Raw genomic sequence first — 132,141 nt, 5'->3', positions numbered from 1 at the left:
CCTCAAGCCTACTTTGTTCAGTCATGTAGTATTAACAATCAAGAATCTGTGACACAGTGGCGGTTATGAATTGATGCCAAACAACCTGCTGGGGTCCAGTGGCCAGCCTCCATAGAAGTAGCATGATTTGGCAGGGCTCAACAGGGGCTAACATATAAGTCACTTAAGTTACTTGCTACCACATGACATTTGCAACTTGGCCAGACTTTTCCCAGGGGAAGGGGAAGCCAACATCCAGTGTCATGCAGTGGCGAGTGTCAGACCTGACTAAGATCTGGGAGACCCAGGTTCAAATCCCCAGTCTGCTGTGGAAGATTGCAGGGTGACAATCACACACTCTTAACCTAACCTACCTTGTAGGGTTGTTGTTAGGATAAAATGGAGGAGAGGGAAATGATGTAAGCTGCTTTGGGTCACCATTAGGGAGAAAACAGGGTGTAAGTGAAGGAAATGAATGATAAAGTTGAAGACTGGAGGGCGGGCAGATAAAAGAAAGGGTGGGCGATTGGGAAAGAGGATCAAAAGAGGAGAAGATATGGGTGTTTTCAGCAGGAGAGAAAGAGGAAATAGTGTGTGGAAGCGGATAAGGGGAAAATGGAGGGACCCTTGCAAGGCCTTGCAGGTTTCCTGCTTGTACAAGCCTATTGTCACTACTTTATGGAGTTCAGAGGCAGACTGTAGCACAGCACTTGTGTTATGAAATGGGTTGCCATTCTCCTGGACTGATCATGGCAACCCCAGCCGATGCGTGCCCCCGCCTCTCCAGAGCAAGCGGCAAGCCTAAAGCTGCCTGGGAAAGAGTACCTGTCATCACGCGAACCAGCAGTCAAGGAGCAAACGGCCAGGTCAACCCCTCGAGTGAACCAGAGGGAATCCATTTTCATGTGTGCCCCCGTTCCAGTGGAAGCCATCTCGCAGGGAGATGTCAGCATGCAGCCACCATCAGCACCCCCCCTTGACTCATCAACTTGATTAGCGAGCCATCGAGAGACATTGAGACAACAGTAAAACACCATTCCTCCGGCTATGCAAAGCGACGAGCCCCGGAGACAGCGATGTGCGCCTTTGTGTATGAGCAGTAATCCCATCTACAAGCAACTCCCGATCCTCCTGGAATTGCGCAAATCAATGGAAACAGCATAGTTTACTCAATTGCTCCATTTCCCCACCTCAGCAGCCAATCATTAGTCTGTTTTGTCACCTTTTGTTTCACCATGGGAACCACGAAGGGGTAATCCAATCACCCCCCCCCCCAGGAGAAAGGTATAACTGAGGTCTCCTGAAATCCATACTTTATCTTAGGTCTCCCCCTTGCATACTTGCAGTCACTCTGCCGGAGTAGGCAGCCATGCTCGAACACGCAGGGGACCCCCCCTGCCCCCTTTTTATTCCTCTTAGCCCACGGAACCCAGGACAACTCCGCTTCAGGACAGGTGCAGTATTTCCCGTCATCAAAGCACCTGCCACATGGGTAAACGTCTCTATATTCCTCTCTTTGATTCCTAGACTCTGTATGTTGTGTGATGTGTATGTGTAGTTTTGTATGTGTGTGTGAACATATAATGTGAGTAAAATCCTTTTTAAACCTAATTCCATTGCTTCTGCCTCATTTACTGGTCATGTTATGGACTTTGGTATACAAAGGTTGCATCCCTGCTTAAATTATGCCCATTGCCGATTATTGATTCGCTAATTCCCCCATATAACAATTCGAAACCGGGCATTTTGGCTAACACTAGAACACAGGCAGGAATGAGTATTGTGGCAAAAGGGGGGAAATCTAATTTTATATACTAATATCTGTCTGAACTGGCAATAACTTACCATGAAAGGGATCTTGGGGGCATAGTGGATAGCTCAGTGAAAATATGTACTTGTATCAGCAGTGAAAGCAGATCTCATACTTATAACCATTAGCATAGATTAAAATATAAACCCATGGTTTTTATTTTGGAACTCTGTGGACTGTTGTAGTCACCCAATCTCAATAAGGCTATCATACAACTGGAAAAGTGCAGAACATGGCAACCAAAATGATCTAGACATTAAGAAGAATTTTCTAACAGAGCGGTTTCTCAGTGGTACAGGCTTCCTCGGGAGGTGGTAAGCTCTCCTTCCCTGGAGGTTTTTAAGAAGAGGTTAGATGGCCATCTGTCAGCAATGCTAATTCTATGACCTTAGGCAGATGATGAGAGGGAGGGCATCTTGGCCATCTTCTGGTCACTAGGGGTATGGAGGGGGGAGGTAGTTGTGAATTTCCTGCATTGTGAAGGGGGTTGGACTTGATGGTCCTGGTGGTCCCTTCCAACTCTATGATTCTATGATCAAGAACTTTTCCAAGATGGAGGCTTTTCAATTTAGAAAAAGGTAAGGGGGGTGCATGGTAGAGGTAAATAGCACTATGCATGATGTAATGCCCTTTTTGTTACTTATTGAGATTAAACAAGGTTAGAGAACTTGGTGAAACAACCAAAGAGGGAGGGGGCAAGAGCAAAGATACACTTGGTTTGCCCTAAGAGCCTTCTCTTTCCTTCTTTGTAGCCAACAGCAAGAAGTCTGCATCAGTAGAGGCAGTGCAAGGGAGCTTGGGATAGTATCTGGGGATTCTATTTGGAGGTAGGAAAGGACTCAAGCAGACTAACTGGGATTTATGAACAAACTGTGGCCTATTAATACATGTGTGATAAATGAAGCAAGATTTGTGCGACACGCTGGTTTAGCCAACCACAGCTATGGTGATGCCTGAAGACAGTAAACCCAGCAGCAGCTAGTGATAGAATATGAACTTTTTAGACAATGGAAATGTAGCTTGTCTCTAGTGGTTTAGATAACAACATAGCTTTTCAGAAATGGTGCATTGTAATGCATCTTTTTTTTTTAACCTGGAAATTTTGCTAGGTGATGCCGTGCTTGAGTCAGCCGATCAATTCGCTCACGTAGGAACTGCCTCTGTTCAGCAGCATCTTTACGCTCCTGGAGCAAATTACCAATCGCTTCTTTTCCCTGCAATAGGGTCATCATTTCATTTTGTAGATTATCTCCATTTTTCTTCAGCATGTAGAACAGGATAATCAGAGGAATTTGACAGGAGAGACGTTTCCCTGCACTCTGAAATAAAAAGGTCATAAAATGCTAGTGAAAAACTTCCTAGAGGAAGTGTCAGTTCTAGATCCATTTCAGTCAGGCTTCCGCCCTGGCCATGGGATAGAGACTGCGCTGGTCACCCTCATGGATTATCTCCTTTTGACAGCTGGATCGAGGCAGGTCAGGGCTGCTAATACTTTTTGATCTGTCTTCAACATAGTTGATCATGATCTCTTAGACCACCGCATCACCGACATTCCTTTCCTTTCCTTTTATCCCTTAGAAGCTCCTTGATCAATTGATCTTGAGCAGCATAGCATCACCGACATTGGGATTCAGGGTTGAGCCCTTCAATGGCTGCGCTCTGGGACAGAGTGTGGCGCCGAGGGAGGAGTTATCGCAGCAGCACTCTGGTGTGTGGGGCGTCACAAGAAGCAATTCTTTCCCCTGTGCGCCCTTTCGCCCAGCTTGTACAGAGTTTTGGGCTGGGCTGTCATCAGTATGCTAATGGCACCCAGCTTTATCTGTTGATGGACAGCCATCTGGACTCTGCCCCAGACAGAGGTGCTTGGATGCCATGACTGAATGGGTAAGACAAAGCAGGCTGAAACTGAACCCATTGAAGACAGAGGACCTGAGGCTCAGCTGGGGCAGCTCTGGGGTGGGGCGCCAGCTTCCAGCTCTTGGTGGCATGCAATTAACACCTGTGCCTGTGGCCAAGAACCTGGGTGTGATCCTTGGTGCCTCCTTGCCAATGGAGGCAGAGGTTGCAGCCGTGGCCCAAACTGCTTTCTACCATTTTCATTGGGCCCGGCAGTTGGCCCCTTACCTCTCCGACCCCGAGTTAGTCATGGTGATCCATACAACAGTCACCTCCAGATTAGATTACTGCAACTTGCTTTATGTAGGGCTGCCCTCAAAACTGATCTGGAAACTTCAGCTGGTACAGAATGCCACAGTGAGACTCCGTACAGGGACCCTGCTGTAGGCACATATTAAGCCAGTGTTCTATCATCTGCACTGGCTCCAGCTGGAATACCAGATCAGGTTTAAGGTGCTGGTTATGACCTTTAAAGCCTTACATGGTCTGGGACCTCGTATCTGCAGGACCACCTCTCCTGGATTACTGTAACTCACTCCATGTAGGGCTGCCTCTGAGACTGACCCGGTGACTCCAGCTGGTGCAGAATGCTGCGGCGAGGCTCCTTATGGGAGCCCAGGGAGCATATACAGTCAGTACTTTACCATCTGCACTGGCTCCAGCTGGAGTATCGGATCAGGTTCAAGGTGCTAGTTTTAACCTTTAAAGCCTAACAGGGTCTGGGACCCTTGTATCTTTAGGACCACCTCTCCTGGTATGCTCCCAAGAGAAGGTTAAGGTAATCTAATACCAACTTATTGGGGGTCCCCAGCCCGAGGAGTGGGCTGGTTTCGACCAGGGCCACGGCTTTTTCTGCCATGGCCCCGGCCTGGTAGAACAGTCTTTCTGGTGAGACCAGGGCCCAGCGGGACCTTGTGGCGTTCCACAGGGCCTGTAAAACATAACTGTTTCACCAGGCCTACGGTTGAGGTCAGCTATGATTTTACTACAAGTGCTGGCCTCCCTATTTTACCCACCACTGCTGAATAACTGCCTGCAGGCCATACTGTGGCTTTATATCACACCCCTGTGCGCCATTTAGAAACTCTGATTTTAATCTGTTAGGGCTGTTTTAACTTATTGTTCTGTTTTAACTTATGGTTCTTCTGTATTTTTGTAATTTGTGTGAGCCACTCTGAGCCCAGCCTGCTGGGGTGGAGTTATAAGAATGACTGACTGACTGACTGACAAACACCATAATAACTACTTGCTCTATGTGAGCAGCAGTGGACAGTGGCAAACAGAGACACCTGAGACATAGACCTGCTCCCCACATACTTGCTCAAGACATAATGTGGTTATCAATAATTACACCTTATTTCCCAACCTGGATCTGACAACCCTACCACCATCCCCATCCCCCACCAGTGGCCAGGGTGGGGGCTAGAAACCCTAGTTAGAACTCCCAGTTCAGGCACTGGGATGTTATTATTGTGTTGGTGGGAACTATAAAAGGCTACTTTGCTATAGGCAAATAAGATAATCTTTTTTGATAATATTGACAAATCAATCCCAATGATCCCAGTACTTCTCACCTAGCACCACTACATAACCCAGTTTGCTCTTGCTTTTATGCTAGGTAAAGGTTCAGACATAGGATTCTTACTGATTTACTTAGTGAAGATTTATTGTAACATGGAGTTTTTGTGAACTAGAGCCTACTTCAACAGACAAAGTGTATCCTATACTGCTAGACATTTTTTGTGTGCATAAATTTCAGATTTCAACATTAGAAACATGGCTATAAAGAGTCATATTGACAGGCACAGGCCGAGCAAACGGAGTAGAGGAGGAGGGCATTTTTGGAAGGCACAGGTTGTTTGGAAAGAGGGGGAAAGCTGCTCCTGCTTCTTTTACACAATCATGAAGGCTTCTATAGATTCGAGGGGCTGTGCTTGCAATGCTTAACAGAGTGCTAGTGTGTCCCTGGATCAACACAGAAATTATGTCATCGCGCCAGGCGCATGGACCACTCCCCTCTTCAGTGGACCAGCTGAGGGTCGGCAGGCAGCCTGGTCAATTGGTGGGCGACTGCATGCCAATATCGGAACATGGGAACCCTATCAATTTCTGAGGTCTAATTAAAATATTCTTAGGTAGCAGGTTTGGGAAAAACTTCTTTGCAATGACCAGCAAAGTTACTTCCAGTCATAGTGTACAATATAGAGTGTGCTGGATAGAGTGTAAGGTTGCTACATATGTTAAAAAACCATCATGAGTATCGAGACCTCACCTTTGGTAAGCACTAGGAATTACTTACATTGAAATATGCCTCCAAATGATAAGCCATTTCTTCGACTGAAGCATGCTTTTCAGTAGGAAGGCCTGCAAAATTGAAGTCCTCAGGATTGACCTTTAAGGGTTTTTTTCCTTCTTCAGCTGCTTGTTCCCGTACTGAACTTAAGTCTTGACTGTAGATGTGGTCCTGGCAGTATAAAATCTGTTCCATTGCAAACTGGGTTATCACTGTACATTCAGCTTCCTCTAATTGTTTCTCTTTAATACTTTCAATTCTATCCTGTGAAGAGCAACAACAAAATAAAAAAATGTGAGAGAGCAATATTGTGTTTCGTTATTCCATATAGCAACCAAAGCCACTTACTCTGCAAGCTCTTATCCCAGGAGTCCTCGAGGTGGCACCTCTGGGTACCATGGTGCCCACCAACATGTTTTCTGGTGTGCGCCAAGTGTTTTTAGGCAGTGGGCAGGGCCAGGTGGAGCTTTTGCCAAGCAAGTCTTCTGATTGCCCATTGGAGATTTGATGGGTTTGCAGTATTTTTTTAACAAGTTGCATTGAAAGCAGTTGTCACCACAACACAAGGATCTTCGCTGCAGCAGTAAGCTTCTGCAGCAGTCTTGTGGATGGCTCTGCCTTCTGTGGCAGCCATTTTGTGGCTGTGCCCACCATGCTGCATTAGAATTCCAAATGTGCCCACAGGCTCAAAAAACCCCATCTTATCCCATTGACAAAACTGCCACCAATATAAGCATATGTGTCGCTAACACCCATTGATTATTTCTATGCATCTTTTTTATTTAAAAAATTAAATTTATTGCTGTTTATAATTACACACACACTTATATTATACATTTTACAATTTAAGCATATATAATTTATAATTTTAAATGTATTTTAATTGCTCAAATGAGGCGGGCCTTCTTAAAGTAGAAACAAATATTTGGCTTATTACCATTAACTATTGGTTGAAAGTGCACCTCAACCCAATTGGTCTATTAAGCTATTTTTTATCAGCCATGCCATGGTCAGTTAAGATAATTCAAAAACTTTCCTTAATTGGCATTAACCCTGGAAGTTTGATGGATTTAGGGCTGAGCAGAGCAAAAGCCACTGTCCATCAACGCTTGCGTGATATGGAGCTCCAGTTAGATTGCACAACTTTCTGGGGTATATAAGAATTTATTATCTGATGGTGGCAAAGTCACAGCTCCATATCTTTCCAATATTACTTTACCCCAACTGTGATGGGCATTCTCGAGAGCACGTTTTGATGCCCTCCCTTCGGCTGTTCTGGGTAGATTTCTAAATCAACCCAGAGAGATAAGAAAATGTGCGTGTACAGCAAGAGCAGAGGAGTCCTTGTCACATATTCTATTATACTGTGAATTCTATGAGGAATGTAGAAGATCTATAATCGATCCCTGGTTACAACAATATGGTTATTTGCATCAACCTATAATGGAAGAAAGATTAATTATCCAATTTCTGCTTTAAGATAAAAACCCTGTGATTTCTTACGATGTAGCTAAATTTTGCTGGAAGGCCATTATTAAAAGGAATGAGCAAAACAAAAGGGGTTATATTATTAGTGACATATCAGATGACGAGTGAAGGGTGAAGCAGTGCACAATATTTAATGTACAATGTTTATCTGGTGCTCTATTATGTTGATAATGTATTTAATCAGTTTATGTTTGGTTATTTTACTGTATTTTTATTTTCCCTTTTTAGTGTTATTTTTATTGATGTTGTATGGGTACTTGCACTGCTCTGTTGTTTTATGCTGGCCAATGGCCGTAACAATAAATGGAAATGGAAATTGCTCAAATGTTTTAAGGCATTTTGATGTTCACCATCTTGTGGACCCTGATGGGGTGGAAAGCAGTCATAAAAATGTTTTAAATAAATAAATTATACACACACACACACACACACACACATGTATAGCCAAACCAAAGAAAAGAGAGTAAAATTCTTAACTAGAAACAGAATAATCTACAATAAATCAAAATTGGCAAATGAGTAAACCTTATCATGTATTTTCTCATTCCAGAACATAATAAACAGCATCGTGTTTATTAAATTTATCTGTTTTTTAATTGCTCCTTCATTTTATATGTTCCTCTGTATTATGATACATTAATCTTGTCAATAGAAAAGTACACCAGTTTATTAAAACATTATTTTATAGAAGGGAGTGTTGTGTTTTTACCATTCTTTTCTTTGCGGGAAAATAATTGCACTCAGCTCTAGCTAAGGGGCCCATGAGTGGAACAGGTATATGCAACTTCGCTTATTTGCATGGCTCTGCTTTCTACATTTATTTTGCTTTTGGTGGCCAAAGGGAAGGAACAAGAAACTGTCCAGGGCATCCTTTAATACCAGAGCATCCTTTAACCCCATTTTTCAACAAGGGAATTTTACAAGGAGCCTGAAATTGCTGAATTAGAAATGATCAACAAGTGTGGTTGCAATTCAGCCTCAGCTGGGAAAATGTTAAACATTATGGGAGAGAGGATCGAACCTTGCAGCACCCCACACACTGTTTATAAATGGATTCTGTGCTTACCTCAAAACTATTCAACTTTCACACAGAAATGTTAGATTGTTTCTTGTATTCCATGGCGCTGCTTGCAATCTCTCTCTCTCTCTCTCTCTCTCTCATAATTGTATATCTACTCCTGTACAGGGACCTAGTGTGTCGATCAATAAATCTAGCCTTTAAGGGGGGAAATCCTCCTGTATGCTTTGTACATACACGGCTTCCGAGAAAAAGCCTGTCCACCAAATAACTCTGCAAAATGATTTCTGCTTCCCCACTTATCTTTCTGCCCCACTTTATTTTTACTCGCTCCATTTTCAAATTCCCTTTGCACCTTTCTCTTCAACTTCAAGCATCAGGTTGGCACCCTTTGGATAATTAGAATACATTGTTGCTTAATGGGATGGGGAGGGAGACAGAGCTGCAATTTTTTTTTCTAATTTGCAAAACTATAGCTACCCCTTTGAGATGTGGATTTCAACCTCTGAAATTCCTGCATGTCTAGTATTCCTGCATGTCTAGTTGCCAGCTGGCTGGGAGAAAAATGTCCTGTCCCTTTAATAGCAACTTTATGTATGGAAATGGATCCTTGCTTTCCATGGCATAAATAGCATTGTCTGGTATTTGCAGACCAAGCTGATCTTAAAGGAGTCACTAGAGATTTGAAGTGAAGTTGGAAAAGGATGGAAGAGAAGTCATTACCTAGACACCAGGATCTAAATTTGAAGAAGCATCACTCACCAGGAACAGCAGGTAAACATATTAATAGCACAGGAAAAGCAGGATCAGCTGAAAAGAAGCAAGCAAACAAACAAAACCCAAACACACCAGTTCCAGAGTATTAATGACAATGCAGACATCTGTGATCTCAAAAAGTAGTCGAAGAACACACACAATCTTTTAATTACACTTTCCAGCTAAGCCCTTGGCGGTCAGCAGCAAATTGATTAGTCACTTTCAGGCTCTGGTGGTAAATACTGATAGCTGGTCCAATTCTTTGGGCTGAAGTATTTGTTAATGATTAGAAAAGATATGCTCCAAAATCTGGACCAATGTGAAGGAGTGAGGAGCAACCTGTACACAGACAAGCTGGAAAATTCAGGCCAGGTAAGACAGGTTTCCTCTAGCTAGAGGAAGCCCTGCCCCAGGAGAGTGTGATCTACAGCTCACCTTAGCAGCTCTGTAAAGATTGAGAAAATCTGCAAAATGGTCTTTAGCAACCTTTGTAAAATCTTGCCGTACCATTTCTGAGGGGAAAAAAATACAACAATTAGAATTAGAGCACAACAACAAGGCCTTGGCATGGCTACCTTTCCGGTCTGTTTTAAACCCTACATTCGAAAGTGGCAGCAGTTACATTCACGTCTTCTGATTATCCTGTGATGCCTGAAAACAAAGATCTTTCTCACACCTGCTGTCTTAAGTGAGATAGGTGATGATCGTAGATATGCTCTGCTCTGGTTAGACCACGCCTAGAGTACTGTGTTCAGTTTTGGGCACCGCAATTTAAGAAAGATGCAGTCAAGCTGGAATGGGTCCAGAGGAGGGCAACAAAGATGGTGAGGGGTCTGGAGACCAAGTCCTATGAAGGGCTGTCATATAGAGGATGGTGCCGGGTTGTTTTCTGTTGCCCAAGAAGATCGTACGAGAAACAACGGGTTGAAATTAAATCAAAAGAGTTTCCGTCTAGACATTAAGAAGAATTTTCTAACAGTTAGAGCAGTTCCACAGTGGAACAGGCTTCCTCGGGAGGTGGTATGCTGTCCTTCCCTGGAGGTTTTTAAGAAGAGGTTAGATGACCATCTGTCAGCAATGCTGTTTCTATAACCTTAGGCAGATGATGAGAGGGAAGGCATCTTGGTCATCTTCTGGGCATGTAGTAGGGGTCACTGGGGGTTTGGGGGGAGGTAGTTGTGAATTTCCTGCATTGTGCAGGGGGTTGGACTAGATGACCCTTGTGGTACCTTCCAACTCTATGATTCTATGGCCTCCGAAATTTCCTCCCTGTTGCTGTACAGAGGCTGTACTGAGAACTCTGTGTGTTTTTCACAGGCCTTTGATTAGTTTGGGCATTTCACACATGATGCTGGCTGCTGGCTTTTAAGGGTTTCATAGTAGTGATTTTACTATAAACTGTGTCATGATTGGTTTCATCATCTTAATGAGTTATGTTTTTATTAGTTGACAATTCAAAAGCCTACAGTTGAGAAGCAGGATAGAAATAAATAGATCTAGATATTATTTTCTAAAGCTATCTATCGTTTTCAAACCCAAGCTCAACCAGAAGCCTGTTAATAAATGGCTTGCCTGTCACTTTCTTCAGCATTTCAATTGCGGGCGCTTCTAGTTCCATGATCTGCTGCTTTATGATAGTCTCAAAAGTTTTGTAATTGATAAATCCAGGAAGCTCTCGACCACGATACTGATGTTCAAATCTCCACACCTCATAATGGATGCTTTTTTGTACTGTGGAATGAAAACAAAATCACTCTATTATTTATACATCATCAAATTATTATTGGTGATAGATGTATCTAAGTGTGGCCCTTTGCAGACTACAAGAAGGTAATTCCACAACCTGAAGAACTGACAATCTAAAATTTGCAACAGAAAGAGGGAAAGGCAGAAATAAACAGGGGAAGGAGATGCATTTATTCCAGTTCTAAGTACTTACAGACTATCACAACAGTAGGGGTTGTGAAAAAAGTTTCAGATGAGTTTGGAAGGAGGCAAGCGGTGGCATCATGCAAGTGTATATGTATTCACTTTGTGTGTGTGTGTGTTAACTGCCATCAAGTCGTTTCCGACTCATGGTGACCCTATGAATCAATGTCCTCCAAAGTGTCCTATCCTTAACAGCCTTGCTCAGGTCTTGCAAATTGAGGGCTGTGGCTTCCTTATAGAGTCAATCCATCTCTTGTTGGGTCTTCCTCTTTTCCTGCTGTCTTCAACTTTTCCTAGCATGATTGCCTTTTCCAGTGACTCTTCTCTTCTCATAATATGTCCAAAGTACGACAGTGAATTCACTTTATACATAGTAAATTCAGTGTAGCATTATTAAGTAACAGTAATTAGTAAGGCCCTGAAAGTGTAGAGCCCACTGTGCTACATCAAACTGCTGATCAGAGATCCTGTTCTCGAATGCCCTCAGGTTATCAAAAAAATTTGGAAGTGCAAGATTGTTTCCTGACCCCCTAAAACCAGCCCAGCAACTCGGACTCAGAGTCCTCAGGGGAAGAACCTGAGGAACCAAGCCCACCAACCGAGGAGGACCAGCAGGAACAGGAGGTGCCTGGCATGGCAGAGGCACCACTAGATGATGTGCCTGTTGGAATCTGCAAGAGAGACATCATTGCCAGCCCCTGAGATAGCCACCATGCTTCCACTGCACAGGTCTCAAACCCAAGTCCATAGCCCTCAGGGACCTGTCCCTTCTCTACAGGAAGAGCAACAACAGCAGGCCCAGGCCAAAGTGGCTCAAAGGAGGTGAAGTGCCAGACTGGCTGCACAACACAACTAGGGCTGTAGATTCGGTTCGTCCGAACCGAACAAACAGCCGAATTTTCCCCAATACGGGGGTTTTCAGTTCGGATGGAACCAAACTCAAAAAAGGCGGGAAAAGGACGTGCCCAGGAAACCGGGTGGGGGGTCTTTACACCGAATTTGTTCGGGAATGCCGAATTTCCCGACGAATTTGGCATTCCCGAACAGGGGGGGTTGGAATTTGGTCGAACCGGACCCAAGTCGGGCTGGGTTCGGCTGAATCTGAACCGGCCAGATTTTTTTTTCAACAGCCCTAAACACAACCCCATTCAAGAGCCAAGAAGTGAGACCAATACTTCTTCATAGGATCCTGACCAAAACAAAGCACAACACCTGCCTCATTACCAGCTGAGCCTCATTACCTCCCAGTGGTCCAGAGGGGGGACGGAAAGTTGGAGGGAAGCACAGGGCGAGTTCATTCAGGGAGAGTGCAGTCATAAGCCATTTATGCAGGTCTGTTTCCCTTGTGGTCTCCCTGCCAACTGCTTCGGGGCTTCCTTTTGATTATGCATGCCTTTCCTGACCATCAGAGGTCGCCTTGCTCTCCCCAAATGTTCCATGCATTTTGCCTGTGTTTTCCTGATGCTGTTTTAGCCAGAATCCGGGAAATGCGGGCAAAACACACGGAAACGTGGGGAGTGCAAGGCGACTTCTGACGGTCGGAATTAAATTTATTTATCTTAGTTAGGCTTCTCCTTTGGCTGATCTGCTCTTTAAAACTAACTCCTACCTCAGTGACCTCCATGTTCACACTTACTAAAAAACGTACCTCACAGCAGCAAACCCAAAGCTTTTACACTTGCTACCCTAAGATCAACTGAGGGGAAAGTTTATAGTTCAAAATAAGTCTGGTTCCCCAAAATCATAACAGGATGTGTGGCTTCCCTCAGTTGGAAGAAAAGAGCTGTCACAGTAACCAATTGTAAATACAGGAATTTAAACGAAAGGCAGTCAGGGGAATAAGAGCACTCAAAAGTACTAGGTCAAAGAAGAGTTGATGCTTTCCTTTCCATTTTATGGTTATACTAACATTAGTTAATATTATGTATGTATTAGCAATTAGTGTATATCCTAAGGGATGCTGATCTCATAGATGGAAGGGAGAATGATGAATATGAGAGACAAATAATGTGGATAAAGACTCTGGGGGTATATGATTCCCCCTCCCTGATCTCAGAAAAGAGGGCACTTTGATCCACATTTTCAAGAGAATCCTTTATATTCCCTTTCTGATTATTTTTTGGCTTGGCCTTCTGCTTGCTTCAGTAATTAAATGCTTAGATTCTCTGGAATTGTTTTGCTTTAGTTTTTAATTAATGGCCAGTTTGCATTATACTTGTTATAACTACTAAACGAAAATTACATTTCACAATCCAAATCTTTTTACATTTTATTATAGTCTCAGAAGCTCTGAAATTTGATATAGATTATCATGTATCTGGATTCTGAAACTGGCCATAGAGTGCGGATCAAAAAAATCCATACAATGGGGCCAGGGACAGATGAGGGGGGTTCATCTACATATCTGACAAAAGCCCCAGTTTTGCAGAAAAATCTGAAATCTGAACAAAACGAACAGACACTGAAAGATTAGAAACACTGGTAACTTTGAGAAATGAATGTCCACTGAGATCTCACAAGATTATATTCTGAGATCTTAGTGGCCATTTTGGGAATTGCTAGGCAACCACACCACAATATTGACAAGCCTTCTTGGTTTCTGTCATTTAAAGACAGAGCGTAGAAGTGGACTGAGAGGCCAAACAGACCCTCCCCTGACTGAGGGAAGACTTGCCTGAGCCAGGCCTGGTGGCAACTACTGCATGACTCCCCCAGGCAGCTTGCTGCCACTTGTGCAAATCAGCTGGGCTTTGCAGTGACTGCTGCACAACTTGCTCAGTCAATTTGCTACTGTGTGACTTGAGCAGCTTAACTGAGCCTGGTAGCTGCCACCACACAACTCACCCATGCAATGCCTTACTGTGCCACTTGCACAACTTGTTTGCACACCAGCTGCTCCATACTTACCCTTTCTTGCACTCTCATGAAGCTTTTTTTCCCATTCCTGAAATTCTTTACGAATTTTAGTGAACAGTCTGGTATCATTTTCAGACAATGTCTCTTCTCCTTGTGCTGAATTTGTGATATCTTGATTAAACAGTTTGATTTTCTACAAAGGCAAAGGGTAAAAACAAAACATAGTGCCATGCAGCTGCTGATGACAGAGCAGTTGCGTTTGTTGCCTGCTTCTTTCAGCAATGCTAGTAATTTTCATTTCAGAGCACAATTAGTCCAAAGCATCATAACAATCAAGCAAGCGACTGATGATTTCTCCTAGCAAAAATCTGCTCAACCCATTCTCCCAAGGATCTGAATATTGACCAAAGAGCTAGCAGTTTGTTTCTTCTTATATCAAGAATTTATTTGAAACAAAAATAGGCAAAATATTGTCAAAGGCTTTCATGCTCAGAGTTCATTGGTTCTTGTGGGTTATCCGGGCTGTGTAACCGTGGTCTTGGTATTTTCTTTCCTGACGTTTCACCAGCAGCTGTGGCAGGCATCTTCAGAGGAGTAACACTGTCCTTCAGTGTTACTCCTCTGAAGATGCCTGCCACAGCTGCTGGCGAAATGTCAGGAAAGAAAATACCAAGACCACGGTTACACAGACCGGATAACCCACAAGAACCAAAAATAGGCAACTCAAAGCAAGCAATGGAGATCCTAAAAGGGGGGAAACACATTGATTTTAGGGACATCTGCATATTCAGGAGAACCAAGGTCAGTTCAGTATATCCAGCTATAATAATTGTGGATCCCAGAAAAGAATTCATAAACAGATAAGGTGCTAACTTTATTACATCTATTCCTGCAGGCCTAGGGCTGTGCAAAGTTTTGTGTTGCAATGAGTTTTCAATAAATAAAATAGAAGATTAGATCAATGTTAGGTTTAAAAGGAATTAGAAACTAAAATGTTGAGACACATCATTTATTTGGTATCCCATGACCTTCCATTTCAGATTAATTATCAGTTCTGGATACTTTCAACATCAGCAGACAGTGGCTCAATAAAAGATGTACAATCCAATCCTAAACAAACTTATACCCTTCTAAGACCATTGAAGTTAGTGGGCTTAGAAAGGCTTAACTCTATTTAGCATTGTCTTGATAATCTATTAAAATTTACATGCCAGTACTTACATTTATTAAAAAATTGAGCTTCTCGTTTTCTGTTTTTGGCGTGCCTTTTCCATATTTCAGCAAATCTTGATTTGCTTTTTGGAGCTGTGTGTTTATTTGCTCCTCTAAAGTGGGCAAAGATTTCTAAGAGAGAAAGAAAAAATCTGGTCTAGAGTAAAAGAAGACTATTTGGTTTACTGAATCATTTTTAAAAAGGTAAAACACTGATGACAAAGTACTGATATATAGTTATTTGCTAACTTACATTAATGTGCTCCACAAGTTCATTTGTAAGTTTCTCAGCCAGTAAGGGAATTGTGGCTCTTTTTTCATTCAAAAGGATTCTGTAGGGGGAATCAGAAAAATGTTCCTTAGTAAATATGAAGATCATATTGGCAGTAAATATCCAGTGGCCTAATTAAGTTGTTGCAGTAATGTCAAAAGATGCAGATCTGTATGCTCATTTCCTTGCTCGAGCAAATTGGTCTCCCCTGAAATTAATGAGGCAATTGGTATAAATGTGCTGTAAATTTGCACCAATGCACATGCAAGATTATAGCATAGAAAATTCTTCGCTAATGCTATGTAAAAGTGAAAATGATTTTGATTTATAATACCTTAACCTACAATCTCAACTGAGGTTAGAGCAACTGAATTAAGAGTCAGCATTTTCAAGGCAAAGTGAAAAGCACTCATACATATGATAGGAGTTTTTTGTTTTATTTTCTGCAGGAAAAGTATCATTAATTTAAAACCACTGTGAGCTTAAAGCAATCCCATAGGAAATATGTTCCTTGCCATGTGTGCATATAGACACACATGCATGCACACGCACACAAACACACACAGGTGGACATGAAAACACTGCACATGGCCAACCCAGGAACTGGAGGCATGTTCTTCCCATACTCTGATCGAGGCTGCTACTTTTCCTTTGCATCTGTATTTGGATCTTGCATCCCTTGAGCAAATGAAGGAGGATATGGGGGAGGGGGAAAAGCACACACCACCCATTCCCAGTAATGGCTGGGCCCTTGAACACATGTGCGGCTCCTGAACACACGCTGGGAGACAAGGATGAGACAAGCGCCTCTGTTTTGCTTTGGGTATTCTCCACACATGGGCACTGTACCTGGTGTTTTCGACTTGAGAAACTTAGCATATCATTACAAAGGACTTGTAAAACCAAACACATGTTTAAAAATATATGCTTATTTAGGGGCTGAATCAACTGTATACAATCACAGAAGTTCAGACAAAATGATTAGAAAAATTCAACCGTGGGAGCAACTGCCGCACAGGAGGTTGACAGGAGGTGGAAAACAAATAAGGTCCTCTATTCAAAACGCACCTAAAGTGTTCGTGATCCTCAAAGAATGCTTTCTCTTTCTGGATTGCAGAGGACAGGTCCAAGTTGAGCTGGATATCTTGCTGTCCACGGCATTTCACAATCGTATATCCCTTTTTCAGGTGGATGATCAAGTTTCTCACTATATCCACAACAGCCTCCTCAGTTCCTTTGTCCACCAGGTCAGGCTTTGTTAGGATCCCTGTTATAAAACATGAGGTTATTCCAAAAAAAATAAATAAAAAAGAACATAAAAAGGAGCTGTTAATATTTCTTCAAAACATTTATAGTTTATAGGCCTGACTTTGATATTTTTTAAAGCTTTGCATGGGAAGAATCTTTCTTTAAAAGCCAGCTACAACAGCCCCTGTAGTTCCAGAGGACTGTGAAATCTCTGTCCCTCAGTGTTGAAACGGCTATGTTCTTTGGAAAAACCACCACTTGCTTAATAAGCTACACCTCAACTGATAAAATTCCAGATTTATATCCTTTCATATCACAAAGACTAACAGCTGAGTCTCATGGGAGAAGGGAAGAAGAAAACAACACAGAGTGAATAAAATACATGCATGGTGTAAAATACATGCATGGTTCCTCTGAGTATGTATGGAGTTTGGGAAGCAGCCGAAGGAGTTACTCCTGATAGATCCAGTTGATTCCAACTCAGCTTTTTTCATAGTACAGAAGCTGCTGTTGACCACACTGAAGGCAAAAAGTATGAGATAATGGGATGGGAACCATCTCACTGTGGTATTAAGTTGCCCTATATTCAGTGGGCAAAGCTGGAGTAAAAGAAAGCAGAGCTACAATAAAATTGTACATCTGTTTACCTTCATTTTGGCTAGCTTCTGGGGGAAAGGATCAAAGTGGTATGATCTGGTAAATCTGACTCTTGGGTTTGTTTAGTTTGGTGTTATTTTAAATTCTCAGTGCCTTGGATTGCTTATTTTAGTTCTGCATATGTTTAAGTAGGAATGGCCGGACAACACCACAGAAGAGACTGTGGCTTGGCTCCTGAGTCTTGTTTCCTTTGGTCTGCTGCAGAGATGGTTCTTTGCTGCGCAGCACTCTGTCCTCTGGTGCTAGGTACTTTTTGGCAAATTGAAAAATGCTGGTTGAGCCTGTGCCAGAGGAACGTGCTACACAGTGGGGGATCATGTGTAATGGATTCAGCACAAAAAGAAACCAGGCTTATGATCTGAACTTATTACTTCAAATATACAAACAAACAAGTAAATAAAAGATTGAAAAGCCTTCTGGTGTTACGTGTGCATATCTAGCACACATTTGTTTTCCTGACCACCTGTGGTAACGGTAATCATGTTCTGTGGTCTAAAAGACAAGTTTACCAGTGCAAGATAATCAAGGTCAGGAATGATTCTTTTTCCTCCTTACCAACTGTTCTTTCTCCATCAGGGTCAACTTCCTGAGCCATTTTCAGTGCTTCTGTTGTGGCAATATCCACATTACTTGGAACAACCACTAAGTTTATTGTCTCATCCTTAGCAATGAATGTTTTAATTAGCCGTTTGATCTGCAATAAAAGAAAAACCTGATGTTCATTTAACTATTTTGCAAGTGAACGCCCATCATGGGCTGATGGGGGTGACCAGCTGGCGAGGCAAGGGTGGGAATAGAAATACCAGCAGTCTCAAGGAAAATCTGTCCTTGCAAGGAACAATCAAATGCTCTGCAAGCAAATGGTTGACTATCCTTCATAAAGCCTTGCTCAGTAGGATGGAGGTGAAAAGTGGATCATGGCTACCAAACAGTGAAGCAGCAAGGCTGTGGAACTTTGGAAACAGAACACTACATAACATTGTTCCCCCTTCTAGCATGCACTGACAATGCTGGGAAGGGTTTTCCATGCCTTGTCAGAAAGTGCTCCAATCAGCTTAACTTGGTTGCAAAATCCCCACTGCTCCTTCTTAACCGCTTCCCAGACTTGAGCCGCGCTTTACCTGTTGTCCAATATCTTGGGGCTGATTACCCACAGCCACTCTTGTAATCCCTGGTAAATCGATCAGTGTCAGGTCTGGAACTTCCGGAGAGCTGATTTCTAAGGTAATCAGTTCATGGCTAATGCCCACCCCTTCGCCAGCAATAGAGATTTGAGCTACAAAAGAGAAAACAGAAAAATGAGCAAGAGAAACATATATTCATTGTTCAATGGGAAAGTTTCATACAGAGATGTTGAAATGCAAGTAAACACCTCTGACCAGCTGTGGTGGGTGGGTGTCAATCATGGCATGATGCAAAAAAAAAAAAACCTTTTGAAAATCAAGGACTGAAAGCTGAATATAGATAAATTCAACACACTGTGCTTGAACACTGTCTATAGTGGTATGATTTTTTTTGCAGCATTATTAATCTAACTAATCTATTTGCTGTTAATACCGGATAACCCTTAAGAAAACACTCTTTAAAAATACTGGAAGAGATTAACCTCAGTGACATGGAGGGTCACTACCACATTCTTTTGTTAAAAAAATATTTATTCAATAAAATAAACAACAAAAAACATACAACAATCTTCATAATTTAAAATATGTGTAAACTTAAAAAATTAACAGAATTTCTATATTACAACTTATTCCAATATCCTCATTTGTACTACCACACCGAATACACGGTTTAGTCCTCTGTAAAATAACTAGACATTCATCGCCCCACATTGTCCTTTCTTGATGGTTTGGGGATATGGACATGAAAACTGATAAAAAGGGGGGATTTCAACCTAGGACAAACCAAGTAACTAGAAAGGTTGAAGAAGAAGGAAAATCTTGTATATGGAAATATCAGTGTAAATTACAAAAAAGTTAACATTATATTAAATTACAAAACTAATCAAATCGTAAGTATTAAAAACCGTGCATCAAAATCCATTGATTTTGGTTACATACATAAGTACCTTCCTCTAGCGAAAAAAATCTTTTTAGTAAAATTGCATTTATACTCATGGTGATATCACACTTATACAATCCTAGGATGTTCAGTGCTTTAGTCAAGCATATTGAAATTAGCAAAAAAAAAAATTATGCTGTGTACTGTAAAAATGTAAACTACTGAGGAAGGCCTCACAGCCAAAACAAATTTGGTTTACATGTATTTTAAGTTATTTATAGCTGTACCTGGTCATAGGAAAGGTGCTTGTAAGAGTGTGACATTCCCATGTGTATAAGTGCAATTTACTAAAAAGTTTTTTTTACACTAGGGAAAGGTAAACAAAATTGATGGATTTTGATACACAGTTTTTTATATTTACAATTTGAGTAAAGTTTTTTGTGATTTAATATAATTTCTATATAGCTTTTTTAAATTGACATTGATATTTCTATATGCAAGGCTTTTCTTATCAACTTTTTTGGTTACTTGGGTACATACGTGAACACCCTCCAGGAGATTTGGCAAGACTACTTTTTTGGAAACCTGTAAACATTGCACAGGACTGTAAGGGACTCACAGCACATTCCTGAGAATTGGCGTAGGGGAACAACGGGGAGAAGGCGCAGTCGAGCCACCTCCTAAAACCGTTCCACCTACGCCGGGGGGGGGGGGGAAGCCTTTTGGTGGCTTTTTTTGTTAAATGGGGGCCTTTTCGCCCCATAGAGAACAGCGAGGCTGTGCCTGCTAAAAACCAGGCGCAGCAAAGCTGTTCTCGGTGTCGGCGTTATGGGGTGAAAGGGGACAGGAAGCCACCTAATGGTGGCTCCTCCCCCCGCCCTGCCCCGGGAATGCTCCCCCATGCCAGCACCACAACTCTCCGCCGTGATCTGCGTCATGGGGAGACTGCGCTGGTGGAGCACTGGTGCTCAGCTCCGTAAAGCTCAGGCGCCGATGGAACTGCCCTTGCCGCCAGTGTAAGGGTGTCTAATCACGGCACAAGATGCACTTACGCTGGCGGCGAGGTCCTAAGGAGAATCGCCCCCCAAGCTCAGGAATGCACCATAAGTAGCTGTAAGATCAAGCTGCTGCCTTGGGCAACAATCCTCTGCTTCTTCAATGTCAGAGAAATGACTACAGATATGACATTCCCTCATCTTCCTTATTCCATGAGACAAATGGTAGCAGTTTCAGTCTCTTGTTGAATTTTGTGATTTGATTCTTTACCTATAAGATGTGCATTATTTTGTATTTGTTTACACCAAGGTCTCTATTTAGATATCATGGACAAGATGGGGGTCAACCTAGTTAATATGTGTGCTTGTGCATTCCCCCCACCCCCATATGTGAAATATATTTGAAAATTTCCTGGTGGGTTCTGGAATATTATCACAGGATGCTTCAAGGCAGTGCACCGTGTCTGGGGTTTCCTTTTATCTCAAACTATTTTCATTTTTATTTTAATCTCATTAAATTTAGCTCTAGCCCTTTGCTTTCTATTCTACGTTATCAGGTTTTTTATTTCTTGTTTGTTTTTTCTTTTTATCTGTCTCCCTTCCCTGTGGGGGATGGGCGCAGTTAGAAAACAGTTCAAAGGGTTTCTCATACTGACTGCTTTTTTCCTCATCGTTCTTCATTCCTCTCACATTTTCTTCTCTTTTATTTCCTCCCTTTGAGGAATTATTAGAGCATGCTTTAGGCTGTGAGAGAAGTGAGCGAAATGTTCAGAGTTTTGAGTGTAGGGCACATGACGATTGGGCTTATGCAAATATTTGCTCATCTGTTATTTGTTTTCTGTTTCATTTTATATGAGTGGTGTGTTTCTTGCTCTTTGTTCTGTGTTTTAGGATTACAATTTACCTAATTAATCCCTACCCAGGGAAGGAAGTAATTTTTGGATACCTGTTTCAGTTATAGCAGAGCTTTTAAAACACCATAATTAATTGGTTTCATTTTAATCAGCTGTTGGATTTCTTTTTTCCTTCTTCAGGCACTTTCAAATGTGCCAAATAATACATTTTCACTTCACTTTCAGTGCACTTTGCAACTGGATTTTACAAGTGGAGCACATGACCACGATGACCAGGTTTTTAACTATAATGAATACACAGAAGTTTGTCTGTGATGTCTGAATGCAGCCAAGTAGTTTAAAATGGCATATGTGGAGTCCCTAGAGAGTTTCATGTCTAGGCCTGCTTAGCTTTTGAAATGGAACTATTTCCTGTATGTTCAAATTATTTTCTGAATTTTTTTCAGAAACACTTTTCTGAATTTGTTTCAGGAAAATAATGTTATTGTTTTATGAATTCTAACAGATTATCTACTCATTATTCAGAATGGAATCAACCACACTTACCTTTCCTTATTTCTTTTTCAACCTCTGAAGGAATGTCGAGTTCCTCATTTATATCTCGGTAGCTAATTTTCCCTTTCCATACATCGCCATGGCGTGTTTTTTTCAGTTTGAGTGCAAGAGGACATCTGGTGACAATACCTATAAGGATTTGTAAAAAAATCAGTTGTATTAAAATCATAGCAATTATAGTTAGATTTACCACTTTGTTTCAGATTTGTGTGCTGACTTTTATTGTTTTATGAATTACTTATTTTAGTTGAATTGTACATAAGATTGTCTTTTAACTATTATTCAAGTTGGCTTTATTGTGTATTGCCAAACTATTGCAAGGTGCATTGAGAATCCTGAAAGGTTAGCAGGTGGGGTATAGTTTAAACTAGGGGTTCCCAACATGGTGCCCATGGGTGCCATGGCTTCTGCTGACACCTTTCCTGGAGCCCACCATGTGTTTTTAGAAAGTGGGCTAGGCTAGGCAGGGACCTGCCCAGCAGGGCTTCTAATTGGCCATTGGAGATTTGCTGTGCAGATTTTTTAAAAGGTGCGTCAGTAGCACCATAGCACATGGATCTTCACTGCATGACTGAAGGTTAGTTATGTGTATCCAAGAAAATACTTTTAAACAATATGTTCATTTTAACAGGCATCCTGTTAAATGGAGCTTCTGCCTGAAATGTTGAAGAGCTACAGTCAGAGTTATGCATGACCTCACTGTGATATTTTGTGGTTGGCTCTGCCTCCTGCGACAGCCATTCTGTGGTTGGCTTCACCTCCTCTAGTAGCCATTTTGTAGTTGTGCCCACCCCACCACCCCATGTCAGAATTCCAAAGATGCTTTCAGGCTCAAAAAGGTTGGGGACCCCAGTTTAAACAAATAAATCTGGACTGTAGGAAGCAGAGTGATGGACTTGATATCTGTTTAGTCTGTGCTTTGGACTCCTCTGACTTTTTAATATTCTTGACCAGATTATTTGTGCAAAATAATAAAATAATGCAAGCAAAATTACTAAAGTGAACAAGGCAAGTCTGAACAAGCTTAGAAAATGGATAAAAACAGAGGGTTTCTTCATTAATGAAGAAATGATTAATCATTAATGAAGGGCACATAGGTAAAATATCTGGATGAGCAGATCTCCACCATACCACTGTGATTCGACGAAATCTCATAAAATCCAAAAGGAAAGCAGAAAAAAGAATTCTCACCACTGCCTCTAGGAAGAGCAACTCCAGACAATGCTTCCAGAACCGAGCTTTTTCCAGAGCTCTGGTCTCCAATCACAGCAATAGCTGGCAAGGCCAGGTCCTTTTCCACTCCAAGGGCTCTCAGAGAATCAATGAGGTCAATACAAGGACGAATTTTCTCTTCGTATTGGCTGTATAAAGTGGTTTCTATTTTCTGCTAGAAAACAGTCAATCTTTTTTTTTAAGAGTTGATACTTTTCCACACACTAAATAATAATAATAAACATTGATAATTCACACAGTTGAAAATGTGCATTGCTGGTGTAAGGTACAGTCTACTTTATAGAGATCTACATTATAGAAAAATAATAAATAATGTTTAAAGGCCCAACAAATGGCAGGTGTTGAAGCATGTTGGTTGTTGAATGTTAGGGGTTGAATGTCATGTTTCAGAATTCAGGCCCTCAAAGTCATCAACTATTGGACCTCACAAATTGACTGCAGGGAACTTACTAACTTCTGTTTGCAGTAGTGTTGCCAGGCAGTGCAGGGCCCGGCCACCTGCAGTACAGTTATGGGGGGGGGGATATGGGGGGCACAATGGCAGCTGTGGAGTCAAACCATAGAGTTTCTGGCAATTCCTAGAGCTACCATATGTCACTATAGCTTAAAAAAAAAAACAGGTAAAATGGCACTGCATGTGACCCTGCAGGGTTTTATAATTTTTCTTCTGCTGGTGCTCTATGTGGCGGTAGGCAACAGGACTGGGGAATGGGGCATCTCCCACCCCTGCTGGGGGAATGGGACCCCTAGAACCCAAGGACCTGTGCTTGCATCCCACCAAACAGATGGTTGCTATTGCAGTTTGAAAACACAGAGCCACGGGAGAGGAAGGCAGTCCTAAATCTAGTTTCCTATCTTTCCAAATGAATTATCAGTGTTGTTAAAATAACTGAGTCATCTATTTGGCAAGAGGCCCATCTGGGGAATATGCACCCCCTTTTGCACATAAGGGCTTCACTCTGGGGAAGAAAAAGCACAGCTGATAAATCATGAACATGAAGCTGTAACTTCCTCTGTGTTTACAAGGTCTGGGACCTTCATACCTGCAGGAATGCCTGGTCCCCCCCCCACCCCGCCGAGAACATTACGTTCTCCGAATAATAACTTGCTGGTGCTCCCCAGCCCTAAAAGTGTGTGGCTGTCCTCAATGAAATTCCCTTCTAGTAACATCAGGGCCCTGCAGGACCTTAAAGAGTTCCACAGGGCTTGTAAGATAAAATTAGTCCACCAGGCCTACAACCGAGAGCAACTGCATGGCCTCACTACCCTTTCCATTTCATTTTGTGGGGTATCGACTGCTCTGCCAAAGCCTTCAGTGGCTCTTATGACTCGAAGAATGCCATCTTGTTATATTTATATGTGGAGTAATACTGTTGTGTTGTTTTAAATTTTTACTGGAAGATTTTATGGTTTTATTATATTGTTATTGCCAGTGCCCAGATTGGCCGGGAATGAGGGTGGGCTATAAATTTAAATAAATAAATAAATAAATATGAGACATAACAAACAAAATGTCAACAAATCTGTAAGATTAAAATGAAACCACTATTTTTAATAAGCCTGCAAAATATTAAGAGTTCTTGAAACAACACTATGTCTGATAAGGACACTTGTAGGCCAAGGATCCTCAGGTTTGAGCATAGGGTTGCCAACCTCCAGGTACTTATTCAACCAAAAAGCAATCACTATGGCAATTATTGGAAAAAATCACTATGGCAATTAATGAAATAAATCAAAACTCAATGATACTGTAAAGTCTTATATTCATTCGTTCCTTCAAGGATACCTATTCAAATTCATAAGTATATCACAGGACCAAAAGTCACAAATCAAAAGACAGAATTCCGGTATTCATTCTGTTTCAAAACTTTCATCAGTTGAATATCATTAATATCATCTGACAAAATAGTTGGTAGAATTGTCCAGTCTTTCAGTGTCTTGGAATGACACAAACAGGACACAGGGTCTTATTCCAAGACACTGAAAGACTGGACAATATTTTGTCAGATTGTACAGAGAAGCCATTGAAATTCATAAACATCAGCACAACTTTAACAGAAAATAAGAGAGTTTAAGAATGAATAAGGCTTGGCTTCCTGTCCTGAAAACCTCCAGACTAACAAAGACTTTGGATTTCACACATTAACAGATCACTTCAGGATACAATGGTTCCATATTAACATACCACACCCTAATTAGCACATTATCTTGATACTTACAGGACAATGATTAGCACATTACCTTTGATACTTTTTTGCAGGACAATGATTCAGCTCAACCCAACCCCTTTCTGACTATATATTACTCTTCCTACACCCTTGACACTGAGAGACACTGTCCTTCAGTGTTACTCCTCTGAAGATGCCGGCCACAGCTGCTGGCGAAACGTCAGGAAAGAAAATACCAAGACCACGGTTACACAGCCCTGATAACCCACAAGTCCTGATTAAACCCTTTATTCTAAATTATGGTCTTTTGTTGCCCACAAATTTGCTAAATAAAACAAAAGTCCAGTGGCACCTTATAGACTAATAACACTTATTTCAAAATGAGCTTCTGCGAGTCAATGCTCACTTCTTCAAATATGTATGAAAATCAAACTGATAATCCTTCTTATGGGGCAGGTTAAAGCAGGGAGGGGGGAGGAATTAAAGCAAAGGAAACCCGTACTGCAAAAATTTGTGTCACAGCTCACAGAAATTTCACAGTATGATCGTCCTTCATATATGTACTGAAATAAATGGTGCCACTGAACTGCTGTTTTATTGTGCTATGATGGACTACCTGTTTGTGATCATAAGTTTTCTGATGTTGTTTCTTTTATAAGTTCAATATACCCAACTTACCTTAATTTGTTGTTCCTGTTGTAGATGCAACCCAGGGTTCTCAGCTTTCTGTGGAGTGACTAAATTTTGTGAGAGAAAAGGTTGTTCTGATTCTGATGGCATCCTGATGCCTGTCCCTCCACTTAGCTGTTGTTGGTTCAAGACAAAAGATGGCCTTGATGTAACTTCTGATGACGCTGGTAGCTGCAGGCTTGACTCCTTTTTTGGCTGCTGATTCGAAACACCAAAAACAAAGTTAACTGGAGTAGGGCTTGGATGAAACTTTTTTCTGACTCCGCCTCTCAGATGGAGAATCTCTCATCCTATGGGACTTGAACATTAAATTCTGTGTGATGTTTTCTTATGGATCTGAAAGTGACACTGCATGGCAATAATCACATAGTAAGAAAACTCAAAAGCAGTGATGAGGTTACAGTGGAAACACAAATGATGAAGAAGAGTTGTTTTTGTACCCTGCTTTTTATCTACCATAAGGAGTCTCAAAGCGGCTTACATTCACCCTTCCCTTCTACCACAATGGGCACCTTGTGATTTAGGTGGGGCTGAGAAAGTTCTGAGAGAACTGTGACTGGCCCAAGGTCACCCAGCAGGCTTCATATGGAGGAGTGGGGAACTGAACCCAGTTCTCCAGATTAGAGTCTGCCACTCTTAACCATTACGCCAAGTTGGCGCCATAAAGTCTGGGGGAGGGGGGAAAGAGGATAGATGAGTTTTACATATGATTAGGATTCTTGGGGATGATGCCAGAGGTTCTCTGTGGACTTTTATCATCTGGATGCTGTAAATACACATGTGGGGGGGGGCTGACTTCACAGCTGTGCTTTGGCAGAAAGGGAAAGTCTATGAAGAAAGACTAGAGAATCTGGGACTTTTCCATTTAGAAAAAAAATGGATGAGGCAGGACATGACATGATAGAGGTTTATAAAATTATGCATTGGGTGGAGAAAGTGGATCCAGAGGACTTTCCCTCTCTCCCCCATAATACTAGAATTCAGGGGGCCACGATGAAGTTCAGACAAAAGAAAATAGTTCTTTATTCAATGAGCAGTTTAATTAGAGGATTCATTGTCTACAAGCATAGACGTGCTTAAAAGGGGATTAAATAGTTTCATAAGTCCATCAGTGGTTAATAGCTATAGTGACTAAAGGCAACCTCCATATTCAGAGTCAGCAGACCTCTAAATATGAGCACTAGGCGGCAGCATTATGGGAAACCCTTGGCAACTACGCCCTGTTAGATAGCGTTCCTAGGCAATTGGCTGGCTAGTGTGTGAAAAAGGATACTGGACTAGATGGACCACTGCTCTCATCTATCAGGGGCTCTTATGTTATTATAGTGTAATATATATAGTGTAATATATAATATATATTATAGTGTAATATAGTCTGCACAGTTTTTTCCATTACATTGTTATGTAAACAAAATCTCTAACTGCACAAGACTGCAACTCCATAAAGATCTTGGTTATTATTTAATGTATTTAAATGGATGAAGGTGCTCTGATTTCCCTGGTTGCAAATTGGGGATGGATTTCAGTGATACAAAAGCTACACTAAGCATGTTGTTAGAAGATCAAAAAATGGATCTCCTCAGTGTTTATTCGTAAATAGTAGCTGCTGGGTGAGGGGGGGGGAATCCATATTAGGTCTGTGTCATGGAAGCTATCAATACCATTTTCCAGGTTTCAAAAACACTGACACTTTGGAGCCAAAATTTGCCCTTTGGGGGCAACATTCAGGCAGCCTGCACATTTCTGGGGGCGGGGGGTTCAGCTCACAAAAAGATGCCTCCCTTGAGTAGCATATGCAGGAAAGTAGAAAGCAGATGAATGTCCAGGTTTGAATGTCCAGGTTTGAATGAATAGATAAACAAATTAAATGAGAATGCAATTTTGGCAAAATTAACATTGTGAATACATAATAGATCAATTTCTGAATTTAACAAAAAAATGGAATATGTTTTTAATTTAAATAGCTACGAAATAGCAGTCAAAATTACTAATGTTCAAGAACAGTAAATGTATACTATAAGATGAAAATATAATTCTGATATAGAGAAGTCAAAGAATTTAATAATTGAAGGATAATTTCAAGTAAGCGCTAACACAATATAATGATCTCATTGAATATCCTTTTATGTTTATGTTTAATGTTAGTATCTGTAATGTTGGGGTGGGGATTAAAAAAAAGAGGCCTCCCTTGGCTGCAGTGTGAATTAGGACCCTCCGTGGCTGCTATTTGCTGATAAATAGCTCTCAAGAGATCCTTTCTCCCAGCAACTTTTCTAGTTTGGCTTGAAAACTGTTCTGAAGACTGCCAGGCAAGCTGCAACACAAAGGCATCCTACGTTTTGACTTTGCAAACTTTCATATCCTTGTATCTAAACAAATAACATAGTGCCTTCCCCTGCGCTCCATAGTGTATATTTGTATACTATGATCAAAGTATATGGTCTTTACAAAGTAAAATAGACAGGCCCTTTGAACAGTGGACAAATGAAGGGGGATAGGGTTGCCAACTGCAAGCTGGAAAATTCCTGTCGATTTTGGGGGTAGAGTCTGGGGAGGGTGGAGTTTGGGGAGGGGAGGGGCCTCTGTGGGGTATATTGCCATAGAGTCCACTCCCCAAAGCAGCCATTTTTCTCCAGGGTAACTGATCTGTGTAGCCTGGAGATCAGCTGTAATTCTGGGAGATCTCCAGGCCCCACCTGGAGGCTGGCAACCCTGAGTATAATAAATCTTTAGCACTAGGGTTTAGCTTTTCTTTGCATGTTTTTTTTTAATCAGTTCTAGCCTATAGTGCTTCAATTTATCCCAATTTCTGCATGCATTTTTCTGTCTTTAGTTTTATTTTTATTTTTTAAAGAAAAAACTTAAATTTTCTTGCTCTTTTGAGACCACTTTTACCCCAATGTTTTCCTGAAGGCTGATTTTGAGTCGACTTTTCCTTAGTGTGTAATGTTTCTATCAGTTTTCTTTGTCCCACCCCCTCCCACCTGCCTCCAGCCCACTATTCAGTCATTGAACTGATGCCATGGTTAATCCACGCCTTCCTCTCCACTCTGAAGATGAGTGATTTCTTTCTTAAAGCCCTAAAATATAGATATATTACTGTAGTGTTGTGATGATAGTTTGAGCAGGTTCTGTGAATTCTCAGCTTTTTTTTTTTTTAAGTAATTTTCTAGCCCTTTCCCTAGCAGAGGTATGTTTTTTCCTTTATACTTCTGCCAGGGAAATGGCTGGAGACTTCCTTTTTTTTTAAAAAAAATGAAAGATGGCAATTTTGAGAACCTGCTTAAACAATCATTACAACACTAAAGTGTTATATAGATATTTGGGGGCTGTTTGTTAAAAAGATAAGGGGGTGCTCTGATGCTACCAATGACAACAGCATCCTCCCTTGAAAATCCACATTATTTAAGCCACACGAGGAAGAAAATTAACTGACTCCACAACTGGAAAAATGCATGGGGTGGGCAGATGTGAGGAAGAACTGTGCCCAAACCGATTCCAATGCTTGTGGATCGACTCCCAAGAATAGAAAGAGTTACTTGGGAGTGTGTGGGAAAGGTCTGTGTTTCCTTGTTAAAGGAAATGTTAATTCAGTGTTTGTCACTAGGTGGCAGGAGGTGGCGTCAAGAGATGTCCCACCATCTTTTCTTGTGATACAGTAACAGTAAGGGAATGAGAAAAAAAAAACCCAGCTACAAGGTTTCTTTTCAAAGAAAAAGAAGTTACAAAACAGGCACATAAGTGACAATTGCAAAGCAGGTGCATAGACAAACTGGAATCTCGTGGCGCCTTAAAGAGTAACCAGTTTTTAGTCCAGCATAACAGTTCATGGACTGGAGACCACCTCTTCGTGTGCAGCAAGGGGACCCTTTGCAGATGATCCTCCCATTACATATGAAACAAATTATAAAGGCTTATAATGGAATTAGGGTTACCAACCTCCAGGTGGGGACTGGAAACCTCTCAAAATTACAGCTGGTCTCCAGATGACAGAGATCCATATCCCCGGAGAAAATGGCCTGCTTTGGAGGGTGGGCCTCCATGCCATTACACCCCGCTGAGGTCTCTATGTTCCCCAAACTCCACTCTTTTCCAGGTTCCACCCCCAAATCTCCAGGAATTTCCCAACCCAGAGGTTGGCAACCCTAGCCCTGGAAAAAACATTTTTAGGTGTCATTCATAAGAGTCTTGTTTATTTTTGCTGCAACAAATTAACACAACTGCCTCTCTGGAATGACCATGACCAGTTTACCAAGCTGATTTAAAGAAACAGTCAAGGTTATAAAGCCAAAGTGATGATATTATGATAATAAGGGTGCACCTGATGGATATAATATACAGTGTAAGGTAATAGGAACCCTCATGTGCACCCTTATCTTGTCAAGGTTGTACCGGCTTAGAGGTGGGGGTAATTTCAGCACAACTCAGGCTCCCAACTCCAGATTGGGAATTTTTGGAGACTTGGGGGTGGAGCCTGGGCAGAGACTTCAGGAGGGTATAATGCCATAGAGTCCTCCCTCCAAAGCAGCCATTTTCTCCAGGGAAACTGGTCTCTGCTGTCTGGAGATGAGTTGTTATTCTGATAGATCTCCAGGCCCATTTGGAGGTTGGAAACCTATTAAGATAGCACAACTCATAACTGGCGTGGATAACTTCTAATAACTCTGCACCAACATAACTCTTTCTGGGACAAGGGGCAATTCTGTCTTATCTCAGAAAATTTTAGTACTGTTTAGTACTTTTAACATCTAAGGCACCACAGCACAATATGAGTTTTAGCCCACACTCAGGTAGACTTAAAGCAGAGAAGCAGCAGGCTGGAAGGGCTGGGCACTTGAAACTGTCTTCAGATCTCATGGAAGTAGTAATTAAAGAACCAGAATGAAGAAACAAGATTATCAATGAGACAATCCATTAAATATTTTGAAAAAGACGGTTAAAAGATGGAAACAGGCCAGAAACAGATGGTTAAAAAACAGACAATAGCTCACACTTGGACCAATTTACTTGGCCTATGAAAGGGGATTTAGTAGATCAGGACCCCGAGCCAATATGCTTGCATGAAGGTCTTACAGCCTAAAAGGGACACCTAATTAATTTCAGGAAAATAAAATTGTTAATAGAATGTTACCCTCCATTCCTGTAACCTTGGGGAAGGGTGGAGGTTTTGATGCTACACATGGCTGAATTGCAAGTCTTGGTGACTGTAAGTCATCTTTCAGTGAAAGGGCTCATGGCAAACTGGCTACTTGACCAGTTGGTCTTTAGCTAAAACTGTCACTATATACTCAAAGTGCTCCAACTTTGCATTGGGAAGGGAGCTTTTTAATGGCTTTTGGAGGTTGGAGAATAGGCATGCCCTGCTGCTCATTGGCTGGGGGGCAAATGCAATTTCTTTGTCAGCTGTGTCTAGTAGATGGTAGTATCATATTACTGACTCTCAATACAGAAGAGCAGAGAGAATCATCTCTAAGATATATGCTGGGGAGACATCTGATTAACTGCTGCCGTTTATATTCACAAAGGGAGAAATTGATGTTATGTCCCAAAATATCCGTTTTTCTAACAAACCTGATGAAGGGTTCTAAGAGACCCAAAGTGTGCTCCCTATTTTGTGATATTTAGTTTGGTCCCAATGAAAATATTGCACTACTGAAGATATATATATAGAAAGAGGATCTGTGAGAAAAGATGGCGTCAGCGTAACACTTGCTGTTTTGTTTCCTTTCCATTTGGAAACTGCATTAAGATAACAGCCGCTGGTGCTTGCACACTGTCCTGGGAAAACCTGGACTGTCATTAGAAGATTCAACTGCCCTTCCTCTGAGCTGGACATAGAGATGTTTTTTTGGCTGCCGTCCAGCAACTCCTACAAAAGAATTTTTATCACATTTCAGCAGGATAAGATGCCTTCAAAATTATTAAAGAGAAATGGCTATTTGTCCAGGTTTCAGATCTCTTTGAAAAGAGTTTTTAAGGATAGCCAGTGTCTCCCGCTATGCAAAGCAAAGACAAATCACAAACAAAGTGCACAGAAAGCTGAAGGTGTGGCTATAATTGATCACAGAGAGATAATACGGCCAGCAAAGACAACAGCTGGGCACTCAGCCAAAATTAATAGCCACCAGCTGAAGCCAATTACAGATTTTTTGACTGCAAAACCTAATGTAGCCTCTGAAAGAGACAGTGAAACCAATAAAGATGACATAAACTTCTCAGAAATCATGGAACTCTCCCCTCAAGACAAATTAGATAGTCAAAACCAATCTGAACCCCTAAGCACTTCAATGCCTCCTTTGGAATCATCAAATTCAATCACAATTGAGGAGGCCCACGCAAGGCCTGAGCAACCTTTCCATCAAGCCCTAGTCACTAGAAGCCCTCATCTGGAGCAGTCAGAGAGTTTCATGAACAGGCAGCAAGAGATCTTGGAAAGTGTGGGAAGCGACTCATTGCACCATCAAAGCCCTGCCTTTGAAGATTACGAAATAGATCCTTGTCCACTCTTTGATATTTTCTCCAGCACACAACAACAGGAGACAGAGAATTCTAAGCCCTTGGCTCAGGAACTAAGGGAGGCTAGCAATTTGGAATCTTATGGGCAGTCCTCCTCCCCCAAGCAAGTTATCTGTACTGCAGTTCTACAAAAATCACCTTCCTCTACTACAGTTTTACAAAAAAGTGTACAAATTCTGAATTTCTCCCTAGACCAACCTCGTACCCAACTCAAAGCTGACATCATTAATAGTGCCCATGAATATAGTCAGGAGGTTGGCAGTGGAGCCTCAGCACCGACAACGGAAGTCTCCTGTTGACTACCCAAAGGACACAACACCCAGAGCCATTCTAGCTCCATAGACATTTTATCATGGAATGGGTCTCTCCTGTGGTATGGACATTCCTTTGCTACGCGGGAAATTTGACTGTGTAGCACTTCAGGAGACTTGGTCAGCAGATGAATTAGTATTGGATGGTTTCTATTCTTTTAAAGTGGATGCTGTACCTGGGAAAGGGAGGGGAAGGCTAAAGGGTGGGTTGGGGATACTGGTATCAACAGCCATCAAGGCCAAGTGTGTGGAACTTTCCCCCCTACGGAACCTGGCAATGGCAATACTCCTGATCTGGCAGGGTTTTAGCATAATTATTGTTAATGTTTATTTCCCCCCAATAGCTAGGAAATCAGCTATTAAGGGAAATTGGGACTTACTAGACAGCTATATTACAGCATTGGCTGTTGATCACCCAGAGGCAAAACATTTGCTGACAGGAGACTTTAATGCTTGATTGGGCCCCGATAATGGGTCTTTGGAAGCTAAATTTAAGATAGATCTCACAGACCAGGAAGATGATTTAAGAAACTTCCCTACAGTCGAGTCTCTAAAGACCAGCAGTCAAACTTTGCTGGAATGCGTTTGGCAAAATTTGCTTTCAAATCACATCTTTACATTCTAAATGATTCCTCGGAAGGTGACCATCCTGAGGAATATACGTATATGGCAGGCTCTCTTGCCAGTACCCTCGACTATATGCTGGTGTGCTCGCAAATATTGATAACAGTTAAGTCCTTTCAAATTCTCCCTTATCTAGAGGAAGACCATTTTCCCCTATGTCTACAGGTTACTTTACCCCTAGGGGACGCCCACCTTAGCGCTCTTTTTCCCACAGTTACATCAGAGCTCAACGTAATGGGCAAGCGTTTAAGATGGTCAAATGAGCTGCAATCTAAATTGAAGGAGCATCTGTCAACAGAAAAGGTTTATTCATATTGCACAGCTTTTTTAAACCCAGCCCCAGACCAGAACCCTGTAACAATCTACCGGGGTTTCATTCAGAGTCTAAGACCTTTACTTTTTAGCCCTTGCCAGCAACGAAAGAGGCTGGTATTTAAATCTAAGCCCTGGTTTGATAAGGACTGTTTTGAAGCAAAAATAGCTCTTAAACAGGCCTATGGTAAGTTCATCAAAGGGTAGCCATATCAAGATCGCACAGCAATCCCTCCTCCTGGCTAAAAAGATGTACAAACTTTTAATCCATCGAAAGAAAAAGGGGCACTGTAAGGAGTCTTGGAGAGTATTGATTAATGCAGCCAAGGCCAAAAATACATCCCTATTTTGGAGGCTAGTTACTGAAAGTAACTTTAAAGAGAATTCACCTTTAGATTCACATGCGGCCGCAGATAGGTGGGTCATATTGTCAGGCTGCTATCTCGGTTTCAGTATTGTTTCTGTGTCTGTACTGTACTGTCTAGCCTCAAGGTCGACCACACATACCAAGGCCTGGGAATGCTGCTCCTGGGAAAGTGTACTCTGTTTATGTGTGCTGATGCTGTATAATCTCCCGCCATTTACTGCCTTATATTATCGTTCAGCTAGTGAGACTCTCATAGCTGCCATAGTCCCCTGTATGCACTGTATTGCCTTTTTGACCAGTAAAAGCCATCTGCTTGGACTCTATATGACTCTGTGGTGATTTCTGGTTCGAAGGGTCAGGAGCTTACACATATTTTTTCAGAGTCTTTATGACAACTTGCATCTTCTGGCCCACTATAGCCCTGACCCATCAAAGACTCCCTCCTGGCCGCCGGTCTCGGCAAATGAGGTTAAATCCCTTATTAACCAACTAAAACAGGGCAAAGCCCCTGGTTATGATGGTATCACCCCTGAGCTGCTTAAGGAGAATATAGATTGGTGGGCCCCCTTTTTAGCAGCATTGTTTACCTACATAGACTCTACTGGAAGAATCCCTAAAGATTGGGGGCTGGGAATAATTATCCCATTTTATAAAAAAGGAAGTAGGAAGGACCCATCCAACTATAGGCCTATTAGTCTCCTTAGTGTTGTTAGCAAATTATACTCTAGACACCTGCTTGACAAATTAACTCTCTGACTCACCCAAGAGGACATTTTGGCAATAGAACAGGCAGGCTTTAGGGAAGGGAGAGCAACAATAGAGCACTGCCTCGTCCTCCAACATCTAGCAGAGAAATAATCTAATAAGGGGAAATCCTCTTTATATGCGGCATTCATTGATTTCAGGGCAGCATTTTATTCGATCTACAGACCTTTACTTTGGGACAAGCTTGAAGCCACAAACATAGACAAAAGGCTCCTGATGTTGCTGTGAGCCCTACAAGAACACACAGCACTGAGAGTCAGGTGTAATAGAGAAGTTTATTGAGACCCTCATATTGAGAATGGGACCTGACAGGGCAGGAGAAAGGATTGAGATGCTCCTACAAGGGGATAATCCTTCAATCACTCTTCAGGTTGTGAAATTTTGCATGGCAGCAATGAAAATTCGATGCCATAGAACAGCCTCTTAGTGCAATTGACAGATGTGTCCCAGCTGTAATTTTCTTTTAAGTGTTATCATACTCGGAGTGTAATTCTTTGTTTGTTAGAATTTATTAGCCCATGTTTTCTGTTTTATCTTGTTTTATCTGGCTAAGGGCCGTAAATAAATTGTCTGTCTGTCTGTCTGTCTGTCTTTATAGAGAGAGACCGTTATATGTATATATATATAACTGTCTTATTCATTTGGTAGTTGTTTTTTTTAAGCAGCTGCATACAATCAGGATGCTCTTTGGAGTCTTTTCTTATATGATTGGTATATCTGATTTGGAAATAATACAAAGCTAAATTTATCCCCATGCTGTGTAAAACTGGTTCCAGCAAACTAGAGGAGGAAACTAAATATGCCAGACAAAAGGAACAATTGACATTGGAGTTTCACAACAGAGGAAATGTTGAGTCATAAGCAGCAGAGATCTGGTTTCTATTCAGTAAGCAGAAAGAAACATGGGCAGATTGTTGAGGAAATATGATGATGACTATTGCTGGGAAATCAGTACTGCCTTGATGCAGCACCATCCTCCCTAGAAGGGGAGCCCTCATCACGAGTATGTTAAAACCAGGTTAAAATGGCAACCTTACAAACCCTTTCTGGGGAAGGCCCTGGCAAACCACCCCGTAAACGAAGTCTGCCTAGGAAATGTCGGGATGTGACATCACCCCATGGGTCAGGAATGACTCGGTGCTTGCAGAGGGAACCTTAACCTTAAAAGAACCCTTTCTAGGGAGTAAGACCCAGTGAATAACCTGAGTCTTCCTCCTGAGCACAGGATTGTTCTACAAGGCACCATTCTTCAGTAAAGTGAAGCAACTTTAAATGGAGACTGACCTGAAAGGCGAATTTGCTGAATTAAACCTCATCAGATGCAAATGGAATTTTATTCATTTTATTAGGCTTCAGTTGGGATAATTTCAAAGCAAAAGCCACATTTGTCACTTACAGAAAAGATACAAAAATGGTCCTGAGGCATCTTCAAAGACCAATACTATTGTAACATTGGATCAGAATTCATTTCTTCAGTTAGTGTGTGCACATGCTAACTGCACACACATACAGAGAAACAGTGGTAAACAGTGGGGTCCAAAGGGAGACAGACAGTTTCAAAGGTCAAATTGGGAACATTTCCCCCTTACACCACAGATGCTAGGTAGCAATGCAATCCTAAGCGAAGTCACTCCAGTTTAAGGCAATTGAAACAAATCTTAGACTGGGGCTATTCTGCAAAGTATTGGGTTCCAAGTCAACTATGCAAGGAAGATTGTTTTGTCACCATTAACTGCTACTACGAATGTACTAATTTGTATGCATTTTTGTTTCTTACAGAAATGTCACAGAAGTAACTCTTGGTTTTATAGATAATTCATGACAAATTGTTTTCTTTGGCTTCCGTTTTCCAGCTGTCAGGACCATTTGACAAAACTCTTTATACCTCCTAGGGCTGCCAACTTCGGGTTGGGAAATTCCTGGAGGTTTGGGAGTGGAGGCTGGGGAGGGAGAGATTTGGGGAGGGAAGGGACCTCAGCAGGTTACAATGCCAAAGAATCCACTCTCCAAAGCAGCCATTTTCTGCAGGGGAACTGGTCTCTGTTGTCTGGAAATGAGTTGTAATTCTGGAAGATCACCAGGTCCCACCAGGAGGTTGGCAACCACACCCCCTTATATGCCATTAAAGGTTTATTATGATTATGATTATGATAACTACACCCCCAAATCCATGCATATAGTCGCAATCTGAGGGTAACATTTCAACCATCTAATTACCCCTTCCACTCCCGGGGGAGGGGGGGGAATAGAAGTTTAACAAATAGTCAACAAAAGTGTCTGCAGTAATAATCTGTTAAGTCTTTAAGATGCTCCAAGACTGTTGGTTTTACAGACACTTTACAGATAATGAGAAAAAAATATTCTCCCATAGGAGAGTACATGATGCTATAACAATATCTTTTGTTCTGTTGAGTTCTAAGTCTCTCTTAGAGACTGTCACACATATTAAAATAACAAGAACAATCAGTATTGTATCTAAATTGCAGGAAAGAAATGTGAAGAAATTCTTACCTTGACTCTGGGATGAAGATCTAATTGTTCTCTGATGCACTCTTAAATATTTTGCCTTGGAAAGTGAAACCACAGCAATAGCATCATGCTGAGTTGTAGCCCCACCCATTTCTCAGCCAGCAACTGGGGAAAGGAAAACTGATGTATTGTTAATAGGCGGAGGGAAAGTTTCCTTCTTGACATAATGAGTTTTTGTTAGAAGAGAGAGGGGAGGAGAATAAAATCATGTCCATTTCCCAGTAATCTTTCTTTCTCTTCCATTATCTGGATCCAAATCTGGGCTGTATTAAAGGTACTGGTAGGTTTTTGGTGCCTCTTAAAAACTTATTCTGATAGTTCTGACATAAATCTAGAAGGAAATTTCTTCTTATGCATGAAGGAAATCTGATAAAACCTACAAACACTGCACTGTAGGGTTACTACTCTTTTGCTCTGTGCTGTCCATTAGACCAATGTTGCATTTTGGACAGTGCCTTATATATTTCATATATAATACGACACGGTCTACATTTGCCTCGGGTTTTTTAAAGTTTGCCTGATTTGTGTATGTGTGTAAGGGGAAACGAATCATTCTGTGCTATAATCTGATACCTTACCCTGTACACCCATAGGGTTGGATCCTGCTGATCATTTCCATGAATGGAAGGCACTTCTGTCAGCAGAGCGGCACTTTCACGCCTCTTCACCCTGCTGAAGCCCCAAATGACCCCCTCAAGATACTGCTCCTGGGGGGCAGGTGATTTGGAGAAGCTGCATGAAATCTAAATTAGATATCTGCAGTGGGAGGGTGGGATCAACCCAAACTGTCTGAAATTTCACCCACTGCCATTCCCTAACTGAAGAGCAAACGTTGTCTCTGAAGATTGCTTTACATTTCCCACATGGAAAGTGAGCTGGCACATGGGACAAAGTTGTGTATAAAAGCATGTCCATGCGGTTATCCTCATAGACCTGGACTCTGGGATTTTATGAAAGTTTTTCTGACATGCTTTTCCTTTGTTGTGAATCGTGTGTGTTGTTAAGCCACCCACCTTACCTTGAAATTTGGGCTTACAAAGGGCAACCAATATAGTTCTTTCAGTACTGGAGAGATGCGTTCCCTATCATCTACACCAGGGGTGTCAAACAGATGACCTGAGGGCCGGATCTGGCCCCTTGAGAGCTCTTATCCAGCCCGCGAGCCAGCCGAGGCAGCCAACCCCCCACCCATTCTTGATCTGGGCTGGCGAGGCATGGCCTGGCCCGACCAAGTGACATCCCTGATCTACACCAATATCTTGCTGCTGCATTTTGAATTGCTTGGTTTCCCTGACAACATTTGCCTTGGGTCCGTTCTTTTGAGTTTTAGGCACCTGATGAAAACAAGTTTCTTTTCATAGGTTTTATAGACTAGATTGTTGACTAGTAGGGTTGCCAACTGCCAGGTAGTAGCAGGAGATCTCCTGCTAATGCAACTGATCTCCAGCCGATAGAGATCAGATCACCTGGAGAAAAATGGCCGCTTTGGCAATTGAATTCTATGGCATTGAAGCCCCTCCCCTCCCCAAACCCCGCCCTCCTCAGGCTCCGCCCCAAATATCTCCCACCAGTGGCGAAGAGGGACCTGGCAACCCTATTGACTATATCTTCTGCCTCGATTGTCTTGATCCTGTATTAATTGTTCTGCAATTGCTCTGCAATTTATTACTTTTCTTTGCACAAAATTGCTGCCTTCTTTAAAAACAAGGTTTTGTAAAAGTAGTTTGATGCTATTGATTTCATTATCTTTTGTATTATTGTTTTCATTACACAATGTAAGCTGCTTTTTGAGCTTTTGGCTAAGAGTGTGAGCTACAATTTTTTAAAACTAATAAATATGCACTGTTTGGAATTGAGAGCTCTGTTGGAAACCTGCAGGAAAGCTCCTACCATGCACCAGTAAAGATATTAGGAAACAGCCACATCCAGGGTGAAGTACCTTGTAGATACAACGGAGGAGGGGGGAGGAGAAGCATGTGAACAGGAAATAGGCATCAACTCACTTTCTTTCTTAGGAATAAATTCTATTTGCTTAAACTGCTAACTGTTACATGTTATTGCCCCTTTGGCTCTCTTGACTACACACAGGAATCTCTACTCCCAGCATGCTGCAGATTCGAAGGAATAAGGATGGTTAGCAACAGCAGCAGCAATGCACAGCATACCGCCTCTTGCATAAACAGCCAAGTGAGGCCACTGGATTGGGCTGAATATCTGTGTATATGTGTGTAAGATTAATTTTTTGATCCAACTGAGATGCCAAAACTACAAAGAGAAAAGCTTTAATCAAATATATATATTTGCTTAAAGCTTTTCTCTTTGTAGTGTTAATCCATTTCAAAAAACAGTGTGAATAGCCCTTTTGATTGTGTGCTCCATGACACCCTTCTGTAAAAGGATATTTTCATTCATTTTCAAATGCGGCTGTTGTGATGAACCGAAGTTAATTTTTCCCTTTTTGTCACAATTACTTTCAAACCCTTATCTGCTTGTCAATGAAGCTTTTCCATTGGTTTTTTTCCGTCAAGAAGTCAGCTTGGAAACTACAGCTGGGTCAGACTACTGCAGCCCAGCCACTCTCAGGCACTAGGCAGAATATGCAGTCACCCCGTTGGTTACCAATCAGTTACCAGATTCGGTTCAGGATTCTGATTATCACCAACAAAGCCTTCATGAACTTAGACCCGCATACCTGCAGAACTGTGTCTCCTGCTGTGCTCCACCACAACAGCTTTGCTCATCTGAGCCAAGCCTTCAAAAACTGCCACGCTGCAAACAGGTGTGACCGGCAAGTGTCCGTTCACATGTTCTCTGTGGCAGTGGCCATCTTGTGAAATGGCCTGCCTGAGGACCCCCCCCCCCACATGCTTCTCTAATTTCCCAGAATGTGTGAAACAAGAATTTCCAGATTTCACTTTTATAAAGATATTAGAATTGCAGTATAATGGAACAGTCCAGGAGGGTATTTTTTATAAGAGAATAGGATCATAATCTATTGCCATGTTAATTTTGTGTATCACCTTGCATGTTTTATTGGATGTGCTGTCTGTCAGCTGAACTCTTTAAAATACAGAATATATTTATCCTTGTTTTACTTAGCAACCATTTTAAAGACCTTGGTGTTAATATAAATAATCTAATGCATGTAGATAAATAGCAAGAAACATCTCTGGGGAATGTGAGATAAGCACAGAATTGACAACTTTATTTTGAAAGGTCAACCTTTTTTCTGTAGCAAATTTGAAATTCACAGACACTGAATTTCAAGAGTTAATATACAGGGAAAATCCAATGGGAGAAAAAACAACTTACAACCACATACATTAGCAACTAAACCCCACATTTTCTAAGACAAAAATACATACCGTATATACTCGCTTATAAGCCGAGTTTTTCAGCCCAAAAAAAGGGCTGAAAAAAGCCAACTCGGCTTATACGCGGGTCAATACGGTAGGGGAGGGGAGGGGGGAGGGGGGAGGAGGGAAACTTACCACGGTCGCCATCCTTCTTCACCGGCCCGCTCGCCTTTCCACGGCCTGGGAGCAGCCAGCGGGGCCTGCCTGGGAGCAGGCAGGCCTCGCCGCTGCCCCCGCCGCCCCCCGCCGCCGCCGCCGGCCCGCTCGCCTTTCCGCGGCCTGGGAGCGGCCAGTGGGGCCTGCCTGGGAGCAGGCAGGCCTCCCTGCCGCTTCCGCCGCCCCCCCGCCGCCGGCCCGCTTGCCTTCCCGCGGCATGGGAGCGGCCAGCGGGGCCTGCCTGGGAGCAGGCAGGCCTTGCCGCCCCCGCCGCCCCCCGTTGCCGGCCCGCTCGCCTGGGAGCGGCCAGCGGGGCCTGCCTGCTCCCAGGCAGGCCTCGCCGCCACCCCCACCGCCCCCCGCCGCCGCCGGCCCGCTCGCCTTCCCGCGGCCTGGGAGCGGCCAGCGGGGCCTGCCTGGGAGGCTGCCGGGCCCTTGCAGCTTTCCGCCGCCCGGAGCTGCCTGGGGGCGCGCCGCTTTTCGCTGCCAGGAGCCGGTCAGGTAAGCCTGCGGGCGGGGGGGAGGAGTTATAAGCCGACCCTCGGCTTATACGCGGGTGCCTAATTTTTCCCCATTTTTGGGGAGAAATTAGGCACCTCGGCTTATACGCGGGTCGGCTTATACACGGGTATATACGGTAAGCGCTTTTATTCGATGCTTTGAAATTTGTCCCTCTCTGTGTGTGTGTGTGTGTGTAAAGTGTTGTCAAGTCACAGCCAACTAATGGCAACCCCTTATGGGGGTTTTCAAAGCAAGAGACTAACAGAGGGGGGTTGCCAGTGCCTTCCTCTGCATAGTGACCCTGATATTCCTTGGTGGTCTCCCATCTAAATACTAATCAGGACTGACCCGGCTTAGTTTCTGAGATTTGATGAGATTAGGCTATTCCAGTGATGGCGAACCTTTTAGAGACCGAGTTCCCGAACTGCAACCCAAAACCCACTTATTTATCGCCGAGTGCCAATGGGGCAATTTAACCTGAATACTGAGGTTTTAGTTTAGAAAAAACAACGCATACATTAACAGCTTTTGCCTTAAAAGAAAAACACAATAACAGAGCTTTCAATGATACAAACAACTTTTTATTGAAAGGTAAAAGTTTGCATTTGGCATGCTGAAGCAGACTCTTCCCTCTCCCACCTGCAAACTCCACCGGCAAACGACACCCCCCAAAAAAACCCAGACTATGCAAACGGAGGCTGATCCCCCCCACCCCCTCTGGCTGAAGCAGACCCTTCCCTCTCCCACCTGCAAACTCCACCAGCAAACGACACCCCCCCCAAAACCCAGACTATGCAAACGGAGGCTGATTTTCCCCTCCCCCCGCCATTTGAGCTTTACCACTCAAACCGCTGCGGCAGCTCTCTCTCTCTCTCTCGGCAGGCGGACGCCCTGGTGGGAGGGCTCAGGGAGGCGCAAGCGACTCACGAGTAGGGAGGCGACTCACGAGTAGGTAGCCGGGGAGCACCAAGTGCAGCCGAGCTGCTGCTGCCGGGCATGGGAGGGCCTCTGGAGGCGGCAGGCAGGCAGGCAGCTCCTGCCTCGGACCAAAAAAACTCCTGGGAAGCACAAGGCACCCGGGAGGCTACAGTGGAGGTGGGCGGGGCAGAGCCGGAAAGACCAGCGACTTGCAGGAAGAGCTAAGTCACGGCCTCAGCTCAGCGAGGGAGGGGCGAGGAGCAGCTGAGCCGCGGCGAGCCGGGTGTGCCGGCAGAAAGAGCGACGCGTGCCGGAAATGGCACGCGTGCCATAGGTTCGCCAACACGGGGCTATACCAATGCCTTCCTTCTCTGCTCATATCTAGAACTGGAATAAAGCTAAAAAAAAACCACCAAAACATTCGTGGTGCCAAAATACCATCTAAGCAACATTCCTGAAGAGTTTAAAGACCATGTAATGAACAGAATTGCATTACTAAGTTCATGTGAACCAGAAATACTCTGGGTTGAAGCTAGAGATATTATCAATGAAGAATGTGCAACAAGTATTCCTGTAGCCAAAAATTCCCCTCTCCCATTATCTTCAATGGGCTGGGCAGCCTCTCCCATTGCTTCCAATGGGCTGACTTGTCATTTGTTTTAGTACATCCCTTTTAATGGCTTTATTCCAATGGGCAGTGGGGGGGACCCCTTCCAGGCCCCATAACCTGGGGCCCCCTGATCCAATCTTCACAAAACTTGGGGGTTCTTGCAAGAAGGGTCCCTGAAGCTACACTGAAATTTTGGGGCCTCTACCTCCAAACATGCCCCCCCAGAGCCGTGGAAAGCCACGAATGTGTTTTTAATGCCTTTATTCCAATTGGCAATTTTGGGGGGATGCCTTCCGGGCCCCATATCTCAGGACCCCCTGACCCAATCTTGGGGTTTTTTGCAAGAAGGGTCCCCTCAAGCTACGCTGAACTTTTGGGACCTCTACCTCCAAAAAATCCCCCGGAGCCGCAGAAAGGCACGAATGTGTTTTTAATGGCTTTAAACGGCCGAATTTTTTCCCGAACTTCAAATTGTGTGCATACTTCCACAGATCCGAATCGGGGGGAGTTCGGACTTCAGCATTTCCTGAATCAAAACGGGCCAAATTTTGCCAAATCTGAATTTTTCCGAATTTGTTTTTTCAACAGCCCTACCCAGATCTGGACTAGGGGAGGGGTGGCTCCCTTGCCTGGAGAGCCTGCAGCCCTCCCCCAGTACAGAAAGACAGAGAGAAAAAGAGGGGGGGAGAAAGAGAGAAAGGTAGAGAGAGAGGAAGGAGAGAGAGAGAGAGCAGAGAGAGAAAGTGAGAGCAGAGAGAGAAAAACAGGGATGGGAGAGAGTAGTTGGCTGGATTCCCAAGGCTGCCACAGCCCCGGAAACCCCAGAACAGGATGGGGGAGTGTTGGGCAAGCAAGGCCGGAGTGGCCATTCTTGGCCCAGAATGGGAGGGAGGAGGGTGGCTGGCTGAGCGAGCAAGGCTAGAGTGTCCCCGCTTAGTCCAGAAAGGGACTGGGGAGGGGGAGTGGGGGCTGGCTGGGCTAGGGAGCCTGGAGCAGCCCTGATTACCCCAGAAAAGGACAGGGGAGGGGGCTGGCTGGACATATTGGAGGACATTGATTCATGAGCTGGAAGCAACTTGATGGCACTTAACGCACACACAGAACTTGTTCAGTATGAAGTCTTGCTAGAAAATAATAATTTGAGTTTTTCTAGAAACTAGCTTGGTCAATATGATGATATGATATATAGCTTTGTGGATGATCTGTACCTAGCCAAAGGCCCATAGAGATGTCCCACCATTAGTGACTGGCTAGTGAGTAAGTTCTCAGATGCACAGAGGTCTCTGTCGCTCCATCTGAAGCTGTACATTACACACTGCAAGCAAATCTAAGCAGATCTATTCAGAAGTAAGTCCCATTTTATTCAACAGGGCTTACTCCCAGGACAGTGTTTGTATGATGGCAGCCTAATGCATGTGAACAGCAAAAGAGGTCACAAGTTGCTTATCTAACAACTTGTAGCTACTACAAAATTATACAAAATAGTAGTAAAGAAGGTTCAAAGAAATTGTGAGACATGTATTGCAGTATACATCGTAGAACATAGTCCAACCCCCTGCACAATGCAGGAAATTCACAATTACCTCCCCCCCATGCCCCAGTGACCTCTACTCTATGCCCAGAAGATTACCAAGATGCCCTCTCTCTCATGATCTGCTTAAGGTCATAGAATCAGCATTGCTGACAGTTGGCCATCTAAACTCTTCTTAAAAACCTTACCACCTCCTGAGGAAGCCTGTTCCACTGAGGAACCGCTCTGTCAGGAAATTCTTCCTAATGTCTTTTGATTTAATTTCAACCCATTGGCTCTGGTCCAACCTTCTGGGGAACAGAAAACAACTCAGCACCATCCTCTATATGACAGCCCTTCAAGTTCTTGAACATGGCTATCATATCCCCTCTCAGTCTTCTCCTCTTCAGGCTAAACATACCCAGCTCCTTCAACCTTTCCTCATAGGACTTGGTCTCCAGACCCCTCACCATCTTTGTCGCCCTTCTTTGGACATGTTCCAGCTTGTCTACATCTTTCTTAAATTGTGGTGCCCAAAAACCAGAGCAGAGTAAAGCTATACCATCACTTTGCATGATCTGGACACTATACTTCTGTTGATACAGCCCAAGATTGCGTTTGCCTTTTTACCTACCGCTTCACTCCTGACTCATGTTCAGTCTTTAGTCTACTAAGATTCCAAGATCCTTTTCGCACACACTACTGTGGAGACAAGTCTCCCCCCCATTCTATAATTATGCATTTGATTTTTCCTACCTAAATGCAGAACTTTACATTTATCTTTGTTGAAGTGCATTTTATTAGTTTTATCTCAATTCTCCAGCTTGTCAAGATCATCCTGTATCCTGGCTCTATTTTCTACCATATTTGCTACCCCTCCTAATTTAGTATCACCTGCAAATTTAATGAGCACCCCCTCGATTCCTTCATTCAAATCACTTATAAAGATGTTGAACAACACAGGACCCAGGACAGATCCTGGAGGCACTCTACTAGTAACTTCTCTCCAAGTGGATGAGGAACCATTAACAAGCACTCTTTGGGTGCGATCTATCAACCAGTTAAAGATCCACCTAACTGTAATAGGATCTAAACCACATTTTCCCAATTTGTCAATGAGAATATTATGTGGAACCTTATCAAAAGCCTTACTGAAATCAAGATAAACTATGTCTGCTGCATTCCCCTGATCCATCAAGGTAGTAACTTTCTCAAAAAAGGAAATAAGATTAGTCTGACATGACTTGTTCTTCAGAAACCTGTGCTGGCTCTTAGTAATCAGATCCATCCTTTCTAAATGCTCAAGGATGATTTGTTCAAAAACTTTTCCTGGTATAGAAGTCAAGCTGATGGGTCGATAGTTACCTGGATCCTCCTTTTTCCCTTTCTTGAAGATGGGGACAACATTTGCCCGCCTCTAGTTTGCTGGCACCTCACCTGTTCTCCAAGAATTCTCAAAAATAATGGACACAGGCTCAGAAATGACATCTGCAAGTTCTTTGAGCACCCTTGGATGCAATTTATCTGGCCCTGAGGACTTTGTTTCATTTAAGGAAACTAGGTGTTTGTGCACTACCTCAATGCCAATTCCAGGCTGCAAATCCCTTCCCTCATCATGTGTTCTGTTTATGCCATGTTGGGCACCGCTTCCCTCACAAGAAAAGACTGAGGAAAAGTAGGAATTGAGGAGTTCTTCCCTCTCTTCATCTCCTGTTACAATTACACTTTCCGGTCCCTGCAATGGGCTTATCTTGTCCTTGTTCTTCAATTCAATTTGATTTATTACGGTCATTTGACCAGCATTATAAAAATACAAGAATGAATATCGTCGGCCTTACTAAGAAGGTCAAGACAAATTTGAAAACAAACCTTAAGAACATTATCAAAAAGGAGTATGACCATTATTGAAATAAATAAATTAGAATTAAAAAGTTACAGCTGTAATTTCCGAACCCTACATATCAACATGCAGTATCTAGCGACCTTGATTGAGACCTGGGGATTATTCTGTACATTGGAAAAGAACCCTTTTTTGTTGTGTTTAGCATCTCTCACCAGCCTAAGCTCATATTGAGCTTTAGCTTTCCTAACACTCTCTCTACAAGCACTATTTTTTATTCCTCTTTGGTTATAAGGCCTTCCTTCCACTTCCTAAACGATTCTTTTTTTATTTCTCAAATCTTTAAAAAGCTGTTTGTGGAACAACCCTGTTTGTGGAACAACTCTTTAGGCTCCTCTCATTTTTCCTTTTCATAGGAATGGTTTGTGATTGCGCCTTCAGTATTTCATTTTTAAGAAACTCCCACCCTTCTTGAACTCCCTTCTCCTTAAGTATTTCTGACCATGGGATTCTACCCAGCATAAGTTTAGGTTTGTTAAAATTTGCTTTCCTAAAGTCCAACCTCTATGTTTGACTATATACAATTTTTCCTTTCCCCAAGATTGTAAATTCCAAGATTACATTGTCACTACTACCAAGAGTGGCTACTACTTTAACCTCATCAACCAGTTCTTCTCTGTTGGTGAGAATCAAATCTAGGATAACAGATCCTCTTGTTTCCCTGTCCACTTTCTGGAATAGGAAGTTGTCAGCAAGACAAGTCAGTAATTTCTTGGCTCTTGCATTTTTAGCAGAGTTGGACTTCCAACAGATATCCGGGAAATTAAAATCTCCCATGACTACCGTGTCCCATATCTTTGAGAACTTTGTAATCTGGTCTAGGAGTGTCTCATTTAAGTCCTCTGCCTGGTTTGGTGGTCCATAGCAGACCCCCACCATAATATCATGATTATTTCTTACTCCTTTTATTTTTACCCATAGACTCTCGAATGAACTACCATGCTCAGATTCATGTATTTCTTCACAAGTGTACACATCTTTTACATACAATGCTACTCCTCCCCCTTCTTTATCTATCCCTTTTAAACAAGTTGTATCCCTCAATCTTAATATTCCAACATGAGTGATATCCCACCAAGTTTCAGTAATGCTAATTAGGTCAAAATCCCCTTCCTGTATTAGGACTACAAGTTCTTCTTGCTTGTTTCCCATACTCTGCGCATTAGCGTACAGACATCGGAATCCGTGGTTTATGTCCCCCAAGGTTTTCGTTTCTGTACTTACTCATGAGTTTATGTTTCCTCACATACAGGGCACTCCCTGCAAATCTTTATTGTTCTCATCTCCAGTTATTGTCATCATGCTAGGGTTTTTGTCTCGCTCGCCCATAGGATTTAGTTTAAAGCCCTCATTAGGTTGGCAAGGCTCTCACCAAACACATTTTTTCCAACCCTTGTGAAGTGCAAACCATCTCGCGATAGAAGAGCTTCATCTCGAAACTGTAAGCCATGGTTCAAAAATCTAAAATTTTCTTGACAACACCAACTATGCAGTCAGTCATTAATTTGTAGTATTCTTCTTTCCCTTACTAAGCCATGACCTTCAACAGGAAGAACTGAAAAAAACAACAACCTGTGCCCCAGGTCCTTCATCTTCTTACCCAGAACCGCATAATCTCTTTTAATACGTTCTGGGATGTGTCAGACAATATAATTTGTTCCCACATGAATGTACAAGAAGGGGTAATAATATGTGGGCTTGATGAGTCTTCCTATCCTTTTTGTCACATCCTGAATGCGTGCACCTGGTAGACAGCAGACAAGAAGTCCGGTCGACACACTTTAGACTCTACTCTCTCAGTAGGGATTCCCCAATTACCAGAACACACCTCTTCCAAAATTGGGGAGTGAAAGATTGAGTCCTCTCATGCGGAGTTTGAGAAATTTATTTCACTCTTTGGGAGGGTAGCCCTTGTTCCAGTGGTCCAGAATCAGTATCTATGGGGAGATCTTGGAACCGATTGCTGAGCAACAGAGGATCAGAATGACTCCTGATTTTCTGGCTCCTGTGGGTCACATTCTTCCATGCACCCTCCTCCTGTGTTGCTAGCGCCTCCATTTGTTGAGATTCCTTACTCTCCTCCTCCTGTTGCCCCTTAAAGAGTGTTTCATGCATTCTGTCCATGAACTCTTCACCCTCCTTTATAAAATGGAGTGTAGACCACCGTGCCTCAAGTCCCTCCATCTTCTCCTCCAGCAGGGCTACCAATGTACACTTGCAGCAAGTGTAATTATCATTTCCCTCAGGTAAGAATACAAACATGCCACCTGTTGTGATCCATTGCTGAAGTTGTTCAGTGACTTTCCTGCACTTCCCTGACAAACCGCCTCTCAAGACTCCCTGCTAGAGAAGCAAAAACACTCAACAGTTGTAAAATGTAGCAACTTGTCAGCTGCTTACAGGATCCCCAGGCCAGACTCCCAGGCTAGGAGCCACTGTAGGGGGTCAGGGCGTTTCAGTGCCTATGCTCTTAGAATGGACCCCTTCCTGAGAAGAAGTATGTTAGCTTATTCATATAGGCATTTAATAAGTAGGACTCAACTGCTTCCTACCGAATAGGCTTTCTATTGAAGTGCACCAATAAATTATGAAAAGGGACATAAATGTATGTACTATTTATTTTACACAATATAATATATGCATGTAGATGGTTACAAAATCTTAAAACATGTTATACAGGTTCAGACATCATGTTCATGTATGCAAGCAATCTTAAGCAATCTCTAAACCTCTATATGAGAGTTCATACCTTAAAACAGTAATAAAACAGTGAGTAAAACTCACTCTCACACACAGCAACCTTAGCTACTGCTCCCCAGCCACTGAGGAAAAACATAAACTAAAAAAAAAACTTGCAATGACCTTTCTCTAAGCTCCTGCTGTGTCTCTCAGCTCAGCTGCCTCATATAATGAGCAAGAACAAAAGTGTTGATAATATAACACAAAACCTCAACAGAGACAGGTCTGCCGGCTAGTATCCCATTTCAATGTCTCTTCTTCCGAGTGTAACCTTGGAATTCACCAACAAACAGAAGTATAACTAATACATATATCACACAATAGTTACATATAACTTATTTACAACCAGGTTACATGCGACTTACTGAAGCTATCATCAGAAATAAAGCAATTATCCTTTATGAAATAAAGGTCTGTAATGAGTGAAATAAAGTACATAACGATCAGTAAGCAAAGACACATGAAAATAAAATGGAAAACCTCTCAAACCCAATTTTAAAATGTACAGTATAAGACAATGAAGCCATAAATTCAATAAACGTGCAGTGCAGAAGGTTATGGGCTGAAGTAGAGCACATTGCATCAACCAAGCCTATATGCATGTAGGGAATTACATCCTTAAAGGGACCAAGAGCAAACAGAGAGATATTCCGTGTACATAAATAATTATAAGATAAAACTAACACATGAGCCAAGTTTATAAGAAAGGAGATAGGTCCAAGTGATCATTAATACCATATGGAGACAATGTATTTTAAGTGAGAATCCATTGGGCCTCCCTGTGTAACAGTAATTTTTCCATATTGTAGGATGAATAGGGTCTGGGTAATATCCTGTCAATAACCAAAAACTTGAGATCAGATGGTAAATCATGTTTTTCCATTAAATGAGCTACCAAAGGAGTTTGTAGGTTACAATTTCTGATTTTGCTGTGATGTTCAGAGTCTGTATCTCAAGCAACGTGTGGTAGAGCCCCTATATAAAAGATCACAGGGGCAAATAAGAATGTAAACCACATTAGATGATGAGCAATTAGAAAACCTAGGTGTAACTGAAGCCCAATAGCCCCCCCTTTTTTAAAAAGGAAAATCTATTTTTGCCGGGAATGGAGAAGTGGTAGATGGGGGGGGGGGGGAAAGGGAAAGCCAATATGGTGCAGTGGTTTGAGTGTCAATAAAGGGAGACTTATGTTCAAATCCCTACTATGAAGTTGACTTGGTGACCTGACCTTGGGCTAGTCAGTCTTTTATCCTCAGTCTTCACAGAGCTATTATGAAAAAAATGGAGGGGAAATGAAGATTGTTATCCTGCACCCCTTGAAAGAAGGACAGAAGGTACCTAATCCTTTCCCCACCGTTTCCCTGTTCCAGATTGCCAAAACAGTTCTGTGCCTTTCCTAAAACACAAATAAGGTTTCAGATGCATGTTTGCAAGATCCAAGTCAGTGTGCTTGGTCTCCCCAAGCTGAGAACAGATTAGTTATGAGACTCCTTTTGGTCATGAAGGACACATGAACAGTGTGGCCTACTGGTGCTTAGGGATGCATTTTCCCTTAGCTGTGCTATCTGGTTCAGTCCTACCTAACAACAGTACTTTCTCCATGAAGATCCTAGTCAGCCCGGGTAATGTCTTTCTCTGTGTAGCTGATGGTAGGGAGCTACTGCAGCAGAAGAAGTACAGAGGCTACCCATAAACTGACCACCAGCACTTGGTCCTCAGCTGCTGTAAAAATATCAGATACAGCACTTGGGGCCCTGCCTCAGGAATGTAGCACCAGGTTCTGTCTTGATACTCTGCTTGGAAGAAATGCATTGGGTAGAAGAGAGGAAATGGCAAATGGCCATTTTGTAAAGGTTCTTCTCTTCTTTGTCAGACAAACATGTGGTTTCAAATACATTCTTAAAATCAAACATAAATTAATGTCCCTATTTTTTATTTTCAAAGTGTTTACTCAAACACTACTATGGAAGGACAGAGGGGAGCAACACAGAAACACCTCTTGTTTAAATTGGGAATTTTGCTAAGCGCTCTCGAGCTTTGGTGAGACGGCTGATCCTTTCCTTTAGGGTCTTCCTCCTATTGCCAGCATCATTTCGCTCCTTAAGGAAAATGCTGAACTGATCTTTCATTTGCAAGAGCTGCAGCATTGCATTCTGTAACTTTTCAGCATAATCTTGGAGAATGTATGCCTGAATGATCAGAGGAATTTGGGTGCCAAGACGGTTTCCAGAACTCTGAAAAGAAAATTGAAGATAGTTGTCTTGAAGACTGGAGCAAAACATATCAAAACTAGAAAATATTACATGCTGACTGCCTATCAGTACAAGAGGTCATACATTTAAACTTGGATTCTTGGTCAAGGAAAAGAAAGGCCAAGCTTCTAAATACATCGGAAACATAAAGAAGATGGCAGTTTAAAGAAAAAAATGTAGCAGTGCTTGCAATACCCTCAAAGCAGTTGGTATTGAAACAGTCCATACAGTTATGGACAAGGGTTGCCAGCTTCCCACTGGGGGTGGGAGATCTCACACACACACACAGCTCCCGTTGCCCACTGCTGTTCAGCTGGGCAGTAGGAAGAAATACCTTGGTGAAAATTGGGGGAGAGGGGAGACTGTCATCCCCAGCATGATGACATTGTTTGTGGTGTGACCCAGAAGGGACCTCATCCCACCAGGTGATGCTCTAGCATTCACCCAAAGCTGCATGGTTAAACCACAGAGTTTTGGGGGAATGCTATTGTGTCACTCCCAGTGTATTGTCCATTCTGGGTCACACTGGTTCTCATTGCACTGGGGATACCAACCACCACCCATGGCAGTCCCCGCCCCCCCACCCCCCACTGATTGCCAGGTAACCCTATTACGGACAGAGTAATGGGTCCATGGCAGTCAGTGTAAATGCAGAAAGTTGGGTGTATTGTTCTGGCTAAGAGTGTCATTGCATCTGCCTATTCAACATTACAAGCCAATACTGACTCCCCTGTTGTCCAGGCAACTGTGTGTGCTTAATGACCATAATTCAAACTAGGAAGCATGAAAACCAGCAAGATAATCTCTCCAGTAGATAAATATTTTCCCTGTCTACATGGATGATCACCATCTGTAGTTAAGTGGCAAGAAAAGAGGGATGAATGAAGTAATACCAGTACCACCCTAAATAAGTCCTGCACAGTTGGGAAGAGCCTTAAATGTACTTGTGAATAGGGATGTGCATTTGGATATTCTTGGTCCGAAAAGGTATTTAAAAATACCGTATTGGTATTTTCCAGATATATGCAGGTCTCTAAAATTTAGCCAGGATTCTTTGGGATACCAAGAAATGGGTCCTGAAAAATCCCAGAAATATTCTAGATTAGCCAGGAATATAGAGAGCCAGAGCTTGCAGGCTCCCAGGACTGCTTCTCTCCCTTTGTTTTTATTTTTTTAAACCTGTGTTTCTGTGTCTCCAGGACTTCCCAGGCTGCTCTAAGTAAGATTCTGTCCATTTCAAATGTTTTTCACATTTTTTAAAAAAGTTTGTTCTTTGCTGGAGTTAGTTTGTGCCAGGTTCATGAGGTTGTTTTTTCTTTGTTTGTTTTGGTGGATTCTTGCGATTTAAATTGAGATTTTCATGTTTTACATAGTTCAAGATCCTCACATTTTACATTGATTGGGCTTAGCAATAGATTGCAATGGCATTCCTATGGGGGGAGATTTTACATTTTTCTTGCTTCCCTCCCTTACATAGAAAACAATGGAGGGCTGATGACACTTTGTTCAGGGGTCCATAGAACTGGACCTTGGTCTAACTGACTTGAAATTTAGGGGTTATTTAAAGGACATGCACCAGCAGCTCCCCTGCAATTTTGGTGCCAGTACCTTTAAAAATAACCCTTAGCCCCTGGAAAGTTTCCCCATAGGGAATAATGGAGCCAAAAAATATCAGAAACCCTCCCAAATCCCCAGATCCGAGCACTATACCAGTATTTGGAAACCAAGAGCCTGGGAATATCGATATTTTTCAGCTCTAATATATCCAGATCTGAAAAATACCATTTAAAAAAATATGCCCAGAAGTGCCCTTAGAGGCCTATCTTTCATGTTGTGAAGGGGGTATAACCAGTTCCCAAGAAAATAAATCAATACAAAGGCATGTGTACATTGATTTTTCCTTTCTGTAGTCCAGATGGCTCTTGGATTGTTAATAATATATACAATGTGGTTTTAAAAGTACCATATTCTACCACAACTTTAAGATACCCTTTCCTTTACTGATGATCAATATGATGTACGACACTTACCAGAATTTCTAAGTAGTCTTTTATACAACAGAAATTTTATCTGAGAAACATTATTTCTTCCTAATGCTTTTTTTTCACCCTGTGTTGTTACATCTTGTCGCTAAGCCATGTAAAATTTATATCAAAATACATTTAAAATGCTGGCCAAAGAGAAGATGGGGCGGGGTGATAAAAAATCTTCCAGTTCAGATAACTGAACTTTCAACAGCAATCAAGAACAAGCTACTGAAATCCACCATTACACATATTGCCACAGCGCAGTGCAAATTCAGCCATATAAACTGTTTGGATGTAGACTTGAATAGTCCCTTGGATGAGAGTGGCCATTAGCTCCCCATGGGGGAAAGCCTTGCCTATTTAGAACAGGGATTTTCAAACTTTGACATGCTGAGCCATTCGACATTGTAATTCAATGCTTTGGAATCAGTATGCATATAATTAAAACCTCACAAAAGAAGACAAAATAATTAAAATATACTTCTGTTTTAATTTAGGGAACAAAGAGCCTTTGGGCCCTCAGCAAGGCTTTTAAAGCTCTCTACAGAAAGCTGGGTCACCCATCTGCCCTACCAAAGAAGGAGCTTACCAAACTTCCCCATCACTGTAAATAAAAAAGAGGAGGAGAACACTCATTTACACTATGGGTTAGGAATAGGAAGATAGCATCCTTGCTTTAAGGCTGGGTGAAGAATGTAACTGATTATTTCTCATGCCTTCTATTCAGCACTGGAACCCCAAGGGGCACAATCAATTGCCAGAAAAAAAGTGGAAAATTCATGTTAACAACATTTTCCAGATTTTACACATTTTCAAAAAAAATTTATCCCAAGAACATAACAAACCCTTAAGAGGTACCACACAGGAGCAACTGAAAAATCAGAACTTTATTTCCTTTCAAGCTGGGAAGTAGGGGAAGAAATTTTTTTGAAAGGAAAAGCCAGCATGGTGTAGTGCTTAAGAGCAGCAAACTCTAATCTGAAGAACTGGGTTTGATTCCCCACTTCTCCACATGAAGCCTGCTGGGTGACCTTGGGCTAGTCACAGTTGTCTCAGAACTCTCTCAGACCCACCTGCTTCACAAGGTGCCTGTTGTGAGGAAAGGATTGTGATTATAAGCCACTTTGAAATTCCTTAAGGTTCAACAGATTCTATTACATTTATCATTTTTTCTGGTCCCTGCATTTTACAGGTTGTAATTTTGTGAAATAAAAACATACAGGCTTAAAACTCACTTTGAAGTAGGCATTCAAGTGGTAAGTAATTTCTTCCATGGAACACTGCCGGGCAGCAGTCGCAGCTTGAAATGAGACATTTTTCGTTCTAGTATTTTTTAAATCTTCACTGTAAATGACATCCTGGCAGTACACAACACGCTCCAGTTTAAATTGAGTGTTGATCATAGATTCTGCTTCCTCTCCTTGCTTCATTTTTAGAACTTCTATATTATACTACTGGGACAAAAGCAAATTGGGATTTTGCTTGAGGCATGTTTAAAAATGAGAAGCAACTTGCAGGATTTCTAAGCTGAAGATAAACCTTACATATTAACATAAGTCTGGGGGGAAAGGGGTTGAGTTCTCCTTTCCCCCCGTCCACGGAACTGGAAGACACATGCGTGGACTGGGAGGTCTTTGTATTGTTATTTAAAGGGTATGAAAACTGCCAATATGCTCAGGATTTGGGCCGTGGGGAGCTTCCGGAGGGCAAGTGCCCACAGGGAAATGCCACGACTCAATTGAAGGGAAGACGCTTTCAAGAAAAAAAAGAGATGTTGATAAGCAACCCACCCAGTTATATAAATACTCCTGGGTAAATAAAATAATAATTGCAGCTCAAGCTTGCCATGTTAGGACCATGTGGGGCTTCTGCGTAGGATCGGGACCCAGGATGTGTTCACACCTGCACTTAAAATGACCACCTCAGTGAATTTAAGGGGTTGCTCCTTCTTACGACAGGCAATCCGTCTTTGGGGAGGGGCCATGGCTCAGTTTGTAGAGCATCTTCTGGGCATGCAGAAGGTCCCAGGTTCAATCCCCAGCATCTCCAGTTAAAGGGACGAGGCAAGTAGGTGATGTGAAAGACCTCTGCCTGAGACCCTGGAGAGATGCTGCCTGTCTGAGTAGACAATACTGACTTTGATGGACCAAGGGTCTGATTCAGTATAAGGCAGCTTCATGTGTATTCATGTGTTCAGCATACAGAGTTCTATGAGTAGAGCTCTTAGACCTGTGTGAACAGAACAGAGCTTTCCCATCTCCCAAAATGTGGTGCTTGTGGCTCAATGGACCCTTGAGATTGGTGCCAAGTGCTCTGACGGAGTCTATAGTGATAGGAAATTGGCAGAAACAACCTCCCCCCTTTTGCACAAGCAGGATATGACTTAACAGTGCAATCCTAAAAACATTTTTCTTGTGGAGAGTTCTGAGTAGGATCCAGCCTAATACTGCAGAGTAAAATAAAAACCACAGTCCATCTAATCCAGTCATGACTATTCTAACTGGCAGAGATCCCCTCAAATCCTCCAGTTCTGGAACTTGGAGACCCTTTTAACAGGAGGTACCAGGGTATGAGCTTTGGTCCCTCCCAAAGACTGATGAACCTAATACATGAAGGCAAATCAGTCAAGCAACATGAAGCACTGAATGAATCTGCAAGAGAAGAGCTCCCATACAGAGATCTGCAATGTGCTGACCCCACTATGGGCAAACACAGCTGAGGGCATCACATTTCAAGGTTATGGCTGAAAGAAGATCCAAAGAAAAGGTTTTTTAAAAAAACTTGCACAGGAATGTTGGTGGATAATATTAACTGGAGAAAACATGAACAAAAGAACAGCAGCTGTTCTTAGAAGTGTAATTCGGCAAAGGCTGGAGGTCAGGTTATCTAGCCAAAACCCAGTCTTATTTTTTTTAATTAGCATGACGACTAGCCCAAAGGCTTTCAAGGTATCTTAGAAATAAATTTAACAGTCAAAGTACAATAAAGCAAACCTCTAACATATACAGATGAAATATAGGCTGCTAACGCATGCCCGTTTTGTCTTGCAATTCTCTCTGTCATGTCTCATGCTTTTTTATCCTGCAATCCAAAAACTGAACGCATGGTGAACTCCATCCTGCATCAACCCCACAAAAGTCCAGGGAGGAATGTTCCCAAGTGAAGCGCTGTGGGATAGTGGCGGAGTGATAATCATTTTGTCAGTGCTTTGTGATTGCTTAACAACAAGGTGTTTTTAAAAAAAAAAAAAAATTGCTGGTATGCCAGTATTCCATTGTATCAACATTAAACCCTCTTATTGTATAGCAAGCATGGTTGTAGACCAGCTACAACCATTTTATTTGCAAAATAAAAACATCCTGGTGCCATGACTTTTAGGGTGCTGCGAGGCAGGCGAGCAGGTGTGGTGACCCTGGCCGGTGAATGAGGGGGAGGCTTGGAGAACGGCTGCCTCTTCTTTCTTGGTGGGGAGGGGATGGAAGCCTTCTCTCATTCCTTCAGTGTCTCCCCTTCTCTGGGCCCCAGTCTCTGATGCAGCAGAGGGTTGTGTGTGTGTACGTGTATGGGGGAGCAATGGCACAACTCCCTGCTGCAAAGCTCCACCTCTGTGATTCTTGTAACTGCTGCTTCTTTCTCCCTCTCCTCTCCCTCTGGGAGCCAAACACCAGTGGCTGCCAGAAAAGAGTGAGAAAGAAAAAACCCCCAAAAAGAAACCCCCACAAAAGTTTCCAATCGATTGAGAGAACAGCTGCCTGAGGAAGATCAGGGTTGAAACCAAAGACTTTTCTCACAAGACAGTCAGTAAAAGGGGGGGGAACATGAAGGACCCCCACCCCAGTTTTATCAAAAAACAAAGCAACAGCCGCCCACCAATCCAATACATTGGAATACCGATATACTGGCAAATAATAATAATAATAAAAAGGTATGAGGGAGTACTCCAGAGATGTATGGCCATTACAGGAAATGGCGGACATTTTCTGGAGTTCCACCAAGAGGGAGGTGGGAGGAGTGGGGGGGGGAAGTGCAATGGGGGAGTTTCAGAAGGAAGAGGAGTCGACCCAGGCGCTGAAACGCAGCAGGAGGCCCTCACAATTGCTGTGTTACTTTATTTTTAATCGGGATAAAGCTGGGATTGGAAAACCAGGGGAAGTTTCGCAATGCAAGTGGACTGGTGCTGAAGGAAGGGGACAACCATGCATTTAGACAATGGAGATTTGCTACATTCGTGGGAGAACTGCAAGACAAATCAGCCATGCATTTTTGACCATAATTGAACAAAACCGTCCATTTATCAGTCACAATTTTCAGGGCTGGTGAGAGCAAGTACAATTATAGAGCCAACCTTGATCTTGTGGGTTTGTTGAGGATTCTTTTGTCATCTACAAAAATCACTGAATTCATGGTATGACAAATCAAATCTTACCTGAGCATTTCTTAAAAGACAGTAAAAATCACTGAAGTCTTGTTTGGCAATCTGAATAAACGTTTCTTGCACAAGATCTAGAAAATGGGGAGAAATTCTCCAGCAGGTAACTTAATGGTTGCAGCATTAAGAAACACCTGTAATTCCCTCACAATTGACTGAGATAAGAATACTCTGTCCAAAAACTGGGAGCTTCACATTAGGCCCAAGACCCAAACCTACATTGCCTTCTGACCATGACCCATATAGGAATCACTGGAGAATTGTGCAACATAAGGGAGCAGCAAGTCCTACAAACTTGGGCCATTAACACATGGCCAGGTTCCCATTTGTTTGTCTCTGTTCTATCTCATGTTTTGTAATCCCACATTCATAAAATTGAACGCATGGGAACAGGAACAAACAAAACCTGAAGAAGGGGCACCTTCCCCACTGGAAGAAGCCACTGCCCAGCCCTGGTGGCAGCAGCAGCAGCTCCTTTCCCTTCCACAACCACGCACCCCTCTCTCCCTCGTCTCCCCACTCCTGTGCCTCCCCCCAGCACCAGCCAGGGTTTCAGCCCACCTTACAGAAGCCTGCTGCCTGGACCACCAACGTCAGAGGCAGAGGTGCAGTGGCTGCGGCTTCTTCCGGTGCCAATGATGCACACTTCCAGCCGCTGCCTCCATCCGTCATATGTCAAACGCGATGGGTGGAGGCAGCTGGAAGTGTGCATCGTTGGTGCTGGAAGAAGCCATTGCAGCACCTCTGCCTCTGATGGTGGGGCTCTGGGCAACAGGCTTCTGTAAGGTGGATTGAACCCCCCCCCCAGCTGGTGCTGAGGGGAGGCGGAGGAGGGCATGGGAGCCAGGGGAGAGGGGGTGGGGGAGAGGGAGGGGAAAGGAAAGGAACTGCTGCTGCTGCTGCCATCGAGCCGGCCAGTGGCTTCTTCCCATGGGTAGTTGACCCAGATGCCTAAATGCTTCAGCAAGCTCTTGCAGTTGCTGTGCAACTTACATTAAAGTCACAACAAAACAGGAATCAAAAGGCACACGGAAGTCCTGGAAGTGGGTAAGTCAATCACACAGGCCAGAGATGGCCATGCATGTTGACTTTGGAAATTTGCTACATGCCTGGGAGATTCGCCTGACAAAACGGCCATGCGTTTTAGGCCATTGTCATCTATATCACCCTATCCCTTCCTTTCTTCTCTGCTGGGTCTGAGTAAAAGGCATGCAAAGAACCACAATGAAAATATTAACAAGACTTACATCCTAGGAAGTGGTGCTTAGGATTGCTAGTAACAGATAGGGTGTTATTTTATAGTCCAGATTTGAGTATGTATCTATATGCAAATGAATTAGTTCAGACATCACTTTATTGTACTGTCCACTGATCTTGTTCAGCTGTACAAAGCATCAATAAATCAGTAGTCAAAGGCTGTACAAATGCTACAAATTAACAGTATTCCTTCAATAGTCAGGATTAGGGTTGTGCAAAAAAAATTCAGTAAATTTCAGGTTTTTTCGGCCCAATTTTTTCAGTAAACCCAAAATAAGTCGAATACCCATACCGGTAAATTTTGGTATTCAGCTTATTTTTGGCTTTACTGAAAAATTTGGGCCCCTTATAGTTAGCGGGGATTTTTATCGAAGCTCTTTGGGGGCATTTTTGGAGGCAGAGTCCCCAAATTTGCAGCATGGCTGAAAGGACTCTCCTTCGACTGTCACCAAAGTTTGGTGAACTTCGGGAGAGAGGGTCCAATTTATGGGCCCACAAAGGGGATGCCTGCATCCTCCAAGCGTTTGAAAGCCAAGATGTCCATCAGCTTCAAAAGTTCAGTGTTGTTGAGGACTGGTGAAAAGAGGCGATTCCAGGCTGGCGCCTCAAACTCTGGGGTCTTCCTTCGTTTCTGAGTCGCTTTGCACGATGTCCATGCAAATGAGATTCCAAACGGAGGGAAAAGGCTTAAATACAAGAGAAATAAGGCACGGAAAACATTTCTTTTGGTGGCAAGTGACATCCTGTGAGCAGTCCTTTATTGTGGTCATGAAAAATCTGATTCAAAGAGATGGTCATGGTGTGGGGAAACAAAGCCTCTACTCAGGGCAACCTTCTTTTGGAAAGCAGGTTTTCTGGGGGGGGGGGTGATATAGAGCTAACTAAAGTCATGACCATGGGGGCTGTCTGAAGGAGATTGCTCATCCACATGGATGAAGAAATCTCCTTCGGAAGCATGGTGGTTTGCAGCTGTCTGGCTCTTTTTAGTTGGGGAGTTTATCCCTCCGGACAGGACTGAGTGAGCTCCGTCTTTTAAATAACCCTTATGTTTGATGCAGAATTGCAGATCAACCCACTGAATGGTTGTTAGACTAAGTTGGCTTTGATTACATGACCTCTACCTCAAAAGGGCCCCAACTATGGGGCCCTAACAAAATGAGTAAAAAAAAAAGGAAGAAAAAGAAGAGAAAGTACAGAGCCATGCCTCTGAGCAAAGGTGAATAGCCAAACCTGAAAAGCCTAATATCTATTCGGCTTTTTAAGGAAATGGCTATTTGGCTTCGGCTTTATCCCCAGGTTTTGGCGTTCGGTAAACTTGAATCCCAGAATTTACTGAAGCAGCTAATTTTGGGTTTATTTTTGGTTCGGGTTTACTGATATGCACAACCCTAGCCAGTATCTAAATAGCTACTTTGGAATAAAAGGGGGGCTCTCTTTTAGTAGTAAAGACATCCCCCGCAATAAATAGGGTAACAAATTTTCTGTCCAACGGCCTCCTGAAATGGACAAGATATTTTCTTCTCAACCTCCATTATCATAGTTACAAAATAAGAGCATGTGAGCTACAGGCACTCATTGCTCAGTACTACAGGGATAAAATCCATCATTATAAGGAGGCTGCTTACAAGAGATCTCAAGGACTGCTGGCCATAGAACTCCTGTATTTAGGCACACAGATTTAATTTTTTTAAGATAGTTTCACACCATTCCTAAGTAAGGAAATTTATATTTAAAGTTAAAGAAGACATTTTTTTCATGGCATAGCGTATGTATTTAGATAATGTATATCACAAATTGTTTCTCTATCAACTGAGCCTTTTCCAACTTGTAAGATGCCAGAACATGCAAATGAATTGTAAGTCCTTAAAATTTGCATAAAGCATATTTATGTTTTTAAAATATAGCATAACATATATAAAACATCCTGTAAACAAAATAATATTTTTCACTAACACATTAGTATTTTTGCATCTCCTACCTTTGCAAATGAAATGCAACACCTACACTGACTAGAGTATGTAGTTTATTTTTAAAGAGTTCACTTTTTCTTCCTGTTCTTCTAGAAAGCCAACATATAGAAATTTCACATTCTAGACTAAATCATATTCTTAGAGTTACTAAAAAAAACCTTTATATAAATCAAGTATTAGGAATAGGATCCACATTTATAGTTGTAAAGCTTACCTGTGGCTTTCTTCAACATCTCAGCAGCTGGTGATTTTAGCAGCATAATTTGCTTTCTTACGATGGTCTCAAAAGTTTTGTAATTGATAAACCCAGGGAGTTCTTTTCCACGATATTTATTTTCATAGCCCCACACTTCTTCTTTAATAATATCTCTGACTGCAACATTAAAACAAATCTATCAGTTATTCAGCTTCTACTTTCATAACTCCAATTCAGGTGAGGTTAGTCATGAGTCATCACTGCTGTCCCACTGAAATGTATTTCATACCGATCATACAATCCATATGGGGCCAGGCGGGGCCTTATGGCTAGAGCACTCAGAGTACACAAATTGAGACTTTGATGGAGGGGTTTTGGTGATAGAGCACTTTGCACCAAACTTGAGTGCCATGTGCAAATAGCCAACTGGTGGGGCCAACAACATAGTAGGCAAGATGTACTGCTGAAAGAATCCTTACAGACGTCCCAACCTAGCACTCTAGATCCAACCATGCAACAGAAACCTCAACTGTAACCTTGCTACTGGGGATTCAAGGACACAGCATCATACACGGGTAAGCAAGGCATGGATACCTGCAAAGAAGGTGGAGACTATACCTCAAACCAGAAGTCATCCACACCCCTCCCTTGTACAGGCCTCCCACCTACTCTCCTGCAATGCCCTTGCAAACAATCTCTGTCCACTCAAGAAATGACATAGGATAAATATGTATTATTGCAAAATCTCCAGATGTAGCCAAGCTCCCGCCACACAGTGGCCAAAGGTGCTCCGCCATCTTTGCTGGCGAACACCAGACACTCCACCTATTAGTGTTGCTGGTATCTCACTGAAAACACTTTCTTCCTTGTAGCATCAGAGGCTGGACAAAGAATAACTCACACAGACATTCAGAACAGAGCTCCAGTATAAGGGATGGTTGAATGTTGTTTTAAGACATTTTGTTGTTACAATTCTGGTGCTCTGACCTCGGGTAACAGGTGTATAACCCACAATCCTTCCAATATGTGTGACTGCAACTTTGTATGAATAGGGCAACTTGCACATTTTGCAGCTTTTGTATGAGGGAATGAGTACCCTAAAAAATCTTGGGTTTCTTTTTATTTATTTATCCATGTCCTGCCTTTCTCACTGAAACTCAGGCTGGTTACAGAATAAATCACAATGCAATCAGTCAGCACAAGACATCCAACAAACAATGCAATGGGTCTAGGATTACAAAATTAGAACACAATGTGAACCATAACTGCATAGGCAAGGTGCAACAGAATTCCACAGGGAGAAGACAGCTCGATAGAAGTAAGGCGATACTTGGAATAACCCATTGCAGTGGACTCATGGCTGTGAAGTGCAAATCCTGTTCCATTTTAAAGATGCCTTCCTCAACTGCTCTGCTTTACTACAGTTCTAAATGTACCCCTCCCCTCTTCCTGAGAATTTCTGTTTTGCAAATTTTGCAGAATGATAGAATATGGGAACCTTCCTGTTCTCCTCAGGCAAGTTTTATAACAAGGGTAATGATCTGTGGTAATAATGTAATAAAGTGATAAAGTTTATTGTTTGTGGTCAAAGGCCATCACAATCTATCATACAAATCATTAAAATAACATTGAAATAACTTTAAAACAGTCTGACCCCCAAGAAGCTAGTAATTAAGTTTGTTAAGTTCCCTGATTAAAAAACAGCTTTAGCTCGGATTTTCTTGGCTGCTATAGCAAATAGTGAAACTTTGTGGGAAACATCAGGATTGGCGTCTGATAGGAGAAAGAGCAGCTTCTCTGGATCTGGAAAATGATTTAGGCCCTTTAGGTATGCTCCAAGAAATTTAGATCTGGGCTCTGTGTAAAGAGGACAGAATAAGGTGTAATGAGTTAGGTCCTCTGGAGCAGCCCCACAAATACATAGGTGAGAGGCCCACGGTGTTCGAGAGTAATGTCCAGCAATTCAAGCCGTTGGCATGGTTTGAAACTGGAGGGAGGTAAAAGCTATTCTGAGGTTATGGAAGGGGATACTGACTAGGTATGAAGCTCTGACATAGTCCCTTTTAAACTGTTTAAACCATGGTGAGAATATGGACTGGGAGGATCTGTGTTAATAATGCTGCTATGCTGAATTTGAGCATAGTTAAAAAGTAACTTTCAGTAAATGATCTCCTTGCAATTTATATCTTGAGTATCTCCAGGATGACCAATTGAATCTAGCCAGAAATGCTATCCTTCCTGTTAGCTGAAATGCTCCTTTATATGGGAAAATTAGCTGAGCAATCGGTAACTATGTATTTTTATAGCGATCTCGCACTCAACTATACCAGAATCCGTTTAATGAGACGTTTGAATAAAGACAGAGACTAGGAGTTCCAAATTAAACAGTGTTTATGTATTCAAGCATTCAAATGGTGCAGTACAGACATACAAGAGGCTAAGAAATATCAGACAGTAGCACAGAGACGTTTGCCAACGTGGCAGGAGAGCGTTGACCCAATATTTACCTTATCTAGATGAGGTGTTGTCCAACTCACGTAGACTAATAACAGATTGAAAAGGAAGACCGAGATGGGGGGGGGGGTTCCCGTAGACTTGACCAGCAAGGCGGGAGGGAGCGTGGTAAGGCTCGCGAAACCAAACCAACAGAGTAACGGCAAAGATGCCAGTAAAGACCTAAGGTGACTAGAATGGGCCAGGGGTATCCCAGTTATACTATTTTCTGGGGGCGGGAAGAGGGGTTTGACCCCTCCCAGGTTCCCAGGTGACAAAAGGTGGCAGAAGGATTAAGCTGTGTCTACCGGGGCAGGGTAGTGAGAATTTGGAAATCTTTTCTAATGCCAATGGCTTTCGCAACCCGAGATGGTCAGGAATCTCTCTGCTGATCTGATTTACATTCAGGAACAATAGGTGCGATCTGTGCAAATGTCCTGGGGTCTCTGCAGCTGGACAGGAGAGATGACTCATCTGGATATCAGGATTACTGCTAACGACCCATTGAGCAACGGAGGAAGTTGGGAGGGGGAGCAGCTCGCATTGAGTACGTGGCTGTCAGCTCTCTGCGAAATGGCTGCTGCTAGAACAGAGGTTTTACAGGAACATGGCTCCTCTCAGGCTCACAAGAGACGGCCCTTTGCATCTGGTTCCTAATGGCTGGTTGCCTGGGCTGGCGAGAGCGGCTGTGTCAGTTTCAAATGAGCCGCGCCGCGACTGCCCAGTAGCGTTTGAGGCAGGCGCGCGGCTGGAAAGCAGTCTGTGCGCTTGCATACCGGGTTGCCAGGTCCAGTCCTGGAGATTTAGGCAGGCCCGTATGCTATCATTCCATACTCACTGAAAATGGCACCTTGGATAATAATGGTGTTATGAAAAAATGGATTCACAAGCCATGTTCCCTCTTGGTTCTGGGAACTCAAAAAAGCCCCGCATCCCAGGCCTCTGCTCAGCAACACTACCCGTTTCCCCCACTCCTGGGAGGCACAAATTTCTCACTGGGTAGTAAAAGCTGCCAGCAACAACTCTGAGAGTCTCCCTGCTAGACAGATTTGTCCATCTAGCACTCTGTACCTGCACTGCTCATTAAGGCTCCTCCTAGTTGCTGCCTCTTCACTTCACACATCCTTACTAGTACAGGTGTGATCTATTGCACCTTTGCAATTTCGAGCCATCATGCTCCAGGGATGGCGAACTCATTCACTGCTCCTCCCCTTTACTGCTTAAAGTATTCATAATATAAGGAAGTTTAATTAACAAAAATAGAAAAGAGTACACATGATCTTTTCAAGCATCAGGCCGGTGAAGGTGAAAGCACGCAGTCTTGTAAACCCTAAACTCTATTTTAGGATACACTAGCAAATCTTGAAGTTGCAGCATTCTAAACTCCTTCATTACCGTAGTTCTCAGAACAGAGATTTCCCCCCATTGTCCCTCATCCCATGGATGAGATGAAGTCCCTAGGTCAATACTAAGTCCTTCATGGTTGGTCCCCACCCAAGAAAGACAAACCAGGGGAAGAGAGCTTCCTGATTGTGTTATGAGAATTTAAAATTTCTGCTCTTTGGCCATCTGGGAAGTGTTAGCTGAAGCCTCCAGCCAGAGCCATCTGCATATATATGTTCCTGAACAGCCATGTGCCTGTGAGATGACTCATGTCCCTGCAGCTTTCCCATGCCAGATGTTCACCTGGAGAAAGGCTTTGAGCAGGCACAATTATTGCATCTCTGCAGACTCAAGGGTGCAGACCCAATTATTGCATCTCTGACATGAATCCTGGGGTGTAGAGTATTTCTTCACAGGTGAGAAAGAATGAAGCCTGGGGGCTGATAGCAGATGAGCCACATAAAGGGAAAGAAAAGAGATGTGCACGCTAAGGATTAGATAAAAGTGTCGACTGCAGACACCAAAGCTGGAAAATATGCATATTACCCTATTCACATACAATGACACTGAACCTATCGAGAGGATCACATGTGTACACTCTGACTATGCCCCCATAATTGGCTCATTCAGGAGGATGTCTACAGTAGGCCCTAAACAGTACAAACACAGGTTTCCCTGTGTAATTGGGATTGCTGCACAAGAGCTCTCTAATGTAACTGCTGCCCATTAGTCATGTCTCTTCCTTTTCCCTCTGCAGGCAAACGAGTAGTCCCTCCAAGGGGCAAGATGGAAGGATTTTTTGCCACTTTGTGTGAACCGGTAACCTCTCCTTGGGTCCTGAATGCTGACCACAGCCCCCTCAGACTCCAGATGGGCAAGGTACGGTTCATTTAATAATAAAACTGAGAGCTTTTCCTTCCCAAGGAAAGCAACTTACAGTCTTAAAAACCTCCTCCATCAATCAAGGTCAAAAAAATCAATCTGCAGCTGCAGAATCAGCATACTGTAAAGCAACTTACGGTCTTTTTTTTTTAATAAATTTTTATTGATTTTTTAAAACTATAAATTCTCCATAATTTTGACAACAATGTAAAAATAGTATCGCAATCACAATTATATTGATTGTTGTCTTAATTACCATTAAACATAAAAGTATAACGACTTCCCCATCACCTCCATCTACCTCTTAATAAAGTATTATTATCCTTCGTTAACATGTACTGATCCTAGCTTTAATTTCATTCTAAAGTTTCATATTTTATAAAGTTTTACATTCTGGATCAGAATAAAAAATAACCTTCCATTATTCCCAGGTCTTGTACATTATCACAATGATTCCTTCAATTCTCCCCTTTTCCCTAGTTTCTCCAACTCCACCAGTTCTAACATTAAAATGATTTAATCCCTTTATTCTGAAACCTTTGTCCCTTTCCATTTGGCTGCATCAAATTGCAGCCATTATAACATAAATTTAATCATACTAAACAACATTCTCTCCAGTATTTTGGGGATATTTCCTGTTTAATCAATCTTATTTCAGTGTAAATCATATCCCAGATCCATATCAAAAGTCTACCCATTCCAGTATACCTTTATATCAATTGATAATCTATATTAGGAGGACTTATTTATATAATCCAAAAGTGATGTCTTAATCTTAATTCCACTACTTCATTAATAGCCATGCCACCCGTCCACACTGTCAAAGCCTTCCAATCCAGCAATCATATTTAAGTCCATCCTTTAACCATGGTCTAATACTTCCTTCTGTAACTGAAATAAGCCAGTCAGGTATGGGCACAGGATTTCTTTGTTCTCTCTCATTTCCTCAAACAAGGTGCGTATCCAAAAATAATTCTTTCTGGGCTTCATCTTCATCGTGGCTTCAATCTGTGTTCCTTGACCTGCTCTCTCCTTCCTTATATCCACACGTCCTTCCGTGACTTTTTTAGATGAGAAGTCCATTTCTTGTATGTCTGATCTCTTTATCGCCGACTGGTTACTTTCTTGAACTTCTGTCTTCTTCTTTATATCCTTGTGTTCTTCCATAACTTTTTGGGCAGAAGAATCCATTGCTTGTATGTCTGTATTTGTAATCATCGTTTGAATTTTCAAGACTTTTATGTCTTCTGTAACCAGATTCAACTTCTGATTACATACCTGTGATGATTGGTCAAGAGTCATCATCATTGAAATCAATTGAGCCATCTGTGTTGAAATCTGTTTTAATTGTTTAATTGTCGCCTCAGAATGTTTAGCAAGCATATCCTGTACTTTTTTTTCCATGGTTGAATTCTGTAAAATTCCCTTTGATTTCATAAGAGCAGGGCTATATATTTAGCCAGATCAGGGAGAGGTTCCAGAATATATAACTTGATTGAATTTGGTGGTCATCTAGCAGGAGACCACTCCAGGTGGTGAGTAATAGAGGGTAGTTCAATGATCAGCTTAATAATTTTTTCGGGTTGAAAAGAGCCAAATTTGGCTTTAAAACAGCTTGATAAAGTTTTGAAATACCAACGAGTTTTACTGAACGCTCTAGGTCGGATCTACCAGGAAGTATTCCGGAAGTTGAATTTGCCACGGACCTTCTACCGCCTCATCTCGATGGTTGTTTCCTTCAGGAGTTGTTTCTGTGTTACTCAAGTGCGACGCGTATCCGGTCCTGCGACTTGTTTCCTGTTGTTATGACTCAAATGATAGAGAGGGTGGTATAGAGGGGCTTCCGGTCTGATGAATCCCTTGCTGCTAACGTGGCAGGAAATTCTTTTTCACCAGAGAATCAGGAAGAAATTCACCCTCCCCTTCCCTCCAAGTTGCTTCTCATTGGTAGAAATTTTAGTCCATCATCTAAGCGTCCTTCCAACTCTTTGTTTTGGTTTAAGCTGATCTATTTGATAAGGCTCCTGCCGCTAATCCAGATGGAATTTACAAATCAAACTTTCCCGATTCAAATAAGGGAGGAGCAGAGGTACTGGGAATATCTTCATCTACCCCCCGGTTGTTCAGTAATGCCAGTAAAAGACGAAGGATTCTTTGTACTCACTTAGGCATCGAGAGGTGAGGTTCTTTTCTTAAAATAGTCCTTATGTTGGTATTAAGGTGGTGGAGGGTAGAGCCTTATGCCAAAGTTGCGTTTTGGCGATTCCTTTCCCTAAGTGCCCTCGCAGGACCAGCGTCCAAAGCTCCGGGGGACTTGTAAAGCTCCCTCAGAGTCTTTGGGAGGTCAAACTGTGTTTGCGGGCTGCAGGGAGTTCCTGCTGTCCGACCCACTTGCAAGGGTCGGATTGGGGTGCATATATCACCCCTAAATTAACGCAAACTTGGATTTCCCCCAGGACAACCTGAGGGAACGTCGTACTCGTCCCAGCACACCACCGGAAGCCCGGCGGATGCAACTTACAGTCTTAAAACCAAAACAGGGCTGAATAAACACATGGTACTTCCATACACTCCCCCCCCCAATGCAGAAGGTGAGTAGCTACCAGGAATATGCCTTTCTGTGATGATGACAACAGCTATGTAACTTTTTAAGTAGCTTGTTGTTGCAATGACTTCTGAGATGTGAAGTAATGCATTTGCATTAGTGGCAAGCCTGTAAGATTAAATACAGGATACAAATTACAAAGATTCATAACAGAGATCAAAACTCATAGCATTACGGATAAGCTTACTATGAATCAATATGACCCCCTGAGAGGGAATCTGACAAAATGTTATCTTTCCCTCTGATGTGAGTAACTTCAAAGGATAGATCTTGCAGGGACAAAGCCCACCTCAGAATTCTAGAGTTAGTCTCTTGCTTGGTCTGGGGCTAGTTGAGCTAGCAGCTCAGCAACTTCTCCATGCACACAGTGCCTAATTACTCCCATATGCTCTTTCTCAGGGAGATGATATTCCTTTGCTGTTGCTTCAAAAAAGGCAAAGGAAGCTGAGATATCCTCGTCTGGCCTCAGCTCTAGGAACTTCAGATGGGACCATCTATCATCCTGGTTCTGGATGAGATGGTTCTGGAGCATTTTGGCCAAGAAACTGAGTTAGCAACGTGCAATAGCTGATCCCTTGGTGCCCTAGGTGGCACTTTTGGTGAATGCTGGCCCTGAGGGACTACAGAAGGCATTGGGTGAAGCCGACTGGGCATTCACAAAACAATTCACTTCATTCCCTGCTGGCTGTACAGTGACTGAAGGCTGTAATCACTGAAGTGGGGTGCCAAAACAATCTTCTCTAGGTCTACTTTGTATTGCACCTTGCCATAAGCATGGGTCTGTTCCCAAATACAACTCACGTCTCTGGGGAACACTTTGCAATTCTTTATAGTCCAGCATACTCATTCCTATGCCCCGCAAATCATCTTTGCGGCCTCAACAGCAATGCAGAAAAAAAATCTTTAGAGCAACTAGACAGCCCACCAGTCTCTGTTCTATAAGTCACTCGGTCAGGCAGACTGCCAGATAATGAAGCCCTTTGTGTCAGGCTCAGGATCTTGTCCTTAATGTCCCTCAAGTAAAATGTGCTCAGGTAGACTCTGAAACAGGTTAGACTTTATTTGAGAGCAAGTTTGGACAAAGTCAGCAGCTGACTGCCAGTCCAGCAGAAAGAGGCTACTATGGAGAATAGAGGTAAACTACAGGGTTAAATACATCGCATAGTGTCACACAGGCCAGTAGAATCTATGATAAGCGTCCTCAGGGTAGAAAGTCATAACAAAGCATACCAAGGCATAACAAGACTGCAGCTGTGGTAAACAGGATGGGCACACATACCACACCAGTAGGCAGAGAGATATACTGTACAAAGCATGAGAACCAAAAGGCATGTGACCGGGGCCTTGTCGGACAGGCCTGGAGCAAAGTCAGGTCAAGATGAAGAGACGGGCCTGACATTCTGCCCCCCTTAAGGCCTCCCCCCCCCCGCTGACGATCGAGGCTTATGTGGGTAAGCCTCATGGAACTCACGTATTAGGCGGGGAGCAGAAACATGGTGTTCAGCTACCCATTCATCATGACCGGGCCCCAAGTGTTTCCAACGAACCAGGTAGAAGAGTCCCTTCCCCCAGATCTGGAGTCCAGAATTTTGGAAATTTCAAAGTATTCCCCCCCCCCACTAACAGGGGGGTTCGGGGTTAGGCTCTGGGTGCCAGTTGGGGGCTGAGACAGTCTTTTTGAGGAGACTGACATGGAATACTGGATGAATGTTTCTGAGGGATTTTGGAAGAGTGAGTTCCACAGTAACCTCGTTTATCAGACGTGCCACAGGAAACGGCCCCACATATAGTTCACTCCATTTTTTACAAGGTCGAAGAGACTGGAGATTTTTAGTGGACAGGTATACCTGGTCCCCTACCTTAATGTCCCAACCAGGGGAACAATGTTTGTCGGCCTGGATTTTACAATGGTGTTTGGCTTTCTCCAATTTCTTTTGTAACTAAGGCTATGTTCCCTGTACCACCTTCACCCAATCAGCTTCATCTTAAAAGATGAAGAGACAGGCCTGACATTTTGACCTAAACTCATGCTGTCTTTACTAGGGGGGGAAAACTGGCTTTGCTTGTTAAGCTTCAGAGTTACACACAGCAAGCTGTGGTACAAACACACCCATAGTCTCCTACTTTGCATCCTCAACCACAAGCCTGATGGAACATCTCCTCTTGCCGGGGTCCTGAATGCTGACCAAAGCCCCTTCAGACTCCAGATGGGCATGGTGCGGTTCATTTAATAATAAGACTGAAAGCTTTTCCTCCCCAAGGTTTTATCTCTCCAGCCTTTGGCTTTGTCTCTGGGGGAGTTGTACTCACCAACAAGCATGGCTTCTCTGGTTAGCTTTATAAAAATCAAAGTTTATTTTAAAGAGAGTCAAACAAAAAAAGTAAATGCTCTCAATTTACAACAGGCAAAGAAAACTATCCTACTCACTAGTAAAAGGCCATCAGAAGAAAAAAGGTGTGTGTGTCACCAGGACGAAGCTAATGTCTTAAAAACCTCCCCCACCAATCAAGGTCAAAAAAACCAATCAGCACCTGCAGCTGCAGAATCAACGCCACCTGCATACCTTTCCTTAAGAGGTCAACACTGTAAAGCAACTTACAGTCTTAAAGCCAAAACAGGGCTGAATAAACACATGGAAAGGAAGCCACAGTCCTCAGTTTGCAAGACCTGAACAAGGCTGTCAAAGCTAGGACATTTTGGAGAACGTTGGTTCATAGGGTCGCCAAGAGTCGGAAGCGACTTGACGGCACTTAACACACACACAGTTCCATATACACTCCCATGCAGAACACAAATAAACCTCACAAAACCAGTCCAGTGTGTTAACTTTCTGATATTTGCTGGACACTGCCACCTAGAGGTAAGCAAGAGAAAGTGTCAGTCCTGTTAGCCCCATGGGCAGTTCTATTTGCCTCAACTGTTTGACTTATCCGGAGAAGGCTTTGGGGGATTTATAGGCAATACGAAAGGGGGGGGTGTCCCTTATTTTCGCTGTCAGCAATACATTGGTGGAAATACTCACACAGGGGCCACAAAGTGTTAGCCAGGTGAGTAGAGCTATACAGAGAAGAAAAAGAAAACTGCTTGGACAAGTGGCAATGGCAGGCAGAATCCAACAGGGCTACTCATGGAACAAATTAAAATTCAGACATGAAGGCATTGTTTGGGCTTCTCCACATCAAGGAATTAATCAGGTTTTCAACACATGCTAATGGCATGAGTTCAAGGAACACCTTTCACTCCAGAGTGCTTGCATAACCCAGAGCCACCCATCCAGAACTCTGGCTTTACACAAGTCAAGATTTATCCATGTTGTGATCACCAACCTTAACAACCCAGCTACTCCCCAAAACTTCAACCCGCATGTGTTAGTCCAAAATCACAGTAATGTCTGCTGCCACACATCCGATGAAAACTAAAGCTCCCCCTCCCCGGTTAAAATAATTTAGCAGTATATTATAGACCATATCGAGCTATAGTTTGCCTATATCAGGCCTGTTAAAAACTTCTCCTTAGTTTGAACACCATGGTGAAAAAGCAGGGCCATTCTCTGTAGCACAAGTAAATTTACATCCGCCAACAAGAATCTTACTCGCACTTCTTCTGAATCCAGCACCTGTGGGATGCACTGAATCAATCTGGGTTGTGTTGTAGTATACAGGGAACAATGAAAGAGGATACACGACAGGTCTTCTATCTGGTCATCAGAGGAGGGGCAAAACCGTTCACTATATGGAATATTTCCATTTCTGCCTTGGATGACTGCTGATGGAAAGATCTGTAGATGTGCTCACTGTAAAGGCTCTCTTCATTTCTGGATCTACTAACTCACTAAGGTAGTTGGAAGGGGCTTTGTTCAATTTGAATAAAGAATACCACTTTGAAAACTGTGCTTTTTGTGTCTGCAATATGTCTTGGGCTGCTTCCCTATCACCTACCCATTTCCTAATTTATTTTGGGTCCCAGGATTTTAAAATCGTCAACGAGGGCAGATTATAAAGCCTTAAAATTGGGGAAAGAGCTTTAGGCCAAAAGCTCTCCTTTGAATAAAACATGTACCTGTAAAATATCAAATGTGCTTTTGGGGCCCTGGTTAATTTTGAACAATAATTTAGGAGTCTTAAGTGTATTCTCATAGCCACTGAGGGTAAGCCCACTTCCAGTCTACGATATGCCACTGGGACACACTGAGGTAGCCCAAGAAATTTCCTTAAGGAGTTATTTTGGATTATCTCCATTTCCTTAAACAATTTCTGGTTTTGCCCCCAAATCTCTACCCCACAAAGGAGCTGTGGTAGCGCCTTTCCCACAAATGCTTTGATTGCTGGAAAGACTAAACGTCCACCTTTAGAATATAATTTTTTTTAAATGGCTGCCATGGTTTGATGGGCTGTCATAATGGTGGCTCTGACGTGCAGCTTCCACAACTGGGAGGCTTGGACTGTTATACCTCAATACTTAAAACAGCCTGTCCTGATCGATTTTATACTTTCCTATTGACCACTTGTAAGACTTCCTGCTATCCCCAAATACCACTATCTTGGTTTTGTTAGTTGATTTTTAAGGAGTCTTCGTCACAGAATCCTACCAAGAATTTCTCATTGTTGGTCTTACCACTATTTGCCCCAGTTCCTCATTTTCCCCTCCCCAAAACCTCTGTTCAGGAGAAGGAATCTGCCCTGTATCTTCAACAGTGAAGACAGTTGAGAAGTATTCATTTCTCAGCAATTGCTTTATCCTCCCTTAATGTTCCTTTACTCTCTGGAAACTTCGATGTGTTGGCATGTGATTTGATGTGTTGGCATGTGGTCAGTTGACTATATTAATAAACTTGACTTGACTTCCTTTACTCCCATTGTTAGCCAATGATCCAAGTGCTTCCCTAGCTGGTTTCCTACTCCTAATGTACTTAAAGAATTTCTTATTATTGGTCTTGATGTGTTTAGCGATATGTCCCTCAAAATCTCTTGTTGCATCTCTTAACTGTTTGCTTCCATTTCCTTTGTGCAAGTTTGTGTTTGCTTTTGTTTGCCTCGTTTGGGCAATCCTTCCAGTTTCTGAAGGAAGCCTTTTTTTCTCTAATAGCTTCCTTCACCTTACTCGTTAGCCATGGTGGTGACCTCTTGAACTTATTACCACCTTTCCTGACCTGCGGTATAAAATCTAGCTGAGCCTCTAGTAATGTGGACTTGAGTAAGCCTTTTCCAGAGATTTAGCCCCCCTAACTGGTCTTTTCAACTTTCTCCTTACCAGATTTCTCATTTTAGAGAAACTCCCTCTTTTAAAGTCAAAGGTAATTGTGTGAGATTTCCCACATACGTATAAATTAAATTTGATGCCATTGTGGTCACTATTGCCAATTGGCTCAACTATATCTATATCCCGCACTGAGTCGTTGGCAGCACCACAGAGTATTAAGTCCAGGATCACCTGCCCTCTGGTTGGGTCCATGACCAACTGTTCCAGGACAGTCATTGAAGATGTCTAGAAATTTTAGCTCTTTGGCTTGAGTGGAGCATGCAGTTATCCAGCCAATATGACAGTAGTTAAAGTCTCTCATTATTATTACTTCATCACCTTCGCATTCTTTCCTGATTTCATTCTCCATCTCTGGATCACCTGGAGCCTTTTGGTCAGGGAGCCAATAGGGCCCGGAATCGTCACCCACAAAGACACTGTGGACGAGTCTGCCTTTTTTATTGTTTCTAGACACTATGCCTTCCTTGATATACATAGTGACACCTCTCCAATATGCCCTTCCCTGTCATTTCAATGGAGTTTGTAACCAGGGATAACCATTTCCCATTGGTTCTTTCCACCAGGTTTCTGTAATGATCACTATATCTATGTTTCCCCTTAAAATCATGCACTCTAACGCCCTCATTTTCACTTGGAGGCTTCTGGCATTAGCATAGAAACACCTCCACACTGTCTCTCTCTTTTGTTGTTATTTTGTTATTACTGTTATTATTGAAAGCAGACATTGATCTATAGAGCAAATTAAAATCTTAAAAATGGATTTACCACTTATTGCATTGTTATTAATCTCCTGTTGCCACACATTAAACAGTTGCCGTAGTTTTGTGAACAATCTTGTTTGTTTATTATTTCTCACAACTTCTTCTCCTTGTGTTGCTTCTGAAATGTTGTGGTTAAATTGTTTGATTTTCTGTAGAAACAAAATTATATATGTATTTTAAGAACATGTCTGCCTTGCATCCTTTAACAATGCTAAATATGAATCATTATGCAGAAAAGATAAGTTTACAACCAAATGTAACTGTAACATTACATATAGTCTCTCTTCAAAAGGATTTTTCCTATTGAACGCAGTCACTTTGGAGGAATAATGGAGAGGCTCACCTGCCTTTTTAAGAAAAACATTTACAGTTAACTACAGCATCAGCAGAAGATAAAATTTACATTTGCTCTGTGGATTTACTTTCTTCATTAAAGGTTCAGCAAAAACAGCACTGGGGTTTTCTGAACAGCCATGATGATAGACACTTGGTTTTCTTCAACATACCCACAAAACAATTAAGGAACTAAGCACAAAGGTGCTATCTGAGTATCTGTGTATCACAGCTTTTGAGGAATATCCCACTTTAGACCTGTGCATATGTTTAAAAGCACATACAGTACACACCCACAAGTGCATTCCTCATATCTTTGAGGATGTCTGCACATGTAAACATTTGTGGAGAGCCCTTTATATGTACCAGTGCATGCACAGGCTCTTCCACACTGCTCTTCCAATTATATGTCAGAACCGAAGCATATTCTCTTGTACATAGACAGGGTTCCCTTCAGATGATTGGCTGAATGCAGGAACGTGTGGGGGGGGGGCGCAAAAGAGGCAACTCTGCTTCTCCCTCTATGTAGGGATGCTTGAACACCTGCTGGTTTGGTGCACATCCTCTTTGTGCATTGTGGGTTGTGAATAGGGACCTGATTTTTCGTCGACAGGTTCTATTGTTTATCAGTCTGTTCACTGGTATTCAACAGGTTGCTTCACAGGATTCCTTCATCCTATTCCTTCCAAAACATGCAATACACCACACGTGGCTTTTCACACATGTGCTTTCTCACTGAGCTTGCTCAAATTCTACAATACTTGTTGTGTAACTGCTCTGCTCAGCAGGCAATTGTTTAAATAGACAATTAGATCACTCACAAATCATATAAATAGGTGATTCAATATAATCCTATCCTCTGGCTCTATCTAAAATCAAATTGTCTTCAAAAACAGTAAGTTTGACTGTCAAGCATGTTTGTGCTGAAACTTACAGCATGATGATCTATGTGTGCTTAGATTGTGCATGCTGTTGAACATCTGCATGGACCAGCTTTTCCTCACACTCGCTTTCTCGTGGCTTTCTTGGAGCTGATCCGCAAGCTCTGGAACTGATTTGCCCTCCCTCGGCATTTTCTCATTTGTGGAGTCAGTTAATTTTTTTCAGTACATGCCTTAAATAATCAGGATTTTCAGGGGGGGCCTCTGTCATCATCAGTGGCATCACAGCAACCCTTTTCTATTTTTTGTGCATGCTTACATCATCAATATTATGGCTGCATTTTTTAAACAGCATGAAAATATCAATATACTGATATACTGTTGTAATGATAGGTGCAGCACGTTCTCCGATTTCCCACCTTTCATTAAAAAATGAAGAAGTAAGTTTCTAGCTCCTTCCCTTGCGGATATATGCCTTTTTGCTTATAACTTTGTGAGAGACAGGGCTAGATACTTTTTAAAAAAATGAAAGTTGGGAATTCAGAGAACCTGCTGAACCTATCATTACAACAGTATATTTTAGTACTGTTTAAAAACACTCATCTTTGGGGGGGGGGAGAGGGGGTGGTTTGACAATGACAGTCCAATAATCAAATAGTGGGCTGGGGGTGGATAGGCATAGGCAGGACAAATAAAACCAACATAAATATTACACATGAGGAAACAGGAGACTCAAAATTGGCTTCAGGAAAAAGACTGGTGCAAAAGTGGTCTCAAAAGAACCAGAAAAAAGAGGGGGGGGGGACACAAATAAATAAAAAAAGAAGGAAAAACTAAAGGCACAAAAATGCACATGGAAATTAAGGGATAAACCAAAGCAGTATTGGGCCTGAACCAATGAAAAACCGCTATGTGGAAAAGCCTGCTTTTTGTACGCAGAAAATGTTAAATCCCCACAGCAACAAAAGGAACAGAGAATATATGGTCCATTTGTAACAAATGCTAAAAGAAATTCAAGCATTCTTAAAAACAACAACCCTTGATAGTCCATATTTATTACTTGTCCATCCCATACAGGTGCTTACTTTTATAAGGAAAAGCATCTGCTCTTCTGGGGTCTCAGGCACACCTGAGCCACATTCCTGTAGTTGGTCATTGGCTGTCTCAAGTTTGCTCTTTATTTGATTTTGTAACTTGGGTAGTGATTTCTGGGAAAAAAATCATTACAATCTTAATCTCATGGAACAGATTAATTCTTCAACACCTCTTACTAAACTGGATGCCAGAATAATTTTTGTAGCCTGAATTGTGAACTTGACTGTTGCTTCACATCTTGATCAGTCAATCAGATGTCTTGTCTAAACAAAGCAATTGCATCTAACATGATTGAGAAAGAGAAGCCATCAACTTGCCAGCGGCTTTCATGGATTTGACTTTTTTTAATGAATGTATTAAGATAAGCAAGAGGTACGTATATTTCTACCATGACTTGATATAAAGAAGTCACTCCTCCTTCCTGAAACTTTAAAAAAAATCAAAATCAATCAATATTTCCCTGAATATCAATCAATATTTCCTTTCCCCTGAATGTTTCTGCACCAATATATTGATATATAGGTGGTAGGACCCTCAAGTACTTGGGGGGGGGGTTAATATCATTTCCCCTTATATCTGCCTCCCCCACAATTTCCTCTTTCTTTTCCCTGAAAGACCCCATAGACTCTCCCCTTTTCCTGCTTCCTTTTCTCCTTCCCAGCCACCAGCCAACTTACTTTCATCTGCCTCCCAGTCTTCAGCTTTCCCTCCTCCCCCACCCCCCCGCCAGCCTCTCCCCGGGAAAGTCTGACCAGGTTGTGTGGTGGCCACCAGTGCAGGGCCAGTCCCAATGGTGCAATGGCAGGCCGTGCAGCGCCAGGTACAGTGGCACAGTGGCCAGAGGCATTGGGCCTTTGTCCTTCTCTCCTTCCCACTCACCAGCCAACCCACCTTTATCTACCCATGGGTCTTTCACTTTCACTTCTTCCCCACCAGACCTCCTCTCCCAGGGAAAGGTCTGGCCAGGCTGCATGGTGGCTAGGCCCAATTGCACAGGGCCTGCCACTGGTCCTGGCTGAGTTGGGCGGTGGCCGCTACTGTTGGGCCAGGCCGAGTTGTGTGGTTAGTGAGGTTCGGGTAGTCGCTGCTGGGCCTGTCCCCGGAGAGTTCTCCCGTATCGGGGAACATAACAGTGGATGAGGGGACCTTTTCTATGGATATTTTGGCCTCCCTGTCTCCCCATGGCTTTGCTTTACAGAAACCGAGGCTTGTGCTGTTACCACACGAATTAACTTCACATTTTCCTTGTCACCCATCCCTGAGGCTTGGAAACGCATGCTAATTTTCTGACGGCACATCTCCTTTTTGAGAATGTTTCAGTCCGCCCTTCCCCTCAAAAAACGACAGGAGGGGTGGGTCTTAGGAGCTGCCTAGCCAATGGGGCTTAGGGTTAGGGTTAGGGTGAAGCAGTGAGGCAGAAGCAGCCCGGCTGGATCAGCTGAGGTGGCTCTGGCAGGCAGAGGTGGCTAGGGTTGCCAGGCCCCTCTTCGCCACCGGCAGGAGATTTGTTGGGCGGAGCCTGAGGAGGGCGGGGTTTGGGATGGAGAGGGACTTCAATGACATAGAGTCCAATTGCCAAAGCAACTATTTTTCACCAGATGATCTGATCTCTGTCGGCTGGAGATCAGTTGAATTAGCAGGAGATCTCTTGCTACTACCTGGCAGTTTGTGGTAAACAAAGGTTAGCGTGCTGTAGGATACTCAGCAAACTAGAAACAGCACTTCACAAGCTAGACACAATGATTATAAAGTAGTGGTATTTAATAACATATCCACCACTGATAGTATATAGGCAAAAACATGTATTGTTGATTATTGCCTTAAAAGTAACACCAAAGAGAGGACTATGCCTTGTTACAAACAAATAGCAGTATTATAGGTAAGTCCATGAAAGGGGGTGCCAACCTCCCTTTCTTCCACAGATATGCTTCTTGAGAGTAGCAATTCAGTAGTGCAGTTGTTCTCAACAGAAGCCCGGTGATCTTTCTGTTTCAGCAATTAATGCCTTCTTCAGGGACCACTATATCATAAATTAGTACATAATGCTAATTAACAAATAATAATTAATATAAATATGCTAGCAATTGGCTTAAACAAGGGAGAAAATAGAGAGAAGATAGAGCATCATACTCACACGCTGGCTGTTATTAACATTCTCTGCGTTGGCAGAGAATTGCCCAAAGGGCAGTATCTTTGGTAAATTGCCAACGCAGAGAATGTTAATAACAGCCAGCGTGTGAGTATGATGCTCTATCTTCTCTCTATTTTCTCCCTTGTTTAAGCCAACTGCTAGCATATTTATATTAATTATTATTTGTTAATTATCATTATGTACTAATTTATGATATAGTGGTCCCTGAAGAAGGCATTAATTGCTGAAACAGAAAGATCACCGGGCTTCTGTTGAGAACAACTGCACTACTGAATTGCTACTCTCAAGAAGCATATCTGTGGAAGAAAGGGAGGTTGGCACCCCCTTTCATGGACTTACCTATAATACTGCTATTTGTTTGTAACAAGGCATAGTCCTCTCTTTGGTGTTACTTTTAAGGCAATAATCAACAATACATGTTTTTGCCTATATACTATCAGTGGTGGATATGTTATTAAATACCACTACTTTATAATCATTGTGTCTAGCTTGTGAAGTGCTGTTTCTAGTTTGCTGACTACCTGGCAGTTGGCAACCCTAGAGATGGCGCCAGGTTGGCATCCCCTTTCCTGCAGCCGCCGCCACCACTGAGGGGCTGGTCATGAGCAAGAGCTGCGGCGGTGAGGCAGCAGGAAGCCACCACCAATGCTGTGGGGTTAATTTTTTTAAAAAAAATCATTGGGAAATGGCTTGTGGAAATGGCTAGCGGAAATGGATGGTGGGAAGGAGGGGAGGGGAGGGAGATGGGTGGAGAAATGAGTAACGTCTCTAAATGTTCACACCACAGGGGAAGTTGTCTTTAAAATGGAGGCAAGAAATATTTGTCATATAAGTGTTAGTTGAAACCATGCAGATTCAACGATTGCAAAACATTTCTGGTACAAAATGGGGGCAAAAGGGTGCGGACACAAAAAGATACAACTTTTCATTAAATGCTACAAAATATTAGTGTGGAAACGACCTTGGTTAGCAATCCTCAACAGCCGCTTAGAGCTTTTTTTCCTTAAAGTTACAGGTGCTGTTTCTGTTATTTTGTGGAGTTTTAATCCCGATGTATTTTTTAAAAGATTTCAGATTTTTTGCAAACCTGAGCCCCCCAAGGTTTCCATAACTAGCTGTTTTCTGACTCCTTGGGCCTAATCTGTGGATTTAAGTATCCACATACAAGACTGGGTTAACTATTAGATATACCGATGCTGTAACACTTCCTATGACCCATTTTCTGTGTTTCAAAGTAACATCCAGTGGTTTCAAAGCACAAAAACTAATTCTTAAATGACAGTATTCTTACATGAATGTGTTCTATTAGCTCCTGTGTGAGTCTTTCTGCCAGAAGTGGAATGGTAGCTCTGCCTTCTTCCAGAAGAGGTCTGACAAGACATAAATTATTCAATGAATAACCAAATGACTCAAAGTATGACCCAAAGTATCATCTGTATCTAGCCAGATACGTAATAGGTAGTTCCCAGCCTTCTCTCACTTTATCACACTCTCCCACTCAAAAACACCACACAGATTGTCAACACTGTGCATGAAATTGGCACATATAGGGGAAGCTGGGTGACATACTCTGGCTCCAAATCTCATGTCCCTGTATTCAGCTAAATAAACAACCTAGTATTTGCTTATGCCAATTATTTCTTATTCATCATCACCTAACATTCCTATGAAGTTCCTACAACATTCCTACAAGGTAACACACTCTATAATATCAAATTATACATATAAACTACTAATCTATGCAACTAAATATGGGTAGATACAGAGAGAGTCAACAAAGGACAGCAGAACTGGACACCAGATTGCTCTCCTCACTCATGCATGCAGCAGAGGGTCATGGTGATCATTTAATAGAACTATGGGACCAAATTATGGACCATCTGCAGTCTTCCCCAATAGTAGCTATGTATCACAAGAGGTAGGGTGTAGCCCCCTTTTCTTCGAGCAATAGCTTGTTACATATATTCATTTTCTTTTGCATTATATTGTAGTAAGGTATTTCTTTTTGCAGTGGCTTAACCCTACCTGAAACAGTCATGCTCTTCAAAAAATTTTCTTTCATTCTGGAGTGCAGCTGCCAAGGTAACTTTTTTGTTGATGTCACTCTGCCCTCGGCATTTAACTATCATATATCCTTTATTCAAGGGAATTCTATGATTTCGGACTACGTCAACTACCTCTTCCTCTGTTCCTTTGTCAACCAGGTCAGGCTTGGTCAGAATTCCTGTGTAATTGATGCACATAAAAGGAAAGGATTATTTAATTAATAGAGGCAGGACTTAAAATCTGAGCCAAACCTCACCTAAGCCACTTTTGAATACTATGTCACATCTTTGGACTATCTGCTGTGGTGAAAAGGGGCATTACTCCACACTGAGCAGTTATGACTCATTTTCCAAACTGATGAGGTCAGAGAGCGGGAGCTTTCATGTGAAAAGCATTGTGTAGGTCTGAGGCTACATTTGGTGGGTATGTGATTTTCTCTTTGCCTAGTTTTTAATCATTCCTCAGCAGGAAGGACGTTTCCTTGAAGAATAGTCTTAGGCATTTGATGCATGGGAAATTTGCGTTGGATTTGCTGTTCTCTAGATGCACAGTTTTCCCATTCAAATTCTGAAAACATTATGCACAGGGGCTTATTACCAAGAAATTCCAAGAGTAATCTGTGCAATGCATATTTCCCCCATAAAAATGCAAAGCTCATGAACTAGCAGGGGAGTGAAACTGCTGCTTTGTAGTTGGCTGATGTGTTTTTTTTTTTGGAAAGACATCACCTGCCCGGTGGTGGGATTCTTTCATTTTAACTGAAGCACATGTGAATCCTTCACCCCTGAAAACAGTGCTTTGCAATTAGTTGTGTATTTTTTAAAAAATACATTGCCAGCCCCCGCCATGGGATTCTTTCATTTGATCTGAACCGAGTGGCCGTTTCACAGCCAAAGCAGAGAAGGGTCTGGACAACCCCCCCCCCCACATCCAATTTATTTCTGTATATTTCAACGCAGGGGTCATAAGAACATAAAAACACTCACTGCTGCTGTGTGTGAAAGGAACTGTGACCCAGCAAACATCATCCTGCCACTAAAGCAAACAAGGAAGGAAAGCTTGGGAGCCCCTGCTGAGGGGAAGCAGGAGAGATGGCTGTGACCAGAGACGAATGGGGAGCCCAGAGACGGAGGGGAGCCCAGTGTCTGTGAGTGGAGGGAGGGGTGGAGGGGCAGAGATTTATGGGGGCTTTAAAAGCATTTAGGGTTACTCATTTTCCTTCATTTTCTCCTTTCTCTCCCACGGCTTTCCCTTGGGAAAACAAAAAGCAGCATAAGGCTGCAAGTCCTACTAACACTTTTCTGGGAGTAAGGCCCATTGAAAAACATGGAGCGTACTTCCAAATGGACCTGGTTAGACCTGGTTAGGATTTGATCCCTAACTATTGTAGGTTGGTTTGTTTAGATCTTCCTTGCCATCCTTCCTTTGCTCTGACTGCCCTCATCTTTTTCTGACTTCTGAGGGTCCAGATCAGTGTTCTTCTCCCCTTATTACTGCCTGCCTCTCTCTCTCTCTCTGTTCAATCCCCAAGGTCTGAAACTGACACAAGGAAAAGACCCAGCACTCCCCCCCCCCCAATTTGGGCAATTTACCACCAAGTAACCCCAATGGTCCAGGCTAGCCTGATCTCATCAGATCTCAGAAGCTAAGCAGGGTCAGCCCTGGTTAGTATTTGGATGGGAGACCACCAAGGAATACCAGGGTTGCTGGGCAGAGGCACTGGCAAATCACCTCTGTTAGTCTCTTGCCATGAAAACCCCAAAAAGGAGTCGCCATAAGTCAGCTGCGACTTGAAGGCATTTTACACACACACAACCCCCAATATGGGGGGGGGGGACGAGGGAGCGCCAGGTCTTTCCCTCGGCTGCTCTTCATTTATATTTATATATTTAGCATTTTATCGCTAAAATTGCACTTGCAAACAAACAAACAAAAACAGGCAGGGGGAATGGCTGGAGAATTGCGATCATCATGCTATTGGAGAAATAAGCGACCACTTTCTGCACCGGCAAAACCAAAATGGCTTCTAGGGGAGGGGTTGGATGGAGGAGGGAGAAGCGAGAATGGGTGTGGAGAGAGAAAACTGAAGTAAAACCTATGCATAGAAGTGGCATCGATTTGCATCAATTTTGGCTCGACCCAGATGTGAAAATCGTAGTAAAACAGCATCCTGAAACCACAGGGAAAACACAAGGTGGGAACAAAATGACTAATGAAGGTTGGAAAAATCATGCGTAACTCCAACAAAGCCCTGAAGCAGTCCGGTGGTGGTTGCAACGCTAACTACCCATGTATAAAAGGACTTAATCTTCCACATGAATTGAGTTTTTGAGAATCAACTAAACAATTTCAGAATACATAATTATAAAGGGAAATGTGGGTGATCTTTGTGACAAATTTTGAAATAACATAATACACCATGTCCCACTGTCGAGTTGGTGATAAATTCTCAAGCAAAGTACTGCATAAAGATGTGTTTTGAACCACCCAGATATTTTACAGGAAGAAGAGAGCAAACCTTGTCAGAGTGGTGTAGTAGAGTGCTAGACTACAATCTTGAGAGACCTGGGTTCAAATCCTCATTCTACCATGTAAGCTTGTGGGTGAACTAGAGCCTGGCACTCACTGTCAGCTGCACTTACTTCACGGGGTTGTTGTAGTGAAGATTAAAAGGAGGGAAGAACAATGTACATTGCTTTGGGTTCTCATTGAGGAGAAAAGCAAGGTAGAAATGTCTAAATAAATAACAATTATCCCTCCTCTTCCCATAAGGTTGCCAACCTCCAGGAGGGGAATGGAGATCTCCTGCAATTATGACTGATCTCCAGACGACAGAGATCAGTTTCCCTGGAGAAAGGGCTGCTTTGGAGGGTGGCTGTATGACATTATAGCCTGCTGAGATCCCTCCCAGGAATTTCCCAATCCTGAGTTGGTAATCCTATCTTCCAAGAACCTTTTACTGATGCTATGTACTGTTGCTCTGCAAAGATCAGTAGAATTTCTCATAAGTAAGCATTCCAATCTGCAAAGTGGAGTGCCATGCTAGAGTTTTTACTCATGGCCAACAGATCCAAATTCCTAGACACAGGAATGCAGGGAAGCCACTTCTGCTGTGTGATAAGCTCATATACAGAAGTGGAACCTGAGCAAAAGGTGAGAAGTAGAGTTCATCCTGCAGATGAAAAAGCCAAATGTATTCCTGTTGAAGGTATATAAGTACAAACTTTAGCTTTGTTAGCCACCACTGGATTTCCTGCTGAAAGCTCTGATTTTTTTTTTCAAGCAAGCTGAAAAGATTATTTTTGAATTAAATATGCTTGACAATTATGCCCTTTTTCCTGCCATTGAAACCACTGCAAGCACAGAGTGATGTATTTATTTACTTACCAAGAGTTCTTTCTCCTGTGGTGTCTACTTCTTGAGCCATTTTCAATGCCTCTGTAGTTGCAAGATCTACATTACTTGGCACCACAACCAAATTGATGGTTTGTTGTTTGTTAATATACTTTTTAATTAAGTTTATGATCTGTAACAAAATTAAGACAGTATTACTAATGCCTTTTTAGATTCCAGGCCTGCAGGTACCGTACATTTGCTTTTTTGAAGTCAAATCACTTCATATTGATTTAAGCACTTTATACATATAGAACTAGAAGAAGAAGTAGATTTTTATACCCCACTTTTCTCTACCTTAAGGAGTCTCAAAGTGGCTTACAATCACATTCCCTTCCTCCCACCCACAACAGGCACCTTGTGAGATAGATGGGGCTGAGAGAGTTGTGAGAGAACTGTGAACCCAAAGTTACCCAGCAGGCTTCATGTGGAGGAGTGGGGAATTGAACCCAGTGCTCCAGATTAAAGTCCACCATTCTTAACCACTACACCGTGCTGGCTCTAATAATAATGATAAACATTGTACATCCTTAGGCAGTGTTGCTGGCCTGAGTGATAGGGAGCCTGTACCTGTGGTTTCCCTATGAATCTCATGAGTAAAGCATAAAAGTAAAGGTTTACAAAAAGGTTCATAGAGGTTTAAACTCTCATAGAAATATTATGAAACATAGAAATTGCTTATAAAGATTGTTTGAAACTGCTTGCATATATCATAATGTATTTTATGACATGTTTTGAGAGTGTGTAAATATTCACATGCATATATATATTTTAAGTAAATTAAATGTTATTTAAAGGAAGTCCATTGTTTATAAATTTTCTGGCACACTTCAATAGAAAGCCTACAGTAGTAGGAATTATCATTGACTCCTGTCTGTGAGGTCTCGCTGAATAAGATAACTTCACTTCTTAGTAAGTGATACATTCTAAGAGTGTAGACCCCTTAACGACACGAGCCGTGACAGCAGACCTAATGATAATTTTGAAGTTAGGAACAATAAGACAACCTTTTCTACAAGGCTGATTATTTATAACAATATACATCCATAAAGCTATTTTTAAAGAGAAATTTTTACAACAGTATGGCTATCCAGTGCGATAGAGTGGGTAGAGTGTTAGACTAGCGTCTGGAAGACCCAGGTTCTAATCCTATTCTGCCATGGAAACTTGGTGGGTGACTGTGGGCCAGTCATACATGCTCAGCCAAACCTACCTCATAGGGTGTGCCGGCATAGGTCAAGGGCTGGGCGGTGCCCGCAGTCCTCAGACGTGCGGGGGGGGGGGTATCTAGCCCCTTTCGGAGCAGGCAACAAAGATTCTGCTATCTCCCAAGGTTAGTATTCAGAGGCGTCGTCAAAACAGGCAGGAGTCAACGGCCGGAAAGATCAATCATAGCAGTAGCAAGAAGGCAGGGAAACTGCATGGTTGCTTCCGCAAAGTGAAAGCGTGCCTGCACTGCCTTTATCAGTCAGTGCACTTCCAAGCTAGGCTTCATCCTGCAACGACTCAGCACCAGTTCTCTGTCTGCTTAGGCTTTCCAGGCGAGCACTCCTTCACCTACCCTGCAAAACTATACGCTGGCGAGTCCTGATATGCCTATCAGGTTCAGGTGAGCTTGGAGGGCTGCCATTCTCAGCTTCCACTGCAGGAGTTGGGGGACGAGTAGCTTCTGTCTGCCTTTGTTCCATCTCTCTGCCGAGCTGTGGTTCCTGCTGAGTTGTTTCAGGCTTCTGTACTACTGACTGCAATGGAGGTACTGAAGGCCCAGAGGCAACCTGTTCCTCCACTTCAGCTTCAGAGTCCTCTGGGTCCTCAGCTCCGAAGGCAGGGCCCATGACATAGGGTGGTTGTGAGGACAAAATGGAGGAGTAGAGACTGATATAAGCTGCTTTGGGTCCCCATTAGGGAGAAAAGTGGGACATCAGTGAAGTAAATAAGTAAATAATCCTGGCAATAGTCACTGGTCTGTCATTGAAGGAGACAGGTACATTCTGTACATCATCCCACATCCTGCTCCTGATTCTTCCCAATTAGCACTCCTCTTCCTGATTCCCTTTCATGAAAGTCCAAACCTCCCAACAATTGCCATTGTGGTCGGACAAGTGATTCACATTGCACAACAATGCAGTCTTTCACATTGTCTGGCCACTTCCCACTACTCCTCTTTCTAAGATGATTTCTGATGTCTCAGTGCACCACAGGCACATCACTTGTTTCTTCGGGGTGCATAGAGAAGGTTGCTTTTGAAAGAGGCCATGTCACAGAAGCTCACTGTCTCACAGAGAAATCTTAATTGTATGCCCTTTTCTGCACACACCTTCAAAATTATTCATGTGCATCTGGGCATATATGCATTGGGGTCTCCATCTCAAGAGGAAGAAATCTACCATACATGAAACATCGAAATATTAGCTTGAAGACAATAAGTAACAAACCCAAGCAAGAAGAAATGCAGCAAAAAAACAGTCTTGATCATTTTGATTTAACTACTCCACTGGTTTCCAGAATTCTACTAGAACAGACTTTACCTGCTTTCCAATGTCTTGAGGTTGATTGCCCATAGCCACTCTTGCAATCCCTGGCAGATCGATCAGAGTCAGATCTGGAACATCTGCGGAGACGATTTCTAAGCTAATTAGGTCATGGCTAATTCCCACTCCATCACCAGCCATTGCATTCTGGGCTACATGTGAAGAAAAAACATATCAATCAACATATTAATTTAATAAATTAATCATAAACAACATAAAATATTTCAGGCAATACCTCCAAGTGCACCAAAGAATGAACTGTCTGGCATCATATATCTAATTTCATACTGGGCCATAGAGTGTGAATCAACAGATCTGCAAAATGGAGCCAGGGACAGATAGGAGGGATTGCTCTCCAAACCTGAACGAAGTCTCAGGTTTTCAAAAAAATTTGAAATCTAAAAAAAGGAAGAGAGAAAAAATGGGGATGACCCCCCCTTCGCCAATAATAGAAACAACACCTGTAGCTTTAAGAAACAAATGCCCACTGAGCTCTTGTTGGCTATTTTGGAGGTTGCTAGGCAGCCACAACAATATTCCTGTGCCTTCTAAGCCTTGGTTTCTGTAAAGCAAAGCCTGGCAGATGGCACTGCATAACTCCAAAATATTTCAATTGCAAAGTTACTTTTTAAACTCAGGACAGCTCTTTTAAAAGTTTGCAATATAATAAATAGGGAGAATGTTTTCTTTCTTTCTCTTTTTTACAAACCTTTAACTTTAAGAGTATTGTAAGAGGTCCACAATTGAAACCCATAGGTGAAAGCCAGTATGGCTTGTCTCAGTGATATCAATAGACTATAGGCACGGTTTACATTTAAGAGATCTTTTATGAAATCTCTTTTGAGTATTTGGAAGGAGCAACCATGTTGACGCAAAGGATATTCTTGTGTGAACGGACATCTGTAAAAGAGTGCAGTAATATTCATCCAGCTATCCCAGTTCTTATGGCACTTTTGGAGTTTCTCTCTAGAAGGAACTAGGTTGGCTGTGGACAAACCCATAAAGAAGCACTGGCTTGTATCCACTGAAGTTTTTCCATGGGCCCAAGGGTTTCCACCAACAGATCATGACTCTGTGAGTCATCCCCACGTCAGCCTAAAATGCCTCCTGAAATTCTGTTTTTGGAGGAGAAGGAACCCCCAAGAACAGGATTTCGGGGGTATATTCTAGGCTGCTGCAGTACGGGAATGCTTAGAAAGTCATGTCCCAAAAGCAGAAATCCTTGTGCTTGTGGAAGAACTGTGGTGAATCCAAACCACTGGTTCATATAAAACTGCATGTCTACTTTTCTATTTTTAAACCATAAGAAATTCCATAAAGTTCAGGACCACTTTCTGATCTCTTCACCATGGTCAAGAGATTGGAAGCACACTGTGGACTTATGTATTCCCTCTTGCCTACCTTCCATGATTGGTCTTAACCATAGCGTAGACCTACTTTTGAAATGGCACTAATCATGGCTAGTTTTAACCAGAACTGCTGTGGAACCACTTTGTAACCTTAGTTGGAAGTGATTTTGTAAAGTCATTAACTACAGTTAGTACCAGAGCACTACCTTTGAAATGGAACTAACCATGGTAAATGTTAACCAGGACTGCTATGGAACCACTTTCCAAACTCACTTCCTGTACAAGAATCCTCATCAGGAAGAACAACGGGAGATGTCTCCGAAGGCAAATTTAAATTTACAATAGGGGTGCGTACTATTATTGTTGGTTCCAGAGGAATTGGGAGCATTGCCTTTAAGTAAAGTGGAATCTTGGGAAGGCTTCTTCAAACTCACTTCCAACTATGATTACAAAAGTCAAATCTGATTAACATTAGCCATGTTAAGTATCAGAACAAATATTAATCTAGACTGCAACCACACACCACTGGATATTGTGTGGTCATTGCACTGCAGCTATCAGCACTATATAGCACTATGATGTACAACATCCAACAATGTGTGGATGGAGCCCTAATGCTATAGCATCACTGAAGTAAGCCATGGGAGGCTAGCAGAATTTGCAGACAAGAGGGGAGAAAGGAGCAAATAAGGATTACCCTATCTATGGTTAGTAGACCAGGATCATTACATATTCTGAGCCCAGACATGCCTCATTACTGATCCTTACTAGTCACTTCAGTCACATTTTAAATGTATCTTAGCAAGTTAACAGCATATCCATCCCTTCCCCACAAAACTGAAGATTCTCTAGCATTTTTGGTGACAGGATAAAATTCTAGAATGTATGGTGAGGCTGCAGGTAAGTAGACTTCTGGAATTCCTGAGGACAGCTTTCTGATGATGCAGTTAGGCACCGTTGCATCACTTTTTATGTTCACTTGTTTAGGTGCTAACCAGAATGTAGTTTCATATGAAACACAGGCACAGAAAGATCATTAACTAAAACACTTTAACTTTGTAAAGCATGATATACTTATGAATTAATAATAAAAAACAATTACAGTGAAATAACTGTGTGCCATCAAGTTGCAAACGACTCATGGCGACTCCAGGGCCATGGGGTTTTCAAGGCAAGGTATGAGCACAGATGGTTTGCCAGTGCCTTCTACTGCATAGAAACCCTCATCTTCCTTGGTGGTCTCCAATCCAAGTACTAACCATGGCCACTCCTACATAATTCCAAGCTCTGACAAGATAGAGCTAGGCTGGGGTATCAGGATATTTCAGTGAAATAGCCAGACACAAATATTGTGAACCAAAACAATGGGTGGCACACAAATACAGCTTCAAGCACATGGGAGGGGGGGAGCATAACCATTTTTGGAGCTTGTTCTGGCTTCAGTGGTAACTTCTCACAAGGTAGGAATCCAATATATGAAATAAGATGCAGTCATAAACACCTCTTATTATTGCATCTTCCACCTGTGATGGGTTAGTCAGTTCTTGCTGTGTGTCCTTGTACACAATTTTCCCTGTCCATTTCGTTGTGGACTGTAGTTTCTTCAGCTTGAGCTCTAATGGACATCTGGTAACAATACCTATAAAGTTGAAAACAGGCAAAATTAAAATGCTGTAGAAAAAAAATTAAGAAAAATACTTCTCCATTTTCCTTTGACTGGTTCTCAAAACATGAAATATCCAAAGGAGGCCTGGTTATACCTATGGAATATTTCACAACTTTATTGATGCTTTTGGTGATAAAAGGCTGTGATATGTTAATCCATCTAGATCACAGCTGTCCTTTGCATCTTTCAAAGGCAAAAAGAATGACAGAACACTAATGTACTTTTTGGACTCATAGAAACATGAGACATTTCACAGAGGAAAAGCTGAGAAGGAATTCTCACCACTGCCTCTAGGAAGAGCAACTCCAGACAATGCTTCCAGAACTGAGCTTTTCCCAGAACTCTGGTCTCCAATCACGGCAATTGCCGGCAATCCAAGGTCTCGTTCTACTCCAAGGGCCCTCAGAGAATCAATGAGGTCAATACATGGGCGAACCCTCTCCTCATATTGGCTGCACAAGGCACTTTCTCTTTTCTGAAAGAAAAAAAAAGAATGCACAAGGGGCTATCACTAATCTTGAACCTCACAGGTCCATTCAACATTAGCAAAAAAAAAAAAAATCAAAATAAAGAGATTGCTTTGACATGTTCATGCAAATTACTGGTTGCCTGGTGGGTCCTGCTTTGTGAAAACAGTGGATATGAAAAGACTTTGGATGAATTCAAATATGCATATGTATGGATTGATTTACACGTTAAACTGCTTTATGCCAGACAGTGTGTGTGGGTATCAGGGTCAAACTACACTTTATGGTTTCATGTAAGCTCCTGACCCTTCGAACCAGAAATCACCACAGAGTCATATAGAATCCAAGCAGATGGCTTTTACTGGTCAAAAAGGCAATACAGTGCATACAGGGAACTATGGCAGCTATGAGAGTCTCACTAGCCGAACGATAATATAAGGCAGTAAATGGCGGGAGATTATACAACATCAGCATACACAGACAGGCAACTTTCCCAGGAGCAGTATTCCCAGGCCTTGGTATGTGTGGTCGGCCTTGAGGCTAGACAGTACAGCACCGACACAGAAACAATACTGAAACCGAGATAGCAGCCTGACATCCTGCTCCCCTTAAGGCCCCCTCCCAGTCTGCAAGGGGGATGGTCTGTCCGGGTAGGCAGTGTGAAAGGCATCGATTAGTTTGGGGGCGGAGACATCTCGTGCGCGAACCCATTCGTCATAGGCAGGGGGGAAGTGTTTCCAACGGACCAAATACTGTAGGTTTCCATGGTGAACACGAGAGTCAAGGATTTTGGAGACTTCGAAGTGCTCTTCCCCCCCCACCATAATGGGCTGTTCGGGGGGCGGATCGGGATGCCATTGTGGAGAGGCCGTATGGGGCTTCAGGAGGCTAATGTGGAAAACGGGATGCACACGCCTCAGGGTTTTCGGGAGAGCTAATTCCACCGTGACAGGATTTATGACCCGTGTGATCGGGAAAGGGCCAATGAATTTAGCATTGAGTTTAAGGCACGGACGGGTGGAACGTAGGTTTTTGGTGGAAAGATAGACCAATTTACCCACTCGCAGTTCGCCCCCGGGGGAACGATGTTTATCAGCTTGTGCTTTGTATTTGCGCTTGGCTCGGTCGAGATTGCTAACGAGCCAAGGCCAAGTGGTACGGAGGGTGTGTGCCCAGGAAGCAACGTCAGGATCTCCCTCCCCCTCCACATTACTTCTGGGCGTAACAGGACCAAAATCCTGTCCATATACTGCATAGAATGGGCTAAAACCTGTAGATTGATGTACAGCATTATTGTAGGCATATTCTGCAAAAGGTAACAGTTCTACCCAGTTATCTTGGTGGTAGTTTACATAACAGCGTAAATAACATTCAAGGACAGCATTTACACGTTCAGTTTGACCATCGGTTTGAGGATGGTATGCAGTAGACAATCCTTGTTCAACCCCCACCAACTTGAGGAATGCTTTCCAAAACTTGGAAACAAAGCCACTGCCGCGGTCACAGATTATTTTGCGCGGAAACGAATGTAATTTGAAGATATGTGTCACGAAGAGGCGGGCCATTTTTTGAGCAGAGGGGATCCCTGCGCATGGAACTAAATGGATTTGCTTGGAAAACAAATCAGTAACAACCCATAACACGGTTTTTCCCCCGCTGAGAGGGAGATCAGTCATAAAGTCCATAGCAATCACTTCCCATGGTCTGGTGGGTGTTTCTAGAGGTTGCAGTAGCCCCGGGGGTTTGCCTTGTGATCGCTTCACTGTGGCACAAACAGGGCAGCTGCGAATAAAAGAGTCAACGTCGGAACGCATTCCCCCCCACCAAAATTGTCTGCGCAATAAGTGGAGAGTTTTTAGGAATCCAAAGTGTCCAGCTGTTTTTACTCCATGAGCTAAGTGTAAGACGTCTTTTCGAAGTGCCTTGGGTACATACAATTTAGAGTCTTTGTACCATGAGCCTCCCTGTTCTATTACCCCAGGGGGTAGGGTGTGAGTGGAGCGTTCAGAAAGGCAGTGGTTCCGAAGGGTATTTAAAAAGGATTCGGAGATGGGAACCTTGGCGGGAACCCCCCCCCCCGGCTATAGTAGTCTTAGGACCAGCTATGGGGGTAGTGCTTACGTGCGGTGGTGCGCAGATTGTAGGCGGTAGGGCAGCCGGTGGGGTTGGAGGAGTGGAATCGTCGGTTCGTTGTTGTTGCGAGGGCGGTTGGGTAGCCGCTCGGGTTGGAGGTGCTGGAGAACTGGATCTGGGATGCTGTTGCTGAGATCGAGTTTGCACGGCCAGTACAGGAAGGGCTCCCCTTTGCGTAGGGGTGAACAGAGAGTCAGTTGGTCTCTCGAGTTTTACCGGGTATTGTGGCAACCGGGAGAGGGCATCTGCGAGAACGTTTTGCTTCCCAGGAACATGCTTTAGGACGAAACGAAACTGAGCGAAGAATTCAGCCCAACGTTGTTGTTTTGCTGATAGTTTATGGGGCCCCGTGAGGGCAGCTAGATTCTTGTGATCGGTCCAAACCTCGAAGGGGATATTGGACCCCTCTAAGAATTGTCTCCATAGAGTCAGGGCATGGTGAACGGCCGCTGCCTCTTTTTCCCAAATGGGCCAGTTCAATTGTGCGTGCGCAAATTTTCTCGAAAAGTAAGCGCACGGGTGAAGGAGGCCATCCGGACCTTTCTGGAGGAGGGCCCCTCCCATAGCTACATCGGAGGCATCGACTTGCACAATAAACATTTGGTTTGGGTCCGGGTGCTGTAGTACGGGTTCGGATGTGAAGAGGCGTTTGAGAGCCACAAACGCGGCTTGGCATTGATCAGTCCACAGGATTTTTGCGGAGGGTAAGGTAGCTGTGTTTGCTTTCCCTTTGGTTTTTAGTAGATCAGTAATGGGTAGCGCCACTTGGGCGAAGTTAGGAATGAATCCTCGATAAAAGTTCGCAAATCCCAAAAACTGTTGCACTTGCTTGCGGTTGGTGGGAGGAGTCCAATCGAGAACGGCTTGGACTTTGACAGGGTCCATGCGAAGACCTTGGTGGGAGATTATGTATCCTAAAAATGTGAGCTGGCTTTGATGAAACTCGCATTTAGCCAGTTTTGCAAAGAGTTGGTGGTCGCGCAGGCGCTGCAGAACTTCTCGGACTAGAGTTACATGCTCTTCCATGGTTTTTGAATAAATAAGAATGTCGTCTAAGTAAACCACCACCCCGCGATACAGCAAGTCATGAAGGATTTCGTTGATGAGTTGCATAAAGACCCCCGGGGCCCCTTTTAATCCGAACGGCATCACGAGGAATTCATACATACCGAAACAGCTAGAGAAGGCAGTGAGGTACTCATCTCCTTCGCGGATGCGGACTCGGTAGTAGGCTTCCACCAAGTCTAACTTGGAGAACACCCGGCCCTCCTGTAACTGTCCCAAAATATCAGATATTAATGGGATAGGATAGGCGTTGGTTTGGGTAACCGCATTGAGTTTTCTAAAGTCAATGCATAAACGAAGGTCGCCCTCTTTTTTTCGGACAAAAAACGCGGGGGCTGAGTTCGGGGCATTCGATGGGCGAATGAACCCTCTGGCGAGGTTTTTGTCAAGGAAGTCCCGGAGAACAGTGCGCTCGGAAGCGCTCATAGGGTAAATTTTACTTTTGGTTAATGTGCAGTCCTTGACCACCTCAATTGTACAGTCTGAGGCCCGGTGGGGGGGTAAGGTATCACATTCTTTAAGGTCGAAGACATCCGCAAAGTCTCGATATACATTAGGTAGGACTGGAAGTGCTGGGACATCGGAGGCCAATGCTGGTACGGGCGGATAGAACAGTGCAAAGTTCTGCCGGTGCTGATTGCACATGGGACTGGCGAAGGAGATAGTGTTTGTTTCCCAGTTAATACTGGGACTATGTCCTTTAATCCAGTTAATACCCAAGACCACTTCAAAACGGATAGGGGCTATAGTGAAGTCTATTTGCTCCCAGTGGGAGCCAATTCCCATTGCCACCCCTATGGTGCGGTGATCAACTGGACCCCCCTGGAAATGGCTCCCGTCCATTTGGGCAAATTGGACGGGGGCGGGAAAAGCCTCAGATTCGGCTCTGAGTGCAGCAAAAGTGGCTTCGCTTATGAGAGTGTGACAGCAACCGGAGTCGATTAGTGCTTTGACGGGTAGTTGTGGGCCACCGTTAATGTGTTGTAAAACTGCATCCACGTAGACGGTGGAGTCCACTTCTTTGATTTTGGTAGGAGCATTCGGTTTAACAGGAGGATCCTGAGAGGTCTGTGGAGACGCTCCATTCACCACAGACCGGAGCCGTTTTTTGACAAGTCGAGGGGAGATTCCAGGTTTAAGGCTAGAGAATTCCAAGGATTTTCCTCATCCGAAGAGGGAAAGTTGTCCCCCAATGGGGCACTTGTAATCCGAGACCCGGCGGGGTCGTTGGTAGTAGGCAGGGAGGCTGGGTCTCCGGCATGGAGTGCAGAGGGTGTGGGTCTTCCCGGAGCTGCGCTGCGGGTGGCCGCGGTGCCTCTGCGTGGTGGACGACCTCTGGCGCGGGTCGTCGTGCTGGGACGAAATAATTCATGGCGGTGCGGGCAAACAGCTGCAAAGTGGCCCATTTCTCCGCAAGTAAGACAGGCACCTCTCTGAAATCGGACTTCACGTTCCTGGGGCGGACGTGGAGGATTTCGTGGGACGGGCGGTGGTGCCTTGGATTGAGGCTTTTGGGTGCCTTTTTCCTTGTGCTTTTGACGGACTAGGGAAATAAAGCGTCGGCGGCTTTCCACTTCCTCGGCCAATAGAATCCAGTCTTCAAGGGTATCGGGATCGCCCCGCATGTATGACCAGTTCAGAACGTCAGGGTGCAAGGCTTCCCTGAAATGATGAATTAGGGTGGTCTCGGGCCAGCCTACAATTTTGCTTGCCAGTCGTTGAAATTCATCGGCAAATTCTCGAACTGTAGCAGAGCCTTGTTTTAGTTGTAAGAGTTCCGTTTTGGCTCTTTCCCCCAGGAAGGGGTCTTCAAACCTCCTTCTCAGAGCAGTCATGAAGTTGTTGAGGGAACGAATAGCTCGAGAGCGGGTGTCAAACTGGAGGACCATCCAGTCAGCTGCTTTACCTGTCAGAAGGGAAGCTACATAACGCACCCGGCTATCTTCCGTGGGGAAAAGTTGTCCTTGTTCTCGCATATAACTGTCCACTTGATGCAAGAAACAAGGCAAAGTCTCGAGAGATCCGTCGTACGTAGTCCTCAATTTAAGTTGCTTCCAAGGGCCGGGCGCAGGTTGGCCCGGTTGCACGGGTGGTCCGGGCGGAGGAACAACGGGAGCTCCGGGAGGCAAGGGTGGAGCAGGCACATTAGCGGGTGGTTGGGGTGGCTGGATGGGCACCCCCTGACCCGGTATCGGAACAGGCTGTGCTTGGGCTATCAGGGTTTGTTGTAATTGCCTGTTATCCTGAAGCATACGTTCCATTAGTTCTTGGAGTTGATCAACACGGTCGGAGAGCTCCCGATTCTGGGCTCGTAAGAGGTGAACCTCCTCACTTGGGCCACCAGTGAGATGAGGTTTACTGGTCCGGAAGCTCGTGGCCCATTGAGAGCTATCTCCATAAAGATCCTCGTCTTCAGACTCTCCTGAGTCTCGACGTCGGTCAGCCAAACAGCGTGCGCGTTGGGTCGCGCGCGACGGGACAAACGCCGGGGAAAAAGACAGACCTGATAGCCCTTGTACAGTGTCCTTGGGGCGCGTATCCATTCTCGCCCGATCCCTAACCCTTGCTGCTGCCGCCTTGGCTGCGTCAGCAGCCTCTCTCTCTCTTGCGACCTTAGCCGCTTCGGCGGCATCCTTATCCGCAAGAACTTTGGCGTTCTCAAGTCTTAGGGCAGCCTCCGCCGTAATGCGCGGTAAAAGTTCTGTTTCCAGGAGTGAGAGTATGGGGTCGGATTCCCCGCCCAGCAAGGGTTGTATTCGAACCGCCAGTGCAGGTGCATCGGCTCCAAAAGTCGAGGTCAAGGCTTTAGCCAAGGTGGCGACCGGGGTGTCCTTTGTACATTCCACAAGGAGAAGAGCGGTGCGAATAGCGACTCGCTTGGCTTCAGCCTGACAGCTGGCCGCATCCGGGATCAGGGAAAAACCCTCCGGCGGGGCTCCTGCCATGGTAGAACTAGAGGAAAGAGTCTCTCGAGAAATAAGATTATCCAAAAGTCCAGTTAGTACTTGTAAATCCTCAGTTGCCAACCGGGCATCGTCCAGTAATTGATCCAAGTCTTGAAGATCTAAACGAGTATCAGTATCCTCCGACGTCAACATCCAGAGAGTCCCTTTAAGAGATTGCCACTGCTCCTGTACCAGTCCCCTCAAGCGGCAAACCTCTAGGGTAGTTCTGAAGAGTTCAGCGACTATGTTCTGTAACAGGGTGGGATCCTTCCGAGAGGAATCCAGGATAGTAGGTCACTCGGAGAGCTTCTCAGCTCCCATCCAAGCGGCAGGCGAACCCCCCTGGGCTCCAGCCTGATTAGTAGTACAATAAAGAAGATGATAGATAGCTGCCATAATGTAAGCTCCTGACCCTTCGAACCAGAAATCACCACAGAGTCATATAGAATCCAAGCAGATGGCTTTTACTGGTCAAAAAGGCAATACAGTGCATACAGGGAACTATGGCAGCTATGAGAGTCTCACTAGCCGAACGATAATATAAGGCAGTAAATGGCGGGAGATTATACAACATCAGCATACACAGACAGAGGCAACTTTCCCAGGAGCAGTATTCCCAGGCCTTGGTATGTGTGGTCGGCCTTGAGGCTAGACAGTACAGCACCGACACAGAAACAATACTGAAACCGAGATAGCAGCCTGACATTTCCAATGTGTAGTGTTTGGGTTCCCCCAACATGACTTTGACTGAAATAGTCAGACATCACCAGACGTAAGTGAACACATTTCCCAAGTCCATGGACCCCAATTTGGAACAGGACTGCTACACAGGAAAAGAAGGGGTTTCAGCCTTTTGCATGCCATTTTCCAGACGTGAAATGGCCCCGGGCGAGAGATGGGCTACACATGCATCAATCCAATGGGGCATTTAAGGTTGGGGAAATGGTACTGGATGGAAAGACTGAAACCCATTGTCCCCTACACCATGATCCCAATCCAAATCAGGGCCCCACAAACCTGGGAGATGAGTTCCCTCACATTTGACATCTGACTATCTCAGTCAAAGTGAAGTTGGGGGAACCCACATTATAATATGTAGTTTAACCCTGTGTTGGGGTGGACGTCCACAGCTGCTTCTTTCTCCGGCACCCTTATTGGGGCCATCCCGACAAACTGGTCGTGACTTCATTGCATAGATGATGCTGATCGCTGCCCCCAACTCCGCCTCCCTAAACCTCCCACCGGCTGCGATTGGGTACCTGGCAACCCTGCTGATCACTTTCCAATGTGTATATCTATCTCACCATTATGCCAATAAAGGTTATCTGATTATCTATCTCACCACCATGTCTGCAGTTTCTTCGGTTTCTCTGTAGCTTTGCACTCTTTCTCTCAATAAACCACTTTATTAGATTCACTTAGAAAGTCCTCCTTACTAGTCTAATGATTGTCTACTGAGGCTATAAAAGGACTTCATGTTCAGTGAGTGCTAACTTGCACCAGGACCGGAGCTGGCCCTGACAGCTGCTTGGGAGCTGGCCCTGACAGCACTACTGGCATGATGACAGTAGTGGCATTTTCACTCCTGTGGCTCCCTGGCTTCTTAGTCATCTAGTACGTCCCTTTCTGGCAAATCAGCCAGGAAGCTCCCCAATCTCCCTTCCTATCTTTGAAAAGAGCCACCCTGCCCCTGACAATCAGGATGTGGTGGAGCTTTCCATAGAAAGATGAGTTTCTCTTTCATTAGTACCCAGTAGCAGCTCCTGTTCCCGCCACCTCCCCTTGCTAGCAATAATTCTAGAAGGGCTCTGCGGCCTCCAGAAAGTTCTGTTCCATTCAGGCTGTTAGGGGCAGGGCAGCATTCGTCAAAGATAGCTGACTTCCACTCCATTTAAGGGGAGAGGGGAGGAAGGAAGGAACAAAAAGGGCTGAGCACAGGCTAGAGGCAGAGGCTTTATTAAAATGTAGAGCTTTCATCTCTAGCTTACTCTGGACCAGAGTGGTGGTGGTGATATGGGTGGGGTGGGGGGAGATAAGCAGGAGGCTGCTCGCATCCTTCCCACCACTAGTCTTGGCCACAGCCCCTCACTGGGGCATCCAGGCCTGCCTCTGGAACCCACCCCGACTCAAGTAGCAGTAGCATAGATGGGAGGCGGCTCCTGCCCCCAGGCCTTGATGCTACACTGTGCCTTACCAGGGCAGCATGGGAGCCAGCCCAGGGTATTAATATCACAGCTTTACCTAAGATACCTGACTCAATCAAAGCCTGGATCATGGTATTAAGAACTATATAATTTAAAATAATTTTATTTTAAAGATGTATTTTTGTACATTTTCAAGTATATATTTTTGCAACGTCCAGTATAATTTTGGATATGATATATGCCAGTACCTGAATGCTGTTTTGCTTCTGTGGAGACAGGCCATTTTCCTTTCCTTTACTGGTGGACATTTTGCACTCTGGGCATCAAAATACTTTCCCACAATTGAAACTAGTATGTTAGTCCACAGGAAATCCATAAAAACAAGCAAAGGTGTATTTGTGTCATTTTCATTTGCATGCTTTTTTCTGAGAGAATCTGGGAGCAGCCTCTTTGGTAAGAGCAAACTACTGCCAAGACACTGAGGCAAGGCTGAAACCTCTCCCCAAAACTGGCTAATGTCACAACCCCACCCTCAGACAGGGAGACAACACCAATTCAGAAAGAGAAGTTTCAGACAGCTGGGGGTAGGGGGGGGGAAGGGGCCCTGCAGCCCTACAATTTAAGCCAGGCACTGAAACCTCATAACCCCAAAGAGAACTGCCACAGTACCCAGAGGTTCCACACATTCCCATCGCCTCCCATGAGAACTAACAAAATGTCAAAAGGGTGCGAGGCTCCAGGTGAGGTGGCAACCCCTTTTAGGGATCTCCATTCTTCAGGGAGTCAGAAGACACTGGGACAGATGTCATGTAAGTAGTGTTCAGTCTGTCCCTAGAACTTGTTGGCATGAAATACCTAATGGCGATAGTGTCTCAGACTGGTTCCTTTTTCTTTGCATTATGGTCTGGCCTTATGTTGAATGCTGCTCTGTTTGCAGCCTCTGAGTCACCATGGAATAAGCCTCAGCCCTTCCTTCTCTCCCTCACCCCAGAGACTGGTGGGGCTGAAGCAGGTAGAGTCAGTGTAGTCTATCAAAAACCCATCTCCTTCTCCAAGATTTCTCTTGAGTTGAGTTCCAATTTTGAATGTTTGCATAGGGAACACAAGACAGATTAGGGATTTTGTCAACACTGCATGGCATGAGCTTGCAAAAATGTTCTTGGACCAGGGGTTAAGGTATCTCAAGCAGTTAGCCCTGGGAGACTATAATATACATGCCAGGGACCCTTCTTTGGTTCATTGCAGGACTTCATGGCTGCCATGGTTACCATGGGGGGGTCCACAGATATAGCATCCTCTGAGGTATGGTAGGCAGGAGATAGTCAGCACACAGTATCCAGATAGTCAGCACACAAGAGTCTCTGGAAGCTTCAGCAACAACTTTCTTTATTGCTTCCTTTCCTTTCCTTTTATCCCTTAGAAGCTCCTTGATCCATTGATCTTGAGCAGCATATAACTAGTGTTGGAGGAATATAAGGACTGAAACAAATCTTGCCACTGACAATGTAGCCTTGGGATCCCTATCGCTTGGTAGAAAAGGCACTATGTCAGACACAGAGGCATTAGATTTGCTAGCTAATTTGCTTCCAAAAGAGCATGAGCTAGTGAATCGATAGAGCCAGAAGAGCAAGGACAGGTCCTGTCTGAATATGGTATATTCAAAATTTTATTGCTTTATTGCTTCCAACTAGGAGAATGCTAACACACTGGAAACTGCAACCAACACACACACAGAGAGAACAAGACCTAAATGATGCCCCTCCCAGACTGGTTCTGAGGGTGGATGTACTAAAGGATTGCCCACTGTAAACAATGGAACAGGCTTGAAGGCCTATTAGAGATAAAGGGAGCCAGGAATGCCAATTGACTTACATGGGCCTCATCGATATACAGGACAGTACCAATAAGTTGTAAAAGAAATGCAGGCCTCTGGGGCTGTCCCACCAGCACAGATGACCTCAGGCACTGGGTGGGGGTCTGCTGCTCAGGCTGTCCCTCCTCCTCCTGCTGTTGTAGACCCTTTCCAGCAGCAGCAGGAGGAGCACCCTGAGCTGTCTTTGGGGCTGAGCTTCATGGATGAGAGTATTTTGGAGCTCACCCCAAGGTCCAGGAGGATAGTGGAGAAGCTTGCAAAAGTGCTGGTGGAGAAGCTTGCCTTCACCTTCTTCACACCCCAGCAGTCCTTCCGAGGGGAGACAGGAGGAGAGGGTGGAGGAGGTGCAAGAGGAAGAGATGGAGGTGCAACCAAAGGTGCAGCCATCTCAACCCCTTCCCCCCACACACACCATTTCCCCCTGTATCCCCTAGACATGGTGTGTACCCCAAGCTCCTCAAAGGAAGCAGCTTCGGGGGTGCCCGCAGCTGCTTGGCAGCATGGGTGCCCCCTCACATCCTCGGTCTGGAAGCACTTCCAGGTGGCGGAGGATCCACATTACACACAGTGCCAGCTGTATAGGGCTCCGAGCAGTCAACAGAGAGACCTTATTCATCTCTCGATCTCCGGACTCTGGAACCATCTCACAAAGCACCACCAGGTGGTGCTTCTTTATAAGGAGAGAGAGGCTGGTGTGCTGGTGGCCAAGTGGCTACGAGCCATCCAAGAGGCAAGGCGAGCACTGACCTCACCTTGTGTTGTCCCTGCTGCACACAGTGCATGGTTTCTGGTAGGGAAGGGACAGCAAGCAACTATGACTGAGATGCTTGGCGACATTGGCACTAGGGTGCCAAGTGGTGGGAATAAGGTGGCAGGGAGAAGGACCACGACTCATCTCATTGGCAAGATTATCACCATTCTGCTGCCCTTCAGCATGGTTGAGAACATTGGCTTCCGAAGTGTGCTCCATGACCTGGCTCCCTGGTACACGCTCCCTGCTTTCACCATGATGAGCAGGGCCGTGATACCCTCATTGTACAGGGCTGCCAGGGAGTGTGAAGGCACAGATTTCCTGCGCTAGCAGAACTGTGCACTTCACATCTGACATCTCGAGTAGCCGGCAGTCGCAGCATGGGTACCTCTCTGTAACTGCACACTGGTGGCAACCCAAAGAAGTTCTTGGTGGGGGTGGAGAGACCAGCACTATGCAGGGTAAGGGCAGATAGGACACCTATTGCCAGGCTCTGCTCCACACCGAGCTTTTCAATGTGGCGCACACGTTGGACAGCATCACTGCCACCATCAGAAACCAGTTAGCGGGCTGGGTAGGCAGGGGCATTACCATGGGCTTCATAGTGATGGGTGGTGGCAAAAATATCAGGGAAGTGGAAGCAGCATTGGGCCTGGAGGCACGGATTTACTGTGCAGCCCACCTTCTCCACCTCGTGATGAGGGATGCCCTGGGTCTGGGTTCTTCTGAGGAATCCAGACTGGATGCTGCGACTCATGATTTCTGGCTTATCATCATGAAAGGCTGGCATCTCACGGGTCACTTTTCATGAAGTTTGAAGGACAAATTAATGCTGCGTGAGAAGCAGGCCCAGAAAGGTGTATCAGAGCACAGCCTTTTTGGCAACATCAGCACTTGCTGGAACTTTACCCATGTCACGGCTTGAGCATTTGGTGGAGCAGAGGAGAGCCCTCAACACATTGTTTTGTGAGAGCAATGTGTTGCAGAAAGAGAACCAGGAAGAGTTGTTGACTATCTCTCAAACCATGGAGGTCCTTCAGCCCTTTAAGGAGTACACACAGTTGCTCTCAACAGAGAGCGTCTGTTTGTGTGAGAGAGAGATCCCCGTGGGTGGGGGGGGGTGCGTGTGCACATTCATGGATTTACGTGGCTCCGGGGGGGCATTTTTGGAGGTAGAGGTCCCAAAATTTCAGTGTAGCTTCAGGGGACCCTTCTTGCAAGAACCCCCAAGTTTTGTAAAGATTGGGTCAGGGTCCCCCGATTTATGCGGTCCTCCTCATCCACCCACTGGAATGATTGGGAGCAGGCAGCGATCCTGTGCATCTGGAGAGTGGCAAATCCAAGGCAAAACCTCCAGTGCATAAATGGAATCATATTGGATTACTCCTGAGTCCTGACTCCCAGTCCCTTCATTGCCTTCCAATTTGGTGGCGGTGCTGCTGAGAGATCTGATTCCTGACTGGGCCGAGCTGCTGGTGCTTACCAGAATAGGATTGGATTTACTTCTCCTCCATGCTCCTCCTGGAAGACATCCACACAGTTTGATTTTGGGTTTTTTTCTCTATACCTTTTCTCCTGTGTGTGTGTGGGGAAGCTCCGTGCTCCTCCTGGAAGACATCCACACAGTTTGATTTTGGTTTTTTTTCCTCTATACCTTTTCTGTGTGTGTGGGGGGGGGTGGAAGCAGAGTCTGTGTTTGTGTGGGGGGGAGCAGTTTCTGTGGGTGGGGGGGAAGCCAAAGGGGGCTTTCGCCCATTCTGCAGAGGGGTGTGTGCCCACTCGCCTCTGGGGACTGTGTTCTGCTTTTAAAGTTTTAAAGTTTAAAGTTGAGTCTGTGTGGCGGCTAGCGACTTGCGAGTGTCTCTCTGCTCGGCACCCAGGCCGCGCCTCCTCCTCTTTGGTTTTTCCCCCCGTTTGGGGTTGAGCTGAGCCGTACTGTACAACGGTGCAGCTTGAGTGAGAAAAAAAGAGAGAGGAGGGGTGCACAACCTTTCTCACATTTGGAGGGGTCATTTGCGTAAGGGGTGGCTTCCCTCCACCATGACAAAAGGAGCAGGGCAGAAAATACTCTGGGGCCATTTTTGCATGGTCTATTTTGATGCTCGCTCAAAACTGGTTTTTGAATTGTGACTTAAACAATGCATTTGCCTGGTCCCGAGACTCCCGACTCCCGAGTCTGATGCAAAAGGGGAAATTCCACCCCACCTGCTCCTTATGCATAGCTAGCGCGCCTCTGTCCCTTTCCATAGTTTGCAAACTCCCAAGGTCACATCACGTGTTGCTTTGCATGGTTTTGCAAACTCCGAGTCCAAACGGTCTATTTATTTCTATTTATTCCAATGGGCGGAGGGGGGGACCCCTTCCAGGCCTTATATCTCGAGACCCCCTGATCCAATCTTTATAAAATTTGGGGGTTCTTGCAAGAAGGGTCCCCTGAAACTACACTGAAATTTTGGGACCTCCAAACATGCCCCCCCAGAGCCGTGGAAAGCCGCAAATGTGTTTTTAATGCCTTTATTCCAATTGGCGATTTTGGGGGGACCCCTTCCGGGCCCCATATCTCGGGACCCCCTGATCCAATCTTTACAAAACTTGGGTGTTCTTGCAAGAAGGGTCCCCTGAAGCTACAATGAATGTTTGGGACCTCTACCTCCAAAAATGACCCCCAGAGCCACATAAATCCACGAATGTGCACTCGCACCCCCACCCACCCACAGGGATCTCTCTCTCAGACACTCTCTCTCTCTCTCCCTCTCCCCGGGCCATGCAGCAGCTGGGCTCATGCACTCATCCATGACTGACTGGCCAGAAGAAGACCCAGCTTGGCCACCAATTGGCCGCGGGAGAATGCTGCTAGTTGCTTATTAACTGACGGTTATGCTGCTGATTCAGAGCCCCCGAATTTGCCAAATTTATTCAGTGATCGCCCCGAACTTGCTGAATTCGGCTCATCATCTTCCCGCCTTTTTTTGAATTCGGTTTCATCCGAAATGAAAACAGCAGAATCAGGGAAAATTCGGCTGTTTTTCGGTTCGGCCATACTGGCCATACTCTCCACATTTGTAAAATGGGAGTGTGTTTAAGCTACATTATTTAGCGAAAGTTTATAAGATGATTTATTTTAGAAATGTGATCAGCTGCATATAAAAGCCCAACTGGCATACAATAAACATCAATACTTACAGTGATGTCTTGGTCATGGTGGCTAGTTTGGAATCTGATGGATTGATTGCTTCTGTCAACACCAGAACCCTAACCCTAATCTGGCTGGTTGATAGGGGATCAAATACTTATTTCACTCATTATAATGCACATCAATCTCTGACTTTTGTCTTCTGGGTTTCTGGGGTTTTTCCTGTTGTTATTCTGTCTCTCACAGCTACAATAAACCTACCATTAAAATTATGGACTGGTCATTCTTCGTCAGAGGACAAACGGGCAAATTTAGCAGGGGATCAAATACTTTTTCCCTTCACTGTAAAATGTGAAAACATAAATGGAAAACAAAGTAAGGGCATTCCTTTGAGCACATAAAAAGCAAATAAAATCATGACAATGAAATTGTCCTGGAATTTTTTTTTTGGGGGGGGGGGAGTTGTAATTTGGCACTAAAATATAATCAATGTATGGTGAGGTTTTTATGCTGTTTAAACCTGTTAGTACTGACTACAGTTCTCCTCCTCCCAGCCCCAAATCCTTAATGGCTCAAAGTCAAAATGGAAAAGCAATTTAAGGCAAAGAGATGTTTAACTGATGCATGCATTATACAAAGCTGTCTGTCCAACAAAGGAAACTCCACTCACATTTGCCTTTGGACTGAGGTGGGTCACCAGAGGCAAGGTCTCTGTCATGCTGCTGTGTATTTTGAAAACTATTCCTAGGCATGCCTGGTATCTTCAGCACAAAGCTGCAACTCTTTCTGAATTTATCCCCCCCAATAAACCTGGTAGCATCTAGATCTTAGCTGGTTGGGACAGACCCCTCCCCAGAACTTCAGTTTCTGCCTTTTATTTAGTTTCCCTTACCTATCCTATGAAGGCCTATCGCAGAGGTCAACAACCAATTGGCTATATACAAGAAAGGGTCTTACCTTTTCCCCCTGGAGTGCAATGAAAACGCTCCGTTCTTGAGCAGCCTGTGCTCAGTAGCACAGCATTAGCTCCACCCCTGTTCAAGAAGCCGGTTCAGTGAAAGCGAAACTTAACACACAACAGGGAGGGGAGGGTGCCTTGTACCAATTCTAAACAGTGGGAGGAATACACACCAAAACGTGTTCATGCTGCTAAACCCCAGAGTTTCCCCCCCCCCATACTTCCCGGAATACCAGCAACAATAAGAGGCAGATTGCCAAACCAGATGCAGTTCTGTGATTCCAGAGAAACGAAACTGAAGCTGCACACTGCCACAGGATGAAAAGCTTTTCTCTCCTTTCAGAATGATAATGTCCTCTGCAGTACCATCTAAAAACTGGTTTCAGTTTTCATCAATAGCTCATTAAAATGGCCAAACCCTCTGCCCCTTTCTACTAAGCATGACACAGCTTATTATGCTCAGTTTTAAAAAACATTCTGCTCAAATTGGCTTTACAAGAAATGTAAACTGCAAGACATACTTCAACCATTAAAATGTAGATATCTGAAGAAGTGAGCTGTGACTCATGAAGACTCATACCCTGCCAGAAATTTTGTTAGTCTTTAAGGTGCTACTGGACTCTTGCTCTTGTCTTCTGCATTAAAATGTAGAAAAATAAGCCACAGTGGACTTCAGATCATGAAATACAGCAATTTTATACAGTTAAATGTTTCCTCTAATTCTTACAAGAGCCCTGAAAGGTCGCAAGATAAATCCAGAACACTGGTGGGCTTAAGGCAGCAGGTACAAAATGATTAAGCTCTCACTAAAGGGCCATGCCTCAAAAAGCTTGATATGGCCACTGTGATCCAAACTCTGGTAACATACAGATTAGATTATTAAAATGTACTTTATGTGCTTTTGAAAACTCTGTGTGTATGTGTGTCTGTTAAGTGCAGTCAAGTTGCTTCTGATTTATGGCGACCGTATGAATTAATGACCTCCAAAACGTAAAACTCTCCTCCAACACCACATTTCAAATGAATAAACTTTCTTCCTGTCAGGTTTCTCCATTGTTCAGCTTTCACACCCATATGTAGTAATGGAGAATACTATGGTATGTAACATCTTGATTTTGGTCACCAGCGAAACATCCTTACATCTAAGGCTCTTTTCCAGCTCCTTCATGGCTGCCCTTCCCAATCTCAATCTCCTTCTGATTTCTTGGTTGCAGTCTCCTTTTGGTTGATGATGGAGCTAGAAAATAGAAAATCTTGTACAATTTCAGTTTCTTTACTGTCAGCCTTAGTTGTGCAACTCCCCGATAGTAATTCCTTTTGTCTTCTTGATGTTCAGCTGTAATCCTGCTTTGGCACTTTCTGCTTTAACCTTCATCAGTAGTCACTTCAAGTGTTCACTGCTTGCTGCTAGTAATGTGGTGTCATTTGCATATCTCAAATTGTGACTCTTCCACCAATTTTCACTCTACCTTCATCTAATTCTAATCCAGCTTTCTTTATGAAAATTCTGCATAGAGATTGAAAAGATAATGGTAGTTGCTGCCAAAACAATGTTATTTTAATCTGCACAGCCAGTCAGATCTCCAATGGCCAATCAGAAGCCCTATTGGGCAGGATTCCCATTTGCCCCATCCACTTTCTCAAAACACTGTATGGGCACCAAGAAAGATGTCGGCAGGCCTCATGGTGCCTATGGGCACCACATTGGAGAACCCTGATCTAGATCTTCCTTCTCTTTCCAAATTACAAAATGTTTTAACATCTAACCTGAATGTTTTCATTCTAATAGCTGACAAGAGGTGAAACACCTGGAGCCAATTAAATGCATATTTTGACCAGATGTTCTTCACATTACTAAGGACTCTTTGTGGATCTTTTCTGGATGCTCAGTGGTAGTTACATGCTGCTTTTATGTGGACAGTTTGTATTTTGGTTACTGATCAGTTCCTGAGTGCAATTCAAGGGTATGATTATCATGTAGAAGCCCTGAATGGCCTTGGGCCCACATACCCACAGGTCCACTTCTCCTGCTAGCTTCACTGTAAGAGTTTTGCTTAGGGTTATGCAAAAAACAAAAACACCCCGGTAAATTTCAGGTTTGGGTTTATTGGGCCCAATTTGGTTGGTAGACCCGGAAAAAGCCAAATACCCATACCAGTAAAAGGGTATTCGGCTTTATTTTCGGGTTTACCAAAAATTTGGGCCCATTTTAGTCTATGGGAATTATTTTGAAGCTCCTTTGGGGGTACCTTTGGAGGTAGAGTTCCCAAATTTTCAGGGTAGCTTCAAGAGACTCTGCTTGCATGAACCTCGATGTTTGGTAAAGATTGGGCCAGGGAGTCCAATTTTATGGGGTCTCAAAAGGGTTACCCCCTCCTCCATAGAAAAGCATGGTAAAGTTTACAATGCTTTTCTATGGAGGAGAGGGTTGACCCCTTTGGGACCCCATAAAATTGGACCCCCAACCCAAACTTTACCAAATGTTGGGGTTCATGTAAAGAGAGTCCCTTGCACCTATGCTACAAATTTGGTGACTCTACCTCAAAAAATGCCCCCCTGAAAGAATTTTAAAAGAACTTTTCATTGTCTGTAATGGCTGCTTCCTCGCAAAAGAATTGTGGGAAAACTCAGTTTCCTGTGAATGCTTGCAATGGGCTGGCACAAAGCTATTGGTACTCTGAAAATTTGGGAACTCTACCTCCAAAAATGCCTCCCTCAGAGCTCATTAAAAAAATTCCCATAGGGAAAGCCTGGGGAAAGCCGAAAAAAGCTGAATACCTATTTGGCAGATTCGGTGATCTAGCTTCAGTCTTATTATAGTCTTTATAGTCACTGCCATCCATTTGGGCGAACTGGGTGGGAGCTGGCAGGGTTTCTGACTTGACTTTGAGCGCTTTGAAAGTGGCTTCGTTGATCAGGGAGCAGGCACACCCGGAGTCTATGAGTGCTATGAGTAACTGGGGGCCCCTTCTATGGTGCTGTAACACTACGTCCACATACACCATATCTTTGATCTCACTCACCTTCACTGGAGCTTTGGGTTGTGCAGGAACAGCTGCGAGGGTCCGCGGTGTCGCTCCACTCACCGCAGACCCCGCCCGTTTTTTGACAGATCTAAAGGAGATTCAAGATTCAAAGCAGGAGGGTCCCAGTCTCTGTCCTCATCCAAAGACAGTGAACTGTCCCCTATTGGGGCACTTGTAATCCGGAACCCCGATGGGTCCACCGGTGCAAACTCGCGAGGCGCATCTCTGACGTGGAGAGCCGACGGCGCAGTTCGTCCTGGAGCAGAGCTACGGTTGGCTGTGGTGCCTCTTCGCTGAGGTCGCTCCCGATTCCGGGGCGGTCCATCCAGTCGAGAAGGGACCAACCGATCCGGCTGAAGTGGGCAGGCTGCAGCAAAGTGGCCTACGGTTCCGCAAACGAGACAGGCTCCCCTTTGAAATCGAGACACACGGTCTTGCGAGGGTAGAGCAGGTTTCCGCGGTGTAGGAGCTGCAGCCTTAGGCGAGGCTTTTGGTTGCCCCCCTCCCTGGCTCGACGTCGGGCCAGCGAAATGAATTGGCAGCTCTCCACCTCCTCAGCTAGTAAAACCCATTCTTAAAGAGTGTCTGGGTCTCGTTGCATATAAGCCCAGTTCAATATCTCAGGATGTAAGGCTTCCCGGAAATAATGTATTCGGGTAGCCTCGGTCCAGTCCACTATTTTACTGGCGAGCCTTTGGAATTCGTCCGCGAATTCCCGCACTGGTGTAGAGCCTTGTCGAAGTTGCAGGAGGGCTGCCTTGGCCTTCTCTCCCAGGAAAGGGTCCTCAAAACGTCGCCGTAACGCTCACATGAACTCATTGAGTGAACGTATGGATCAGGCCCGAGTGTCAAACTGGAGGACCATCCAGTCGGCGGCTTTTCCAGTCAATAGGGAGGCAGCGAATCGCACTCGGCTGTCTTCGGTGGGGAAGTGCTGTCCCTGTTCCCGCATATAACTGTCCACTTGGTGTAGGAAACAGGGCAGAGCCTCAACTGAGCCGTCGTAGGTCACCCTTAACCGTGGTTGTTTCCACTGTATGAGAGGGGGCACTGGGGGTAGCACTGGCGGTTGCCCTGGAGGCGGCAAAACTGGCTGTCCTGGGGGTGGCAGAACTGGTGCTCCTGGGACCGACTGAGCCAGATGTTTTGGAGGCGGCTGGGCTGGTTTTTCCGGAGGGGGGAGAAGTGGTGCCCTCAGTGGCGGAAATTGTGGTCGTGGAGTCGGCTGAGTTGGCTGAGTTGGCACCAGTTGGACTGGGGGAGTTTGAGCTCGTTGTAAACGTTCATTTTCTTGAAGTAGCTGCTCCATTTGGTCCTGCAGATGGGCCACACGATCAGTCAAGTCCCGGTTCTGACACCGCAAGAGACGCATTTCGTCCCCAGTTTCCCCCGTGCGTCGGGACTGGCTGACCCGGAGATCAGTAGCCCAGTGGGGTTCCTCACCATACAGGTCCTCCTCATCCGAGTAGTCCAGCTCGAACAAGCGACCTGTGAGTCGACGTGCGCGTTGCACGTCGCGAGGAAAATGAGGGGATAAACTCAAATCCTGTGTTGTCTTTGGGACGCACGTCTGTGACCGTTGTTGCTCGGCCTCGAGCGGCAGCCAAACGTTGCTCCTCATCTTTCTCAGCCCAGACTCAAGCTACAGCCGCCTCCGCTGCCCGCAAATGTTCTTCGGCTCGCTTTCGGTCAGCGAGCACTTAGTCAGCCTCGACCTTAGCGGCAATCACCGTGGTGACGATTGGGAGGGCTTCTTGCTCCAGAAGCAGAAGGAGTTCAGAGGAATCCTTTAGGTCCAATAACGGTTGAACCCGAACTGCCAAAGCAACAGCATCTGCTCCAAACTCAGGGGTTAAACGATTTGTGAGTTCGGCCACCATGGCCGAGGTCAGTACTACAAACAGTAAGGCCATCCGGGCCGCTACATCCCGTGCTTCCTTCATGCACAAGTTGGGATCAGGAACGGTTGAGACCGGGACCTCTTCCGCCCGTGTTCCCTCCATGGATCGGGGCGGAGTGGATCGGGGCCTCTGTCGGTTCCTGTTGCACCTCACGTACAGTTAACCCCGCTAACAAGTGGGTCAAGGCTGCTAAATCCTCCTGCGCCAGTTGAACTTCTTCCAACAAACTATCCAGTGTTCGGAGGTCGTGCTGGGCACTTTGATCTGTGTCGGGGGTCGTCCAGGGGGTCGTGTCAGCCAGGAAACGCCACTGAACTCGAATAAGCACAATTAGGCGATTGATCTCCGCATCCGTCTGCAGCGCCTTAGCAAGGATGTCATTCAGCAGAGAAGGGTCGTCGGGGTACTCGTCTGACGGTTCCAACAGAGGGTACCAAGGTTCAGGACCCTCCAGGGTTTCGACCAGAAACCCTCTACCTGGGGAGCGCTGCCTCTACTCCCACCCGGGACCCGGGCGAACCCTCCAGGGCTCCAGTTACAGGCAATTCACTCGGAGAGCACGTTCCTTGCTCCAATCCGAGACCCCGGCGAACCCTCCAGGGCTCCAGCCAGGCAGGTAAAAAATAGAGAGAGGATTTGTGCCCAAATGTGTGCGCCTGTCCCCGTGGTAGTCCCATAAACAACATCCACAGACGAGTCGTCCAAAAGAGAGTTGATTTATTAGAAAACCTACAGCTATACAGAGCTAACAGGTAAATTGGCACGAATGCGAACTAAAGGCACAGCTAAGGCCTATATGGAAAAGCATTGGTCATATCAGATACTGAAGGCAGCCATGGCAAACCCCCCCCCTACGAGAGCAGTTCCCACAGAGGAAAATAATTTGGCAGTTACCAGGCTTGGCCTTGGGACCGCACCTGGTGGGATCAAAACACATACACAGTCTGGCTGTCTCAGCGGAGAGCAGGCCTGGCACAGTTTTAATATTCGGGTTTGGGTTTATCGATACGCACAGCCTTAGTTTTGCTCATCCAAGAAAAGCCTTCTAAAGGTACCACCTTGCCAATGGGTAAGGTTGGCAGCTGTCCATTCACATGCATTCTCAGTGGTGGCCTTGCAGTTTGTGGAACGGCCTGCCTGAGCAGTTCAGGAAGGCTTCCACATGTCTGTCATTTTCCAGAATGTGCAAAACTGCAATGTTTAACGGCATTAAAAAAAAGCAATTAAAACTGCAATGGAATGAACAGGCCAGGAGGGCACTTTTATAATGACAGTCCATTGTATTGTTCACTTGGTTGTCTTATGCTGCCTGATTGAACTGTTTATAACCCATTATCCATCCATCTTGAACCTCAGAGAGAAAGGCAGACTGTAAAGTAAATAATTTTTTTTAATTGTTTCTATTCATTCATGGCATTGTTTTTACTTGTGAGCCACTGACAAACAGGTCTTTGAAGAGGCAACATATACATTCTCTAAACTAATACATAAATCTGCCATCTAATGACTTTATAGTGGAAGCAAATTTTGAAGCAGGGATATAAAACACTTTGCTACACTATCCTTCAAAGCTTATTTAAGCCATCGTAATGCCACTCTTCCCCATTGAAAAGATTCCCAAGGAGGATCACATTATAAAAAACAAAGGAACAACAATCAAGAATCATAAAAATATAACAAAACAGCAGCATTACAAGACAGAAAAATCGTATTTTATTTTATAAAATTATATTAAATTTTTAAACATTTAAAGTGTATTAAAATGTCATTTTTAATGCACTTTAAATGCATATAAAAACGATTTGATATTTGGTAGAACCCCCTCATAGGCTTCTGGATATCTGCATGTAGGTACCCATCTTTACCAGCTGAGAGAGTGATTCTGTTTGTGACAGAAACAAAACTTGAAGGATAAACAGGATCAAACTAAATATTTTTGTTCTAGACCAGACACCATTTAACTGCAGGTTTCATTCTTTGCTTTGTTTATTAACTTGTAATAAAGTCCCAAGCAACGTTTCAATATTTCCTCCTAAGACCCATCTACAACGCCATGCAACAGGCTTGTGTGGACCTCGACCACCTCACCCACAGCAGTGTATTCAAGCCAGAAGATGCAGATTGTTTTAACTTGCATATCACAAACTACAATTTCCCAGACAGTAGTCACACTTACAGATAAAGAACCACATAAACTGGGTTTCAATATGAAATCCTTTTTAATGCTTCCAGAAAAATTCAAGTAATAAATACATGTACATTCAAGTACAAACTGTGTAGTTGTATTACCACTATTTTCATGGTTAGTTTGGGCTGAATTATGCTTAAGTGAAGGGAAGAGAAGGGTATGCAACTGAGATTCTTCATTGGCAATATTAACTTTGAAAATGTACTGCTGAACAATGAAAACTTAAAACCAAACACACACACAGTATATTTTATTTCTTGCAATAACTCTGTGAACGTAGTGGATCAAGTTCTAAGCCTTTTTTAAAAAACACTTGTAAAAAGGTTACTGATGGTGCATATCCCATAAATGGGGAAAAACAGCAGTACATGATTTTTAAAAACAAATATCAATACCGGAATTTCTACCCAAAGACACTGCAGCCTCTGGCAAATGCATCCTTATGAGAATGTATTATAGAAACATAATGAATCACTTTGTCTGTATAGCTGAATTTAAAAATTCAACGCAGGTTTCCAGGAATGCAGCCTTCTATCTGGATTTCAGCTGGCCAGCCCCCATATCGGTTCTTCTTGTTATCAGAATGGTTGATCTGTTTGAAAGATGTGCATAAAGAATAATTCAGTTTACAGTTTCAAAGTAATCCAACTTGGGAAGTGCATCTTTGATTTGCAATGCAAAAGAAAGGGTAGGTCATGGAATGGGCAGATAGAAGGACACTTCAAAACACAGGGTGATATAAAATTCATAACTGTCTCACTAGTGAGGTTGTATGAAAAATATGTATCCATTTAAGATATTTCTTGGCTGCACATTCCACAAAAATGTTCAAGGTGGTTACGGTCATTGTGAATTCCATTTTTTCCTGTTCAAGCTTGTAGTGGGCTACAATTGGGATACAGAAATATTTGCTAAACTGAGTAGCTAGAATTTGGATGCTTCTTTAGTGTTTTCTCCTTCCTGGATTGTCAACCAGGCTCATCTCTGTTTTGATGGGATTCCATTTTAGCTTCATCTCTTAACTATAAACAATATTTATATACTGCCTTTGAACAGAAAGTCCTCAAAGAGTTTTCCTAGGAAAGGAAAAAATAAGGGCCAATGAGGAAACCTAAGTCATATGACAATTTAGAGAGAATCCACTTCCATGGCTGAGCAGGGGGAAAGGCTTACATTCTAAATTGTTATGTATTAGACTACAGTTAAAGACGGGGGGGGGGGTGGAGCTGGTATTCTTACTTTAAAAACAGTCTCACTATAGTCACACATAGGAATCAAACATGACACTGGTGTCAAGTTTAAATTAAGAAGCCCCCAAAAGTCTGACCTTTTCTTTTTCTAGGTAATCTGGCAGCTTGAAACCTTTTGCAGCTATAAAGGCCCAGCTAGACCGGAATCGTATGTTTTGGATTTCTTTACTGCCGAGGTCTGCTATTGCCTTTTTTGCATCCGCCTTTAATCTGTATGGGAGATACACAGGGATACTTTAAATTTGCACCTTTTACTATTCCGGTTTCCTGAAAGCCAAAAGGTAATAAAAGATAAAAACATATTCTTACTCAAACAAGGCTCTCTCAGCACGTGTCAATAAAGAGATTGGGTTGGATCCTATGGGCTTTCCACTAGTGGAATTTTGCCCATTTCCCATTCGCACTGTAGTTCCCCCAAACCACAATGTTTTTCTCTTGCAAGGATCTCCCAACAAGGCCCCCACTTTTGATTTTGTTGTGGAACATACTAGGGGAACATTCACGGGTTGAACCCATTAAATGACAAATTCCATTATGTTGCCTGCAACCCATCACATGTGTAATATGGTGGTGTAGAGAGCGGATCACATAAACTGGGGAGGGAGGAATGGAAAATATCAATTCTGTGAACAGAACTTCTACTTGTGATTTGTTGGATCCAACCCAATGTCAGCTACTTCAGATATTTCTGCCTACACACACACACACACTCACCAAAACATCCTGCTTTCTGACTTCTTCTTTTAAATGTGCACCATCACAAGATTAGTGATAGCACAACCGTTATATATTAATATAATTTAATAATTATTTAGTTATATTATATGTATTAATACAATTCAGTGACATCAGTAATTAGAGGGAAAAGTGGCCGTGGATTCCTGAATTCAGTCTTAATTATCAGTGTGTGGTTCCTGGCAGGAAATCACACCTAAACTATAGCTTTCTTACTTTATAATTATATTGATTGCTTATTAACTTTTTCTTTTTATTTTTCACATTTATCTCACAATTTGGATGATTTAAAAGAATTAAAATGAGCAATTGCTTTGGCTTCAAAGAAAAACTCCACTTCTTCAAGGGAACATAATAAAGGTCTAATTCAGGAATGCTGTAGTCATCAGGAGGTAATAAATTAAGCCAAGAAAGTGGTTGAAATGAGGCAAAATAAATAGGGGCAACTGCAGGGAGGAGCATAATTTTGCTACATTGGACTTATTTTCCATGTAAAGTAGGGTTGCTGGGTCACCCCTGGCCACCAGCGAGGGATGGAAAAGCTATGGTATGATCTTGCCTGTGACTACAGGCATTGCACAAACTTTACAGGGAATGTAGTGCTTTATTAAGTGTTGGCTAGGCTACCATTTTATTTCATTTGTAGACAATTGGGAAGTTGACGGATTGAGCAGTACAAAAGCATTCTAGAATGGAAACAATTGAATAATAAATTCCTTCAAGAGATCTATCTGAGTGTTGAATGGGCAGTATTTCACATCGTGGCACAGTGCTGGCTAAATTTCACAATGCCATCACTGGCTTTATTAGAGTATTTCTAAAATTAGTAAAGCTAATGTCCAAACCATAAACTTGCATTAACAAAGAGGGACATGGGTTTGTGTGCTTACTTGGTGCTTCCATCGTCATGAGTCACCATCAGGAGCAACGATCCTTGAGGAGCCTTTTTGATGAAATCTGTCATACCTCCAGAGAAGTCTGTGAGTGAAGAGGATGAAATCCCTCTAAAAATACATCCTACAAAAGTATTCAATTGTCTCTCTCAAAATTTATTTCCAGGTCCTGGATTTTTTATTTAGAAGAGCAAAGCTGAGGAGTTGCATGCTTTTTTCTGACAAGGTGTACCTTCTTCTGAAGATAAAGGGCTGGATCCAGCACACAATGTCTATTTGCACTAAAGCTCTTACACAAGCAGAAACACAAGAAAAAGACTGCAGTAGCCACTTGTGCTAAGTCAAACCTATTGTATTCCCCACTGCATTTTCACTTGTGCAAGATCTTGTGCAACCAGATTCTGGGCACTATAATATATAGGGATGAATGAGCTAAATGTTGCATAAAGTCTTGTGCAAGAGGAACTGCATTGTCCATTTATATCTCCAGTTACAGATCTAAGCCACAAAAGCCCTTGTGGTGGGAGTTTTCAGAATAGTTCCTGTCAGAAGAAACACTGGCTGCGGACACTGCCCCCAATAGGAATGGTATTCCACAATGGTGTAGTTCGAGGTTAATAGTGAACAACCCTGTGACAGTGAATACCCCCTTACCTCCTTCCCACATGTCAAAATATTTCGCATCCGTACATTTTCCCGTGTTATCTGCAAGGAAGAAAACAAATTTTACATGGGAGCAAAGACTATAAAATAAACAGAAAAAGCAGTTTCTCTTTTTAAATGCATGATGCAATTAAACATTTACTTTAGAATCCAGAGGGCTACAATGTGGCTGCACAGCAGGGCATCAATGCCTCTCTTCTGAGGGCTTATCTACACAACAACAAGCATTTTCACAATAGGAAACACATTCATCTTTTCTGATTTCCTCACTAGAAGACCTTTCCTTCATTTTCATGAGGCTGAGATAACAGGGAAATACAGCACATGCTCGTGTGCAAGGGCTCAACCACAGACAATAACAAAGGGGATTTTCCCCCTTGCCACTGTCCCAGTTTAATCTTCCACATCCTGTAGTGATCACTAGGGTTGTGCAAAAAAGATTTTTGGGTAAATTTCAGGTTCTGGTTTATTGGGCCCGATTTTTTCAGTAAGCCAAATACTCATACCAGTAAATATGGGTATTCGGCTTATTTCCGGGTTTACTGAAAAAACCCGGGCCCATTATAGTCTATGGGGATTTTTTCGAAGCTCCCACGGGGGCATTTTTGGAGGTAGAGTCCCCACATTTGCAGCATGGCTGCAAGGGACTCTTCTTAGTTCCCGAAGTTTGATGAACTTTGGGACAGGGGGTCCAATTTTATGGGCCCCATCCTCCAGGCATTTGCAAGCCGAGCTGTCCATTGGTTTTCAGGTTCAGAAGTTCAGTGTTGCCGAGGACTGGCAGAAAGAGCCGATTGGCAGGCTGGCCCCTCAAAGTCTGGGGGCTCCATATCTGGGGCGCATAGCACGATGTCCATGCAAATTAGCTTCCAAACTGAGGAAAAGGGCTTAAATGCAAGAAAAATAAGGCATGGAAAACATTTCTTTTGGTGGCAAATGACAGCCTTTGAACAGTCCTTTATTATAGTCATCAAAACTATGATTTCAAGAGATGGTCACAGTGTGGGGAAACAAAGCCTCTACTTGGGGCGACCTTCAGTTTGACAGCAGGTTTTCGGGGGGTGATATCGGAGCCAGCTGAATTAATGACCAAGGCAGCTCTTGTGAAGGAGCCTGCTCATCCATGCGGGTGAGGAGTCTTCTTCAGAAGCCTCGTAAGTAGCTGTAGTAGCAGCTCTATTTTTTAGTTGGAGGGTATATCTGGACGGGACTGGATGAGCCCTGTCTTTTAAATAACGCTTATGCTTGATGTAGAATTGCAGATCAACCCACTGAATAGTTGTCAGACCAAGTTGGCTCTAATTACATGGCCCCTACCTCAAAAGGGCCCCAACTATGGGGCCATAACAAAACCAGTCAAAAGATAGAAAAATGAGAGAAAGCACAGAGCCATGCACCTGAGCAAAGGTTAATAGCCGAACCCACAGATTCCCACATTAAGGTATTCAGTCTACCCAACACCCGAATATTGCCAAAATGGCTAATTTCGGGTTTATTTTCAGTTTGGTATATCGATATGCACAACTCTATTGATCACCACTCCCCAAATCCCCCAACTCCTCCCTTCCTGCTATGTTTTGTTTCTTTTAAAGAGAAAATTCCTTGCTTAATGTAAACACCAGATCTTACCACATGAAGGTACATTCACATTAAATATGACATGATAAAGATCACCTTTGAGTGATTTTCCTACATGAAAATGTAAGTATCCCAACTGTTTGTCCCAATGTTTGATCTTGATCCAAACATTTTCAATCTAAATCCATATTTGAAGTCTAGGACAGTAATCCTTTCCCTTTCTTTTCCAAGCTCCCATGACCAAAGGTCTTAAGCAGTAAATGAGGAGCCTTTATTTCTTTAAGGAAAATATGGTGGAGAGATACTTGGCCACTGCCAGTGTTGTTTTTGGATCTCTCTGTGTGTGTTAAGTGCCGTCAAGTCGCTTCCGACTCATGGCGACCCTATGAATCAATGTCCTCCAAAATTGGTCTTGCAAATTGAGGGCTGTGGCTTCCTTTATTGAGTCAATTCATCTCTTAGATCTCTATCCAACAGCAAAAAGGGGACTATTTTACCTTTTGCTATGGTGGCAGGTAATTTGATTAAAATAGGGGTAATCCATTGATCACGATAAGAATTGTATTGGGGACATTCCAACATCATATGAAGTGGTGTGTCAACTCTCTTCAGATCACATGGCAAAGTCTATCTGAATAAGGTAAGTTATCGTATCTTCCATTTAACACCTCCGAAGGAGTGGCATTCAAATGAGAGAGCATAAACGCTCTGTGGTAAAAGAAGGGAATGTTAGGTTGCTAAAATAAGCTGGGGTTCACAGAGATGGAAGGACACCCAAAAATTGGGAAGAGGATACTCTCCGAGCACACATTATAGAGCTGGAATAATCTAATTTTTAAAATATAATTCTTGATGGTTAATATAGAGTCTCTTTTTCCCATACTTAATAAGGTATCCTTAGATAGGCCTAGGAATGATAATTTCTTATCAATTTCTCGCATCCAGTGGGAGCAGAACTGGTCTTGATTTAGTTGGCAGATAAGGCCATCCTTCTCAGTTGAAAATATGACCTAGCACAGTAATTTTAATCTTACATTTTTGCTTTAAAAAAGTAGTAGAAAGACAGAAAATATTTTACAATACATATAAAATGATGTTGCAGTGCTAGATATGAGGCAAATGTAAAGGTCGGAGCTACCATATGGCTACCAGTCAGAAGTCCAAGACTGGCATTTCCTTCTCTGATGCTGTGCTGGCTAGGAGTGGTTGCCATGTTATTAAAAAGATGCCTTCTAATTTCTGTGTTGTCCAAGCGCAAATTATGACTCCTTTATACTTCACTAGTTCTCCATTACACAAAAGTTTCCCAAGATCACACAAACTGTCCAGCATATCATATCCAATATTATTATTAATTTTAAAATGTATGAGCTGTCCAATGGTCAGAGCAGCTTACAACCAGCAGCAGCGATTAATTACACTTAAAACCATTATAAGGCTGTGTGAGGAAATCAAAAAACCCCATGTATAGATTTGAAAATTTATAATTGTAAATAGAAATGTATATGTATTAGAATGAATTTAAGGTCTTTGTGTGTATTAGAAAGCTGAACAATCATGCAAAGCCAACCAATTAGAGAAGAAGGAGAGAAAATAGAGCTGTCACATTGGTCCCTTAGCCTGCTAAGAAAAGAACCGATGAGGCAGCAGGGAGAATGTAGCAGTCTAGTTGGCCCTTTTAGCAAACTATGATCATGTTAGATAGGGCTTCTGACAACCCCGTCCCCAAACAAGATGATTTCCCCGCGAACAAGATGGAGTTCTCCGTGCACCCCCCCCCCCCGTTTTGCACACGAGCTCTGGCCAGGGATTTACAATTGTATTGGGACCTGCCCGTGTAAATCTTCGATCTGATATCGGGTCCCGCGCACAAAGCCGAGAGCTCAGCCATCTCCTCCACTGATTGCTCTTAAGTGTTTCTGTTTCGGTTTTACTTAAGTCGTTACTGGGAGGAAGCGACAACATTGTTTCTTTGTACCTGTAACCCTATCATGTCTATTGTATTAGCCCTATATATGTATCCCCCCCAGTCATGTATTCCAGCCTTGCTTGTCTCTTACTGAAATCACTGACTTTCTGAAATAAATCTTTGAATCGCTGCTCTGCCTGGATTGAAGGTCTATTGCCTGAAATGCTGTGTATTTGCGGAAGCCTGACAGATCACTAGAGCCAATCACTAGAGTTTTCAATCCCCCTGCAAGCTATAAGTAGAACTAGCTTAGTCAGCCAGAAAGGTGAAACAGAGGAAGAGTTCTGAAGGACTTCAGAAGACAGGGACAGAGCTGAAGTCCAGATCCCTGCAGCAGAGAATTCCCCCAGGAGGTGGAAGGAGCCTGAGGGCTGAGGAAGCTGCAGACCAGGGAGGGCGGAATAGCTGTGGAGAGAGTTGGGCCCCAGCAGCCTGACTACTACAAGTCTCAAGGAGGTCCACGAAGTGAGCTGCTACTTAGAAGGCCAGGGAAGAGGAGATTCCCCTCCCCATGAGAATGCCAGTAGAAAAGCCTCAGAAGATTGAGTTAACATATAGAATAAGAACAGCTGTGCATTTTTCTATGGTTATCAAGTTGGTGTTATATATTACAGAATTCTATTGTTTGGATCTGAGGAGGAAAACGTTATTCTGTTACTTGGGAAGCAAGCACCTAAGGGCCAACTAGGCTGACCGACCCCGAGATCCTGACAGGCTGCATTCTGATGTCATGCCAAACCTCCATTTGTTCGTGGCTTCGTTTCCAAGACGCCTCTGCTCCCTCCTTCCTCACCTCATACGCACAGCATGATCAAACGTTTCCTGGTTCACGTTTCAATGTGCTCCCACCTCTGATTGCAGGCACCTGGACAAAAAGTTTCCTTTACACCAGTGGTTCCCAACCTTTTTTGACCAGGAACCACTAGGACTTTTTTGTTCGGTGCAGGGACGCCAAGGTTCAGAATAAAAATTCCGGGAATTTGAAAATAAACTTTAATCATAACTGTTAGTTAAACATTAAACTTAGAATAATATTTGAATATATATTTTTATAATAGAGAACTTTTAATTGAAAATATTAATTTATAATGGGTTTATAACTTTGTTTTGCGGGCCTTAATTTAGGGTCCCCAGGTTGGGAACCAGTGCTCTACACAAACCGGGATTCTAAACCAGGACTGAACTGGGTTAGAATCCCAATTTGTGGGGAAGAAATAAACTACTGTATGTCTGAGCTCATCATGAAAGACAGGTTTATCATGTTATTTAAACAGGGCCTAAAACAAATATCTGTTGAGTCAAGTATATAAAATGCATACTAGTAAATCAGAACGAGTTCCTAAAACCTTTCTAACACACTGCAAAATAATAATAACAATATTACAGCACTTTGAATACTCTTCCCACCTGGCAGGCAAAAGTAAGATTTCTATCCAGGACTTCCTGGTTCATGACCTGGTTTCTTGCTACTGTTCCGCTCTAGTTTAATATTCACCACAACTGTTTATTTTACAGGGTTGTGCCTTTTTACTCACAGTCCACAATGGCAATATTGATGCCTCTCCCTGCATTTTTCTTTTCTTCGCTTATGAGCCTGAAATGACAATGCAGAATACAATCACGGCAAGTCCCTCAGGCAAGTCTTTTCCAGGAAGTCATTTGCTGCTATTCTTAAGTAGGGCATAGGTATAGCATTGCCAACTGATCCCCAGCCGATAGAGATCAGTCCACCTGGAGAAAATGGCTGCTTTGGCAATTGGACTCTATGGCAATGAAGTCCCTCCCCAAACCCCACCCTTCTCAGGCTCCACCCCAAAAACCTGCTGGTTGCGAAGAAGGACCTGGCAACCCTACATAGTTAGCTTAACAGAAACAGCTTTCATAAAATCAAGGAAGCAGAAGACAGAAAACAGAGGCACCACAACTACAACACCAAATGGAGAGAACACAGTTGCACAAAGCACTTCTTCCCCAGCCTTTATATATACTGGATTAGACAACGGATCGGGAGCCCCGTGGCGCAGAGTGGTAAAAGCTGCAGTACTGCAGCCTTCCATCCTTCCGAGGTCGGTAAAACGAGTACCCAGCTTTCCAAATGTCACACGAACCAAAGGAATAGATCTCTCTCCACAAAAGTTTTTACATTCCACTTAAATGTAGGGCGTTTTACCATAGCATGCCAATCAGGAATCCAGTCTTTCCTAGGGTCCCAAGTATGCACCCCAAAAACCCCACTCACTCGCACCCGTGTGTGTGAGAGATTATGTAAGTATGCACAAACATAGGGTGCAGAGAAGCTCCTCAGAAATTGTGCAGAATGTCATGTGGAGGTCTGCCAAGGAAAGGTGGAACTGGTGAAAATTATTCCCCCCCCCCCCGGATGCCTGAACAACAGTGCCCTTTGACTCTGAAATGGTAGCTTATATCCATCCCAATGTGTGCAGTAGGTTCTCAATCTATACATTCTTGGCAAAATTGAAAATGTACACATCCACTTGACCTGTGCTTGAGATATGGCTCTGTGTGTTTGTTCCTAAAACATCTCTTTGTGGGTTAAATGTCATGTACAAAGCTGTATGGCCTATCCTGGGCATAATTAGACATCCCTTAAATATCCTTCAACAATGAAGTCTAACAATTAGTTTTGTAAATTTATTACAGTCTGTTATAAAGATATGGTGACTGACATCCCATTCACAAGATTTTTTCCCCTTAAGGGTACTTGCATTAGCACAAAACATGGTACAGCTTCAATTTCACCTTGTCACAATGGCATTGGGCTCTAAGTTATTTCAATTATCCTTTAGGAAAAAACAGACCTTCCCCTGAACATTGCTTAAAGATAAAGGTAGTCCCCGAGGCACAGTCACTGCTTTAAAAAAAAAAGCAGTGGCGCAGTCACTGGGGAAGGCCCTGGCAAACCACCCCGTAAACAAAGTCTGCCTAGGAAACGTTGGGATGTGACGTCACCCCATGGGTCAGGAATGACCCGGTGCTTGCACAGGGGACCTTTACCTTTTACCTTTTAGACACTGGATCACACTTGCTGCAATCCTTCCCTAAGGTCTGACCTGTCTGCTGTGAAGATAGAGAAGATTCTAATGAGTGTTGAGAAGGATAGGTCATGGAAGGCCAATGCACATACACTCCTGACTACTTAAGCATGGTGAAGCAATTGGGTACAGTTTGTGGGATCAGGCACTTTCCCTACTCCATACTTTACTATTAGGAGTGTAACCTTCTCATGTCCTTAATCAAAGATATGTGGGTGAAAATTTTGGGTACTTAATTTTTCTGTAGAAATGCTCTATTCCCAAAGACTCATTGTTCCATCAAATTAATAACAATTGTCCACATCCAATACAATATTAAGCAAAAATGGCAATTTAAAAACTGTAATTTCTGTTTGTGGTGATTAGCCTTAAGAATTGTATGAAAGACTACATTTACATTTTGTTGAATTGTAAATGGGAGTAAGAATAAAACCACAAACATGTTGTGAGCTCTAGTCCCATGATAATCCCATAAACAGACATCCACAGACAAGCAGTCCTGCCATCTAATTATCTCATGACTACAGATGCTAGCAGCAGTTTGGAAATTGATTGAAAGCCAGTGTGGTATGGTGATTAACAGTACTGGACCTGTGAGACCTGGGTTCAAATCCCCCCTTAGCCAGGAAGCTCACTGGGTAACCTTCAGCCTGCCAATGCTTTCTCAGCCTAGCCTACCTCAATGGGCTGTTTTGAGAGGAGAACCATACATAACGTCCTGAGCTCCTGGGAGGAGGGGAAGGATAACAATGTGATAAGCTGTGTACTTATGCATGTACTCTACAGCTGACTTGAGGCTATTAGTAAATCTAATATTCTGTTGGAGTCATTCACAGAACCACAACACCCTGGAATCCTTAAAGATCAGGCTTGACATGCTCAGCTAGGCTGAAAGGTAAAGGCAGACTTTCATATGGATTTGTTGCTTACTGTTCATCTTCAAAGCAGATTTTTGCCATCTTCTCGTTGCCCCCACCACTGAGTAAGCGATAAGCATAACTCCCAGGTGGACATGAAGACCAATGATTACATTTCTGCCTTTTTGGAGGTGGTGCTGCATTGGACAGAAAAGACATTTTAGAACACTTTAATTGATTACGTAAAGATTTAATAAGGATTTAGAACGCCCTGTTATGCCAAAGCATAAATCTTGTTTCTGTTGTTTCCAGGGACTTCATACTGTGACAAACAACCCACTCCTGAAGGGGGGCAGTTAGGCAGCGGCTGGGAATGGCACGGCCATGCTGCCTGCACAGAGGCTTCCTGGCCAGAAATACAACAAATTAACAAAATATTTTGCTGGCGTAGCTCCGCTGCAGCATGGAGGCCCATTCCCAAGGCGGAAGGGGTTAGGAAGCGGCCTAAAGGCAGCCCCGCCCCCAGGAACTCTTCCCAGGATGACAATGGGTGGGGGGGAGATATGCCGGAGAAACACCGGTGGAAGGCCACACCGGCATCCTAGAGCTGCACTGCCATTGCGGTCCAGGGGGACTGGCATGTCACCCTACACTGACGTCCATGCCAGTTTTCACAGCACAAGTTGCACGGACGCTGGTTTAGGCATCACATCGACTCCTATGGGCATTCCCCCCCCCCTTCAGAATCGCACGGTTATTCAGCAAAAAATTATGTTTAGGATACACTGGACAACATGGTGTCTTTTTAGTAAAGGACTAAGTAAAGTATTGAATTGTTGGGATTGTAACTCACATGACACATCTCTTAAACATATGTTTTAGGTCTGTCTAGTTATTTGGTCTTTTTGGGAAGAAGTAATCAATTTTGTAATAGAATATTTATTGATCTGGGGAATGCTTTATGCACTTTTAAATAATTTGCTTGTCTCCTGGAGACTAACTGATGGTCAGTGAAAATGGACCTTCTATGCCTTTCTGTTGCTTAAAGATATATATCACAACAATGGAAACATAAAGGCCTACCTCAGTTAATCCAATGGATTGAGGACTTTACAACCTTATCAACATTTGAAGATATTGCTCATGGACATACTTTAAGATATCTGGAAACCTGTAAAGGCTTATTTGTAGACTTGCCACTACTGTTGTTTTAGTTTGTTACATTTTTTATTTATTTTTGTTTGGGGTTGGATTTGTAATTTAATTAATAAATCAAGATGTGATCAAGTACCTTTATTATTATGGATCTCCTGAAAGCCTCATGATGAAAGAGCTGACAGCTGATTTCCAACCACAAACAAACTAATTTAGCTTACCGTTTCCCCAGCAGTCTCACTACTGCCTAATATTTCTATTAAAATCTATCCAACTTTCTTTTGGTAATTTTGCATAAAAATTAATTCACCCCATTTGCTTCCATACTTTTCCTTTGACAGTCATCAGTGTAGTCCTGTTTGTATTGCCAGCTCCACAATGAAGAGCATGGATGAGCCCTGGCAACTGCAAATGATGTGCCTAACCTTCTTCCATGCATGCCGGCTTATCTTTTCTCTCCCCACACCTAATTCAGCTAAGTAGGCAACAGCAGTACTCGGAGAAGGCAACAGCTGTGAGCAACAATTATTCAATGCAGTTCTGCTCCCTGTTGCAATTGTAGGCTAGCAGTATTTTGTTTCCTGCCCCTGCTTTTACACCATTCAGAATAGGTGTGTCCATCTTGTTTTCCTAGTATTCTGAATGAGACGACCGTGACTGGCCCCTCCCAGCCAATTGAAAAAGGAAAGGTGCTGCGCTGCAGCTCAGGCACAGAAATAGATTTACATATAGTAGGACTCTTGTCCCATGGCCAAATTAGAGTTTCATAAAGTGGGAAGGTACCTAGGCTGTTACTGCACTAGGTATTCCCAGTGATGTATCAAGAGTTTGGAAATGTTATAAAAAACATCGCTGTAAAAGGGTTTTTGGATGCCACGGCTAAAAAATGGTTGGAAGATGTCTTCACAGCTAAAGGAGCCAAACAAAGTGCGAACAGTATTTTTTATAACAGTTCAAACTCTTAATACAATGGTGGGAATACACAGAAAGTGCGAACAGTATTTTTTATAACATTTTCAAACTCTTAATACATCGCTGGGAATACCTAGTGTGGTAACAGCCCTAGTGAGCATAATACTACCTTGTTCCAAACCCAGACTTCTCTGCTGGTTTTTTGTATCCTGAAGAACAGAAAAGAATACTTGAAATCCTTATGGGAAATATCTACCTCTGTTTAACTCTGCATGAGAGCTGGTGAAGCATACTGGCTTAACAGCATGAGCTGGGAAGTCCTTGTTCAAAAAAAATTTCAGCTATGTACTTCCTAAGTAAACCACTGTTAGCTTCACACCAACCTATGGGTTAGATCTTATGGATGCCCTGTAGGCCATCTAGCCTGATTTCCTTCCTCACTACAGCCTCCTGTCTTGCATGGTTTTTCATCTGCAAGGATCCCCTTTTAAGATCTTTATACAAATGAGTGCAAGCCCACATTGAGTTAAGGATGCTTAAGGACTAGTTAAATGAATTGATTTAAATGTGCTTAACTCTTGACTGTGGATAAATGTAAAACCAATGTGTTGCAAAGTTTAATTCCTAAGAGGAGATTTTTCACTCTAAAGCAAAGCAAATTTTTGCCATTTGACAAGTCATCGTAACTAGGGGCCTTACTGTATATACACTGTTTGCAGATCTATCCTTTCTCCTGTTGACAAGATGCATGCTGGGAGTTCCATGTTGAAACAATCCCCAGGCTGGTGGGGGCCTGATTTGGATCTGGACCACAATACATGCAAAAAGGTGGCTTCGCTGTTTACCCCCATGCCTTTTTCCCAACCTAGAAGAACCCTTGGAAGCCACTATTTGTCCCATTGGGGAAACTTGCCTGTATTGATGGGATGGATGTAAGTTTCTCCTAACCATAATACATAGTTCACCGATCCACCACATGTCCTGTTATGTGCTGGGAGTTCCACATTGACACTTAACTCTGGCACATGGAGGCCTGATTCAGATTGAGACCACAGTGTAAAGGAAGAGGAGGTTTAAACCTTCTTCCCTACACTGTTTTCCTAACCTGAAATGGCCCTGAGGATCTGCTATTTGCCCCAACCCCAAAAGGTAAATTAGTGGATCCAAGAACCATTTCAGGTCAGGAAAACTGCACAGGGGGGAGGCTTAAGAACTCTCTCCCAAGCATCTCAGTCCTGATCTACACCTGGCCCCAGCACACCTGAGAATTAAGTTTCAACACGGAACTCCATGCACATGTATAGACAACAGGACCTAAGGTGGACCTGCAAACAATGCATTGTATAGTTAGATTTTATCACGAATGTCAAAACAAGATCAAGATCAATGTAGATATTACCTTAAATCATTAGCTGCAGTTAACTTGCATCTCCCCATCAGGTTGGTTCAAGCAGACGTATTGCATCACATTTGGCACCCCTCTGACTTGCACAAGATGCAGGCAATGTGGGCAGGGGGGCAGTAACACAATGTCATATTGTATATCAGAGATGTGGGCTACTGGTGTTCATATATTTCAGGCACCATGTAGCGTGGCCCTCAGTAAGACACCACCCCCAGGAGACAATTATCCTTCAAAGAAAAAAAATTACTTTCCCAAATAATCACACTATTCATACTTGGGACAGCACATGAGAAGCTGCCCTGAGCCCAGCAGTTGGGCTGGGGAGGTCAGGGTAAAAATGTAAATAAATAAATATTTCACAAGTGTGCAAGTTAAATGGCAGACAATGTGCTCTAAAATTATCAAATTTGTCCAGCAGAATATAGTCACATACCTCTAAGTACTGGTTTGTCTCCAACTTTCTGAATGTTGTCAATAGTTTCAACCAGTGAGTCTTCTGGTATGATATATGCAAATAAGGATCCTAAGTACCAAGCACAAATAGATGCAAAGAGAAATCCTGCCAACTTCATAAAATCTGAAACATAAAACCATGAGACAGATGAGAAAATCTGCACAAAGATAGGGTAAAAATTGTTATTTCTAGATCATAATTCTATAACTTTATAAAAATTATGTAATTCTGTTGTTGTGTTCACTGTGTTTCTCCCAAAACAGAGAAAATAACAAGGCAGGTAAAGTGATATAATTTACTGAGCCATGTTTATGCTGGTGTAGTAGTTTGTAGGCTTTGGACAAAGTTAACCCTGTGTTTGTTTATTAAGAACTATGCCCCACAGATTTCAATAGAACTTGGTGAAATAGGCAAGAATGCCTAAGATTTCAGGTGTAGATGTAAATTATGAATTAAAAAAAGAAAACTGATCCCACATTTTTGGCTAGTGTTTACCAAGCAATGCCTGCTTCTTTTCAGGCTGAAGAAGCAGGACTCTCAATTAGACTACAAAGACTACATTGTAGTAGTATGAAGTTACTAAGAAGTAGTATGAAGTTACTATGCCTTCCAGGCAAAAGGCTGTAAATTAATATCTGCTCCCATTGGAAATGTAGTAACGAAGATGAATGCATGTTTGTTTTTTGAGAATCCTTCTGGAACCAAAGAACCCTGGCAAGGAAAATAACAGCAAAGGCAGATCACAGTAGATACTGTATAAGCAGAACAATTAATAAGTTTCCCAAAACACGTGTCACCCTGTTGGGATTGTAGATGCAAAAAAGGTGGGGGCAAAGAGAGCCTGAGCCAAACTACACCCCGTGCAGTGAATTTCTTCCTCGTGGGGCAAAAACAGCTTCTTTCAAAATCTGGGCATAGAAAACAAAGAGAGGGAGGAGAAAGCTACTGCTCTTGGAAAAGGAATCCTGCAAAGGCTGGCAAAGGAGATCCTCAGATGCCCTTCTGTTACACACATGGAAATGCACACCAATGACAGTGAGATGCAGAAACCAGCCTGTTCCCCACCCCAGACAAATGTACGTATTTAGGGAAATTTATTTATTTATTTGTCATCCACCTTTCTTGTTGAGACTCACAGCAATTACAGAGTTATACCAGGACAATGCAATAAAGACAGCACATTGCAAACCATGAACAATGCAACAAAACTGGATTACACAAATTAAGAAAATAGAAACAAGTGTGATGATTTTATGCTGTGGCTGGGTTTTTAGTTAACTTTTAAGAGCATTTTCCCTGGAAAGGCAGCATAAAAAAGTTCTAAATGAAAAAAATATATATAATAGTCTAACCCTAAGTTGAATGTGGCAATGTTAGGGCTGCCAACTCGGGGTTGAGAAATTCCTGGATATTTGGGGGTGAGTGAGGCCTGAGGAGGGCAGGGTTTAGGGAGGGGAGGGACCTTAGCAGGGTATAATGCCATACAGTTCATCCTCTTAAGCAGCCATTTTCTCCAGGGGAAAGGATCTCCATCATCTGGAGAGCAGTTGTAATTCCGGGAGATCTCCGGGCTTCACCTGGGGGATGGCAACCCTATGTGGCATAGATCCACATGGCCCGATCAGCTGGGTCGATAAGCCCATTAATCCATTTGCTTTCACATACCATATAAATTCATTTTTTTAAAAATCTGAGCTGGAATAGATATGTGAAGCCTCCTCCCAAAACAGAAAAAAGGGAGGGAATGCCCGTTCCCCATTCCCCCCCCCCCGGAATATTTTTTTCAATGGAAAAAGATAAAATTTGGGAATCATGGGAAAACACTCCTCTGAAGTATTTTTCTTTGAAATAAATGAAATGCTTTTTAAGATAAGGTTTTATTCACTCAAAATGTATAGCATGAAAGTCTGACTTTTCTTCAGTTTTTATTATAGAAATTTTGGGGAATACTAGAAAAAATGATTATGAAAGCCTTCCCCCACCCCCTTGGAATAAATGAAAAGTCAAGTTTTATTCACTCAGGTTTTAAAAGTCAAGTTTTATTCACTCAAGAGGTATAATATGAGGACTTAGCCTTCCATTTTTCCATCAGAAAAAAATGAAAAATTTGAGGAGCATTGAAAAAAATGCATCTATTTTTCTCTTTCAAAATGATTACATTGGCTTAAGCACAGGGTGCCGCATTTCTACTTCTCTTGCTTGAGTATTGAGCATACTTGAAATGTTGCTTCTACAAAACTAAGGCATTTATATTTTTACATTTCCATAGATATGCCAATTATTATTATTTTTATGCTAACTAACTTATAAATGAGGCATTTTCTATTGGTGAAGCAGGACAATAGTCTTCGTGTTTATAGGAAAGTAGTGCACATATTTCAATTTCCCCAACACTTCAATTCCTTACCAAGAGGAAGTGGGCATTCCCTCCCCCACGGCTTCAATGTTTCCAGAAATTCTACATTTCTTGATTGAGCCACTTTCCTCAAGACTGGCAATTGGCATGCCAAAATCACTTTTTAGAATAATGCCCAGCCTACTATTTGGATTGTTTTCCTTCAATGGGAATGTGTAATGTTTGGATATTTCTGTGTAAGTCTTCACTCACATTTACAGAGACAGAGTACATGGATTCTATATGCACACAGGTCTAGATTCTATTTTTACACAGATGAGCAACTTACTGAGGAGTAGTACAGACTGCTTGTTCAGCCCCTTTTCAGCTGCACCACAGATACTCAGTGGCTGGGGAGCCACATGTGTCTCTCTAACATGCAACCTGTGGCTCTTCTGAGCACTTTCCCCCAAGGCCTCAAATGTCCTTCAAGCAGCTCTCCTGGTATCAATGAAAAATTAACTAATTTATGACATAGGGCTGTTGGCCTATAAAGATCTTTCTAATTTTGTTTCTATAGGAACACAGTGCAAGGTCATTAAGAACTTGGATCTTGAACTCCAGTAATGACTATAACTCTATCATCAACCTAACACCATTGGTAATAATACAGGTTAATGACCAGTCCACACCCTCAACAACAGGAAGTTATAGGCTGTTACTAAAAGAAATTCTGAAAATTAAAATGAGTCAGTACAGTCCAAAATCACCTTGTATTCCCTAACTGTGAGTTGGTATGGAGGTGCTAAGAATAAAAGATCAGGCTTCATATTGTGGTGTATGAAAGTGGGTAGAGTGATGGACGAGGATCCAGGAAACACAGGTTCCAGTCTCCACCCTACCATGGAAGCTTGCTGGGTAACCTTGGGCCTGTCACTCATTCTCAGCCTAACCTACTCACAGGGTTGGTGTGAGGATAAAATAGAGGAGAGCAGAAGGATATAAAGTCTCTTTGGGTCCCCGTTGTGGGAAAAGGGGATAAAAATGAAGGGATTTTTAAAAAATTCAGTGGGTTTTCCCACTAGGGATGGCAACATGCAATGATTCAAGGCTGAATTCAAAGAAAAGACTGCAGAGATGGAAAATGCAGAGATAGAAATCACAAGGTACGCAAAAGCAAAAAACAAAACACAGGAACAAGAGAAATCACACAATCATCACTAGGATCCCCTTAACTGCAGGTGGCAGAACGTTCTCCCTTCCAATTGTGAAAACATTTGTACAAATTTACTGTGGGACAATGGAGCATTTAGGGAATTTTTATTGTTACTTTTTAAAAAGGGTAAGAAAAGCCCCTACAGTAGGCTACACTGGGAAGAACTGTTCGTGTGTGTTTGGGGGTGTGTGTAGATTTGTTGCTGATGGGTGTTGCTGCTCAACCAGCACAGACTGTTCATTACAGAGGGTTTAGGGGCACTCAGCACATATCTGACTGCCACATTCTTCAGCCTGCAAAGAGAGTTTATTGTAGTCATCTCCATCTAGAGGGTGGGCATAGTTCTGCTCCCCCCCATGCATAGATTTTGACCCATTTACACTGAAAATGTGGTAGTATCTGATCCCAGAAACAACAAGGCACCCAAGACCCAAATATCAAAGTGTTCAAATGGAGAACAGCCGTGCCTCTGATTTCCTGTACTAGTTAGTGCAACCTGAGATTTTTTGGAATCAAGTATTGCTTAGCCCAATGTAAAGGAGTCTGTGTGACCTCTCTGTTCCATTTAAAACTACTAATTTTTCAAATTCAAATAACCTTTAATGGCATAAGATAACAATTAATATAAATTTCACTCAGATATCAAACAACCATAGAAACATAGTTAAATGCATCAGATTACCCCCAGTTCTCTTTTCGACGAATCTTTAGGACATTATTAAGAAGTTTGGCCACCTCCACACTGATGTCGGGAAACACATCTTTCAGTACATGTCGTTCTTTAGCTTGATCAGTCAAGCCCATTAGGTTAATAAAAATGGGGTCAATGTATTTAAGCCGAAGGTGCATATAAAAAGGGCAACAGAAAAGAATATGCCCAATTGATTCTACGCTTCCTAACGCACATGTACAAAGTCTATCATCATAAGCCACTTTTTGAAATCTGCCATATAAAACAGCAGAGAGCATTACATCGAACCTGGCCAGAGAAAAGGCTCTATGCAAATGTGGGTCTTTTAAAGAGTTAAGAGACGATGCTGTTCCAGCTGTCATCAGTGAGGACCCTAGCCTTAGTGGAGAGCACATTTTGTCAGC

General features: G+C 43.3%; 3 protein-coding genes across 3 annotated transcripts; all 3 read right to left on the bottom strand.

Moving 5' to 3' along the window:
* Positions 1-2,864: 2,864 nt before the first annotated feature.
* LOC130485668 (interferon-induced GTP-binding protein Mx1-like) lies at positions 2,865-26,219 on the bottom strand. The gene is given in 14 exon segments (XM_056858887.1): positions 2,865-3,108; positions 5,985-6,242; positions 9,676-9,752; positions 10,813-10,971; positions 14,077-14,218; positions 15,247-15,369; positions 15,491-15,569; positions 16,577-16,775; positions 17,969-18,107; positions 18,535-18,689; positions 21,813-21,950; positions 23,013-23,205; positions 25,901-26,147; positions 26,149-26,219. Coding segments are annotated over 14 exon segments (2,211 nt in total). The 3' UTR covers positions 2,865-2,877.
* Positions 26,220-51,029: 24,810 nt separating this feature from the next.
* LOC130485120 (interferon-induced GTP-binding protein Mx1-like) lies at positions 51,030-97,525 on the bottom strand. The gene is made up of 13 exons (XM_056858231.1): positions 97,471-97,525; positions 90,270-90,455; positions 89,823-89,960; positions 86,970-87,124; positions 84,436-84,574; positions 81,028-81,226; positions 80,294-80,372; positions 76,841-76,963; positions 74,546-74,690; positions 61,176-61,334; positions 57,732-57,808; positions 54,541-54,756; positions 51,030-51,260 (listed from the first exon to the last, which is right to left on the bottom strand). Exons 1-13 carry the CDS (start codon positions 97,523-97,525, stop codon positions 51,030-51,032), a joined length of 1,902 nt encoding a protein of 633 aa, XP_056714209.1.
* Positions 97,526-113,033: 15,508 nt separating this feature from the next.
* On the bottom strand, positions 113,034-127,613 carry FAM3B (FAM3 metabolism regulating signaling molecule B). Its single transcript, XM_056858659.1, has 7 exons — positions 127,475-127,613; positions 123,643-123,766; positions 121,195-121,253; positions 116,104-116,154; positions 115,447-115,534; positions 113,899-114,031; positions 113,034-113,163 (listed from the first exon to the last, which is right to left on the bottom strand). Exons 1-7 carry the CDS (start codon positions 127,611-127,613, stop codon positions 113,074-113,076), a joined length of 684 nt encoding a protein of 227 aa, XP_056714637.1. The 3' UTR covers positions 113,034-113,073.
* Between the last annotated feature and the right edge of the window lie 4,528 nt (positions 127,614-132,141).

The sequence above is a fragment of the Euleptes europaea genome, chromosome 12, assembly GCF_029931775.1.
Source record: "Euleptes europaea isolate rEulEur1 chromosome 12, rEulEur1.hap1, whole genome shotgun sequence".
Classification (NCBI taxonomy): domain Eukaryota; kingdom Metazoa; phylum Chordata; class Lepidosauria; order Squamata; family Sphaerodactylidae; genus Euleptes; species Euleptes europaea.
This window is presented reverse-complemented; position numbering and strand designations above follow the sequence as displayed.

Excerpts from the sequence above, each read along its gene's own strand:
- LOC130485120 (XM_056858231.1), bottom strand. The coding sequence starts at position 97,525 with ATGCCCCATTGGATTGATGCATGTGTAGCCCATCTCTCGCCCGGGGCC. Across the intron at positions 89,961-90,269 it reads TGCTCTTCCTAGAGGCAGTG|GTATTGTTACCAGATGTCCA; the intron begins GTGAGAATTCCT and ends TCAACTTTATAG. Across the intron at positions 87,125-89,822 it reads GGAAGATGCAATAATAAGAG|CCCAGAATGCAATGGCTGGT; the intron begins GTGTTTATGACT and ends CTTCACATGTAG.
- FAM3B (XM_056858659.1), bottom strand. The coding sequence starts at position 127,613 with ATGAAGTTGGCAGGATTTCTCTTTGCATCTATTTGTGCTTGGTACTTA. Across the intron at positions 123,767-127,474 it reads AGACAAACCAGTACTTAGAG|CACCACCTCCAAAAAGGCAG; the intron begins GTATGTGACTAT and ends TGTCCAATGCAG. Across the intron at positions 121,254-123,642 it reads ATCTGCTTTGAAGATGAACA|GCTCATAAGCGAAGAAAAGA; the intron begins GTAAGCAACAAA and ends TTGTCATTTCAG.